Here is a 143,477-nt window from a genome sequence, read left to right on the forward strand (position 1 = left end):
CCTGGAGAGTCCCAGGGATTGGGGAGCCTGGTGGGCTGCCACCTATGGGGTCGCACAGAGTTGGACACGACTGAAGCGGCTTAGCAGCAGCAGCAGCACAACAACAACAATTATATTTGGTCTTCACTGGTCGCTCCAGGGGTAAAGAATCCACCTGCCAATGCAGGAGATGCAGGTTCGATCCTTGGGTTGGAAAGATCCCCTGGAGAAGAAAATGGCAACCCACTCCAGTATTCTTGCCTGGGAAAACCCTTGAACAGAGGAGCCTGGCGAGCTATAGTCCATGGGGTTGCAAAAGAGTCAGACACGACTTAGAAATTAAACAACAACACAGCAACCAAGAATTATAACTAAGTTTCACAGGAAGAAAAATGTGTGCTGTGTGGCAGAGATGGCTTGTGGTCACAAACTCTTTCTCCCCCTTCCTTCTCAATTAAAAAAAAAAAAATCCTGATTTTATTTGGGCAGCAATAAACTCAATTAAAGGCTATTATTTCCCAAACTCCCTTGTAGCAGGGCTTGGCGTGTGATTAAGTTCTGGTCAGTGACACATAAGCAGAGTATTGAGTGGGACATGGAACTTGGGGACTGGGAGTGAAGGGAGAGGGAAGGGAAAGGCTGCTCTAAAGAACCTGGCTAAATAAAAAGGAATGAAATTGGGCCATTTGTAGTGATGTGGATGAACCTAAAATCTGTCATACAGAATAAAGTTAAGTCAGAGGGAAAAAACCAAATATCGTATATTAACACATATGTTTAAAACCTAGAAAAATGGTACTGCTGGACCTGTTTCCAGGGCAGGAATAGAGAGGCAGATGTAGAGAACAGATATGTGGACAAGGGGGGAAGGGGAGGGTAAGGTCAACTGGAATATTAGGACTGACGTCTATACACTACCATGCGTAAAATAGACAGCTGGTGGGAAGCACAAGGAGCTTACAGCACTAGGAACTCAGCTGAGTGCTCTGTGATGACCTAGAGAGGTGGGATATGGCATGGGGGTGGGAGGGAGGCTCAAGAGGGAGGGCATATATGTATACATATAACTGATTCACTTCGTTGAACCGCAGAAATAAACAACATTGTAAAGCAAGTATACCCCAAAATAAGAGCTGGCTCAGCTTAGAGACAAATCTTTTCTACCTTCTCACTCCTGGAACCAGGAGTTCCAGCAGCCAGCTTGGACTGTGGGTTAAGAAAAGAATCCACCACTAGGAAATGAAGCAGAAAGCTAAGAGCTGAGTCCCTAATATTCGTGGAACTGCCATATTCACTCTGAACTGGCTACATCTAGACCTCATTTATGTGAGAGAGTCAACTCTTGTGCCTTTGTTGTTGTTTGTTTTATTGTTATTATTATATTCAGCTCTCTCTATCAAAAACCTTAGTGGGTTTAGCAGAAGGAAACAGATCAGTCAAACTCAGGACTGGTGACTTAGGCCCTTGCTACTCAAAGTGTTGTCCCTAGTAGAGCAGCCTGGGCATCACTTGGGGACTTGTTAGAAATGCAGAGTCCCAGGTCCTGCCCAATCCTACTGAGTCAGAATCCACATTTTAACAAGATCCTCGGGTGAACTGTGGGCTTCCCTTGTGTCTCAGCTGGTAAAGAATTGCCTGCAATATGGGAGACCTGAATTTGATCTCTGGGTTGGGAAGATCCATTGGAGAAGGGAAAGGCTACTCACTCCAGTATTCTGGCCTAGAGAATTCCATGGACTGTATTGTCCATGGGGTCACAAAGAGTCGGACACCACTGAGCGACTTCCACCTTCACTTTGCAGGTGACCTGTATACACACCTGGAGAAGTTTGAGTGGCACTGCCTGAAAGTAAATACCCTTCGAAATACCAGACTAAACATCATGGGTTTGAATGACTTGCTGCACAGTGCTCTTATTACCTAGACTGACATCCTAAAAAAATGAGACAGATATATGACCCGATTTTAAGATCAGATTATCTTCAAATGATTAGTTTCTCAAAAGGTTCAAAATGCACTAAAGAAAAACAAACATGAAGGTTGTAAAAAGCCTAAAATTAGGCTCTTATAATTAATAGTAAAGTAGGGAGCTTTACACATAATGACAAAAATTCAGAAACAGTAACCATTTTGGCTATTTATCACATGAAAACTTTTTTATTCTCATTTTTGCTACTAGCTGCTAATCCCTGACAAGTTCACTTGTATCCTAACTGCCTAGCTGAAAACACTTTTACCTATGGAGCATTTAAAAGTGTAAATTATATTCTAATGTATTCTTACAGTCTGGAAATTTTCACTCCACTCCACAAAAGAACTCCTAGTAAGTAAATGCAATTCATTTTTTAATTTTTATTTTATTGAAGTTTACTTGATTTACAGTGTTGTGTGAATTTCTTCTGTATAGCAAAGTGGCTCAGTTGTACATATATATATATTCTTTTTCATATTATTTTCCATTACTGTTTGTCACAAGATATTGAATATAGTTTCTTGTGCTATACAGTAGGACCTTGTTTATCCATTCTATATATAATAGTTTGCATCTGCTAAACCCAAACTTCCATTCCTTCCTTCACCAATCTCCTCCCCCTTGGCAACCACAAGTCTACTATGTCTGTGAGTCTATTTCTGTTTTTTGGATAAGTTCATTTGTGTCATATTTTAGAGCCCACGTATAAGCAATATCATCTGGTATTTGTCTCTTTCTGACTTACATTACTGAGTATCATAATCTCTAGATCCATCCATGTTGCTGTTATCTGGCATTATTTCTTGTTTATGGCTAATAATGATAACAACTAGTTTGTTCTTTGTATCTATGAGTCTGTTTCTTTTTTGTTATATTCACTAGTTTTTTTAATTTCTTAGACTATACATACAAATGACAGCATACAGTATTTGTCTTTCTCTGACATTTTCACTGAGCATAATGCCCATGTGGTTACTAATGGCACAAAATGCCATTCTTTTTCAGGGCTGACTAGCATTCCACTGTATATACAGACCAGATCTTCCTTCTTCACTCATCTGTCAGTTGACATTTACGTTGTTTCCACGTCTTGACTTTTGCAAGTAGTGCTGCTATGAACACACGGTACGTGTCTTTTCAAATTATAGTTTTGTCTAGATATATGCCCAGGAGTGGGATTGCTGGATCATTTGGCAACTTTAAGCAAATGCAATTCCTAAACAAATAAGATGTTTTGAATCACTTGACTTTAACTAATTTTCAAATAATTTTTCTACAGCAGTATTTTAGGTGTAATTTACATACAATAAAATGCCCAGATCTTAATTATACTGCTGGATGAACTGGACAGTCATATTCACCCATGTAACCATCACCCCAATCAAGATATAGGACATTTCCATACACCAGGACATTCCCTCTAACTGCCCTGTGGTCGCTTCCCTCTTTCACCTCCACACAGAGCCAGCCGCATCTACAATGGGTACCATATTCTTATGTGACCAGAAAATGGAACCAAAGATGATTTTACAATTTAAATCTGATAAAATAGCACTAAGACCCATAAAGCTTCATGTTGCCTGCAGCTGGTCTTAATAAGCTTCTATCCTCTCTCAAAAGTTTGTCTAGAGACTTTCCCTTTTCGGGTGGTTCAGCAGTTAAGAATCCATGTTCCAGTGCAGGGGACGAGGGGTCAATCCCTGGTCAGGGAACTAAGATCCCACATGCCTCTGGGCAACTAAGCCTGCATGCTACAACTGGAGAGCCTGCACACCTCAATGAAGACCCAGCAGAGTCAAAATAAATAAGCTTGTCTAATATGTGGTAGGAAGAAAGGCAGACAACCTTGAGCTTGGTTCAATTAGCAGTATGAGTGTAGATGTGTGTGTGTGTGTGTGTGTGTGTGTGTGCACTCAGTTGCTCAGTCACGTTCAAGTCTTTGCAACCCCATGGACTATAGCCCTCCAGGCTCCTCTGTCCATGGGGTTCTCCAAGCAAGAATACTGTCCATGGGATTCTCCAGGCAAAAATACTAGAGTGGTTTGCCATCTCCTACTTCAGGGGATCTTCCCAACCCAAGGATCAAACCTGTGTCTTCTGTGTCTCCTGTATCGGCAGGTGGATTTTTCATCACTGAGTCACCTGGGAAGCCCCAGAAGGTAAAGTAATTTACAGTTAAATACAAAGTTTACTTTTTAAAAAACTTCTGATTTCACCAGGTCATCACTTGTGTTGAAGTTAGGAATTAGGTAAGCTAAACATCTTTTTTTTTCTTTTGTCCTAATCCAATATTTTTTTATTGGAGTATAGTTGCTTTGCAATGTTGTGTTAGTTTCAGGTATTACAGCAAAGTGAATTAATTATACACATACATGCATCCACTTTTTAAAAACTTCTTTTCCCATGTAGCCCATTATAGAGTAATTGAGTAGAGTTCCCTGTGCTACACAGCACGTTCTTCTTAGTTACCTATTTTATACATAGGAGTGTGTATCAATCCTAATCTCCCCCCCCCAAAAAAAATCCCAATCTCCCAATTTATCCTTCCCCCACACCCACCCTCAGTAACCATAAGACTGTTTTCTACATCTGTGACTCTGTTTTGTAGATAAGGTCATTTGTGCCCCTTTTTTATATTCCACATATAAGCAAATATAAATGTCGCATAATATTGCTTATATGTGAAATATAAAAAAGGGGGGGCTGGAGAATTTCAGGACTGTATAGTCCATGGGGTCACCAAGAGTCGGACACAACTGAGAAATTTTCACTTTCACTTTTCACTACATGATATTTGTCTTTCTCTAATCCAACATATTTAATTAAAAATGAGTATACAGATAGCTTCTGAGCACTCTCTTCCTGCTTAGAATCAATTTACTCCACTGATTTTTCAGTGGTTCACTTTTCCCAGTTTAAGAAGATAGGTAATGATAATTCACATACCAGAAAATTTTGAGAAAGGCACTTGTAGGTTTTGGTACACTGCAGATTTAAGAAACTACTAATACTAACAGTTCTACTTATAAACCCAGGTAACCAATTCTGAAGTGTCATATCCAAACAAAAAGTCTGAGACCACACATATTGAAATTCCTGGTTCCTCTCAACCAATGCATCCATATCCTAGAGAGACATTTTGTCACTAATTATAGTCAATGGTGCGCTGGCCCCCAGGAGTCAAAGTTCTGTTTGGGGGTGCGACGCTGCATACTTAGGTGCCAGTTCTTTGATGAGATTCACGTAGTCGGTTTTTTCTGCGCAGGCTCTGCACTCTTCTCCCCAGCCATGCAGTATCTGCTTCAGCTCTGCTACTCTCATCTTGGACAGGTCCACTGATGCCAAGTCCAGTTTCTTTTCTTCATGACAAAAAGGAAAGGTATACATTAAAAAAAAAAAAAACTAAGAAAAGCAAATGGTGTTACTTATCTTGGTACTGTCTACCCTGTGATCCAAAGTGGGGAAGGGTTCCAATTTCTATGGAAACCAAGACATACCTAAGAAAAATGTATCATATACAAAGCTATTAGGATAACTCATGATCTGTCAGATTTCCTCTCCATGGAATCATACTTACCGCAAAACAGGGACCTATGAAGCGTTTGTAAAACGAATAGCACCGCATCATAATTGCTACTTTTAAGGAAAAAAGAAGGGAATCAAGAGGGTGGTGCCTTGGGATGGCCTTGTGTGTGTGGCCAACTGAAAGCCATGGATTATAATTTACTAGAAAGTTATGGTTCACTTTTTCTTTTAGTTTTTCTTTAATGTGGACCATTTTTAAAGTCATTATTGAATTTGTTAAAATATTGCTTGTTTCATGTTTTGTTTTTTTGGCTGTGAGGCATGTGGGATCTTAGCTACCCAACCAAGGATTGAACTTGTACCTCTTGCATTGGAAAGTGAAATATTAACCAGTAGGCTGCAGGGGAATCCCATGGTTCAGTTTTTATAGAAAGATATGTCTGAGGTAAAACAGATGAGCATATATATTACAAAGCACTAATACAAATTAGTTTTTAATACAAATTTAAAGAATTTAAATACAATATTAAAATATAAATTTAAAGAATATAAATACAATATAAAGAATTTAAGATAGCTTTTAAATACAAATTTAAAGAAACCCAAACACATGAATGAAATTAGGAGCATTCTCACCAATCCTTAGCTGTTTTCGATCTCAGCTTAAACTCACCTGATCCCCCCTTCCCTACTGAGATTACCAAACCACACAGAGTTTATTTATAGTCCTTTGGGGTATACCAACTTCTCTAATGCTGGTGCTTCTGTACCAGCCAGTCTGGTCCCTAACATTCTTGTCAATAGGATCTATCACCAGCATCTAACTCCTCTAGCAAGACTATTGTTTCCCTATTTACAGATTATCTTCAGAGGATGTGAAGAACTCAGCTACTTCTCTATTGCCAAGCCCAAAAATAGAAAAAAAAATTAAGCTCATGACTTAATTAAGCTCATGACTTAAGCTCATATACTCGTGACTATGATTTCTGATTCAGAAAGGGGCAGTTTTTCTCTTTCAAAGGAAAGTGTCCTCCCCACCTCCCCAGCCACTAGATGCATGCTTGCGCGTAGCTACAGCACTTCAGTTGACTTATTCAACTATTGGTTCTGGGACTTCTCTGGCTGTCCAGTGGTTGAGACTACACACTTCCACTGCAAGTGGGGTAGATTTGATCCTGGGTCGGGGAACTAAGATCCCACATGCTGCATGGTGTGGCTAAAATATTTTTTTTATTATTTTTTAAAAATTAGTGGCATCCTAGGACTTTTTCAGTTTGACATCTTTTGAAGCATTTCTTTTTGACCTCTACATAAAAGAACGTGGCATTTAAAAGCCTTTTAATGACCTAACATAGCTGTCAAGTGACTTATCAAAATTTTCCAGTAAGTATATCCTAATTTAAAAGTTGAATTTTAGACTTAGGAATAAAGTTAATCAAGGAGGTCAAAGATCTGTACACAGAAAATGACAAGACTTTGATGAAAGAAATTGAAGAAGACACGAACAGATGGAAATAGATCCCATATTTCTGGTTTGGAAGAATTCAAAATGTCCATACTAGACTTCCCTGGTGGTACAGTGGATAAGAATCCACCTGCCAACGCAGGGGACACAGTTTCAATCCAGGATTCCACATGCCACGGAGCAGCTGAGCCCCTGGGCCACAACTATTCAGCCTCTGCTCTAGAGCACAAGTGGACTGCCAAGCCTGTGCACTGCGGTCACTGAGGTCCACATGCCTAGAGCCTGTGTTCTGCAAGAGGAGGAGCTGAGTATTTGAGTGTGGCGTGCTTAATCGTGTCTGACTCTTTGTGACCCCATAGACTAGCCCACCAGGCTCCTCTGTCCATGGGATTTGCTAGGCAAGAATACCGGAGTGGGTTGCCATTTCTTACTCCAGGAGGTCTTCCCCACCCAGGGATCGAACCCACGTCTCCTGTGTCTCCTTCATTAGCAGTCGGCGTCTTTACCACTGCGCCACCTGGGAAGCCCTCTGCAACAAGAGAAGCCACCGCAGTAGGAAGCCTGCACACTACAACTAGAGAAAAGCCCGAATAAAGCAGGACAGCCAAAAACAAATAACATGAAGTTTTTTAAAAATTAATTGTCTATACTATCCAAAGCAATCTATAGAATCAATGTAATCCCTACTAAAATGCCAGTGGCACTTTTGCAGAGATAGAAAAAAAAAAAGTCCTAAAATTTGAATGGAGTCACAAAGGACCCCGAATAGTCAAAGCAGTCCTGAGAAAGAACAAAATGGTCAAGACAGTTAATAATGCTGTATTATATATCTGAAAGTTGCTAAGAGAGTAGAGCTTAAATATTATCACAAAAAAGGAAGGGTAATTAGATGATATAATGGAGCTGTTCGCTAACCATCACAATTGGTAATTACATGATTATGATGGAGATATTAGCTAATGTAATCATATTACAATATATGTTTATCAAATCAACATATTTTACACCTTAAACTTACACTGTAAGTGTAATTGTACACTTACACTTACAACTTAAACTTTTATATGTCAATTATATCTCAGTAGAGCTGGAAATAAATCAAAGTTGTATATAAAGCCCTTTTTATTTGGAGGTTCACTACACTCTGTGCTCCAGAGAATTCTTACATTTGTGTGTGTGTGTATTTTGAATTTAAACTTTTTATTTCAATTGGAGTGTAGCCAATTAACAATATTGTGATAGTGTCAGATACACAGGAAAGGGACTCAACCATACATATACATGTATTCATTCTTCCCCAAATTTCCTTCCCATCCAGGCTGCCACATGACGTTGAGCATAGTTCCCTGTGCTATAGAGTGGGTCCCTGTTGGTTATCCATTTTAAATATAGCAGTGTGTAAATCTCAATACCAAACTCCCTAACTATCTTTTCCCGCCACCCTTCCCCCACCGGTAACCATAAATTTGAGAATCTTTACAATTTTTAACAGTGATTCCTATTCTTTTAAAAAAAACAGAGAAAGCAGACACATCATCTCAGGTGAGAAACCAACTAACACCTTCCTGACTGAAAACATATTCCAAATCTACACTTATCTTGATTGCTAATTTCATGGCTGATATGACGGAATACCTTTAAGAGTAGAAGCTTTTATAGCCCAAATTTTAGTGTTCCACAGCTCAAAGGCCCCTGTTCAATATCAACTTTTTCACCAAAAAGAAGCTGGGAAAAATTTAGAACTAGTGGTCTATTCACGATAAATGGTTGAAGGAGAAAATTACTTTCTTTTAGGTGCTGGTAGTTTCTTGAGGTTATTCTAGGGAACTTATCATTTGATATCAATTTAAAAAGAAAATTCTCTATGGCACCCTAAAGCTACAGGGGAAAGGTTGATACCAAAAGTAAATCCAGTCCATGGCTCCCCAGGGGCCTCTAGTGGCCAGCATTGTCCAAACATTAGTTAAGTATTCATTTCTTCTCAATAATATCTGATGAATTTGTCTATTATTCAAGGAGCCCAGTAAGATAACTTGCTCATAGCAGAAATTATTCAAAAGAAATGTGCTAAATGAAAGAATCAGTAAAGTTTTGTCCCTTTGGGAACTGTTTTTTCTATGGACTCAGTGCTTCCTCCTTCCACTTCATTACTTGGAAGCCAAGAAAAAGATGCTAGTCCATCATCACCACCCTGTAAGTTAGGGCTTGCCCTTGCCCATTTGAGAAACAGGTTGTCTTTGATATCTTCCAGATATTAAATCTTTTTAAAGCCAGATGTGTAGCTATGGCGCACAGGTATATTACACAGCTATGTTGAAAAATAAGACTAAAGTATTAATGATTTGGAGTTGGGTGCTAATTACTTAGGTAGTTTAAAATACTACACCACGTATGTAAGGTGAAACAGTGACATAAACAAAAGAAATGGACTTTTCCTGGTGGAACTTCAGGGGTTAAAGGATAGGCTAAAGGCGGAATTCTCCAGCCTTCTATAAGTCCTTTCCATCTACCCCAAAGACTGGCCCAGATACAAATTATCTGTATAAGAATAGATATATGTATGCAAAATTTATAAGGCCAAGGATAATGTTTTAAATAGGACATCTTCCTTTTCTGGCTGTTTATTTTTGGCACCCTTGATAAGTCTATTTCATCAGGCAAAATCTGATTTGATGTGATTAACCTATTTCCTAAAAGTTAAACCTGGCAGAGTGATAAACCTAGGAAGAATATTAGAGCCCCATTTAAAACTTCAGGGTCCTTATATTATCTTTGAGTAGATGCACCTTTGATCTTAATAGGTTACCAAGAGCTAAGTCACCATGAATAGCTGCTCCCTTGATTTTTTTTTTTTTTTTAATTGGCCATACCACATGGCATGTGGGATCTTAGTTTCCTGATCAGGGATGCACCCCATGCCCCCTGCGTTGGAAGGGCAGAGTTTTAACCACTGGACCACCAGGGAAGCCCTTCCTTTGATATTTTGAACTTTTCCTTGACATATGTAGTTGAAAATGTCTTGGTGATTTAAGAGTTTAAATTTTTCCATTTGGGTGGGCAGCTTCACCTAATGCTGATTGTGCCAGAATTCACTTTTCTTTCGTGAAAGAAGCTCAGACAACACTGAACCCATCCAGGAGCCCAGCATCCTATTAGCAAGTGTAGAATTCCTTTTCTTCTAACACTGATTGTTGAGAAACCTGGCCCCATGTTTAGGGAATTGGCAATACACTGGACATTTGGGGGGAAAACATTAAACTCCATTATACCATATTTCAGCTCACAGATCTGACTGTCCATCTTCTTCAGCTTCTCACATATCTTTGCGGCAGGCATGTGCACACTCATCGGGCGAGTGACCTCACTTAGGATCTTAGTAGCGGCATCTTTTGTTGCTCCTAGATAGTAGCACTGAAGGGGAGCAAAGAGAATTTAGGGTCCCAGACACTGGAAAAAGCAAGCAGTATAATTTCAAGAAGTGAGAAAGCGGTTAACCTAGTTTTCAAGGCCCAGATCTTAAATTTAACCCCTACTCACTAAGACACAAAAAACAATGACTCCATTCCCATGATCAGCCTAATTAGAAGTGCCCTGAAATTCACATTAAACTTAAAGACTAATGATAAGAAATAATAGTTGCTAAATGTTTTGTCTATGTCAGATGCTACTCTCAGGGCTTTAAAGATATTGATGTATTTAATTCTCATAACAAGCCTGTGACATTAGTACTAGAACTTTACCTATTTCACACCCAAGCCAACTGGAGGTCACCCAACCAGCAAGTAGAAGAGACTGAATTAATTTAAAAATCTAGCCTTCTGGTTCTGGGGTCCATGCCCTGTTCCATCATGTTGTACTGCCTTTCAGGCTACCTGAAAAGCATTTTATATTTAAGAATATAAAACTTAATGGTGCAGACAATGCTGAGATTTTTATAGTGTGTCAGTGGTGAGCAGTTAACAAGGCGAATTTAACTGACAAATTCAATACAACAATTTTAGGCAAAGTAAATTGGCCCCAGATTGTCTTTAGTGCTATAAAGACAGTATATTGGAACAAGTCATTTGTGTTTACCCAGGAAACACCATTTCAAGATAATAAAAATACTTCATTAATTATGCATAAATAATGATGTAAAAATATTTTGATAGGTTTCACTAATTGTCTTGATTAAAAACGTAAAGTCTACCCACACTTAGAACAGTAAATAAATTCTTATTAGGAATTCAATTGTATAGTAAATAATTTCATTTAAGAACTCATGGAGTTGGTTGCCTGTGTTTTTTCCAAAAAGCCAAATGAAACCAGACATATTCTAGGTGAAAATACATTGACTCCATTTTCCTGAAAGATCAATTTTTGCTAGCTTTCTACAGGGAACATGCTTGGGGCAAGCATCCAAACAGGAGAACATTAAACTCAAGATAAGAAATGAAACAGCAGTTTTCTCCAAGCACAGGGGGAAATGAAAGGTGAAAATTTACCATACCAGGCGGTTTTCTTTTCCTTTGACATCCAAGCAAAAGTTGATCAATTCTTTTTCTATGGTGTCCAGAGAAAAGTTGACTCCTCTGGCTATCAAAGAGTTGTAGAATCGATTCAAGAATTCTTGACATACTATAAGGAACAAAGAAATTATGTATTTGTGTATTTATGTACAATATCACCACTACCACACCTACGTACATGTCCCTCCCACCAAATAAAAAAGTATGATTCAGTGCATTGTGACAACAAATTCATATTATAGGTAAGAATGGTTTGGGGTCTGTACCTATTAGCTTAGTATTGGGCCGTGAATAGCATAAGCTTATTGAATCAATCCAGTCTGTGAAACCAAGTTCCACTCTCAAATATGAGAATTTCCCACCTAATATGAGAATGTCACTAACCCTATAGGAACATATAGCCAGCCTCCTCTGGGACATGATGCTAGGGATAGTTTTGGTAAAGCACAGAAAAGAACCAAAGTGTGTGTCTTGAATGAAGTTCCTTGGTAGTCTGCATCTGTGTCTTTGTTCCAGTTTGAACCCCTATCTAAACAATCATATTCAGTCCCAGGGTCCAAAGTTAGTGAAGAGATGACGATCAGAAGAGGCACAGGCCAAAGAACAACCCTAGTTACTGGCTATTGGCACCATTGTGAGTACTTTATGTGGATGAACTCATTCCAGTCTCAGATCAGAGTTCTGATGTAGATACATTTCTACCTCTATTTTACAAATGAAGAGGCTGAGTCAGAGAGAGGCCAGTGAAATTGCCCAGTAAATGGTCGAGGCAATTTGGTCCCAGGAGGTCTCACTCTGGTCCACAGCCTCATCCACTAGGTTAACAGGAGGAGCTGCTTTCCCATGTTGCTAGCTCAAAGGGGCAGGTGTGTAGTCCAAGCAAGCTGAAAAGGAGATGGAGACCAGAGCTTGTGCTGGAACAAAGCAGCCCTAATATTAGAAAGAGAATTTTAGGGGAATATCATAAGGAAGAGCAGCAAATTCTATGGTTGTTATTTAGTCACTTAGTCGTGTCCAACTCTTTACAACCCTATGAACTGTAGTCCACCAGGCTTCTCTTTCCATGGGATTTCCCAGGCAAGAATACTGGAGTGGTTGCCATTTCGTTCTCTAAGGGATCTTCCTGACCCAGCGATCAAACTCATATCTTCTGCATCTCTTGCATTGCAGGCAGATGATCTACTGGTGAGCCACCAGGGCTCATTAAAAATTCCAAAAGGTTTTGTCAAATCAGATTTGACGAACTGATCCAAAAATACATATGAAAAAACAAGAGCAAATGAAAGCCAAGAAATTTCTGAAGAAGGAACTTGGGGAGTAGATCTTACTGATATCAAGATAATTCTAAAGCTATAGTATTTAAAATATGATGGGACTGGTGCAGAAAAAAAGCCAGTGGAACAAAAGTGAGACTAGAAACAAATCCAGAAATCTAGAGGAACTTGGTATAGGATGGAAGCAATGTTAAAAATCAGTGGGGAAAAAATGCACAAGTCAATAAATGATACTCGGACCATATACCATGGGAAAAGATCAACTTAGATCCCTATCGGAAATGACCCAAATGTGAATCCCAGGAGAATAAAGACATAAGAGAAAAGCCACAAAACAAGTTTTAGAGGAAAGCATCTTCTTCATGGCATCAGGATAAGGAAGAATTTCTTAAAGAAGATACCAAATCAGAGGTTGTACATTTAATTACATCAAAATTAACTACTTTTGTAAATGCAGAATAAATCATAAGCAAATGATAAGACAAGCCACAAACTGGAGGAAGGTATTTACAACTTATATAACTGACAAAGGATTAATATTCCAAACACATTTTTGCTGTGGTCATACCCTTAGGTCCAGTCATTACCAGTTGCTGTATTCTCAGTGGAAACATTCCATTGTCTGATCTTCATCTGCCATCTTCCCGGCTCACACCCTCTAACATCCCAGCACCAACAGTTCTCTGACCCCGCCAGGTCACATTGGTTCAGCTACCTTTCCACCATGCTTCCTCACCCAGCCCAGATTCTGTGGTTCAACATTACAATCACTCCTTTTCACACAAATTCAACTCCCTTGTATCTCTTTCCTTTGTTGGACTCACCCAGCAAAATCTGATCGAAACCTCTTTCCACCCACTTGACACCTGCACTCATTTAACACCGGCTGGAGGAAACTGCACCACCAGGCTCACTGGTCTTGCTATTAATTCATGACTGCTGATTTCAATGAGCCACCAGTTCGGCCAAAAATCCCACTGCGTGGACCTCACCCACACTCTCTCCCACTCCCAAAAGGACGACTGCACAGCAGCTCTCTAGCAAGCCTTGCCTAACACCTCCACCCCATCGTCATGGTTGATCCTGCTTTCCATTTCTTCAAGGGGCAAAAAAAAGCAACAAAAGAGAACTCTCATTTGCCTCTGTCACCACCTCTACTGCACTTGTACCAGCAGAGTCTACTCTAATTCTATGAATGAAGTGTGACAACTCTTCCACCTGCTAAGTAGATCTATCAGCTCCCTGCTCCTGCACCTCTGGCCTCTCTCTTTTCCTGTATTGTTCCCATGAACATGCTGTTAATTCTCACATCTTAAAAGCAACAAAATCTCCCTCAACACCCCTCCCCCACACCAAACACCATCCCATTTCTCCACTCTTTAAGAAAATCACTCTAAAATAAATTTTATACTTGTTTCCAAGTCTCTTCTATTTTTAGTTTTAAATATTTATTATAGGTTTTTCTGTAGAAGAGAAAGATTTCTTCTGCCCAAACTCATCTCCTGTAAAAAGCATTTGGTTGGATATTTTGATGTAGACTTACAATCTTTGTAAGGACAGGGAAGCCTGCCATGCTGCAGTTCATGGGGTCGCAAAGAGTCAGACACGACTTAGCAACTGGACAACAGCAACAATCTTTGTCTTGTAACTTGAGTATTTACAACTTAGTACTTAAAAAATATAACAATGCCACCTGCAGGAAAAGAGCTACAACTTTTTTCTAAAGATAATGATAAAGTTTAAAATCAGGTTAGTGAAATTATTAAACTAATTAGTAACTAATTAGTTAAAATTATTAAACGAATTAGTAACTAATTAGTTAAAATTATTAAACTAACTAATTAGTAAACTAGGAACATTGTTTTCAGCAGTTCCATCCACACCGTCTAGAACTGAAGTTGGTCCCACATTATCTGTTCCACTTGATTTTGGATGGAAAAAGACACCAGATTAGTCTTGCTGGTGCCAGGACCAGGGGGAATTGCTACCTAGGAATAAGATACATGTTATACCTATGTTCTCCTCTAGGAGTTTTATAGTTTCTGGTCTTACATTTAGATCTTTAATCCATTTTGAGTTTATTTTTGTGTATGGTGTTAGGAAGTGTTCTAGTTTCATTCTTTTACAAGTGGTTAACCAGTTTTCCCAGCACCACTTGTTAAAGAGCTTGTCTTTTTTCCATTGTATATCCTTGCCTCCTTTGTCAAAGATAAGCTGTCCATAGGTTCGTGGATTTATCTCTGGGCTTTCTATTCTGTTCCATTGATCTATATTTCTGTCTTTGTGCCAGTACCATACTGTCTTGATGACTGTGGCTTTGTAGTAGAGTCTGAAGTCAGGCAGGTTGATTCCTCCAGTTCCATTCTTCTTTCTCAAGATTACTTTGGCTATTCGAGGTTTTTTGTATTTCCATACAAATTGTGAAATTATTTGTTCTAATTCTGTGAAAAATACCGTTGGTAGCTTGATAGGGATTGCATTGAATCTATAGATTGATATGGCTGATTCATGTCAATGTATGACAAAACCCACTGAAATGTTGTAAAGTGATTGGCCTCCAACTAATAAAATAATATTAAAAAAAAAAAAAAAAAAAAAAAAAAAAAAAAAAAAGATACATGTTATAATGCATTGAGACTTTAAGAATAACCAGAAGTTCTTGAATAAACTCGTCATTCCAATTTTATTTTTACTACTGCCTTGAATAAATTAGTTCCCAACTCCATACTCAGAGGCGGTTTAGTAGTGATTCAGTGCTTGGGCTCTGAAGTCAAACTTTCTGGGCCCTAATCCTGGCTATACTATTTAATATTAATTAGCTGTGACTTCAGCCCTTTCAACGTTGAATCATCTGACAATCTGCCATTCCTTTGAAGTTTTACCAGTCTTCTTTTTCTGTGCTTAAGATTTTCCTTTTGTGTTTTTCAGTTTCCTTCTGATGAGGTTAGATGTGGAATTATTTTCATTTATACTGTTTGGAATATGCTGGACTTCAAAATCTGTGATTTTGGGTGATTTTCATCAGCTTGGAAAAATGAGTTATCATCTCTTTTGCTCCACCCATACCTCTCTCTTCTCCTTCTGGAAGTCCACTTAAAATATGTGGGAATTTTTCTCTTGATCCACATTGTACCTTTATCTCTGTTTCGTATTTTTATTCTCAGAATCACTCAGTGATTCCTTCTTGACAATTTCTTCAGTCTTCAACTCTCTAATTCTTTCTCTCAGCTCTGTCTAATCCACTGTTAGTCCCACTTATTTCTTATTTATTGACTTATTTTTATTTGTTGGCTGGGCCGGGTCTTCGTTGCTGCGTGTGGGTATTGTCTAGTTTCAGTGCCTGGGCTTCTCATTGCAGTGGTTTCTCTTATTGCAGAGCATGGGTTCTAGGTACACAGGCCTCAGAAGTTGAGCTCGTGGGCTTAGTAGTTGTGGCACATGGGCTCGGTTGCTCTGAGGCATGTGGAATCTTTCCAAACCAGGGATCAAACCCATGTCCCCTGCTTTGGCAGGTGGACTCTCCAACACTGAGCCACCAGGGAAGTCCTAATCCTACTAATTTCTGTTTGTGCATGCTTATTTGGTTCTTTTAAACATATGTTGGAAATATTTTTAATAGTCTCCTGCCCTTTATTCATATTTTCAATCCCTTCATTTCTTTATATATAATAAACAGTTTATATTCTGTGCCTGATAATGCTCATCCCCAAAGCCTTTCCAGGTATGCTGCCTCTGTCTTGTCTCAACCGGATGCCACTTAGGATGCTCTTCTTCCCATGTACTTGTGATTTTTCTAATCGTGAGCTTTCTTTCTGAGAACTTTGTTGGAATTATTAGAATTTTGTGGGACTGGGTTGAAGGTAGATTCCTATCAGTGAGGTTAACATTTGTTCATACCTACTTGAAATCCCTTTAGACTAAATTGTCAGTTTGAGATGTTTTGGATCACCCAGGTTGGCTGTGTACATTTGGACTTCAATGCATATGTGTGGTAACTTGTGAGTATGAGTGATTAGGAGGTGTTTTTTGTTTTCCCTTTTATTCAGTAAAAAAGCTCAAGTACTACAATTCCCTTTAGTCCCTAGAGATGGTGGTAGAGTTGTGGTTATTTCCAGGTCACTTTTTATAATGAAGGTCTAGCTCTCTAGGGTCTCAAACTAATCGGAGGAGGATCCAGTTATTATGTGCCTAACTTGAGAAGGTTCTGGGTTATATCTTTATCCTTCCTTTTTATTGTATTCATTCTTTTTATTTTATAGCCATGAAAAATCTAAGTTCCAATCGCCTGGGTGGCAAATACCCTCAAGAAAACTCCCAGCGTCAGGGGTCCCTTTACCTCTTTTAGTTCCCATTTTCACATTGTTTTTGGCCTCTGAGTATGCCTTCCTGGGCTTCCCTGGTGGCTTAGTGGTAAAGAACTCACCTGTCAATGCAGGAGACATAGGTTCCATCCCTGGGTTGGGAAGATCTCCTGGAGAAGGACATGGTAATCCACTCCAGTATTCTTGCCTGGGAAACACCATGGTCAGAGGAGCCTAGCAGGCTACAGTCCATGGGGTTGCAAAACCGTCAGACACGACTTAGCAACTAAACAACAAACAACAAGGCCTTCCTAACTTACACTTCATATTTTTCATTTTATCCAGTGTTTTTAGTTGTTTTCAGTTGAAGGGCCAGAAATGTCCATTTTTAGAACATGATTGTTATGCTATTTAATAAGAACAGAACACTAAATATAATAGCCATGTTGTGGGTTTAACAAACATTTATTGAGCAATTAGTAAGTGCCTGACAGTATTCTATAGGCTGCTGGAAAAACAAAGTTCCTACTCTCAAGGATCACATTCTAGTGAATAAATAAAAGCATCTTGTGGCTATGAAGGAACATCAACTTGGTAAGTAGGATAGAGGGCGACAGGGTAATAGTATTATTCTAAATGGGGTGGTCAGGGAAGGTCTCTCAGATAAAGTTGTGTTTGAGCAGAAAACCTAAGGAAATGGGAAAACAGATTAAGTGTACTGCTGGGGAGAAACTTTCCAGGCAGAGGGAAGAATAGGGCAGGCGTGTCCTTGGCAGCACCAGGAACAGTCAGGGAACCAATATTGGGGAAGTAGAGTGATGAAGAGGGAGGGTAGTAGAAAATGAGGTCAAATAAACAGTAGCATGCCAGGTCACCTAGGGCCTTGGGGCTATGGTAGGGACTCTGGGTCCTGCTCTGAGAAGGGATGCCATTAAAGGTTTTGAGAGGAGTGCAGTGGTCTGACATGACTTTTAAATTATGCCTCTGGAGGTTCTTCAGAGAATAGCTGGCAGGGGGACAAGAAGGCAAGGAGCTAAAACAGTTTGGAGGTTCTTAAAATAGCTGCCTATCTTGGACCAAGGTGGGAGCCTTGGAGGTGATGAGATGCTGGATGTATTTTGAAGGCAAAGCCAAAAGAATTTACTAATGGATTAGATGTGGCATGCAAGAGTCACAAAGGTGTGGGCAGAGACAAAAGTCAAGAATGACTTCAAGGATCTTGGCCTGAGATACTGTAAGAGTGGAGTTTGTCATTTGCTAAACTGGGAAGCTCAGTAGGAATTCAGTCTTTTTTAAATGTATTTTTATTTATTTGACTGCATCAGGTCTTAGTTGCAGCATGTGGGATCTAGTTCCCTGACCTGGGATCAAACCTAGGCCTCCTGCACTGGGAACGCAGAGTCTTAGCCACTGGACCCACCAGGGAAGTCCCAGGAATTAAGTCTAGACATACTTCAGTGAAGTTTGAGATACTTCTAGACAACTGTGACAACTAATTTTATATGCATCCACTTGGAGAGTGTTTTTGAATGAGATTAACATTTAGATCCATGAACTCTAGGTAAACGGATTGCCCTCCATGATATGGATAAGCCTCTTCCGATCAGCTGAAGGCCTGAATAGAACAAAAATGATTGCCCTTCCCAAACATGAGGGATTTCTCCAGCAGACTGCTTAATAATGCACCATCAACTTTCCTGGGCCCCCAGCCTGTTGGCCCACAATACAGACTTTAGATATCTCAGTCTCCATAATCAGGAGAGCCATTCCTTATAATAAATCTATCTGTATGTATATATGTATGTATCTTCTTCGTCTGTTTCTCTAGAGAACAGTGATACACTATTTGACACCGCAAACAGTAAGGAGCAGCTAGGTATGTACATCTGGAGTTATATGATTATACTCTTTGCAGCCAAAGACGGAGAAGTTCAATACAGTCAACAAAAACAAGACTGGGAGCTGACTGTGGCTCAGATCATGAACCCCTTATTGCCAAATTCAAACTTAAATTGAAGAAAGTAGGGAAAACCACTAGACCATTCGGGTATGACCTAAATCAAATCCCTTACGACTGTACAGTGGAAGTGATAAATAGAGTCAAGGGATTAGATCTGATAGAGTGCCTGAAGAACTATGGATGGAGGTTCATGACACTGTACAGGAGGCAGTGATGAAGACCATCCCAAAGAAAAAGAAATGCAAAAAGGCAAAATGGTTTTCTGAAAAGGCAAAAAGGCCTTACAAATAGCTATGAAAAGAAGAGACGTGAAAGGCAAAGGAGAAAAGGAAAGACATACCATTTGAATGCAGAGTTCCAAAGAATAGCAAGGAGAGATAAGAAAGCCTTCCTCAGTGATCAATGCAAAGAAATAGAAGAAACCAACAGAATGGGAAAGACTAGATATCTCTTCAAGAAAATTAGAGATACCAAGGGAACATTTCATGCAAAGATTGGCACAATAAAGGACAGAAAAGGATCATTGAAAAAGCAAGAGAGTTCCAGAAAAACATCTACTTCAGCTTTATTGACTATGCCAAAGCCTTTGACTGTGTGGATCACAGCAAACTGTGGAAAATTCTTAAAGAGATGGGAATACCAGACCACTTGACCTGCCTCCTGAGAAATCTGTAGGCAGGTCAAGAAGCAACAGTTAGAACTGGACATGGAACAACAGACTGGTTCCAAATTGGGGAAGGAGTATGTCAAGGCTGTATGTTGTCACCCTGTTTGTTTAAATTATATGCTGAGTACATCACGAGAAACGCTTGACTGGATGAAGCACAAGCTGGAAGCAAGACTGCCGGGAAAAATATCAATAACTTCAGATATGCAGATGACACCACCCTTATGGCAGACAGCGAAGAAGAACTGAAGAGCCTCTTGATGAAAGTGAAAGAGGAGAGTGAAAAAGTTGACTTAAAGTCCCACATTCAGAAAACTAAGATCATGGCATCTGGTCCCATTATTTCATGGCAAATAGATGGGCAAACAGTGGAAACAGTGTCAGACTTCATTTTTTTGGGCTCCAAAATCACTGCAGATGGTGACTGCAGCCATGAAATTAAAAGATGCTTGCTCCTTGGAAGAAAAGTTATGACCAACCTAGATAGCATATTAAAAAGCAGAGACATTACTTTGCCAACAAAGGTCCGTCTGGTCAAGGTTATGGTTTTTCCAGTGGTCATGTGTGGATGTGAGAGTTGGACTATAAAGAAAGCTGAGCACTGAAGAATTGATGCTTTTGAACTGTGGTGTTGGAGAAGACTTGAGAGTCCCTTGGACAGCAAGCAGATCCAACTGGTCAATCCTAAAGGAGATCAGTTCTGAATATTCATTGGAAGGACTGATGCTGAAGCTGAAACTGAAACTCCAATACTTTGGCTACCTGATGCAAAGAACTGAGTAATTGGAAAAGACCCTGATGCTGGGAAAGATTGAAGGCGGCAGGAGAAGGGGACAACAGAGGATGAGATGGTTGGATGGCTCAATGGACGTGAGTTTGAGTAAACTCCGGGAGTTGGTGATGGACAGTGAGGCCCGGCCTGCTGCAGTTCATGGGGTTGCAAAGAGTTGGACATGACTGAGCGCCTGAACTGAACAGTAAAATGGTGCTAAAGGATGAGACCACAGGATAGGGAGAGATCCCAGGTCTCAGTGTGATGTAACTCCATTGTGTAGGAGTTGAAAAGATGTAAAGAACTGGAAAAGACTGAAATAAGAAGCCAATAAGGTAGGATGAGAACAAAGAATGAGTGTGTCCCAGGAGACAGTGAAGAAAGTGTTAAAAGGGAGGGACTGACTGATCAGTTGTGCTGAGTGTTACTGATAGAATGTGGAAAACATGCATTTTGCTAAGTTTAATTAGCAAATAGACCAAGTATGCAAAGGAGATACCTGCTGTAGTGATCAATGCAGAAACCATCTTTAAAGCTTTCTGGTGACCTCTGATTCTCCTCTTCCTGCAAAAGAAACCCTGTGTTCTGATGCCTCAAAGCTCCTTCTCTGTTCTCAAATACACCTTCAGATGATATCCACACTTCAACTGTTGCTCTGTCAATGTATTGCCTAGATGATGGAAGTTGGGAATTCTAACTTGCACTTTGAATGATATACTTTTGACTCACTAAAAGCTATGTAACCTGTTATTGAAGCACTATATAACGCATGTTCAACAGAATTGAACTATGCACCATGGTAACTGCTGGAGATGGTGTGGGAAGAGAAACAGTCTTGACTGTCAAGGAAGGCACACACGGAGGAAGCCAAAATGATTTCTCAACACTATGAGACGTGTACTAGATACAAAAGGGAGGCACCCCCCTGGAGGAAGTTGGAAGATCAGTAAAATATACTACATATGGGGATTACATGATCACCATCTAGGGAAAGGATGCAATTGTGGCAGCTGAAAATGGTGAATGTTGGTAACAAGGCACTGGAGCTGGCAGAAGAAAGAAGCAGAGTCAGTCAGAAGATAGAATCAGTAGCCCCAGTGTTTGATGGATTTAGGGGATCAGGGAGAGAAGTCTAGTCTAGTGGACTAGTTATACACTGGTGTCATAGCATAACAGACTTGGAGGACTGAGAAGGAGAGCAGAAAATAACTTTGGTTTATGACTCTGTTGAGTTTGAAGTAGAAGATATCTAAGTAGAGGTGTTCAGTTGTCAATTGGATGCAAGGTCTGGGACTCCAGAAAGGAGATTGGGTAGGTATAAACATCTGGGATTAATCCGACTATGGGAAGGTCAATTCCAATTGCACAGAAGAGTGTGTAGACTGAGAAGACAGGAGGGCAGAGGGTGGAATTCTGGAAAATTCTAACATTGAAGCCATGGCTAGAGAATTAGAAACTTACAAAGATACTGTCAAACAAATGCACACAGAGATAGGAAGCAAAAGCAGGGGGAAAGCAGTATCATAGCCATGAAGAGAAGAAATTTTAAGTGAAAGTGAAAGTCGCTCAGTCATGTCCAACTCTTTGGGGACGCCATAGACTATACAGTCCATGAAATTCTCCTGGCCTGAATACTGGAGTGGGTAGCCTTTCCTTTCTCCAGGGCATCTTCCCAACCCAGGGATCAAACCCGGGTCACCTGTATTTCAGGCAGATTCTTTACCGTCTGAGCCACCAAGGAAGTCCAAGAATACTGGAGTGGGTTGCCATGCCCTTCTCTAAGGGGACCTTCCCAGCCCAGGGATTGAACCCAGGTCTCCTGCATTGCAGGCGGATTCTTTACCAGCTAAGCCACAAGTAAAACCCAGAGAGGGAGGAACTAGCACAGCTAATTATCTTCTTTGATCTCATTAACAGCCCTCTGAGATAGGTATTATCAACTTGATTTTTCAAGAACCAGGTACAGTGCCAGTTGGATCCAGAAGGCCGAGTGGGACGTAGACCCACATATTCTACCTGCAAGTCCACAGAGGAGATTCTGTGAACAGAAAAGGACTGATTCTTCTGTATTCCTCCTCTTTCTAACGAGTTAAAGTACTCCTTTGTAAAGCACCTTTTCCCTGTGAAGTCCTGCTGCTGCTGCTGCTGCTAAGTCACTTCAGTCGTGTAAGTCACTTCAGTCGTGTCCGACTCTGTGTGACCCCATAGACAGCAGCTCACCAGGCTCCGCCATCCCTGGGATTCTCCAGGCAACAACACTGGAGTGGGTTGCCATTTCCTTCTCGAATGCATGAAAGTGAAAAGTGAAGGTGAGGTCGCTCAGTCGTGTCTGACTCTTGGCGACCCCATGGACTGCACCCTACCAGGCTTCTCTGTCCATGGGATTTTTCAGGCAAGAGTACTGGAGTGGGGTGCCATTGCTTTTTCCATGTGAAGTCCTAACAAATGTTAATTCTGTCCTCTGATTTAAGCCATTTCACCTCAATTACAGACAGTTTGTCACGTTTTGTCTTTTTGGGAGTTACAAACTAATTTGGGTTAGGGCAGCACGTGCCTGTACAGCTAGACGTGTGTGCACAAAATCGAGTCCACATCCAAACGCACCAGCTTTGACTGCGGCGGTTTAATAGAGCAAGACCAAGAACGCAGTCTGAAGGTGTCACTGGGCCCAGCTCGAACGTTTGCCTAGGCTTGGACGAAGGCGATCAGAAACCAGGGCCAGGGCCCGCATTCCTGAGTGAAATGTTATTTATAGCCAAGGCTGGGAGACGCCAAAGCTAAAAACAGCTGCGCTGTGACCTGGTGCCACCGCCATGCAAGCAGGTCTCACACCGCTCACCTTCACAGTCGGCGCCCAGGATCCCCCAGGCCTCCTGGCCCTGCACCCGCCCCGGGTTAGAGACCCAAAGTCCGGCGCAAAAGGCCACCATTGCGGCTGCGCCGCCGCACCACATGCTGAGCCAGCAGTTTCAAACTCCTCTCCACCTGCGAAAAGAACAGCCGCGCGGGTATCGCCCGCAGGACGAAGCGGCGAGGAGCCTGGGATGCAATGAATCTACCCGGAGTTGCTAGGACAAATGACGCAACTCAACCGTGAGTTTCCATTGGCTGTCAAGGAAAAGGTACGGAAGGGTGGGACGAAGGAGCCTTTTCGTCCCCGCCCCACCCCCCACCCTCCCCGACCTGCGCGTGCGTAATATAGCTCACGCCGTGCTGCCCCAGCGGGGCGGGGAGACACTCACTCTAGCTAATCGCCGACTGCGCGACAGAAAAGGCGGGACGTTCACGCTGATTGGCGGCGAGGCGGGCGGCCTCGGCAAGGGCCGGGGCACAGTGGGTGGGCGGGAACGTGAAGTGTCCGCGGTGCCTGATGGGCCTGTGCCGCGGTCCGGCGCTGTTGCTGCTGGGAAGCCACCCGTTAGTGCTGCCGGCTTCTCTGCCGCCTCATGGCGGCCATCGGGGTTCACCTGGGCTGCACATCAGCTTGTGTGGCCGTCTATAAGGTGAGGGACTCGGGGAGCTGGGTTGCGGTGCAGCGTCCTCTGGGTACGAGGCCAAGTCCTTTGGTCTGCGAGGTTGTGAACGGCGTGTCGCCGGCCTAGGGACGTCGCAGGGAGAGGCGATTCTGCGAGGAAGTCTCGGGGCTAAGGGCTGGGCGGACTTGGCCTGTTCCCCTGCGGACCCTCAGAAAAGGCAGCTGCGGACCCAGCACATCCTGGGCTCAGGAGGACCCGAGCCCAGGGGCGGACCCAGGGACATTCTGGGCGCCGGAGGCCCCAGGGGCGGAGACGGACCCGGGAACGTCCTGGGCGCTGGAGGCCCCGGGGGGTTGGGGGGGCGGATCCAGGGACACGCTGGGAACTGGAGTCCCCCCCGGGGGTGGGGACAGACCTCTCCACGTCCTGGGCGCTGGAGGCCTAGAGGAGGAAGGCGGACCTGGGGACCTCATGGACGCAGGAGGCCGGGAGGGGGACCCGAGCGTCTGGTACCCGGAGGTTTCTGGACGTTTGCCAAGAAAGAGCAGGGTGGCCGCGATCTGGAACTGGACCTGTTAATCCCGAGAAGCTTGCGAAGCCAGCTGATGGTGTGTGCTCTATTCACTTGTTTCTGGAAATGAGTGTGTAACTAGGAGTTTAGGGCTTCTCGTCTGTGGGGAGGCGGAAGGAACAATAATAAGGGACAGCCCTGATACTCGTCTCACGGTTAAACGTCAAATGATTTGTAGGGGAAAGCCGAAGAATTGTTGCTAATTCATCATATGTAAAAAGAGAGGAAGAAAGATGAGCGTTTACAGGGAAAAGGAAGAGAAATAGAAAGGTTAAGGTTAACCTTTTTTATTTTATATAGAGAGGTTATTATTATGTCTCTTCTGTTATCAACTGTGCAGAACAGACTGAAAAATGAGGCAGCTGGTTGTGGAATTCTGGTCTTATTAAGATTTAGGAAATACAGTAAAGCAGTTTTTGTTTCCACATATATGTCAGTTACAGGGCCCCACATTTGTCTGAATGTATCTAAGGAGACTATATATTTCATTTCAAAAGAACTAACAGTTGTGCGTTTACTTCCAGGATGGCCGGGCTGATGTGGTCGCAAATGATGCAGGTGACAGGGTTACTCCAGCTATTGTTGCTTACTCAAAAAACGAAGAGGTACCATTCTCCTCATTTTTGTACATTGAAATAAGTATAAAATGACATGCGTTGTAATAGAGTGCTCTTTTTCAGGTCGTTGGATTGGCAGCAAAACAAAGTAGAATAAGGAATATTTCAAACACAGTAATGAAAGTCAAGCAGATCCTTGGCAGAAGGTATGGAGTAAAATAATACTTTCACCTATGGTAACAAAAAACATGGTTATAATTTGAATGTAAGCATCATTTGAAATGAAACTAGAAACACCAGTGTGTTTTTTGTTGTTTTTATGACTGAGTCATTTCACAGAATTCCCCAGTAGGCTATCTTTTTATATTAGTGCTGAATTTTCTGAAAGATGGGATTCACGGAGACATTTGCTTCTTCTCACTTACAGGTCTGTTAGTATTGCTAGATGCCAGTGTGCATTTAGTTTTGATAATTTGTCATTCAGAGGTGGTAGTTTGAACTTAACACGTTTTTACAGTACTCTTTTTAAACTGGGAGATTGTGTGGGAATTAGAAGATTTCTTTGCATTATAGTTGAATTTTGTGAAGTCTATTGTAATTGGTGAATATTTATGTAGAAGCTATTGATTTTCTTCTTCAGATCTCTTTGTGACACTGTCTGGGAACTAACTTTTCCAGGTGGCTTACACATTTAATCATTAGGGAAAACAGCTTAATTAATGTCTTAAGAATCAGGTTAATCATCTGCTATAACTTTAATTAAAAGATTAAAGAGGCCTGCTTCCCCAGACTTCTGTCTCCTCAAATTATAGATTACCCTGATAATTAGGGATTTTCATTGGAGTTATAATACTTGATATAGTGTTTTTAAATTTTCAAAGTGCTTTCACATCTATTATTTAATCCACTGAAATCCCTGTAAGATTGGTAGGGCAGATTTTATACCTCCTCATTTCTGGATAAGAAAATCAAAGCACGCAGAAGTTAAGGTATCCCTAAATTAGTTTAGGGGGGTGAGCTCTACAGGACTGTGGTCCAGGATGCCTAACTCTTAACCTCAGGTTCTTTCCTTTCTACCTAATTCAGGTGAGAATTTAAGTAAAAATTTCCTTGTGTTGTTTTTAGGTTTGGGGAGTCATGGATTAACTTTGATATATATATAAATATATATTTTATACATACAGATTCTATCCCTTACCTATATTTAGGTAAGTTGAACTTGATGCTCATTTTTTTTCTTTAGAATATCTGTGATTAAGTCAAAAGCTATAGTGTTTTGGAGAGAATTCAAATTGTTGTGAAGATACATATATTCCCATATCCATTTATCTGTTGACTAAACTTAGTACTGAGCATATTGAAAAAAATTGAGTTGCTGTCAAAATTTTTCAAATTATAAACTGAAAAAATAAGGCAGGAAGAAAGCAGCCAATAATATATTTTTTTAATTGAACTTTTTTTTGAGATAATGGTAGATTTACACATTGTTGCAAGAAATAATACAGAGAGATCCTGTCTATTTCTGGATTTACGATTTTCTCCCAACTGCTAACATCTTGAAAAACTATACTATGCTATCACAACCAGGGTACTGACATTGACACGGTCAAAATCCAGAATAGTTCCATAGGTGCCTCTCTTTGGGAGCCTTTTTGAGTTATGTTGATATTTGGGGGCAGGTGGTGGAAATTAAGATGTGGATGTCTTCTGCCATATTAGGCAAAAAGCTTTGTATTAGTGAGAACAACTTTAGCTTGCTTTTCTGGCCCTGGAAGTTACCTTTTAACAAAGGAGTGCAGTGGTGACAGTCAGATGGGTAGTACATAGCATAGCGTGCCACCCAGGCCGAGGTTGGTGAGGAATGAGCCCCAGCAGACACCATTGCTGCACTGAGGTCCTGCTAGCCCTTCTCCAGAGTGATGTGCCTCGGGGTCCAGGCATCCCCGCCCCTGTTGATCTCTCTACTTACAAAACAATGGTGATTTTTACAGATACACGGTGGTTCCAGGTCTCACCCTTGGAAGCATCCTGCCTTTTGTGGAGAAGCCAGTCCCCTTGTTGCCAAGTCAGTAAGGCCCTTTGTAGCCCTTGGTCCAGTCCCCATCCTGAGCGAACTCCCAGAGTTGGGCTTTTCTCAGCCCTGGCATCCTTTCTCTTTGCAGCCTACTTACAGATAGCACTGCTTAACTTACTGCCACAATTATCCTTACACCGTTCCTGTAACTTTCATTCCCCTGTGGCCTTCCAGCCAGATATGCGGTCCTCGGACCTGGCTTCTCAGGAATTAGCCCAGAGAGGGAAGAAGCGGCTGGCTCCTGGAGATAGACTGGAGCACACAGAAACTCCTCACACCTTCAGGTCGGCACCCTCCTGCCTAGGAGCCTCCTCCAGCTAGCCTTTCTTCCCAGTCCGCCATGGCCACTTCCAATAGCAGTGCAGGCATCCGGTGGTCCAGACAGGAGACACGGACGCTTCTCTCCATACTAGGCGAGGCAGAGTACATTCAGCGCCTGCAGACCGTGCATCACAACGCAGATGTCTATCAGGCCGTGTCCAAGCGGATGCAGCAGGAAGGCTTCCGCCGCACCGAGCGTCAGTGCCGCTCCAAGTTCAAAGTCCTGAAGGCACTATATTTAAAGGCCTATGTGGCCCACGCCACAAGTATGGGCGACCCACCACACTGTCCCTTTTATGATACATTGGATCAACTTCTCCGAAATCAGATAGTGACGGATGCAGACAACTTAATGGAGGACGCTGCTTGGGCCAAGCCCAGTGACCTGAATTTAGCAGCCCCTGACACCCCAGGGGAGGAGGGGACCAGCGTTCTGGGAGCAAAAAGGACTCAGGCAGCAGAGCATCAGTCTATTTTGAAAACAGTGAAGGAATCAGATGATTGTCAGCTGAGGGTCAGTGACCAGATGCCAGAAACCAGTGACCTCGAGGACTCCTGGGATGAATCCTCGGGTGCAGGTAACCACCAAGCGTGTGAAGGGTCGGTGTCCCAGAGTCACTTGGTTCTCATCAGTATGTGTTTGGATGGCCACCTCTTCAGCATAGTCGTTATTTCAGTCCCTGCCCTCTCTTTTAAACCTAATGGTGACAGAAGGGGCTCCAGATTTTTAAAAGCTGTAACCCTAGGTATGTATGATATTAGAACTCTTTTAAACCTCAAAGTATTCTTTAGAACCAAACTAGTTTGGGCATTATTTATAATGGGGACTTTGGAACTTGTGGCTGTAGAAAGGGTTGGATAGCTCAATGGAAGGCAGAGGGGGAAGTTTTGGACATACTATTGTAGCAGACCAAAATATCCGCATGAGAAAATAAATTCTTCCCCACCCACCGCAGAGAGATGCCTTGGTTTTGTCCTTGTCTCTCAACTCTGCGGCTGGCTCCAAGCATTCCCATAGCAGGAATGTCCTCTCTGCAACATTGTTGCTTTGTTTTTCAGGGTGCTCTCAAGGGACCCCCAGCTACAGCAGCTCCCATCACCTTTTCAGAGGTGCAGCTGCCCCCTGTCAGAGCATCCCCATGACGAGACTGACTGTGTCCGGTGAGCCCAGCCCCTGCTCCAGCTCCAGCCGAAACACTCACGGGGTGGCCTCCGCACAGCGGCCTCCAGCCTCCTCCTCCAGGGCTCCTTTTGTTTCTGGTGGGGATAGACCTTTGACCACTGAGCCCCCTCCCAGGTGGGCCCGGCGAAGAAGGCGGTCAGTGGCCAGGACTATTGCAGCTGAACTGGCAGAAAACAGGAGGTTGGCACGAGAACTTTCAAAGCGGGAGCAAGAAAAACTGGATCGGCTGATTGCCATTGGTGAGGAGGCCAGCGCTCAGCAGGACACTGCCAACGAGCTCCGCAGGGATGCGGTGGTCGCAGTCAGACGGCTGGCCACGGCAGTGGAGGAGGCAACCGGGGCTTTCCAGCTAGGACTTGAGAAGTTGCTGCAGAGGTTAATTTCAAACACCAGAAGTTAGGAGCTGATCATGCAAGGGTGTATTTCCTACACTGGCAGAGCCTGGGTCCAACCAATGCCTCCTGATGCCCTGGCTCCTTTTCTGTGTCCTCAGGCAAAAAAGAGTGGATGGACAGTTAATGTGTGGAGTGGTAGGAACATATGTGCTAGTGGCTGCTCCCAGGTGTCTCCACTAGTTGAAAGACACTTTAGAAATGCAAGGGGTGGCCCAGTAGAAAAATGATGCAGCCAAGTCCACAGAGCTAGCTAGCCCTGGCTTCGTCACTGATGGGAGATGCTTTAGTTTACCTCTCTATACCAACTTCCTCAGCTGCTAAACCTGCCTACCTCACAGGGTTGTTGTGAGGATCAGATGGCTGAAATAGATGTGAAAGGGTTTAAAAGCACTATACACATGTAAGTTATTAAAGCATATGACCTTGACTGAGAGAAGGCTGGGGTGAGGCACAGTAGTTGACAAGATACAGAATTAGGGTTGTACACCATGACCTCGTTGCTTAACTCTCTGCTAGTTTACCTTGACTGCTTCCTGGAGTTTACAATCTTCATTTCTTAAAACCTCTCTAGTTCATTAGGCTAATGTAGACACAATATGTATTGGTCCTTTTTTATATTTGCTGTGTCTGTGACATAACTACTAGCAAGCACTTAATAGTCAAACCATCTTTCCCTCCATTTTACTTGTCCTTAGTCTCTTATCTCTATGGATATGATTCAGAACTGATAGGAAGCCACAATCGTGCGTTTTGGTTCATGTTGATAATCTTTGATATAATGAGAAATTGGCTGTCTTATAAAATACTCCCTATAAGTATATTCTTTGCATTCCATGTTTAGGTTTTTTTATATTCATAATTATTTATCTTTAGGTTTGGTTTGTCATTTGGACATCATGGAAACAATTTGGATTATATAAGCTTCCCAAATACTTGTAGCTAATTTTGTTCTTCTCTGTGTCTTTGTTTTCTGTCTAGTATGTTGCAGAAAGCAAGCCTGAGAAAATGTTTCTTCTAGGAAACTCTCCAAAGTCACTTTTTCTCACAAGGTGTTGACAAAAGTTCACCTTGTTAATGGCATATATTAGAAGAGAATAGCTTTGGAAACAATTGAACATGGTATGAATAAGGACAGCTTGCAACAGATAGCTCTTTTTAAAGCACCAGCCCTTCACAGATACATCCCGTTTTCTCTCTGAAACACACACATTTCCTAGAGGAGATAAGATGGTATCGAGCCAGGCTTCCAAATTACTTTAGAAGGGAAGCCATAACTGACCATCATTAACCTGACTTAAAGTTCTTAGCAGTTATTTGGGCTTCCCAGGTGGCTCAGTAGTAAAGGACCTGCCTGCTGATGCAGGAGATGTAAGAGACATGAGTTATTTCAGGAAATATAAAAAGCAGACTTGGAATTTAAAAAGCTTTCCTATAATCTAGTGGTAATGGTGGTGGTTTAGTCTCTTGACTTGTATCTGACTTGTGATCCCATGGACTGTAGCCTGCCAGGGTCCTCTTTCCATGGGACTATCCAGGCATGAATACTGGCGTGGGTTGCCATTCCTTCTCCAATGATCTTCCTGATCCAGGAATCAAATCTGTGTCTCCTGCATTGCAGGCAGATTCTCTATCGCTGGAACCACCAGGGAAGCCCTCCTGTAATCTAGAGACTGAAATAAAAGGTGCAGGCCTGTTGGGAGAGGTTTTGTTTTATATTTTGCAGCTCAGTTGCTTACCTAAATGCTGGAAATACCATTAGGTAGAGAAATGGTCCAAACCACAGTGGGAACATCCCTGTAACCAGGAACAGATGGCAGGCAGGCGAGCTGCTCTGGTGAACGAGTGATTATGGAGGAGGTGTGAGGTAGACTACACTGGAATCAAGTTAGAACTCCTGGGTTCTGATGCTGTCACGCTTTGTTACATTGAGCAAATCACTTGTCTTTTTTTGTGCCTCAGTTTCTTTATCTCTAAAGAGAGGTTTGTACCAGATGGCTTTTCTCGTACCTTCCAGAAAATTAGATGAATAGCATAACAGAAGACAAAGTGAAATTTTGATTGTCGTGTTTTCAGTCACAGCAGCATATTAATGTTTGAAATACTGCTAACAGTTGTATTTTAAGGAAAGATTCTACACTATTGATATTTATGACTTCTTATGGGCTTCTATTAACTCCATACCCAGACAGATTCCTTGCTTTTAAAAGGCCTGGAAATGGAGATAATTTTTTTTTTTTCTGTGTTGTTTTAGGCCCTTATATAGAGGGATCCATTTCACTTACAACTGGATAACACTACTGTAGATAGTTAGATTTTCTGAAAAATTAAGGAAGTACTTGAAAGAGTTAGGCCTGTACTCTATTAATCACTTAATGGTAGCAAAGTATCAGGCAGGGATTTACTGGAGATAAGAGGAGTGCTAAAGCATGGAGGCCAGGTTGAACTTTGGAGGCGGTAGTGTGCAGACCTGGTGGGTGAAGTGACTTAAAGGTGGGAATACAACTAAAGGGAAAGATCTTAAAGAAGTTAACAGGAAAACAGGCCCAGAAATCCTGCCTGAGCTCTAGGCCCAGCCGGAACTCCCCATCCGTCCACAAGCAGGTCACTTCACCGTTCTGTACCTCAGGCCCCTCCCCTCTGCAGTGGGAGGCCATCCCAGCTACCTCACAGGAGCTGCATGAGAACCCAGTGGACAGATGGCTGTAACAGGCTCTGTGCTGGGACTGGGGAGGGGGAACAAGCCCAGTAGCATGTCAGTGTGGGGCGAGGATCTGCCTCTTGCAAGGGGCCCTTCAAGAAAGAGGAGGATGAAGGCCAGGGTACCCTGGTAGGAGTGATGCTCTGCCTCCTGAAGCCTGCAAAGTAAATGGTGCTGTGTATACCAGCCTCCCACCACCTTCTGTCTCTCTGTGAAGTGACTTGATCCTGGTGTGGACAAATAAAGTTGCTATCTGTACACAGCTGTGGGTCAGTCCACTACTTTCTGGCGCTACTGTGAACATTTGTCCATCATCTCCATCCTCTGCTTTCTGCTTCTCCACTGGCTAACCTCCAGGACCTTACCTCTCTGAGACCTTCAGAGCTACATGTGCCTTCTGTCCTCAAGTGAATAAGGTCCTCAGTTGAGAATTTTCCATTTCTAAAAGTTCTTTAAATCCCATTAATCCTATCAGGTCCCAAACTGCCATTTCTAAGAGTTCATTAAATTCCATTTAAAGCCGTTAACATACCCTTTTCTGGCAGATTATCGGAGTGATGGATAACATACTCAGAGAAATCATCCTGGTTGACTTAAATTCTGTTCTAAAGGCAACAGAACCACTACATGTCAGGCCAACATTACAGCATTGATGGGGAAAAAAGTTACCATAGGCACACTTAGTCTTTTTTTTTTCTTATCCTTAAAATATTTGTCCAGGATACGGTATAAATACTGGGTTTAGAAAAGAGGGGAGGAGTTAGTGAAAAGAATACTAAACTTTATATGAAAGATCTGGATTCCAGCCCGTTGCGGTATTAGCCATGTGACATCAGACAAACTGCTTACCTGTGATAGTGGAGGTGATAGGAGGAATCTATAAGTATTGCCAAGAAAGTTCTAAACCAAATTAATCCCATTTTAAGCCCCTTTCATTTCCCCCTTGTTCACACAGGTTAGGGCCCTCATGTTCAGTAACCCTTGGCGAAGAGCCACTATTTTCTTCTCCTCCTACTAAACAGTTAAAACTGGTCTCTGGACAGAATAGCTGCAGCCCCTTACAAGAAGGGTTAAGTGGAAGGATTGACCTCATCTTCATTTCTAGATGAAATTAGGCCAAGAATCAGACTTTTATCCCTGCTCAAGGCAAAAGTACCTTAGTTGTTCACTGTCTTCACTGCAAGGCAGTCTACCTAGCCTGGTAGAGAAGACCCAGGATCAAGTACTGACTCTTTGCCTTGTCAGCTTGTAAGTTGTTGACTGTCTATAAATCTGTTACTCCTGAATACTACCTGCCACACTAACCCCCCTTAAATGCTGGGAAGATTCAGTGGAAACGTTTTGTAGTCTGCACTAGTCTGCATTAATTCGTATTACTATTTTGAGCAACGTAGCACCCATTGTCTTAGTTTTTTTCCTTGCCATACACATTTGTTGAGTACTTTGTATAGGACAGTATCTATCTCCTTGTATTACTCTGTACTTTTACATATAATAATATTCATACTTTTGCTCAGTGCTTTCAGGTTTCAGACATTGATTCATGTTCAGAAACCAAGCAACAAAGATGGTGTTAGGTATTCTGGTTTGAGGTTTTACCTCCTTTTGTCCTTTCTAATCTCAGTGGTTTGACTCTGAGATATGATCAAAGATATGAAACTATAGGACTTAAAGTAATTGATACTATGAAAATATTCTCAAATGTATAACATCTATTGATAGTAAGATCAGAACAAGTAAGAGCTATTTACTTTCAAATGTGAAGATGAACGCTTTCATGGAATTACTGTAATTATATTTTTATACTTGTTGATTTGAAGAATATAATCTTTAAAACTTACATGTCAATGATGATATAAATATTTATATTTATCTCTATGGACAGCTCTGATGATCCTCAGGCTCGGAAATATATCACGGAAAGTAAATGTTTAGTGAGTATGCTTCTATTATTACTTCCCTGTTACACAAAGTAATTGCCAAGGTCATGACCAATTATATTGATTTGAAACTTTGTATATTGTTAAAATCATTTCTTATTTTAACACACTTCTTTCACAGGTCATTGAAAAAAATGGGAAGTTACGATATGAAATAGATACTGGAGAAGAAAAGAAATTTGTCAGCCCAGAAGATGTTGCCAGACTGATATTTAGTAAAATGAAAGGTATTGAGCACAGGAAAAGATCTTTTCAAAAGTTGACCTTTTAAAAAAGCTAGAGGTGTTTTTTGATCTGGAGTGAATCAGAGTGATTGAGCAGACGTGCAGTGAGGAGGCCTAAATTATGCTAGACCTGACTGGCCTGCTAACTGGCCATGTGACCTTGATTAGATGACTTCTTTTCCTGGTTTCCCCAGAAGAAATGTAAATGGATGGGGCCAGATCAGCGTTTTCAAAACTTCTGAAGATGAAGTGGCCCAGTAAGCTGGTGAAAAGTGAATTATTATATCTCCCTCAAGATAGTACAATCTCCACAGTGTTTAGGCAGATTAGATAGGTCTGGCTTTATCACTTCAGGCAAAGGCTTGGAGCTGAGCAACCTCCTGTGGAACAACTTGAGGACTTCTGGAATAGATTGTTGATGGAGCTTACTTCAGCTCTGGAATCTGTGATGAAAGTAATGGATGGAGGGCAGCCTTTCATGGTAGTTGGTCTGCACCTTTGTGCATCAGAAACCCATTCTCAGTGGAGCCCATCTCATTTGGGAGGTGGTTGAAACTTGGAAGCCTGAGAACCACGCGCATTAGAAAGTACCTAGTACATGTCCACAAACTATACCAAAACCATATAAAATAGTGCACAGTTTAAGAGAGCAAGAGAAGAAGATCAGTGGGGTGGGACAGCCTCACAAATTGGAAAATCTTTAAAATAAAAAGATCTTTGGCATAAATGAATAAACCTCAGTATCACTTGACATTTTTGTGTATTGTCAGAATTTATGTTTTTCTTCCAGTTTTATTGAGATATAATTGACATACAGCACTATATAACTAAGGGGGATAGTGTAATGATTTGATTTATGTATGTCATGACATGATTACCACATTAAGTTTCATGAACTTTAAAAATTTTTTTTCATATACAGAAACGGCACATTCTGTCTTGGGCTCAGATGCCAATGATGTAGTCATTACTGTTCCATTTGATTTTGGAGAAAAGCAAAAAAGTGCTCTTGGGTAAGTATAATATGAAGAAGTTTCTCTTGCTTAAAGGAAATACAAATTTCACAACATTGCTATATAGTAAAAGGTAAAATTGTATGTGAAAATACCTTACACAAAATGTTGTGTTTGTAAATCATGTATATATTTATATATGTAAATCCTGTGGTAAAAGTGTAATAATCATTAATATTTCCTATATTTTATGAAGTGTCAAAAGAACCTGAAACTGCATGTATTAATATCTTCCTCGCTATTTTGATTGGAAACATTTGATGACCAGATTAACTTGATGTTTGTGAATCACTTTGCCTTAGTGTATTGTAATTAAGGCTTATGTGGGAATTGTATAAAAATAAGCAATTTTAGAAAATATTTGATTTTTTTTTTAACCTAGATAAACATCTAAACCAAAAATTGTATCTAGTTTTCATAGGTTGTTAGGCAAATGTAATTGGCAAGCACCCAGTCTTTTACTCTGTGGCTAGAGTTCCCTGTAGGGCTTTGCTGAACATCTGAGTTGCTTCTGGGGCACAGAGTTGCTTTGTTTACTTATGCTTGTGGAATGTTAAAGCTTTGAACCTAAATTAAAGAAATTGGAAATGTATTATAAGTGTATTATAAATATGTATTGTATTAACTCTAAAATGAATTATAAATAAGTCCTAGTCTCTTTCTGAAATTTGTAAGCTCAAGCATTTGGAGAGCTTTCTTTTCCTTAATATAGGCACATGTTATCTTCTTTGTCAAGAAAATAGACTCTGAACATTATTATTTTAAAGAGAAATTGATCTCTACACTTAAAGACTTAGGTCTGTTTCTTGTCTTCTGTTATCTTGCTTCTAAAAGATCATTACCCTTCATGTTCTGCCTGTGAAATCTTATTTACTATTGCATAAAATCTTTAGCAGAGCATTTCTAAAAATGTAGACTTGAACATGTGATACCAAATTTATTAAAAGCACATTGTCCACAGGGAAGCAGCCCGAGCTGCTGGGTTTAATGTTTTGCGGTTAATCCACGAACCATCTGCAGCTCTTTTGGCTTACGGAATTGGACAAGACTCCCCCACTGGAAAAAGGTAAAAACCATCTTTTCAGCTTTAAGTTTTTCAGTGCAGAAAACATTTTAGATGATAGCATTTATTTCAATAGAGATTGTTATATAGTGCAGTCTTTCCAAGCTTTTATAGATGGGAAGACATCAACATTCTCATCTAGAGTTTTTCAAATAGATGAGAAAGATGTCCTAGAAAGCAGAGAACAAATGTAACAGGAGGGAAGGTTGCGCCCTTCTGCCCTTCTCTTATCATCTAACACTTTGTCCCTTTAGTGAAGGAAGATTTGCAGTTTATAAGCCAGCCAAGTTACAAGTGAAGCTCTAGGACACTGTTAAGTTTACTATCAATTCTAATATTAAACATGCTTAGAAAAACAGTGAGGATTTTCATGTACATCTGTCTTGGCAGGAGATAACAGAAAAGCCAGCATGGGAATTTTAAGATTTCATTTGATAATGAAATAGTAAGATGTACTCCTAATTTAATTATAAAGTGAAATGAAGTCGCTCAGTCGTGTCTGACTCTTTGCGACCCCGTGGACTGTAGCCCACCAGACTCCTCCTTTCATGGGATTCTCCAGGCAAGAATACTGGAGTGGGTTGCCATTTCCTTCTCCAGGGGATCTTCCCAACCCAGGGATCGAACCCAGGTCTCCCGCATCATAGGCAGACGCTTTAACCTCTGAGCCACCAGGGAAGCCAATTTAATTATAAGACTGGTCCTAATAGATCTGACACATTATGCAACTTTAGGGATGTCAATTCAGATGTGTTAATTTTCCCTAATCGTATCTTTTCATTCATATCTCACAATTAAAGAAACTAATATAAATCACTAGGAATTTAAGTAATCTAAAATGTAGAATATCAGAAATTTTGGATTTTGATTCCTAGGAAATTTAATGCCTAGTTTTGCATATGTTTTAACTTTTGTGGAACATGGGTATTGCAGTAGTAACTAAGATAGTATTGACAAAGTTTCTATATTTAATGCTCTTAGAGTTACTTTAATTGCAAATCTCTTTTTTTATTTACTTTGATAAGTTAGTATCTTGAACTCCAGTTAGTGAGAAAGAATACAATTTTACCAATGGGGGGGGGGGGAGTTAGTATCTTGAACTCCAGTTAGTGAGAAAGAATACAATTTTACCAGCGGGATTAAATAAAAATGACCTTTGACTTAAAATCAGAAGGTCTGGTTTCTAGGCTTGATTCATTCCTAAGCAATAACCATGGACAACTCAGTTTTTCCCATAAGAGCTTCAGTTTCCTCATTTGTGATTTACAGGAGTTAAACTAAATGACTTCTTAGTTTAAGAAGTCAAAATTGGCTTTACAATAGTATGATTCTCTCATAACTTACTTGTGGTTTTTTTTTTAAGCAATATTTTGGTATTCAAACTTGGAGGAACATCCTTATCTATCAGTGTCATGGAAGTTAACAGTGGAATATACCGTGTTCTCTCAACAAACACTGATAATAACATTGGAGGTACCCACTTCACAGAAACCTTAGCACAGTACCTAGCCTCTGAGTTTCAGAGGTGAGTATTAACGAACTTGATATGTTTGCTGATAAACCTGAAATTTAGCTTCAGTTTTAACTTTTTTCCCCCAATTTATTTGAAATTGTCCTTTCAAAGGAAGGCATGGTTTTTCCAGGGCACTGGATATTTTCATGTCTGAAATTATAAAATCTGTCCTGTTAAACAGGGGAAAGCAGAGGCCCAGCTGCCTAGTGTAGTATACTTAGAGTTTTCACTCAGTGTAAGGGGCCACCAGACACTGAACTGCGTGAACTTGGATCTGAAGTTCAACTTCCTAACTCGTCAGTGGTTGCTTTTATGTTTGGGTGAAGGAGGGTAAAGGCAGTAAGGCCTCACTACTTTCTGAACAGTTTTTATAGGTATAAAAGATTATGTTGTAGTTAGATTCCAGTGAACCAGTCTTATGGGGTATCTATTACCACAAGGACTATTTTAGTTTTGTTGCTGGATGTAATTATTCCATTCAGAATTCTAATCCTGTTTGTCACATCATGAGTCAAATATATAAAGGTTATATTTGGGACATCACTACTCTAAAAAGTAGGGTTTTCATCAGTTTGACTACACTGGGTTAAAAAAAAGTCCTGAAAAAGTGGTAATTTCTCATTTGTTCAATAAAGACTTATGCTGCTTTTTGTTATAAAAGTGTTTCAACTCAAGGAAAGTGAAAGAAAGTGAAAGTCACTCAGTCGTGTCTGAGTCTTTGTGACCCCATGGATTATACAGTCCATGGAATTCTCCAGGCCAAAATACTGGAGTGGGTAGCCTTTCCCTTCTCCAGGGGGTCTTCCCAACCCAGGGATCAAACCCAGGTCTCCCTCATTGCAGGTGGATTCTTTACCAGCTGAGCCACAAAGGAAGCCCCTCCAACTCAAGAAAGAACACTTATTAATTTTATTATGAGTTTTAAACATGTTCAAAAACAGAGCCATCAGTCACCACTTAGCAAGCAATTTTAACAGTTAACTCACCTTGGAGGTAGAAGAACTGTAATTTTACATATTTTATATGTTTCAAATTTCTTTGAAGAAGCACTTTTAGTTGCTTTTTTTTTTTTAAATGCTGGACAGATAATTCTATGCCATTCAACAAGAATCATGTTACAGTTGTAAAGGGTGAGGTATGAGACTTGACCCAGTTGCATGAATCTACTTCCGTGTCCTTTTGTCTCATCTGCAAAAAGATGACGGCTCCTGTACTTCTTCAGTGCAGTCCATAACTGTGGTTAAACAATCCAGCAATTCAGAGTCTTAAGGATATTGGTTATTTATTTTTCCTGAGACCCCTCTTCAAATTCTTTTTCCCCAGATATTCTGAAAAAATAAAATCTGGTATTAATATTGATTCTTGAGCTTATTTATTTTTTTACTGGCCTTGTGGCACAGCTTCCAGGATCTTCCTGACCAGGGATGGAACCTGCACCCACTGCAGTGGAAGCATAGAGTCTTAACCACTGGATGCCAAGGAAGTCCCTGATTCATGAGCTTACAATTATCCTAATGGGGATTATCCAGGGTTTAGTTAACAATAAATTCTAAGTGACCTAATAATTTTTAAACTTCAAAGACTGTATTTTTTATTTAGATCCTTCAGACATGATGTGAGAGGAAATGCCCGTGCCATGATGAAGCTGATGAATGGTGCTGACACTGCAAAACATTCTTTGTCAACCTTGGGAAGTGCCAATTGCTTCCTTGACTCATTGTATGAAGGTCAGGATTTTGACTGCAACGTGTCCAGGTAAAACTGCAGTTCGAAAAACTTCAAGAAGTTCCAAATGTATTCACATTTAGGTGTAATTTTCTCACTTCAGGGTTTTCATTTTCTCATTTGAGATGTTTAGCTCACTATAAAAGGAGAGCTTTTCTGTCTTTACTTCCAGGGTTTTCAGCTCTTGTCAGACTAAATGACTGTTTGCAAAGCAATCATGTCAGTGGTGACTGCCCTGTTATGTTATACCTACCAGGAGCAGTGTGTGACAGGAGCATCCCAGGCCTTTGAAAGAATGATGAAAGGAGACTTGAAAGTTTGAGATTGGTAAATTTCCTTTCTTGACTAGCAGTCCCACCTGTATAGTCCCTAGTTCTTTGTGGGGCTTCCACATGCATCAGTGGTTGTTTACTATTTCATCGTTACTCCTGTGTGGCAGGCTGTATTCTAAGTTCTTTCTTATGTATTAACTCTCAAATTCTCATAACAACCCAATGAGGTAAGTGCTGTTGTTTTTCTTGCTTTTCACAGGAGGTTTCATTTCTTGTCCAAGGTTATTCAGCTAGTAAGCGACAGACCTGGGATGCAAACCCAGCTAGTTTGACTCCCGAGTTCGTGCTCATCACCTGTCACCTTACTCTGAGGATTAATCTCTGTCTTGGTTTTATTTGCTTTGTCATCCGCTGGCAACATTTTAAATTTTAATAGCTTTTGTGACATTTAGTAAACACAAGTTTAATGTGCATAAAATTGTTTTTAATGCTCATATCTTTTCCATAATCCAAAGCATTGGTTACAAATGATTGCACCTCTACCCAGGAATGGGTGGGGGAGGCCATTGACCTCTTGCTGTGTGTTGTGTATTACTCACAATACTAGTAGCTACCATGAGTTGGCACTATTTAAACCTCCCAACAAGCTAGCAGGTGACTTGGAAGCATAGTGAATATCCAGAATACAGTAATACATTATTTTTAGGCTTTCTACTCACTCTGTTTGGTTAAATTCTCTTTTTCTGGCCCTTGTAGCTTGCTCCCTCTGTCTCCTTGGGTTTTCCCCGATTCCAGGTCAGCACTGCCACCAGTGGCTATTTAAAATTTTTAGTTTTTTAAATAGGTAAATAACATTAAAAATTCGGTTCTTCAGTAGCATTAGCCAGAGTTAAGTGCTCAGTAGTCTCAAGTGGCCAGGAAGTTCTCTAGATATTTTTAGAGATTTCAAGCTACAACCTAAAAGAAAATTGTTCCATTGAATTTTAATCTCTTGTGGGCAAGAGAGTCTTTATATTTTTTTCTCTTTCCAGAATATTTAACTTAGTGCTAAGTTTGTCCAAGTACTCAGTAAATGTTTGCTTATTCGTATCAGTTATTAAGAAGGAAATAGAATTTGTCATTTTATTTGCTAGCATTCAGGCTTCTCAGGGGGTGCAAAATAACCAAACTTAAATGCAGCAGAGGCTCAGACCATAAAGAAAAGTAGTGAGAAACACTTTTTAAAACTTTAAAACATAAAAATAGCAAAAAATTTCCAAATTATGGTTTGATTTGAATCAATAGATTTATTGGTAGAAATGCCATACACTGAGAATTTATATTTAGGTTTCTTGACAGCTTATAAGCAGGCTATGGGTATGATAATTTTTCTATGTGAGTTTAATATTATATACATTTGTAGATGAATAACCTAGACTTTTTCCTCCCATGATATTGCTCTGCTGAGTGTTTAATATCCTGTTCTGATCATAAACCTATTCTTAAGAGATCTATCACAGTAAGTTTTGACATTACCCTTTACAAGAAAAAGATGTCGTGTTTAACTTATTTCTGCTGTCTCTTCTGTGTTTATGTGTTTTTACAGAGCAAGATTTGAACTTCTGTGTTCTCCACTTTTTAATAAATGTATAGAAGCAATCAGAGAAGTCTTAGAACAAAGTGGATTTACAGCAGATGATATCAACAAGGTAATAACTTTTGTATTTTTCCTATTTATGTTAGGAATAGTTTTCAACTGGGAATTTAGGAAATGGCACCTTGGTATTGAAAGAGTATTTTTATACCTGTAAATATTTTCTTACCTTACATTAGGAAATAAGGAAATTGATAAAATTTTGATTAATGACTCTAATGAACTCACAGTTCTGTATGTTTATTAGCAAAAGAGATTAAAGTTCCTTTTCAGTGTATTTTTGATATATAAGCAAAAACTGACAAATATTAGAATGTTTCTTAGGTGTCAGGCACTATTTCTGAGTGTTTTACATGAATTAACTTGCTATATCTTAACCAGGAACTCTATGAAGTAGGTGATATTATTTACCTCCATTTTATAATTGGAGGCACAGAGGTACAGAGATATAAGTAGCTTCATAGTGATCATGTGGCCAGTGGTAGAACCAGGATTTAGCTCAGTATGGTTCCCAATTCTGCCTTTAAGCAGTACAACAGTCTCCTTCTCTCTGCTTGCTGAGAAATATTGCATATTTGCTTGCATAAGAAAAGATTTAGAGATTTTCAAAAATATTCCAGCTTGTTTGTAGTTTTTTTCCCCAAGATTATTTCTACTCTTTTACAATATATATACATTTTTTCATTGTTGTTGATAAAGGAATTTTCATATAAGAAAATTCAGAGACCAATGTCTTTCTTTATAATAAACTTGTCAAATTTGTTGCACAATTTTGAATTTTATGTTCCTTATATAATATTATAACCAATTTCTTTGTTCATATTACTATATAGCCTTCATCAACACAATTTTAAGTAGACTCTTGGACTTCCCTGGTGGCTCAGTGGTAAAGAATTTGCCTGCCAAATCAGGAGACATGGGTTCAATCCCTGGTCCGGGAAGATCCCATCTGCCACTGAGCAAGTAAACCCGTGCACCAGGACTGCTGAGCCTGTGCTCTGGAGCCCTGGGATCAGAGCTATGCAGCCAGTGCACCCTGGGGCCGGTGCTCCACAGCAGAGGCCTCACCTGTGCACCGCAACTAGAGAGCAGCCCCGCTCTCCGCAGCTAGAGCAAAGCGCATGCAGCAGCAAAGACGCGTTTAAGAAATCATTTTAAATAGGCTCGTGATATCCTAGAAAAGGAAGAGCACCATAGATTATTTCATTGTTCTTTTGAACTCCTCCCCAGAAAAGTGATGCCCATCTCTTCCTATATTTAAGATTATTCTTTGGGATAGGTTTCTATAATAAAAATACTGAGTCAAAGAATATAAATAGCAGAAGTCTATTTTTACCTTCAGTTACTTTTCAGAAGAGCTGAATTAACTCATACTTTCATCAGCAGTGTATGAGAACAGACATTTTAGTATAACATTGCTGACACTGAGTTTTATCATTTAAAGATAAATTTTCCATTAAGTAGTTGAAAAGAGATATGCTTTTACTTTATATTTTATTGACTATTATAGGATTCTTTGAGAACGTATTATCAATGTTGCTAAATAATAAATGTTTAATTTTGTATTTCCTTATGCGTAAATATTTCATATTCTTTGTTTAGTCAATTAAATCTTAGGGTTTTTTAAAATTTATTTGTGTAAATACTCTGTATAATCAGAAAATTAACTGCTATTTACTGCAACCTTCTTTTGAGGCATGTAGTCTACTGTTGAATTTTGGTTCTATTAGGGAGGATGGGTATTTGACACACCGAGGTTTCATTTATTGATCTATTTAAATCTGTTGGTCTGTTACTCTCATTTCTTCAGTTGCTTCTGAATTTACCAATTCCATCTTTTTTCAAGTGTTTGACAAATATTTATTACTGTTTTCTTTTAATTTGCTGTAGTTTGAAAGTTTTATATTTTCACTCTTTTTGTGTATGTTGTAACATGAAAGTTGCATTCTTTTGTCTGTAGAGGTTTTAGTTCAGTTGGGTTTGTTTTTTTTTTTTTTGCATACATATGCTATGCATTGTGGTAGCTGAGTGGGAGGTGGCTTATAAAGATGAAGGCACATGGTATAAATGATACAAGGCAGTGGAGGGAAGGGAATGAACTTGGAGACAGATGCAGCTGAATTGGAAAGCTCACAGTGCTAATAGTTCCAGAATAGACCAATCACTTAATTTCCTGAGCCTTACTGTCTCTTCTTCTTAGGAGGGTGATAATATTTAACTTTTAGGTAAGTATTATAAGTATAACTTATCCTATAGGATTGTTATGAGGATTAAATGAAAACCATGTATGGCACAGGGTGTGACGTACCATAGATGATCAGTTAATGTGAGTTCTCTTCATTAACTGGTCATACAACCCTGACATTAGATATCACAAATGGTACAATCCTCAATTGCTTGACTGAAGATCAAGTACATTCTTTGAATTAAGGATTTTTTTTTATTGGTGTATAGTTGCTTTACAAAGTTGTGTTTGTTTCTGCTGTGTAACAGAGTGGATCAGCTGTGTGTATACACTTACCACCTCCCTCTTGGGGAGGTGATCACCCCTCAGGTCATCACAGAGCACTGAGCGGAGCTCCCTGTGCTATGCAGCAGCTTCCCACTAGATACTTCTAAAATTCAAGTTTTTGAGAATTTAAAAATATAGTGTTGTCTCTGTAGTTTATTGACCTTATAACAGTAATGAACAAACCCCAAGTCTCACTGGTTTTCTGTAGTGAACAGTTTTTTCTTGCTCATGTTCCACATGAGCAGCTGAAGGTGGCCATGGGTCTACTGCTTTGGCATTTTTCTGTGTGCTTCTCATTCCACGACCCAGGCTAAAGGAGCAGCTCTCATGGGAAGAGGAAAGGAGCTGGCAGAACATGCAGGGCTTTTAAAACATCTGCTTAGATATGTTGTACTCCAGTGTAGTCACATTCACCTGGCCAAAGCTAGACCCATGGCCAGTCCTGAATATGGAGCAGAGAAATAAAAGGGAGGGGTTGCAGTGTCAGGGCAGTGGCTCTGGGTGGGGATGTATAATCCTCTTACAGGGATAGAGGGAGAAAATGATGGGCTTTATATTCACTGAAACATTTAATCCTGGCAATATTCACTGAAACATTTAATCCTGGCAAAGGATAAGGAAATCAGCTCTCCATTTACAGACGAGAAAACTATAGGGTTGGCCAAGAAGTTCCTTTTCGTAAGCTGTTATGGAAAAACCTGAACGAACGTTGTGGCCAACCCAATAAAAAGTTTCCAGAGAGGGTAAGGACTTTCCCTGAAGTAATGCTGGCATGTAAATGATAGAGCCAGGATTGGAACTCAGACCCTCGGCCTCCATAACCAGGGCTCTTTCTTTACTCTTACATCATTTTAAACTTTGTCATTATAAGTAAAGAAAATGTTAAATATTAACAGTGTACTAAATGCATGTTTATATGTGTATATTTTATATAAGTTTAAAATAGTATGCTAAAATAGGGCTGCTTATATTTTACCATTTCATGTGATGAAGATGGCCTGTTACATCTAATTTTGAGAAACAATCATTGTTCTAAAAGTAAAAAACTGAAAATTGTTTTTATTTTCTAGGTTGTCCTTTGTGGAGGGTCTTCTCGAATCCCAAGGCTACAGCAAATGATTAGAGATCTTTTCCCAGCTGTTGAGCTTCTCAATTCCATTCCTCCTGATGAGGTCATCCCTATTGGTGCAGCTATAGAAGCAGGAATCCTTATTGGGAAAGAAAGCCTTTCAGTGGAAGATGCTCTTCAGATAGAGTGTTCAGCCAAGGATATTTTAGTTAAGGTATATTTAGCTTGTCTTTACTTTTCCATACATAGTATAAAGTTATTGCCACAGGTTTACATACATATGGTTTTTAAAATAAAACCTTGTATACTGGTAAAAATTTTAAATTTAGGTTTATAATTTTACTTGTAATGAGTTTCTGATATTCTTTCAGTTGATATTAATCTGTTAATTTCTTAATTTGCTATCATTTTAATCATAAGCTTCTAATACAGGTTGAGAAGTGTATGTTTCAGTTTATTTTTAAAGTGGGTTGGGATTAAGGATCGGTTCTATTTTCTTCTCTTTGCTGCTTTATAGTGTTGAGATTATCAACAAGGAATATATCATCATTTCTAATAGGAGTGATTTTTTTTTCATTGTAATGATATCAAAGGATGTGCATATTATTTTCCTGCTTATTAGGGAGTTGATGAATCAGGAGCCAACAGCTTCAAAGTACTGTTTCCATCAGGGACTCCTTTGCCAGCTCGAAGACAACACACATTACAGGCCCCTGGAAGTATATCCTCAGTGTGTCTTGAACTCTATGAGTCTGAGGGGAAAAACTCTGCAAAAGTGGAAAACAAGTTTGCACAGGTGAATGTATCAGATTATACTATGAATTAATCACATGAAACTGTTTAGCTTTTCCTTCTGGTTTAGGCTCAGTTTAACATTAATTCATAAACTGTGCATATAGGACATTTAACACTTTTTTTTTAAACAAAACTTACTTGGACAGGCTGAAATGATTATATGCTAATTTGAACAGGTAATCTGTACAAAAAATTTTCATTTTTTATTTCCTTCATGTTGGATTCCATCATGTGTGCTTTGTTCTTTCTTAGATCTTGAAAAAAAAAATACAGTCTACTTTTTAACCAGCCATTTATTCCCCTCTTTGCCTTGTTTAGAAATTCTTAGGATCCCTCAGACAGTTCCTTCTGGAATGAGCTTTCCTCTTCTCCCCCAGCCAGCCCCAGTGGGTTCACCTTTACAGGCTCTGGGACTAGGACAGGAAATAAGACATGAATGTTTCTTCACTGGGATTAACACATTTTTATGAATGGATTAATTGTACTTATTCATTTTGGAAAGAGAAGAAACAAGCTATTTCAATTTGAAAGAGGAAAACGAAAACAAAGTACAGTTGTATTTCTACTGCTCTTTGTGCTAACCTCCTTGACAATAAGGTCAGTGGCAGAGGAAATGACATTTATTTGTTTGCTAAATGCCAGGTGTGCTCTACTAGGCAATTTACAAACATAATCCCAAGTCTATGAGATAGACATTGTTGTGTGCATTTTATAGGTGATTAAGAAGCAGGCTCATGATAGTAAATACCTTGTGCTTGATTGAGCTGAGATTTATCCTCAGGTTGGTTTTACTCCTGAGCCCATGCTTTGCCACTGCACCATGCTGCCTCTGACATAGGATAAGTTTGCTTTTTCAAATACCACATGCTTAGATCATATGATATGGTCCTCTATATCGTTTAAAAAGTATCAGGTGGAGCCATGTAATTTGCTTAGAAACATGCCCAAGAAATAATGGACTTCCCAAGTGGCACAGTGGTAAAGAATCTGCCTGCCAGTGCCAGAGACACAAGAGACCTGGGTTCAATCCCTGGGTTGGGAAGATCCCCTGGAGTAGGAAATGGCCACCCATTCCAGTATTCTTGCCTGGGCTCCTTCAGCTAGTAAAGGTTTCAAAGCGCCTCCATATGCTTCTGCAGTGTATTACTATAAAAGTACTTTGCTGTACGCTAGACTCTAAACTCAGATGGAAGTCTAGTATTCATCTCTTGAATCAGAGCATTTCTTACATTTTCTCTGGACACACTACTCTGAGACTCTGCAGCTACCAGATGCTGGAAAGGAAAAAACTAGTCACATAATACTGAATTTGGAAGAGAATCTTCTACAGATTCCATCTTGTCTAACTGCCTCAGTTTACAAATGAATAAACTTGGTGTTTACCTAAGGTCATAAAATTTGATGTTGGCAAAATCTGAAAAGTCACTTTCAAACTTGCTCTGTTGGTATGCCTTTCTTTAGGAAACCGAGGAATTTTATAGTAAATCCATTAATAATTCTTACTTAACAAACGTAATCATACTAGTACAAAGGAATTTGACATGGATTTCTTTTAAATGGTTTTTTCAAGTGCTTTTAAAATATTTGATTTTTAAAGTATATATAAAAGGCTTGCCAAAATGTAACGTACACATTACTGTAATGGTGTAATCACCAAAAAGAAAAACAGTCTTTATTTTCTGAGACAAACAGTATCATTTTAATCTAGGACATGACATTTAAAAGGGACAAATAATATTAGTTATCTTCCATGCCCTCCTTTTAGAGGAGACGTGTCAGTTAAGAAAGCTTAATTCTAAGCTCTGAATTATGATAAATGGTAAAAGAACTGAAAACAGCCCTGTTTTAAAAGTTTTTTTCAGTAATGAATAAGATTTAGTTCATTGGAATAATTGATGCATCAATTTATTAATGCCCAAATACTGAATCATCTTTGTATTATTTTTGCCTAAACAGGTTGTGCTCCAGGATTTAGATAAAAAAGAAAATGGATTACGTGATATATTAGCTGTTCTTACTATGAAAAGGTAAAAAATTAATGTACCTCTGATGTTAAGAAAATTTGCTTTGAGACTCTACCTTTTTTTTCAGTTGATTCTGTTGTCACTCTGAGAAAATCATTTATTAAAAGCTTATAAAGAAAAAAAAAAAAAAAGCTTATAAAGATCTTATCAGTAACTTAAATTTTTCCCTGTAAAATCAACTGTATTTACAAAGAAAAGTATATCTCAAGTCATTAACATTCTGAATTCTTTGTTACTTCTTTTATTATTATGGGGGTAGTCAACCTAAAAAACTGGTCCATGCAAGTTTAAGATATAATTTTTATTGACTTTAAATATGATTTCCTAAGGTTTACATAATTGATTTTTGTCCTATGAAAGGGTAAGTCTATTTCAGTATTTCAACAGGAAATCTATAGGAAATATAATAGTCCATCCATAATACTATGTCTTACAAGTAAGTCATTTCCAAATCAACATTAAGGGCAATTTATTCCATAAATCATATTTAGCCAGAATGTAGAATTCATTAGGGTAGATCTATCATGGCCCGGGATTGAAAACAACTTGATGTATCTTGAACTTGCATAAAGTTTTCAACTCAAGGTCTTCATCATCTTGGGTTCTCAAGGAATACAACCTTCATCATAGTGACACAGAAGGAAATTTTTAAAGAACAACTACCTAAGTATGGCATATGATTCTAAATGTAAAGACATGAAGTTGTGTTTCAGTTATTTATCTCTTAATACGCTTCTTTTAAAAGGTAAAATGATCTCTTGTTTACTCAAAGTCCTCAAGTAGTTTCTTACGAACTTTCTGCTTTTATAAATTGAGCTTATGCAGTGTTACTATTTTTTGTTTGCATAGGGATGGATCTTTACACGTGACATGCACAGATCAAGAAACTGGAAAATGTGAGGCAATTACTATAGAGGTGGCATCTTAGTATTTTAGAGGAACCATGAATTTTTTAAATCTAAAATGTCAACATTATTTCATTTTGTTTAAGAATGTTTATATTAAAATACTTTTCAAATGACCTGTATGATCTATGTTTCTATTAAACTATAGTATATTGTTAAGTGTTGCAAACTTTTTTTGTTGTTTTCCACTTAAGATTTCCATTATTAGTGGGAAATACAAGGAACTTTTTCTATCATGAACCTACTTAGAATAAAATCAAGTGACTTGAAGAAAACTTTACCGGAAATTTAATGTTGCAGTTAAAAATGTTTTCTGTCTTTATAACTTCTAATTTTAAGAAATTCTTATTAATCAGCTAAGAACAGTTTAAAAGTCTTCGATGTTAAATGAAAGAAATCACAGAGCCATGTGCAAAGTAAGATACCATTTTTGCTTAAAAAAAAAAAACACAACAATTGTTTATAAATCCACACGTGACACATGTAGAAAAAAGGATGGACAACTGAACACCAGACTCTTAACAGTGAAGGGAAATACACGGGATGCACTTTTTATAATTATCTTAAGGTTGATTTTTTTCCCTCCAACAAACATGTTTTTCATTTGACATTGAAAGTTGTTTTTTTATTTTGAAGAAAAGCCTAGCCACTTTCTATTCACCAAAAAATGCTGACTAGTGCATTGAGAATAGTTAGGCGGATAATAAGGAAAAAGGTTTTTCTCTTAGTAAAACAAGACAACTAATCTCCCTGTATTGAAGAGAGAGCTTGAAGGTGAGCGAGCCATGTGCATCAGACTCTAGATTTCATTACTAAGGGAGGATTTTCCACTTGTTTCTTTCCTTGGTTCCCAGTGGACTTGAGAAGGGGAAATGTCTTTACCCAGTAAAATTCTGAAACTCTGCTGTTTTTTCACCTGTTCAAGACTTTGAAATGTGATTTATTATTACCGTCGATTTTTATGGAGACAGATGACAGTAATCTTCTATTTCTTAAATGGAGAAACTAAACTTAAATCTATTATTCTGCATCAAATTATGGACAGAAGCACCAAGGAAAATTCAGGTATGAGTCTAATAAGTCCACAAAGAGGCAGCCTCAAAGGTCTGTCCTTTGATTAAAGGCTAAGTACTTGGTTATCTTTTATTATCTTGTCCCAAGTTTTAAAAGCTTTGAAATAAAGGACTTCCCTGGTCATCCAGTGATTAAGAATCCTCCTGTCAATTCAGGGGACACAGGTTCTACGCTTGGTCTGGGAAGATCCCACATGCCGCAGAGCAAATAAGCCCATACATCACAACTACTGAGCCCACGATCTAGAGTCCATGAGCCACAGCGAAGACTCAGTACAGCCATAAATAAATAAATAAAACTTTTTAAAAGACTTTGAAATAAAGTGATTATATATAAGCTATTAAGTGTTTCTAGAATTTAAGAAAATACCAGCTGAACTAGTTGAACTGCTACATCTGCTTTCAGTTATGCTTTGGAAAAGTGCTGTAGCATTTTATTTTGTAGCTATAATTAGCTGTTTAGACCAGGGGTTGGCAAACTATTGGCAGTGTGTCTGTCCTACCCTACACCTGTTTTTGTTAATACAATTTTATTAGAACATAGCCACACACAATCGTGTACATATTGTCTGCGGCCGTTTCTCACTATAATGGGAGCAGGGACTGTGTGACCCACAAAGCTTTAAATGTTTACTGTCTAGCCCTTTATAGAAAACGTTTGTCAACCCCTGAAATAGGTTAGTGAAACTTACAGAGTAAAATATAAGCATTTATCCAAGAGTTTTCTTTCCTTCCATATCCAGGTAATACTTATTTGACTGCTTTCTCCACTGGATTATTAAGCATTGTGAGAGCAGGAGACTCTTAGTCTAAGATACCATTGTATCCCAACCCCCAGAATAGTCCCTGAACTATGTTAAGAGTCAACTGTACTCCCAAATTTTCTTACATCCACAACTGACAAGATTTTTTTTTCTTTTTTGAATTTGTGGAAGATTTGCCAATTTAACTTCCTAGTGTTTTGTTTTTTCTTTTAATTTTTCAAGGTGAAGATCCTTTAACATTTTTCTGATTATAAAATGACATACTCATTATGAAATTAAAATTAAAGAAGCAAACATAAAACATCCTCTAGCACCTGGAATAACAAATGTTAAGATATTTTGGTGAACATCTTGATAATCTTTTCATTCACTTACCAACCATTTTTGCAGTGTCTCATGTACATTAAAATACTTGAGCACTTTTATTAGCATAAGATTATGTCAGATTATAATTTTGCCTGCTGACATACCTGACATTGTCTAAAGGACAGAGCCAAATACAAAAAGAAATGCCTGTATACAGTATGATACCTAATAATACACTCACAGTATATATAATACTGTATATATATTCACAGTATATATAATACTGTGAAAGTCTTAGGTCACAAACTATTTCATCACAGTTTTTAAAAACTGAGAAAACAGTGTCAGAGCACAAAACTAGAGGGAAATGCCAAAATTTCTAAAATAAAGCGATCATGTAACATTTATAATAATACTGCTCTTTTATTTACTTTCATTCATTCCTTTTTAAATTGTGATCTCAGTACATGAGTAGTTGCAATATATAGACAGTAATATGGCATGTATTATTTTTGTGTTCTAGATGTGAAAATAGACTCAGATAAGTTAAATAATTTTCCCAAGGTCTCAGAGCAAATAAATGGGTTTTGAACTAATATTCAAGTGCTTTTTTGGTATACTTAATTTTTCTTGATTGCGTACTATTCTAAGCACATTATGTGCGTTTTTTTTTTTCATTTAAATTCACTTTTCCTGGTGTCCATTCTGCTACTATTCTATAACTCTCAAAGAAGAAAATTTATGAAAATGGAAAAGGAGACATTCCATGGACCTTCAAAAGTATGTTTTCTGTGGTTCTTATTTAAAAAAAAAATTGGGAGTTGGAGGCATAATTCTATATTTGTTTTTCTTGAGGACACTGGTGTATGTTTGTTGTTGTTTAGTCACTAAGTTGTTTAGTGACTTTATTTCCCTCTTCATCTACAGCCAGGATTTACCAACATCTCAAACTTTTTAGTCTCATGATTCCTTTATACTCTTTGAAATTATTGAAAACCTAAGGAGCTTGTTATATATATAGTTATTTGTTGTTATTGTTGTTCAGTCGCTAAGTCACGTCCAACTCTTTGCAATCCCATGTACTGTAACCCATCAGACTCCTTTGTCCATGGGATTATCCTGGCAAGAATACTGGAGTGGGTTGCCATTTCCTTCTCTAGGAGATCTTCCCAATCCAGGGATTAAACTCCTGCATTAGCAGGCAAATTCTTTACCAATGAGCCACACGAACTTCCCCCATAGTGTTATTTACCATATAGAAATTAAAGCCAAGATATTTTTAAAATAATCATTCATTTGTAAATTAAGTTAACATTAGCACAAGTAACATTTTTGAAAATGACAAATTTAGTGGCAAGAGTGGTATTGTTTTATATTTTTCAAATCTTTTTAACTTCTGGCTTAAAAAGATAGCTCTATTTTATTTTCTGTTCCTTCATTCAGTCTCTTCCAGGGTCCAAGTTGTGTAACCTCTGGAAAGCTTCCTCGTATACTCGAGAGGAAAGTGAAGAAGGCAGATAATATCTTGGTATTATCATGAAGTAGTTTGAACTTATGACCCTCTGGAAGGATCTGAGGTCCTTGGACTTTACTTAGAATTGCTGCTCTAGACAGCAGACACAGTGATGTGTGTTGAAGACAAAAGGCCTAATCTGTCCCCTGGAATTAATGGGATCCAAGACTAAAGAAACAAAAGAAACAGTTGATTTATGAAAGAGTCTGATACATTCTATAAATTACTACTGAAACTGATCAAGACCCCCAAAACAGACAAGATAACCTAACAGTTTGATAAGTACACTTTAGAGTGCAAAGGAGAATCTATTTTAGACAGGGTGACCAGGAGAGGTCTCTGAAGAAGTGACATTTAAGCTGAGACCCAGCCATGTGAAGAGAGGGAGGACCATGTCCTCTGAACTAGGAAGTAATTTGGGCTACCTTACATTATTTCCTTGTTTATTATCTGCTCCTCCCACAAGGAGGACAGGGTCTTTCTCTTTCTTGTCCATTGTTATGTTCCCAGCACCTCATACAGAACCTGGCATGTAGGATATACACATTGACAGGTGTGGTGTTTTTTTTTTTTTTTTTTGGCCGCACCACATAGCATGTGGGATCTCAGCTCCCTGTTGTTATTTAGTTGTTAAGTCTTATCTGACTGTCTGTAACCCCATGGACTGTAGCCCACCAGCCTCCTCTGTCCATGGGATTTCCCAGGCAAGAGTACTGGAGTGGATTGCCATTTCTTTCTCCAGGGGATCTTCCCGATCCAGTAATTGAACCCACGCTCCTGCTTGGCAGGCAGATTCTTTACCACTGAGCCACCTGGAAAGCCTCTTAGTTCCCTGACCAGGAATCAAACCCATTCCCCCTACATTGGAAGCATAGAGTCCTAACCACTGGACCACCAATGGAGTTCTATAGTGACAGATTTCTGAATGAGTAAAACAAGTCCTAAAGAATAGTGAGCAGAAGGAGAGAGACACAAAGATTCAGAAGACAGGATTCCAATCCCACTAAGATGTGTGGGCTATTAGAAGACTGGGATTGTATTCTAGGTACTTTGGGAGGTATTTTAAAGCAGAAGGAGGCCATGTTCCACTTAGGTTTGAGTCCACATTTTCAGCTGTATGGAAGATGGACTGGAGGGGAGCAACAGTGGAGTGACATCAGGTAGGCTTTTTGCAAGACTCTGGTTGTGAAATGATGACCTGGACTAATAGCAACAGTGATGGAGAGGAGAGGCAGAAGCAACGTGTATTTTAGACCTATAACTAATATGACTTGCGGATGAAATTAATTTGGAGAATAAGGATAGGGTGAATCAAGATGATGCCAGAATTACTTCTTAAACACCTGAGCAGGTGGCCCAGCATATGGAGGTGAGACAGTTCATGGGGCTGCAGTGGAGAAGACCAGGCTGAGAGGCAAAAATCAAAGGTACTTTTCTGAGTATAGTCAGTCCCCTCTTAGAAAAGCTTTCACTTTCCAAAGTTTCAGTCCATAATTTTCAGTCCAAAGTTTCGGTTTCCATTTCATAAATGGAAAATTCCAGAAATAAGCCATAAGCTTTAAATTGCACACTGTTCAGCATAGTGCGATGGCATCTTGGCTACCCTGGGACTTGAATCATCCTTGTCCAAGGTATCTATCTCACCCCTCAGTCACTTAGTAGTCATCATCAGATTGACTGCTGTGGTATCACAGTGCTTGTGTTCAGGTCACCCTTATCTTGCGATCCACAGTCAAAGGCTTTATCGTAGTCAATGAAGCAAAAGGAGATTTTTTTTTTTTTAATTCCCTTGCTTTTTTTTTATGACCCAGCTATGCGAAAGCATTTGACTGTCTGGATCACAACGAACTAGAAAACTGTTAAAGAGATGGGAATACCAGACCAATTTACCTGCCTCCTGAGAAACTCGTATGCAGGACAAGAAGCAACAGAACCCAACATAGAACAAGGGACTGGTTCAAAATTGGGAAAGAAGTACATCAAGGCTGTATATTATCACCCTGCTTATTTAACTTATATGCAGAGTACATCATGCAAAATGCCAGACTGGGCAAAGCACAAGCTAGAATCAAGATTGCCAGGAGAAATACCACAACCACAGATATGCAGATGATACCACTTTGATGGCAGAAAGTGAAGAGGAACTAAAGAGCCTCTTGATGAAGGTGAAAGAGGAGAGTGTAAAAACTGGCTTAAAACTCAGCATTGAAAAAACGAAGATCATGGTATCTAGTTCCGTCACTTCATGACAAATAGGAAAAGTGGAAACCGTGACAGATTTTATTTTCTGGGGCTCCAAAATCACTGCAGACGATGACTGCAGCCACCAAAATAAAAGACACTTGCTCCTTGGAAGAAAAGCTATGACAAATCTAGACAGCATATTAAAAAGCAGAGATATTACTTTGCTGACAAAGGTCCATATAGTCAAAGCTATGGTTTTTCCAGTAGTCATGTACAGATGTGAGAGTTGGGCCATAAAGAAGGCTGAGCACCAAAGAATTGATGCTTTCAAACTGTGGTGCTGGAGAAGACACTTTTAAGAGTCTTTTGGACAGCAAAGAGATCAAAAAGACTGCTTCCGTCAGTCCTAAAGGAAATGAACCCTGAATGTTCATTGGAAAGACTGATGGTAAAGCTGAAGCTCAAATACTTGGGCCACCTGATGGTAAGAGTCAATTCGTTGGAAAAGACCCTGATTCTGGGAAAGATTGAGGGCAAGGGGAGAAGGCGGTGATAAGAGGATGAGATGGTTGGATGGCATCACTGACTCAATGGACATGAGTTTGAGCAAACTCAGGGAGATGGTGAAGGATAGGTAAGCCTGGTGTGCTATGGTTCATGGGGTCGAAAACAGTCAGACACGACTTAGATGTGTATGTTTAGGGAAAACCATAGTATATGTAGGGTACAGTACTATCTGTGGTCTAAGGCATCCACTGGGAGTCTTGGAACATACTCCAGGCGAGTAAGGGGATATATACAATTTGATATGTTGGTTTAAACACCTAAGTGGATATGTCAGCTAGGCACTGTGGATATTCAAGTCTGGAATTGACAACAGAGGTCAGGACTGGAGACAGAAAGTTGGGAATCTTAACTAGAAAGATATTTAAAGCCATAGGTATTGAGGCAGTCACTTAGGAAAAGAGCATAAGAGAAATGTCTCAAGGCCAAATCTTGAACCCCAGCATTTAGGTTGGATAGAGGAAAGGGAGCCAACGGAGGAGTGAAGAGTGGCCAGTGAGGGGGGAAAACCAAGAAACAGCAACCCACTCCAGTATTTTTGCCTCGGAAATCCTATGGACAGAGGAGCCTGGCTGCCTAGAGTCCATGGCGTCACAAGAGTTGGACACAACTTACCGACAAAACCATTACAAGAAGCTCATTATAGAAAATATGTAAAAACAAGAAGTAAAAAAGGAAGCCACTTTCCTGAGACTTTATATCTCTCTTCCTATACATTTCCTTACATAGTTGAAACTATATTTTACAACTTTTGTTTGTTTTATGTTTTAATAAGTTTTGTTAAACACTTCTCTATGACACCAAAGGCTTCATAAACATCTTTAATGGCTTGACAGTATTTCATAATGTAATCAAAACAAATCAATTCCTTTAATGTTCTGTGTTTATTCCCAACATTGCAAACTTACATAGAATGCTTTAAAATCTTTTTGTATTTTACGGAAATTTCTTTTTTAAAATCTTTGGTAGACGTCAAACGGCTTTCTACCGAACTTCTGCGATTTACTCTTGAAAGATTTCTGCTTCAGATTGTTTAGAACAGTCACCATGGATGCGGTGTGATGGATGGATGAGGACGGGGTGGGAGTGGAGACCTGTGTGGTCCAGGTATGAGGACCCGGGCGTCCCGCAGCCCGGCCACAAGGATGCGGCTTCCCACCCCCAGGAGTGGGGCGTACGTAGCCCAGAAGCTAGTCAGAAACACAGAACTCCAGATCTCAGCCCAGGCGCCGCCCCCCCCCCCCCATTCCAATCTGCATGTTAACAAGCTGTCCAGATGACTCCTATGCCCTTTCAGGTGTGAGAAGCACTGATCTAGACCCGCGGTTTCAAATCGCACACTGAGAATCACCAGGGGAGCTTTGAAAATGCCAGCGTCCCCGTTACACCCCGTTCCTATTGAATCTCCAAGAGTGAAGCAAAAAACAAAACCTCCAAGGGGTTCAATGTACAGTCAGTTTTGGGAACGTGGGATCTAGAGGCAGAGCCTAGAAGGAAACAAGGGTCTGTTGGGCTCTGGTGGCAGAAGAACAATTATGAGGGGGGAGGGAAACGTACACTGCCTTTGGAAATCTGCACACTGCACTCGCAGCGCCCAGGCAGAAGACATAATTACTGTAGGAAAGCCTAACTGATGCCCGTACCCTGAACTAGGCGCTCAGCCAGCCCGGCCAGGTCAGGTGGCCACTCACCTAGGCTAGCGCTCCCAGATTCCGACCGCTTGTCCCGCCCCCGTTCGCATGGTTCCAGCGAAAGACTTGGGGCGCAGGCGCACTCGCCGTCGCGGCTGGGACGGCCGCCGCTGACGTCAGGACGCCTCGCGGGTTCTAGGCCCCCGCCCCGGCTCCCGAGTTCCGCGCGGGCTGTGCGGGGGCGGGGCGTTGGGCCAGCTGAGCTATCCCGTCAGACCGCGCCAGTTTGAATGAAAGCTCCTCAAGATGGCGGCGGCCGGGGCCGAGGCGCCAGGAGGTGAGGGCTGGAGAGCGGCGTACCGCACTGTCCCCCGTCCGCCGGGCAAACTCCCGAGGCCCGAGAAGCGGGGCCGAAACGCGCGGGCCGGCCGGAGCGCGACGCGGCGAGACATCGCCTTCCGCGCGGCTGACACCGCGGCCCCCAGACGCGCGCCGCGGGCTCCTCCCTGCCCCCGGCCCCTGACCCTCCTCGCGGCTCGGCCCGCCCGCTGCCCGCAATCTCTTCCCGCGCCCGGCCCTCTCGAGGCCCGGCTCCCCCCCTCCGCTGCCGTCCCACGGACCCGGCGGCCCAGCCCACGCCGCCGGTCGGCCCCGACACCCCACCCCGCCCGACCGCCGTTTGGGGGCAACCGGGTAGCTACGGCGGATCCTTGCGCGGCTCGAGGTCCGTGGGCACGAGGGGGGCGCGACTCCTTTGTGATGGTTTGAGCCGGACGTTTGCAGTCGGGCTGGCTTTGGACTGGGAGCGGGAGGACCCCGGTGGTGTGGGTGTGACCTCAGTGTCGGAGGAACAGAGAGAGGTCGGGGCTATGAGAGGTGCGAAGGCTAAGAAAGGAGGTGAGTGAGGATGTACCCTGATTCGGACTCACGGGGAGGACCGGTTCCCTGTTGGAAGAAATCCCACTAAGTGGGTCCTGGAGGCGGTAGCCCCTGGCTCACGGGAATCGTCATCCCCGCTGGGAAGGAACTTGCGTGCTATTTCTGTGGTCGCCAAAGAATTCGGTGCTGAACGTGTGTTTGTGCGCGCGCTCCAAGACTGGAACTTTCAATGCCTTCTGAAACGGAAAGGTGTTTTCCAGCACTGCGCCTCTCCGCAAGGATTATGGACTCATTATCGCCCAACTTTTCCTCCGCTAGGGGTTAGTGTGAACTAGTATCAAGTTTTTGTGGCGGTCATGAAATGTTTATTCTTAACCAGTGAATTCTCTTTCTACGTTATTAGAGACCGATTGGTTACCGGGCGGGGGGGCGGAGGGTGGTGCGGTGTCGTGTGTTCCAAGTTTTCTTACTCTCAAAACTAGCATTTCCGTGGAGGGTTGCGTCTTGAATTCTTCTGTTGCTTGCACTAAGTGAAATTGGTAGGAACAGCAGACAGATACACCTTGGGTAGAAAGTCCAGGTGGTCAGCATAACGAGGTTAGCTCTACACAAAACATCCTGAGGCTTTTTAAATGGAAGAGATGGATATAAGGGGTGGTTTGTATTCCACTACTCCCCTATCCCCAAACCACCCCTCAAATTTTTTAGGGGAAAATACATCTCACTTTCTTGATCTGTAACTGAGGTCTTTGGGGTGGGGAGGAGTGGGGCTGGAAATCGTATTTCAGGTTTTCTGACCATGAGACCCCTGGGTGAGTTTGGGAGGGCGAGGAACGGGTATACAAGGAGCAGCTCTTCTCTCTTCCCGGCAAATTACCTCCAATCCCAAAAGGTTATCACAACTACCTTGGAAAGCTGCCAAGTAAAGCATGCGTTTACTGATGGATTTTGTTTGGTTTACTCCAGCCCTTACATTTTTTTCAATGAAGCTGAAACCCAGAAAGATGGAAACCTCCCTAAAGTCATGTAGTCAGGTGGCCTCGAGGGGGCTGGAACAGAGGACCCTTGATCCTCTCCGGTGTTTCTCGTGGCATTTGCTGGAAAGCCAAGTTTATTCTTTGTTTCTAAACGTCAGCTTGTGTTAACCTATTTTTAAAAAATATTTATTTACTTAATTTGGCTGTGCCAGGTCTTAGTTGCAGGTATGGGGGATCTTCTATCTTAGATGCAGCATATGGGATCTAGTTTCCTGACCAGGATTGAATCTGGGCCCCTGTATTGGGAGCTTGAAGTCTTTCTTAGCCACTGGATCACCACCCTGTGTTAACCTATTTTTAATGCAGTGTGGTGGCATACTCTTAACAGGAATTTGAGGGTAGACTCTCCCACAGCACTGTTACTGGCTTCTATAAAGTTGATGATGAGTGTATCTAATTTTCTTCAGACTTGGTGTAAATTGAATACTCTGTATTGTCATCTTTGGCTTTGAAAACAATACAGGAAGTATTACAAAACTCAGTATACTCTTCATTATTTTATTGTAACCCTTGGGTTAATTTACCTTGCTAAACTACATTGCTGCATGGGCAAAATTGAAGTTAAAATTTCATACAACCTTCCCAAATGGGAAAAGTGGATCATATGATGTCACAAGTATATAACTATAAAATTAGATTTAAGTTCTTATTGCTGGATGAAGAGAAGGGGAAAATTACTTTTTAACAATGTAAGATTATTTTTAAATATATTTAAGATATATCTCTAATAATTTTGTGCTTGAGGTCTACATTTGACTAAAACAGCAATTCTATATAGAATACAATGAAAAAGTTAAAAATACTATCTCAGCCTATCTGTGTGTATAATCTTTGAAAGCTTATAGACATGAAACATTTTGTTTAGGTGGCCTAGTGGAAATTGATATAGTAGAGCAGAGACACATGAGAAAATCCAGGAAGAAATATTTACCAAAATAGTTCTTCAGTGGTTAAATTTTCTTAGACATGTAAATGGTTTCTTGAATTTTTAGTCTTACAAAATTGCCAGTTGAAGGGTGGGGATATAGAAGTCAAGATTTTTTGTTTTGTTTTAATTGAGTAGCTATTTCATTAGTAAAGAATTCTATTTTCTTATTGTAGCTTGGTGTGTGCCTTGCCTAGTTTCACTTGATACTCTTCAGGAATTATGTAGAAAAGAAAAGCTCACATGTAAATCGATTGGAATCACCAAAAGGAATCTAAACAATTATGAGGTGGAATACTTGTGTGACTACAAGGTAGTAAAGGTAAGGCAAATATCTAGACCCTTAAAAGAGACCTAATCAGACCTCCCTTTAGTATTTCGTATTTCTGTAACATAAAGATAACCTTAAAAGTAAGCAAAGTTCTTCTTAATGGTTACAATTCTCAGCCATAATAAATTTGTGTGTCCTGTCATCTGTTTTGCCAGCTAACGTTGAGAGGATTTTGAAATACAAAATGTTCTTACATTCAAATATTTCAAGGTGCTTGTGTCATTCTACATCCAACTCTTGATTATCTCCATGTGGATTACCAAAGCAAATGTTTTAGCTCAGATTGGCTTCTCCTGTCATTCATTTTGTTCCTGAATCGTATTTCCCCACTATCACCTGAGGTGAACCTAGAAATTTAAGCCAATTTTAATGTTACCAAATATCAAGAAGCATCACCATTTGTATTTCCTGCCGTCCTGTCAAACTCCAGATAGCAATGAGGTTTTGTTGTGCAGTAGAGCAGCCTGGAGTTCAGTCATTTCTAGCCTTTGTCTAGTACCTTGTGACTCCAGAAAAGTCATTTAACTTCCCTGGGCTCCCTGTATTTCTGTTTCTCTTGAAAATGACAGGGTTGTTCTTCAAGAAGCTCTTTACAATCTAAACTTTACCATATACTTTTGAGTAATTCATCTCTCCATTGCCTACCTATTCTGTAAGAACTCTGGTTGTTCATCTGTCAGTTCTTCTGGATGAATGAATCAGAAATCCTGTTTCCTTGTTTTCCTTCTCTTTCATCTTCCATATGGATTCTGCCATTAAATCCAATTCTTCTTTGAAACATCCATCTTCTTTTGGTCCCACTGGCTTCCTCACTCAGTGGAATGTTGTGATGAAGCATTTCACCTACCTAGCAACTAAACAACAACAAAATTTTACCTACACTGTCAGCGCTCTCTGCACTCAAGGCTGCAGTCTTCAGCCCCCGAACAGCGCAGTCATCTGCCATTTCAGTTTATAAACTCTTGCCTGACCAGTCTAGCTGCAGGGGTCATACAATCACACTTCTTGGCTCCATTACATATTATTTCTGTTCTCACACTGCCCAGTTCCACTGGACAAGCTTTTTATCTTTCACTTGCTTCTTCCATTCTTGTCATCAGTTTTCCCAATTATAACTTTTCTGGACTTCTTACTGTGTCCCTCACCCTGTCATACTCAGCTGCAGACCTACCTCTTTGGATCCTCCAGGTATGAACTCTCAACTTACTTCACACCAGTTATCTGTATCTTTGTTAAGTGGTTGCACCTATTTTTCTTTTTTTCCCCCTGCCCATCCCTTTTAGAACTTTGCTTAATCTTTGATGTCTTTTTTTTTTAATCAAGTGCTATTTTTCCACTGGTTTATCTTAATTGATAAATCAGATTTTCCCTAATCTTTCTTTGATCTTGCGTCCCCACTCAAGCATTTCCTATCTTTTTCTTCTTCCTCATTTCCCATCAACTTTTAAATACAGCTTTATTGACACATGATTCACATACCCTACAATTCACCAGTTGAAGCTGTACAATTCAAAACTTTTTGCACACTCACAGAATTATTCTAAAATTGGTTGTAGCAGTGGTTGCACATTTTCATTAACCTAAAAAGAAACCCCATATTGCTTAACCATCACCCCCCAAACCTCTCCAGATCTTTTTCCCGTTAACCCTCAGCAACCACTAGTCTACTTTCTGTCTCAATAGATGTCCCTATTTGGACATTTCATGTACCTGGAATCATACAGTATGTATGTGGTCCTTTATGATTGGCTTCTTGCACTTAGCATAATATTTTCAAGGTTCTTTCATACTGTAGCATATATTAGTACTTTTTTTTTATTGCCAGATATGTCATTACATGACATATATGGACGTAGCACATTTGATTCATCTATTCATTACTTCATGGACATTTGGATTGTTTCTATCTGGGGGCTGTTATAGATAATGTTACAAACATTCACATACAAGTCTTGGTGTGGGCATGTTTTCATTTCTCTTGGATATATACCAAGAAGATGAGCTGCTGGTACCTCTATGGTTTAACCATCTGAGGAACTGTCAAACTGTTTTCCAAAGTGACCTCACCATTTTACATTCCCACCACCAGTGTGAAGGTTTTGATTTTTCCACATCTTCACCAATACCTGTTATCTGACTTCTTGATTATAGCTGTCCTAGTGGGTGTGGAACATCTCGTTCTTTTGGTTTGCATTTCTCTGGTGGCTAATGATGCTGAACATCTTCTCCAGTGCTTATAGCCATTTGTATATCTTCTTTAGAGAACTGTCTATTCAGATCCTTTACCTATTTTTTAAAGTTTTTAAAAAATTTATTATTTATTTGTGGCTGCACTGAGTCTTTGTTGCCGTGCAGGCTTTCTCTAGTTGTGGTGAGCAGGGCCTACTCTCTCGTTGTGGTGTGCAGGCTTCTCACGGTGGTGGCTTCTCTCGTTGCGGAGCCAGGCTCTAGGGCACAAGTTCAGGGTTAACCGTGCATGGGCTTAGTTGCCCCGTGCATGTAGGGTCTTCTCGGACCAGGGATGGAATCTGTGTTCTCTCCATTGGCAGGCTGATTCTTAACCACCGTATCACCAGGGAAGTCCCTACCTATTTTTTTGAATTGGGTTGTCTTTTTCTTACTGAGTTGTACTAGTTCTTTGTTATTCTAGATAGTCCCATATCAGATACACAGATTGCAAAAGATTTGAGCTGTAGCTTGCTTGTAGTTTCCCGTCTTCCTTTTTAACCCACTTGGTTCTGATTTATGCCCCTATCAGTGACCTCCTAATTGCCACATTTGAGGACCTCGGGTCTTACTCTTCCTTTGCAACATCCTACCCTGTTGGCTACTCTTTCTTCCTTGAACCTCTTGTCTTGGAGAGACTGCCTGGGTTGATTCCAGCTCTCCCGTGTACTAGTTGCATGACCTTCAGTGTACTACCTGGTTCTCTTTCCTTCAGTTTCTTCGCTGAGGTGAGTGGACAGTACCACCTCATATTAGGTGGTACATGTCACAGGGCTTCTATTAGCAGACTGACCCGTGGTGGTCCTGTGGTAGCGGCCTGCGCTGTCATCGTTGTTCCTCACCTCCATCTCCACTCCTCTCACAACCAGTTTCTCTTAATGTTCTTTCTGCTGCTCTATTAGTGTCTCTTACCTGTCCTTCCTCTGAAATGTCTATACGTACTATCCAAGGTGCTTTCCTTGGCCCTCTTCTCCCCTGGAAGCTGCTCTGTAGATGACCTCTTCTCGGGGGTTTCTACTTACACTTATTTGGCTAGTGACCCTCAAATCTCTGTGAGGCATTGTCTTCTTTCTGAGCTTCATTTCAAACTGGGCACCCTGTAGGTACCCACATTGAATATATTCAAAACTGTATCCATTTTCCCCCATCAAACCTGCATCCTGATCTAGTGTCCCCTATGTAGCTTCATAGAATTATAACCTTCACAGTGACCTGTCTTTATAAATTCTTCTTTCCTCCCTACCCTCTAAATCTAATAGATCATCTGATTATACGGTCTCTACCTCTTAGAGACCATATGTCTCTGTCTTTTGCTGTTAATTCCTGTTCCACTTTAACAGAGAGTTAATTACCAAGGAATCTGTACTTACATTGAAGGAGCTGCCAATTTTTTTTCTTATTCAGAATTCTGAGTCTTACAGTTCAGTTTGGGTAACTTATGCTGTTAGTTTCCCCTTCAACCTTCTCCTTTTGGTTTCTTTGGAATAAGCACACCTCCCACACTTATATCCTCGACAACTCACTTATATCCCTCACTTCTTCTCCTGCCTGACACAGATTATTTAATCTGTAACCCAGTATTACTTCAGTATATGTCTACCTTTTCCATCTGTCTGTCTTTCTGTCTTACAATCAGGGCAGGTGAGAGATCTTATGACCCTGTCCTTTTCTTACATATTCCCCTCCATTTAGCTCATAAAAGAGATTGTCCCAGCACCATATTCTTCAGAGTCATGACAGTTTCTGAAACACAGCTCTGATTGCACTAGAACTTCCCTTTAGCCCTTTCAGTGGCTCCCTGGTGTCTGCCAGTCTAAGCTGAGTCCCTTTGGACTGATGTTCTCTATCATCGGGCCACCAACCCCCTTCCCAGCTTCATCTCCTATAACATATCCTACTTCCCAACCACACTGATATGCTAGAAAATTCTTCCATGTAGCTAAGGCTTACTGAATGTGTAGTGTGAACTGAGCATTCTTCTGAGCATTGAGAATTTAGCTTAACAACAAACAGAGCTTATATTCCAATTCCTGAACACATCATACACCTTCGTGCCTTTTGACTTTTCTCATCCAGTTCTCTCTCAAACTTTTTCTTCTCTCCTTTGCAAAATCCTGCATGCCTGCAAAGTTCAGCTGAAAGGTTACACCAACCACAGAGCCTCCTTCCTTCCTCACCTCAGCAAAATTACTTGCTTTATTTTCAGGATAAGCACTGTTCTTGTCATTATTCTAGAACTTTTCATATTTTGTGGCTTTGTTTCATACCTTCCCTGCTTAACTATCAACCATTTGAGGGCCAAGAGTATGTCTTACTATAAACCGTAGTATACAGTGGATATTTAGTTCATGGTTGATGAATTGGTTTTTTGTGTCAGTGGTTTCTCCAGCCCTCACAGTGATCACTGGATCAGGTCATCATAGCTTCATGCTTAAATGACAGCACCAATTTACTGACTAATGTCTGCTGATTCATCTTTCTGTAGTCTCACTCAGTAAATATTTGAGATTTTTCTATGTATCAGGTGCTACATTAGGCAACGGGAACATAAAGATTAATGAGAAATGGTTCCTAACCTTAAGAAACTCACAGCCCAGTGAACAAGACTGGTAAGTAAACCATCCAATGCTATATAGACTAGTAAGTGCTAGGACAGACATCCTGACACGATTGGTGGGAGGAAGGCCTAGGCTGACTCAGAGAAGGCTTCCCGGAAAAGGTAACATCCCGCTGGGGCCTCGTAAGACGAATGGAGGCTTTCCTTAAGGCTTTATACAGAGAATGGAGGGGAAGAATCTGGGATTTGGAGATGGTGAGAGACAAGTAAAGGAACTCCAGCCGTCCTGCTGCAGAGAGCATCATCTGGTTCTAAAAAGTGTGACACTACATTCAGAGGGTTTTCTCTCCTCAATGAGGGAGAGAGCGGGTTAGCAGGAAGGGAAATGACACATGTACAACTTACATGTTCTGAAAGGCTGTTGTAATGTAAGCGAGAAGTGATTGTGTTTGAACTAAAGTAGTAACAATCAAGATGAAAAGAAGTAGATGATTTGCTTAATTATCAAGGATGTAAAATTTCAGTCTGTGGTTCAGCAGTCAGGGGGTTGGCTAGGGATCTAGCAGTGGAAAGCTTGCAGTGGTGTTGGTGGTAGTCTTGTTCACCAAGATCCAGGAATACAGGAAGATGAGGCTTAATATAGGAGGAGTAGGATAGGGGGCCAGATTGAGGTTGGAGAAGAAGGTTGAGAACATTTAAGTATGAGCTGACCAGTAGGTGGTTGGAAGTGAAGTAAAGTGAAGTCGCTCAGTCGTGTCCAACTCTTTGCGACCCCATGGACTATAGCCTACCAGGTTTTTCCATCCATGGGATTTTCCAGGCAAGAGTACTGGAGCGGGTTGCCATTTCCTTCTCCAGGGGATCTTCCCGACCTAGGGATCGGACCCCGGTCTCCCGCATTGCAGGCAGACTCTTTACCCTCTAAGCCAACTTGAGGAAGACAGGTGGTTGGAAATGTGGCTCTCAATCAAGAGTGAGAACTGACTGGTGACATTGCCCTTGAAGTGATTGGTGGAGGAATGGGGACTGAACCCCCAGGACTGGGCACACTTACCCCTTCATTAACCCGCAGATGTTTCTCCAGTCTTCTACCACCTGTCATGTCACACCCTGGGCACTAGCAGTCTCAGCGGTGAATGACACAGAGGTATGGTCCATGATGTCATGGAGTTTGCCTTTTGGTGAGTGTAGAAAAACCTTAACTATCATTGTACCAAGAACTTAATGATAGTTGAGATGAGGCTAGTGTTAACAGAAGGCTGTAGCTCATCCTGGAGACAATAGGCAGTTGTCCATGAGGAGCTAATTTCAGACTTAGTACTAAAGGGTGTAGAGATAATGGGGAAGGGTCCTGAGTTGGAAGAGAGCCTGACTCCTGCAAAGACTTTGAAGTATGGATGAAACATGATAAGCCAGAAGGATTGAAATGAGACTGGAAGGATGGGGCAGGGCCCAGAAACTGCCACTTCTTGTAGGCAAAGAGAGGAATTCTTGACTTTAAGTTTTGAACAGGGGAGTGGCATGGGGGACGGGGCTGTTGCACCATGAGTGGATAAGAGGCCATCGCAGTAATCCACACACAAAAGATGGGAGACGCGCCAAGATCGAGGAACAGGAAGGGGTACTCACAGGGAAGAGCTGTCTAAGGACAGGCACAAACTGGCAAGAAAGGTAGGAGGATCAGAAGAGTAAACCATGGAAGCCTGAGGAGCAGATCTTGTCAGCAAAACAGAATCATGACCAGCGGGGTCAAAGCAGAAGTAGAACATAACCCTCTTGACTGAGCTGTGGACAGGTCACTGATGCCCTTAGAGCATTTCTGTGGTTTGGATAGAAGAAGCCAAAATAGAATGAATTAAAGAATAAGTTGGAAATGAGAAAGTAAGGTCAAGTAGCGTGGGCAACTCTTCAAGAACTCTCGCTTTTAAGACGGGATGTGTAGGGTCTAAGAGTGTTGATAATTTAATTTTTTAAAAAATCTGACTATATAATGTGATTTTTAAAATTGAATGTTATAAAGCATTTTATACTGGGGAAAAAAATCTTCCACCCTGTGACCTTAGTCTCTGATCTGTAAACTTTTAGTAATTTATCATATCTTTTAGAAGTCCTTTCTTTATTCAAGCATTTGTATCTCAAAGGAGGTTTAGTTTAATTTTGCTTTTAAAAAATAAGGGAGAGTCAGATGCTAGTGAAAATCAAAAGAGAGCATGAAACTGAAGAGAGCAGAGGGAAGGGACTGATGGAGGAAGGGCATCTCTTCTGCTGTGTCCGAGGTCCCCTTCGTCTCTAGTTCCAGGTCCATGGAAGGATGGAAAGTCAGGGCTGTGTGCTCCCAAAAATAATAGGGGAGGCAGGGGATAGGGACCTGGAAGAAAATGGAGGTCTGGAATAGCCCACTCAGGACGGGGAAGGAATACCAACTGGGGGAACAATGGGACAGTTACCATGATGGGCTTCTGTTGGGGTCCATTGTAACTCAAAGGATATGAATTGGAGTCTCAGTGCTGTGTGATTTTTTTTTTTTAATGCCACATGTTTGCCATGTTGCCCGTTTGTGCAGAAAAATTTGTGACAAAACTGTGGGTGCTCTTTATTGACAAACTCAGCTCATCAGTGAAGAAGCCCTTAGCAATCAAATATTAAAGAAATATTACCTTAAAGGTTTGACTTCTTAAAAGTCTCCAGGTCATTCTCTGTCTATAGGACTAGCACTTGACTGAAAGACACATACTAACAAAATATCCACATTTCACCATAGTGAAATATTCCTTAAAGACTACTGCAATTAGGGTGCTTTGTTAAGAAATGGAATAATAGGAATCATTAGACTAAACCCTAAATTTTAGAGGTCAGGCAAACAGAGCTCCGAGAAGGACTTTGCCAGGGTCGTGTTCATTGGTGGCAGTCTTGGGCCTGTAACCCAGTCCTCACAGTACGTACACTCTCAGGTAGTGGTGTGAAAATCCAGTGACTTTCCGTTGACCAGAATAATTCTGAAACTGTTCCCGTGTAGCAGTGTGGTTTTCATATTCAGATTCATGCTCTTCTACCCTTAATATTGAATATTATGATCTCAAAACTTGCAGGGGAAAATTAGCTAATGAGAGGTAGATTTTTTTAATTGTTTTTCTTTTTTGTGCTCCCCCATATATGCATTTTAAAGAGTTTGTGCTTGCTACCTTTTACTGGCTACAGGCAACAGGCAACAGACACATTTAAAAAAAAAAAACATGAATTGTTATCTTCAGGTTAAGTTGAACAGCTTGTATTTCTTTTAAGGATTCATATGGTTACTATTGTGATTTTTTAATATTGCGTACATATTAGTAGTCACATTTTTTGTTACACATTCAGAAATGTTTAGTAAATGCCTAGGATATAGTGGGGACTTATGCTTGGTGCTAGGGTTACCAGGAATAAGATTGCTTCCCTCCTGCAAATGGCTTATATTGAGTTGGCCAAAATGTTTGTTTGGGTTCTTCCATCAGATCGTACAGAAAACCTGAACGAACTTTTTGGCTAACCCAATAGTTTCTATTAGAAATGGGAACACAAGTTGGCAGTAATCAGTCCTCCTTGGGCAAGAGTGGCAAGGAAGACTCCACAGGAGAGATGACATTTGAGCTGAGTTTTAAAAATGGGTGGGTTTTTCTACACAGAAAAGATGAGACTGAAATAGGTGTTCAGTAGACAAATGGAAGCAGACATTCTAACTAGAAATAACTGTGTGAACAGAGCAACGTAAAGGTAGGAAAACAGCAGTTCATTGTGGCTGGAGGGTGGTATGTGAATGGGGCCATATTGGAGCAGAGTCAGGGGAGCATCAAAGACCCAGTCGAGAATAATCTTTGTTATAATTGGAAGTTTGAGTTAATTCTTTTGGCAGTGGAGGAGCCATTAAAATTTTTAAGCAAGAAAATAACAGAATGACTGGTACTGTGGTGGGGAGGGTGCTTTTTGTTTTTATTAAAAATCTACACTTTAGTAGAGAAGGACAGATGGATTGTTGTTAGTCTGGAGGCAGGGAAACCAGTAGATCAGTGCCATAATCCAAGCAAGACTGAAGTCTTGAAGTAATTAGCATTCTGTTAATAGAGATGGATGAAAGGATCTAAGGAAGCTTGCTGATGGGGGAATGAAGGGAAGAAAACCATGAGATTGACCTCCTGATTTGCAACTTGGTGACTAGGTAGATGGGGCTAAGGCTGCTTTGATGCGAATACAGAGGGAAACTGTCTAGGAACAACAGTGATGAGTTCCCTACAGGTAGATTAAGAACCTATTGGACATCCAGTAGGTCATTAACTATATAGGGTTGCAGCTAAAATTTTGGGAGTGTCAGCGTACAGTTAAAACCGTTGGAGTAATGAGGTTGCCCAGAGAAAACATTTAGAGGAAGAATTCTTAGACTAGAATCCAAATATCCTGAAATTACCCATTGTACCATACATGTAACTTTTGATAGGGGAAAGTCTGTAGCTTTCTGGAGATTCTCAAAAGAGACAAACGCTTGTTTAGTGTGAAAAGGGACCAGAACAGAATCATCTTGAGTGACTACATTGTTTGAAGTGATGAGCAGAGATCTCAGCAAAGAAGGCAGAGAAGGAACAAAAATGAAGAGAGAACTATGATATCAAAACCTAAGGAATGGTCAGATGAGGACTGAGTTGGCTTGGCAGTTAGAAGATTGGTAAAATGTTCTAATAGACAAGGTAAAATTAAATGTATTTATTTTGAAAGAGACTTCCTACAGAAACACCATGGTTTCTAAGAGTTGTTAAAACCATTGGCCTACAATAAAGCTCAGACGCCTCAGTCAGGTGTTCAAGGCTGTCCCAAATTTGCTCTTCCCTTGCTGTTGCAGTTTAATCTCTCGCTTCAGTGTTCTAAACCCCAAAGCTAGCTAAATCTGTCTCTTCACTGTCTTCTGGATACTTCATGCAAATCTTAGCGCCAAGCTTCGCTTGTGTTTCTCATCCTGCCTGCCCTGTGCCCTACCCAACAATCGCTATCAGTCTTTCACAGCGTAGTTTGTTCTACTTCCTCTGTGCCTTTTTCTCATTGACCTATATTGATTTCCTTCTTTATGTTTTAGTGGTATTTATTGTCTTACTTTTTTTGGCCTTTAAAGTTGTACCACCTTGCATTGCTCTTTATTTTACATACTACTGCCTTCCTTTCCCAATGAGATTTTATACCTAAAGGCTAATATTATCTTACATCTCATCCCGCCGCCTAGTGACTGAACTTCCATATGCTCATTATAGACACTAAAATACTTGAATGAATTTAACCTAAGTAAGCCAAACATAGTGGGGGAAAATGTCTTGAAAAAAAAATTCATATGATATATTCCAAATTATACAGGAGTGATTAATGGATCATTTTTATGACTCCACTCCATTTTTATAGGTAATCAAGAGTTGACTGCATGTCTGAATAAGATATAGACATTCTGTGAGACTTAAGAAATTTTTGACTTTTATTTGAGAGTTCAGGGTATTGAAATCATTGCATTTAAGTCAAACTGATTTCTGTATAAAATTTATCTTATTTTTCAAAATGGAAATTTTTTATTTTAAAAGTAAAATGATGCTTATAAAATGAAAGACAAATCTACAAAGTAGAAATAAAATGTTACTAATATTTACATAGCACTCATACTTTAGAAGCACCTTTACCATCCATAAGTTAAGTAGGTACAAGGTAATTAACATACAAAATAATCACTAAAAATGCACCTGACTCATCGTTAAACAATATATTGTTTTGAAAGCAGACTTCAGTGGCTTAGTGTTTTGAGTGTTTCTTTCATTGTTTGCTGGCAACTTTTGGTGTATAACTCAGGGCCATGGTAGGAAAGACTGTAGCAGGAAAAAAAAGAGGGCCAGGGTTGCACTGTTTTATTTTGGAATCAGGAAAATGTAACTTTTATTTATAATTAAGGAGAATAGGTAATGTGACGTGGTGCCAAATCGTCCTCATTGTTACTGCGCATCTAGCCGCTAACAGCAACTGCAGAGTGCAGTTACCTGACAGGAGGGGGTGGCCCGTGTTAGGTTTAGTGAGCCGGTTTGACCAACACGCCAATATATGTCTAGGCTTTTTTCCCCTGGAATCATAGTATATATTTTCATAGAAGTATAGTTTTTGTGCATATGTTCATGCCATAATTTAGTCACTTTTTTTTTGACTAAACATTTTTACCATTTTCACAAAAAAGCAGAGCTCTTTTCATTAATAAGCATTATTGTGTATTGAGTAGAATATAATAAAACATGGAGATAAGCTCGCTGACTAGCCAAGTGACCTGCAAGGCTGCCTTAATGCTCCTTACCCCATCGTGCCTCAGTACATTTTCTGGACCTGCCAGGTCACAATAAACTAGAACTAGTAAAACACCCTTACTTTAATAAAACCTCTATTTAAAATTTCAGGGGAAATCAAATGTATGCCAGTTAATTTTTTATCAATATCTGTGAATTAAAATGCTAACTAAAAACCATAGAATGCAGTTTACTTACTTTATATTTCAGAAGACATTTTACCCTAGCACTTATGGGTTTGTGTTTGCTATTCTAGAGAACAAAGAAAATTGAGACTTTACTTGAATAATTTATGTATAGTATGTACACTAGACTTCTGCCTGCCAATGCAGATGTAAGAGACCCAGGTTCGATCCCTGGGTTGGGAAGATCCCCTGGAGGAGGAAATGGCAACCCACTCCAGTATTCTTGCCTGAAGAATCCCATGGACAGAGGAGCCTGGCAGGCTACATTCCATAGGGTCGCACAGAGTCGGACACAGTGGAAGTGACTTGGCACACATGCACATAACACTAGACTACCTTTTTAAAGAGAAACTTAATATAGTATTGGGAAGACACAGCCAACTCCTGGGGTGAGAAAGCAGGATTTCGGGTACCATAATGACCAACAGCAGTCTGAAAGATAAATCAAAATATTTGATTTTTGGTGCTTTGAGGGCCTGTCACCTAATCCAGCCACAGGTGAGTCTCTCTGGAATTGTGCTGTTCAATAGAAATATGATACAAACTATAGGTGTATACAGTTGGCCCTCTGTATCCCCAGGTTCTGCGCCCCAGGATTTAACTAACTCCAGAGAGAAAATATTTGAAAAAGAGAAAGTTGCAAGGCAAAACTTGAATTTGCCATGCACTGGCAACTATTTATATAGTATTCATGTTATATTAGATCTAGAGATGATTTAAAGTATACAAGTAGGTTGTATGCAAATACTATGCCATTTCACATGTGGGACTTGAGCATAGTGGATTTTAGTATCCGAGAGGGGTCCTGAAACCAATCCTCTGGTGAATACCAAAGGACAACTATAATTAAAAAAATTTTTCCTTGTAACTGCATTAAACAGAATGGAAAGAACCAGGTGAAACTTCTTTCAATAATACATTTAATTTAACCCCAAATATTATTTCCATGTGTAATCAATGCTTTCTTAAAAATTAAATACTTTACATTATTTTTGTGCTGACTCTTTGAAGTGCAGTGTGTATTACACATAGAACACATCTCAGTTTGAACCAGCCACATTCAGTAGCAACATGCAGCCAGGAATGACCCGTACAGTTCACTCTAGAAAATCTAGGGAGGTGTGTCCTGGACATTAATGAAAAAGAACTTCCTTCATAGCCGGTGTAAAGTATTAAATTACAGACCTTGTTGTCGTTCAGTCACCAAGTCGTGTCCAACTCTTTGTGACCCCATGGACTGCAGCACTCCAGGCCTCCCTGTCCCTCACTATCTCCTGGAGTTTGCCCAAGTTCATGTCCATTGAATCAATTACAGACCTTAGAGGGTGCCTGCAGCTGTGCTGGCCGAGCAAACCGCTGACCTATGTCATAAATTCTTTTGAGTACAACTTATTTCCATATAAAGATAAATACTGTTTTGTCTAACTTGATCACTGGGAACATATTCATGAATTTCAGTACTTATATCTTTCCCCAGGTGTGACTCTTTTGCCTGTAGTCAAACATTATGCTATATCTAAGTTTTCTGTACATATTTTATGTAATGAAAAACAGCTTTATGATTTGTATTTCATCTGCTAGTAACCTGTAACTGTGTATTATGAACTTTATTAAGAAAAATAATAATACCCTTCAAGATATTCAATTATTTTCAGTAAATGGATATGTCATAATCTGATTTGCATTTTCTTTTATATTTTAAGGATATGGAATATTATCTTGTAAAATGGAAAGGATGGCCAGATTCTACAAATACTTGGGAACCTTTGCAAAATCTCAAGTGCCCATTACTACTTCAGCAGTTCTCTAATGACAAGCATAATTATTTATCTCAGGTAAAGAAAGGCAAAGCAATAACTCTCAAAGAAAATCACAGAGCCTTGAAACCTGCTGTTGCTGAATACATTGTGAAGAAGGCTAAGCAAAGGATAGCCCTGCAGAGGTGGCAGGATGAACTCAACAGAAGGAAGACTCACAAAGGAATGATTTTTGTTGAAAATACTGTGGACTTAGAGGGGCCCCCTTCAGACTTCTACTACATTAATGAATACAAACCAGCTCCTGGAATCAGCTTAGTAAATGAAGCTACCTTTGGTTGTTCATGCAGAGATTGCTTCTTTGAAAAATGTTGTCCTGCTGAAGCTGGAGTTCTTTTGGCTTATAATAAACATCAACAAATTAAAATCCCACCGGGTACCCCCATTTACGAGTGCAACTCAAGGTGTCAATGCGGGCCCGATTGTCCCAACAGGATTGTGCAGAAAGGCACACAGTATTCCCTTTGCATCTTTCGAACAAGCAATGGCTGTGGCTGGGGCGTAAAAACCCTTGTGAAGATTAAAAGAATGAGTTTTGTCATGGAATATGTTGGAGAGGTACGTTCACCTTCTCTCATAGCAGATAATGTACAAGGAACGTGTATGCTTTTGAAAAGTTGCCTTTTTAACCTCAGTGAAAAACATTTGGTATGTTTTGATATTATCATTGCAAATATGTACAAATTTCAGGTTTGAAAGACGGGTTCACTGGCATCATTTTAAAAATATAAACTTGAATATGAATCAAAAAATTATATATAATGACAAATGTAGTAGTCATCTTTCAACAAACACCCAGTCATAAGTCACTGAAACTGGCATTTGTAAATTTGAAAATATGACAACTATTTTTACACAAGAGTCCTAAGACAGTTTTGAAAATCAGATCTAAATACATCCTGACTTGGAAACTTGCCGGGGGGGGGTGGGGGGGGGGGTGCGGTTACTTTTTAATTGGAGGAAAATTGCCGTGCCATGTTTTGCTGACTTCCGCTGTGCAACAGCGCACATCAGTCATACATGTGTGTGGCCCTGCCCCCTCCCTCTTGCGGCTCCCTGCCCCATCCCACCCCCTAGGGCAACACAGAGCGCCAGGCTGGGCTCCGGACGCTGTTCAGTTGTCACTCACTTCATCCATTTGACCAAATATGATGATGTGCAGTCGGCAAAACTCAATTTTACATCAGCAGGAAAGACTGTAGAGTAAATGGACGTTTTATGAGCAAGTACTGTAAAATATACATAAAAACATGTATTGCACCCGCCAGCAGTGAGTGAGTGAGTGAAGTGGCTCAGTTGTGTCCGACTCTTTGCGACCCCATGGACAGTAGCCTGCACCAGGCTCCTCCATCCATGGGATTTCCTAGGCAAGAGTACTGGAGTGGGTTGCCATTTCCTTCTCCAGGGACCTGCCAGCAAGGGACATCCAAATCCTTTGTAACTCAGCTACAAAGATTGTTCTCTAAATTACCAATACTAAGCAAATTTTTATACGTGCAGTGTAGATATACAGAAGATCGTATTTACTGCATACTATTCTAAGCACCTTGTGTTTTAACTTAATTCTGTCAACAACTCTATGAGGTGGTAGCATTCTCTCCATTATTATACAGGAGGAAACTGAGGCACAGAGAAAAATTAAGCAACTCACCCAGGGTCACTTAGTAGTAATGAAGAACCAAGATTCAAAACCAAGGCTCTAAAATCTTGACCCCTGCACAATTCTTCCCCAGTCTGAATGGTGGGAGAGGCTGTGGCTAGAAAAATACAAGTGTGACTGCCTATCTGGGGTTGTCAACTCAGATATTTTAGAAGTTGTTTGGAATTGGATCACCTTTAAGTATCTGCATTCACCCAGAATTCTCAGGTCAGACTGCATCCCTATTTTGATACTTAAATTTTTAGACAATGGCAGATTATTATAAATCACTATTCAGGAGACTGGATCTCATATAATCAAATCGTTCTCTTTTTGAGTTTAATAAATATAACTGAATTTGGTTGCCACCATGAGTCACTTGAGACATTTTTGGTTTCTTAATCTGAGCATGTGGTGAAGCTATGTTCTTCAGAGCAGAACTGTACAGATGATGGTTGTGAGTTGCAGAATTTCATGAAAACCACCTGTTCTACAAAACTAAACTTGCCATACAGTTAACTGTGGATTTAGCGTACCTTCTCTCCTGTATTTGCAACTAATTTCCATTTGTAACGACACACAGATTAATTATAGGAAAATTATGCTTTAGAGCACAGATACTTGTAAACTTAGTTCTTTACATTCTGGTGTGTTCTACAGAGAGCTATAGTTGTGTAGCTCCTGTATTGATATATTGAACATATAAATAAAGCCAAAGTAGTATACTGTTTCAGCTTGGTAATTGTTGGGTTGTCCTAATTCTCATTTAAATAGTCATACTTAGCACCCTCATTTTCTCCTTTTGTTTCCCCACCTCTTTTCATCTAGTTTTTCTAGAGTAGTTTATGTAAATGTTTATTTTGATGGCATTTTTGTTTCTTTTTATGCACTTGAAGGCCATTAATATATTAATAGATTTATGGATGAATGTTTCTTCAGTTAAGCAACAGCTTTATAATAATATACTATAGTTTTTTCTTTTTAGGTAATCACCAGTGAGGAAGCCGAGAGACGTGGGCAGTTATATGACAACAAAGGAATCACATATCTCTTTGATCTGGACTATGAATCTGATGAATTCACAGTGGATGCAGCTCGATACGGAAATGTGTCTCATTTTGTGAATCACAGTGTAAGAGATACTTATTATAGACAGGACTAGGACTACTTACTATAGACAGGACTAATTAGTACTGTTTTAAATGATTTTCTGTACTTGAGGGATAATTATATACTTTGTCATTATTTCTAAAGTATTCTAATGCAAGGGCCTTTTCTGTTAATTCCTGTTATTACTGCTCTTTTAGGAAAATTCATCAATGTGCCTACCAAATACCATCCATTTTAAGAATCTTTACATGTATTACTTCATTTAAACTTTTCAGCAACTTTATAAGATAGGTATTATCCTCATACAGAGAAGGAAATTAATCACCAGAGGAGTTAAGAGGTAAAAAGTTGAAAAATTAACACCGCTATATGGGTTATAGAAGTTAACACAGCTAAATTTAGAATGTATGACTAAAGAAAGATTGCTGTATTCTCTTAAAATGTAAACATTTAACATTTTTATAAAATTTTAGGATTTCTAGAGTACTGAAGTATTTAGTAGGACTACTTTTCCAAATTATGAATTAGTATTCTTAATTCTTATTTAAAACAAACTTAGAATACAGTTAGAACCTTAACTCCAAAAACTTACACTCTAAAAAACTACACTCTATAAAACTATAAGGGAGGTTAGGAGTTACTAGACACCTATTTAGTGCTCGATGGATAACAGAGTTTTAGGCTTGTGAGATTGGCATTATCTCCATTTTATAGATATAAGAAAAATGTGTCTCAGAGAGTAAGTTCTATAGTTGACCATAGAAGGAAGGTAGACCATGCTAATCTTTTGATGGGTTTTATACCAAGAAACTAGTTTATGATGAGTAATGAAATATCAGACACCTTCTGACATCTTAGTTTTCTGGTTTACTTAAACATTTAATTTTTTCTTAATGATAAAATCAAAAGGCTTTCAAAATAGATACTCTATTCAAGGACAATTAAACAGTCATTTTTATTTCTTAGTATGATTCACTGGGTCTTTCTTGCATATTCTAGAATTTAGTGTAGAGTTCTCAAAATACCGAATAATTCCAATCAAAAGTTTTAAGAAATGAAACTCCATGCAGTATGAAATTGCATGATTTGATTTTTTAAGAACAATTACTGCAATTCTTTAAGCCTTACTAGAGCATCTTTTAATTTTAATAATCTTTTTCTAGATGTTCTGCTTGGGCCTTTTTTGAGTTTCTAGGCTTTTCAATAAACTTTTGGTACAGTAGTCCCTGCTTATCTGCAGTTTCACTTCCCATGATTTTAGTTACTACTGTCAAACATTCTCCAAAAATATTAAATTAAAAATTTTAGACACAAGCAAAAAATATTTTTATGCCTTACTAAAATATTTACAGGTGGAATGATATTATCTAATACTTGCATTAAAGTTCTCCAGAAACAATTAAGAAGTTGGGATTAGATGAAACAAGAATGACAGAAATGTTAATAATCCTTGAAGCTGCATAGTGGATGTATGTGAACTTATTTTCTCTTGGTTTATGTCTGAAATTTTCTGTAAGGGAACGCTGTTTTTCAGTGTGAATGCCTCAAAACCCTCTAAACATTAAGCCACTTAATTTCTCATAGAATTTAACACTAATACTCTGGGAAATTAATGATTTTACATAGCATATAGAAGAGCTCATTCATGTCATTTTTACTTAAGTGGGATCTCATGTTCCTTTTTAGTGTGACCCAAACCTTCAGGTGTTCAATGTTTTCATTGATAACCTCGATACCCGTCTTCCCCGAATAGCATTATTTTCCACGAGAACTATCAATGCTGGAGAAGAGCTCACTTTTGATTATCAAATGAAAGGTAAGATTTTCAAATAGTTTCTTTGATGGAACGTCAGTGTGAAAAATCTAATTAGAATAGAAGACCTTAGAACATCTGAACCAAACTAAATACTAACTAAATAGAAAGGGAAAAAAAGGCTATAAGAGTTTGTCTTTTCAATCAAGGGCACAAAGCTAATCTGATAGAGCTAATGCTAGAATCCAGGTCTGCCTGACCTTGGGGGCTGAGTAATGCTGTTTCTTTACATCAAGTTGCTGCCTGCGTTTTTCAGAACTTCCATATAGAAGCTTATTTATTATAAGATCTTTTTTCAATATTACTTGCATTTAAAAAATTTTCAGTCTTACATTTCTGAATGTTTACTGAGATGTGTATTCAAAAGATTGAAAATATGATGTAAATCATATATGAGCTTACTCCATTCCTACTTGAATCTGGGTTTTAAAAAGAACATTGAATTCTCTTTGCTTTACTGTGAACTAAGTATGATGCCCTTTACATATTGTTACTATTTGACCTTGCTTTATGATTCTTAAGAAATTTATTAAATGAATGCTTGTATATTGAATTTTACTAGTAAGTTTCATCATTTCACAAACCCATCCTCATAAATATGGGGTAATAACAAACACTTTACCTCTGACTTGCCCACACCATCCTTTCATGACATTTCATAATGATTTGTCTCTGAATATTCACACTTACTTACAACTGATAAAAAATTTGAAACTCATTATGAATTATCTTAACACTTTGTCCTGTATTTCTTTTTCTATGTATCCAGGTTCTGGAGATGTATCTTCAGATTCTATTGACCACAGCCCAGCCAAAAAGAGAGCCAGAACTGTGTGCAAATGTGGAGCTGTGACTTGCAGAGGTTACCTCAACTGAATTTTCAGGAAATAGAACTTATGATGATTACAGTGTTTTTTCTAATGTTAACATTTTAAAAGTATTTCAGACTTTTTTCATATTATCAAGATTATACACTACGATGATTTACAATTCATCTTTCAGACTGTTGGCCAAATGCATTACTGATATTCTTGAAGAGAGGCACATAGGGTCACATACACTAATTCTAAATATACATATTCAGTGGTTAGACACCAAACATGAAAGGAAAACTATTTGCAAATCAACAGATATATACTTAAGAGGAAGTCTATGTGAATATAGAGAAATGCCTCCTTCAGTGTTTGTTAAACTGATGATGTAACAGTTGCTAAGACTGAACATTCAATTTGCCATACACCTTGAATTTAGAGAAATAGAGTTAATTCATATTGGACAAATACACAAGTTCTATTTTTGTTATTGTCATTCCTGTTTACCTACTTACAACTCTTTGTACTTGTATTTGAGACAAATAGGTGATACTGAATTATACTCTATTTTCTACTTTCATTAAAACATTGGTATCTTAATGATATAGAAATTTAAGGTCTAAAATTAAATGTAAAAAAATTTAATTGCAGCTTGATTTAATATTTTGAAGCAATCTAGACCAGTAGGAGGGGTGGATATCTGAACCAGTAAAAGATTTTTTAATCTTGTAGAAGAAAGGTTTCTGAAGTTTTCCTAAAATTCTAGAATGGCTGGCTGATACGCTTCTTAGAAAGAACGAGGCATGGGGCCATGCAGGTCTTTTGGAGTGCCAAACGGGAGATGGAGCACTTTATAGGACCCTCTTGATGACATGAGTCAGGCGATCTCTGCTGAATACCTCTGGTCTCCACAGTAAGAACAAGATCTCTCTTTAGAGCAGCTGTATGTAATGATAATGTTCCACACAATAATTAACATGCATCTTCTGAATTTCAGGTAGTTTTAACATTTCCTTGCCACTAAATTATTTTTATAATAAAGGGCCTGCATGCCTTTCTTAAGAAGTGATCTATATTTTGAACTGATACTTATTTTATACATGAATTTTTTTCATGTGATAAAGCTAAACTTGGCTTGGCCAAAGTGTGTGCCTGAATTATGAGACCATTTATTACTTGAACTCTGAAGACTGAAGTGACTATATTCATTGCTTGGTGTGGGGGGGTTGTTTTGTTTTTTCCTACATAGTGAAACCTAAGTTGGGAAAAAAACTATTTTCATCTCCCTCAGATCCTGGAACATCTAATCATGGTGTCCAACATGACAGTGAATGTAACAGCTAAGTCTGGCTTTTGGTATTCCTAATTAGGTCCTGCCAGAGCTCACTGCCTGAGGCTTTAATGACCCACAGAACCCTTGGGTAAAACTGAACTGACTTCAAGAATGCAGCACTTCACATCTTAATCCTTAACTTCTCTTCTTGGGAGAAGCTGCACTTTGTTAATATTGCTGTCACAGGACTTTGCTTTTTCATAGTACAAGGTGAATTGTTTACATGTTTGGAGCCTCAGAGTATATCTGCTTACCAAAATTTGGAGGCATCAAGGAGAAAATTATTTTTTAGTGCCATTTCTTGTTGTTCTTGATAAAAAAGTCACAAGGTGTCAGTGGTTTTTAAAAAAAAAGTCACAAATTTACAGGGGCCTGACTTACTTTGAATTATAATTCTCACAAGTTCAAGATGTAATTGTAACATTGGTCATTGTTTTACTATCTAGTTATTTGATCTTGTCTACTCTGTGTTAAAGAAATGTAAAGCTGGAGAACAAAGGGAAAAATGACTATTTTCGGTAAACTTGCATTTGGTCCTTATAGAAATGTCCTTATAGAAATGTAATGAGCTTTTGACATTTTAAATACCCACATTAACCGTGAGTCGTTAAAATAGCTGAACTTAAGCAGTAAAATAATAGAAACTAAATGAAGCTGTTAGGAGCTTTAACTATTTTAAGTCAACATCTAACTTCTTGTTTCCTAAGTTGTCAGAATTTGTTCTCTCAATATCAAACAGATATGTAAGGGTAATATTTAGATCAAGTTTACAATATTTAGATAAAGTTAACGCTGTAAATTAATCCACTGTCAAGTTGTATTGATAACACTGTTTTCGGTATTTACAGAAAAGGATTCTGAAACACACACAGTTGGTAAGCTCAGGGTTTTTTCCCCACATATGCACAAAATCTAGATTGCACCTACTTATAGTTAAGCAGTTTCTCTTAGTAAAATAAATTTAGTTTAGCATTTGGTTTTCTTTTATTACACCTTAGCTTTATTTCTGAATATTTTACTGTCATTTTCAGTAAAGCTAAAGGGGCAGAAAATTATTGATGTACTCCTGACTACCTGTTACTGAAATTAACCAAAGGTTTATACCATTCTTTTAAATAGTACTTTTAAGAAAGTTTTATTATTGTCATGGCTCATGCATTTGAATATTAAAGTACCATTTTGTACTTAGCATAAGTTAGATGGATGCTTAAATTTTTTGAGCATTATTAGTCACCAGGTACTTAAGCAGTTTTGCTAAGTACTGCCTGGAAGTGCAGAGGCCTTTTAGAATTAGAGCTGATAACCTTTGAGCAAGTCTCAGGCCCTGTGCATGTCCTGTGCTTCTCATGAGTCGAGGACGCTGGTGCTGCCTTCCCTAAACACACTGAAGACATGGGCTCAGACTGCCGCGGTTAACGTTAACATCCCCACAATCGGAAACTACACTTGACTGCTTTTAACATACTTGACCAACTTCAGGCAGACGTGTTGTTTTTTTTTTTTTTAAATCAGTTTCTACTGTTAAACAAACTGCGAAATCCTGGATTCCTCTCTAAGGAAATGTGAGTAGCCATGGGTTTCTTTTGTGATAATAAAGCTTGGCATTTTGAAACTTTTTTCACTTATTTTATACATCACAGTTCTTGAAGTAAAACTCAAATAGCCAGTGTAATGAATCCTACCCACTTTTATGCTCTTCTTGAGAGGCTTCAGTGCCCAGTGGTTAAAAGCATGGTCTGGGAGCCCTGAGTGCCTTGTTTGAGTTCTGGCTTCACATCTTACTAATAAACTAACCCTTCTGCCTCAGCCTCCTCCTTTGTGAATGCAGATGGTAAGTGTGCCTACCTCAAAGGATGCTTGTGAGGAGTAAAGAGTGTATGAAAGAATTAAGCCTTGTTGCAGAGGAAGCGCCATATATCAGTATTAGCTGTGATAATTCTGTACTGTAAAACATTTGGTGATCACTGCAGGGTTTTTGATCAAAGTCTGTTCTAGTACTCTTAGTCGTTAAATACATTCAGCTAGCATTTATTATGCTAGAATCACATATAAAACAATAAAAATATGGCCATATGGAATATTAAATTGATGGTGATAATACTGCAAATATATTCAGAAGAATGTTTACAGGCATGTTTTGAACACCCACCTTGGATCATAAGCTCTACTGTTAAAATGACATCTTAAGGGTCAGTGAATATGTACAAATGTATACAGTAGTTACATTTGATTATGTGACTTATGATAATGAAGTATAATTAATTTTTAGAGCTAAAAATTAAAAATGAAGTCTCTGGGTTCCTGTAATAGGCCGGTTGTAGTTATGAGAGTTGAACATGTAGTTGCTACTGGTTGTCTCTAGTGACTTTATATTCACGTTGAATTTAGGTAATGGTACTCATAGGGGAGCTGTGCAAAATAGAATAATATATAATTCTTCCCCAGTCACACTGAGTCTGTAGAGTGTATTTCATCAAAAGCTCAGGGTAGCATCTGAGCTAGAAAAAAGGTTCCGTGTCCCCTTAAACCTCTGCATTCTTCAGCTCCTTCGCCGGCAGCTATATTATGATGCTCAGCCCAGTCTCTGTTGATGTACATATTAATAAACTAATTGTTGAGTAATTTAGGACAGAGACACTTGCTGTAAATTATGATTCAACATATTCCTTGAAGAACAGAAAGGAGTAGCACCAGGCACCCAACTGTCAGCCCTGAGCCTTATCACATTGGGTTACCCCTCTCCGGTGCCAGTTTCTTAGCTGAAACTTAAAAGTCACTGTCCAGTTTTCCTCCCATGTAAATAGACACTGGCTAATTTATCCTTCTACCAACACTTGGGAATGGAAAATTCCCTTCTGGACAAGTGAGAGGGCTAGCTTCCTAGGTCCACTTGGTATTGGCTCCCCTAAACACCTAGTTTATTCTCCTCTTTCGTGGATTCTGTTGTATAACCTTAATTAGTCTTGTGGATTCAGTACTTATTTTTGGTTTTTCTACAATTCAGCATGGTGATAATGCATTTTAGTTTCATTGATCTGCAAATTGGTTTTTAGAGACTCCACTTAAGTGAAAGCTCTGCTTTTGCTTTCTTAATACGAAATATCAGCAAACCAAAATGTTTATGAATATCATAAACACTTGTGAATAAGTATATTAAATGCACATACATAACTATGCAAAAACATAACCTACTGGTGAATTTTAAAGAGGTTGAATGCCTTTTATTAAGTATTTTCTTTAGGTTTTAATTTTACCACTGTCTTCCCCCAACATTCTTAAAGATGATGGAACACCTGAGGTAGGTAAGGGGCTGACTTTCTTCTGTAGCCATCAGTTTACAGTAATAGATTCAAGCTTATTTAAGTTTGAAGTGTGTTTATGACCTGGGATATGATCCATCGGTGAACGTCGTCCTGTGTGAACTTGAAAAGCTTGTATTCTGCTGTGAAGTGTCCTTTTATCAGTTAAATCCAGTTGGTTGAGGGTGCCATTCAGTTCTTCCATATCCTTGCTTATTTTTCTAAACTTATTCTGTTATAGTTGTAATCATGCATTAGTTTGTCGTCTTTGTTTTTGCTTTGTGTATTTAAATGTTGTTAGGCACTTACTCATTTAGGATTCAATTCTGTCTCAGTGACCTGGACCTTTTAACATTAGGGTATAGACACTGCATCTTGAAGTAATGTTTACAGGTAAAGTTTTCCATTCTTTCACTGGTACACCTACCCAAGTCTTTTGAAGTCAGTTTCTTATAGGCAGTATATAGTTGGTTTACCTTTTTCCCCCTATTCCCTTGTAATTATTGATATATTTTGGACATGAGTTTGAGCAAACTCTGGGAGGTAGTGAAGGACAGGGAAGCATAGGGTGTTGCGGGCCACTGGGTCACAGAGAGTCACACACAACTTAGTGACTGGGAAACAATTGATAGGTTTGGATTCAGTTCTATGTCATGGTTTCTGTTCTATTTTTCGGTCATCCATTTCCTCTTTACTGCCACCTTTTAGGTAATAGGATCATTTCTAAGTATTCCATTTTTATCTATTATAATTTTGACTGGTATCTGTTAGTATAGATTTTTTAGTAGTTGCTCTAGAATGAAATGACCCTTTTCTTTTTTCAACTACTATACTCTCCCCTGTTGCCAACTTCTCATATAAATACTGTAAGTGTTCTTGTTTAGGAAGCTCAGCTTCTGGAGTGCAAGGAATTTCAAAATCAGAGGAGCTTTGTGAATCCGCACTGCTGCTAAGAGTCAATTGCCTTTTCTCCTGAAGCATCTGTTTCCCACTGCTTAGAGTGATGGTTTCTCCAGCACTAGGAACTATATTTACATCTTGATCTCTGCTTTTGAAATCCGAGTAGGTGTCCTTTAGGCAAAGTACATTTTGTTCTGGCTGAGGGGCAGGAATATTCTCTTTGATTCCTGGCCTATAGACCCCTTTGTTCAAGGAGGTAACATCCCCACTGTTTCTGTCCTGGGAAGATAACAGAACAGTGTCCGATTGGCTGTCCCAACCTTGACTTCCTTGTTCCGATATGTGTGTTGACTGAGAGGAGGCCTGGGAAGAAATGTGCGTTGACTCCCCATCAGAATCACTGAAAAGCTTCGGGGACTGGGAGCCCCCCGCCTCTGTGGAAGACGGGAGGTTTTCCAAACAGTCGTCTGTGCCTTCAGCATCTCTTTTAAAGAACACTTCCCACTGCGGTACTTCCCCATCGGCCCTCTGCTGGGGCTGAAGGACAGGACCTGTGTCTCCTTGAGCTGATCCTGGAATTTCTGATTCTTCACTTTCACTGTTGGATTCCTCACAATCTATAAAGTTTGCCCAAAGGAATGTTGGCATACTCTCTGCTTTGAAGCATCCTGTGCTTTCTCTCCATTTTTCAGGCTGGTTTTGAGATACAGCAGGCGTGGGAAATTCCTCAGGGCGAAGAGTCTGCTGGCTTGGAACCTTGTGCCTTAAAGGTGCTGGCAGAAGATCATCAAAGAGACCATCGTCATCTTCGTCCTCTGTGAGACAAACAGAACAAGGTGTGTAGGTGACAATGCAGAAGGAACCAATTCATGCTTTTAATTAAAAATCCAGTTTGCAGCACTTAGCTGCATTTTTCAATTCATAGAATTGCAAATAATGGGAATTCACTCTTCTTCCAGAAGTTAAAAGGTTGATGATTATTGGGATATTCTGAACAATCTAACCTGACTACCAGCCTTCAGCTTGTCATAAAGCCAGGCAGTGAGTTGAGACTAGAGATCTGCGCTCCCCTCTGATTAGAGAGTCTTAATCAGTGGTTCTTATCTGGAGAGCTTTTTAAATAAAATAGCTTTCTACATTTCATTTCAGACCTACTGAGTCCCTGAAAGTAGAACTGAATAATCTATTTTTTAAGTTCTACAGTTGATTCTCTACATCAGTTCAACTTTGAAACCATCTATACTAGGAGAGACATTTGCAAACTCTTTGTGCTCAGCCAGTAGATGTTCAATGCATTGGCTGATTTAATAAAAAGACAATTTTTTTCTAAAGTTTTCCTCCTATGAGCATTTTTTGATATCTGTTAATACTTCATGCATGTTACAGGCTAAATGTCTGTATCCTTTCAAAATTCTTAATTTCTAACTCTGTGATGGTATTTGGAGGTGGGACCTTTAGAAGATAATGAGCTCATGGTGGGGAGGGGGAGGAACACATGCGATGGGATTAGTGTCTCTGTAAAGAGAGGAAGCAGATTTCTCACTTTCTCCAGACCCATGCACAAAGGAAAGGCCACGTGTGTGCACAGTGAGATGGTGGTACAAGTCAGGAAGTGGGCCCCCACCAAGACCCAGACCTGCCAGCACCTTGCTCGTGCCATCCTAGCAGCCCCCAGAACCGTGAGTAGTCACCCAGTATCTGCTCGTTGCTACGCAGCCTGCGCCAAGTGCACAAGGCCACGAGAGACGTGGAGGGGGCAGGGGGAACAGATCAACTTTAACCAAAATACTGAATAAGCCACATCTGGTGTCATTTTACTGTCTCAAGCATGCTGCACTGGCCTGAAGTGAGCCCTGTCCACTTACATCCTGAAAATGAGGAAGTGTTACATAGAGAATGAACTTTACATGAGTTAAAATGACATGGCATGGAATTAGGGAAGGGGGAACAAATATTTTCCTGCCCTCTAATAGTACCTAAGCTTGAAGAATGAAATGGAATGCTCATGAGACTGCTTACTGGATAGGGTAGCTCACTTATTCACTGGATAGTAGCTCACTTTTATAAATCACTTATTCTAGTGATGAACCTGGTGTTAAGAAGCAGGTAATTATAAGTTAACTATTTTCCCAGTGACAGGGTGTAGCTTAAAAGTACACTTCTTAAAGCTGCTTTAACGGGCTGGGGGGTGGTAGCATAGGAACCATCATCGAGCTTCCTATCTTACCACTGAGGAGACAGGCCTGGAGAAGGTGTGTGACAACGCAAGGGTCAAGAAACCAGACACGCAGGTTGAGGGAGGAAACCCAGCTCTTAAAGTCCAGGGTTCTGTTACAACTGATAATTGTTCAAACAAGCAACTGTTTATCTTCTACTCATCTTCTAAAGGACTTACGGTGACTTAAGATGTCTAGCTGCTGTATCTGTAGTCATCCTAATGTCCAAGTTATGGCTTCCTTTTAAGCCAGGGATTAATACATTTGTTACAGCTCCTTCACAATGTGCCAAAGTTACCTTTCTGTGGAATGTGTTTGTATCACTTCTAATGCTGGACAGCTTCATGTTCTTCTGAATCAGTGACTATATCAGTATCATGGTATGTTTCAACTGTAAAAATAATCTGTCAGAACATTTTCACATTAACTCACCTGTATGTGTCTGAAAAAAAGTAAAATTTCTATGCTATTAGAAGTTTATTTTGACATTATTCTATGCTATAACTATAAAAATTTGAAATTTCTCTCTCTGAAAATGGGAAGGCATATAACATAAGAAATTTTAAGTGTTGAAATGCTTAGAACATTGACACAAACTGATAAGACACCTAAAGTCAATAAAAAAGGATGAATGTCATAATTCACAGCTACTTTCCAACCATCATGTACTTTTGATCTCTGTGTAAACAGGTATAATCAATTTGGCAATATGTATCAAATACTGTAATTTCTACAGTTTAATCCTATAATAATAATGAGAGCTGTGAAATAGACTTAACAGATAATGTTCATCACAATATTTATAAAACTAAAAAGTTCAAAATAACCTAAGTGTACAATGACAAAGATCAAATATACCATGGCATCCAAGAGATGTGTAGAAAGGTGAGAAAATAAAACCTATAATAAGGAAAAGTCAAAATTGACCTGGAAATGATAAAATATGATAGTAAATCCTCATGATCTTGGATTAAGCAATAGTTTTTCTTAGATATGACACCAAAAGCAAAAGCTATAAATGGAATTTGATAAATTGGACTTCATCAACATTTAAATTTTTACACTTCAGAAGACATCACAAAGACAGCTTTCCCCAGACCACAGCACCCTGAAAAGCAGCCTTTCAGGGAAACCCATATCCATGACGCCAGGGTCATTCTTCCTACCTGAGTCTAGGTGGATTGTTCTAGCTCTCTTCAGTTTTCCAAGTGGTTTATACTTGGGCTCAGTACTTTGGGAAGATCGGCATAAAGGCTTTAAGCTGAAATAATAAGAGTATTTTATTTTTCCTGTTGGAAAAGCTGCTGGAATATAAGTGTTATAGAGGTTATGAAAGCCTGACTATGGGGGGAAAGCCATACCACTACTATTAAAAGCAGAAACGCAATGTTTAATAATCAGAAATTACTTTCCTGTAACAAAGTGGTAAATACAAGCATTTAAACAACCTAGTAGACCTCCATCTAATTGTAGGACTGGGGAGAGCAAAACTTTTCTCTTTGTTTTTGCACTGCAGAAAAGCAGGTCCCTAGCCTAATAACTAGTAAACTAATAGAGGAACACCTTCTGGCATTCAGGGAATTTCAGTGTCACAACAGCTTCCTTCTGCCAGATTCCCAGAAGCCTTTAGGATTATGTAGAACACACTTGCTTGAAGAAAGCCTATGTGCTCCTAACCAGCCTGTTTCACATCCTTGCTCCCACTTTCAGCCCAAAGCTATTCTCTAGGTCCATCCCATTCAACAACATAAATGCCACAGGTAGTCCACTCACATTTCTTTAACTTTATCTATAGTTGTGCCTAATGGGATGACATTTGGATAGACATTCACAGGACAGATGTAGCTCAAGAAATCTTTAATCTGGAAGAAGGAAAACAAAATGCATCAGTTATTTCTCCCATGAAAACCGGGTGTTAAAGAAGAGCAAAGCGAGGAGAAGCTGAAATCTCTCAAGACTGTGGCTCCCAACATTGGCTGCACCTGAGGAGTGTCCAGGACCTTTCAAGAAGAGATGCACAAGGCGCAGGCCCTATCCCCAAAGATCCCCTAAGACTGAGCTGCAGTGGGGCCTGGGAAGCAGTGATTCTGGTCGCCAGTAAGGTGTGAGACTCACTGATGACTGGGATTCAGAGATTCTGTCCTTCATATGACATTAGTTTCCTTACCCATAGTGACCCATTAGGTCACTCACCCATAGTAAATCTCTCTCCTTCCAGGAAGTTGGAATTTAGCTGAGTATTTAATATGCAAAAGGAAACAAGGTCTTCAAACTGCATTCCTTTCCTCTGACGTGTAATTGTTAGCAATACACCAAGAGGAACTACATCTTTGAGATTGCCTGATTTGTTCTCAGGATTTATTCTAAACAAGGACAGTGACATGCAAACATGTCATTCATGAATACCCTCTGCAAAGCTCGGAATGCTAAACAAGAACTTTCACCATTCCTCAAAACATCTTAGCAACCCAGACAGGCTTCTGCTTTGTCACTTACTAGATCTTGGTGAGCTTGTGATCTCAAATTACCTCATGTCTCTTCGATTCTTCATCTAAGTGTATAAATGACATAATATGTGTGAAGTGCTTAGCCTGGTACCTGCTGCTGCTGCTGCTGCTAAGTCACTTCAGTCGTGTCCAACTCTATGTGACCCCATAGATGGCAGCCCACCAGGCTCCTCTGTGCACAGGATTCTCCAGGCAAGAACACTGGAGTGGGTTGCCATTTCCTTCTCCAATGCATGCATGCATGCTAAGCCGCTTCAGTCGTGTCCGACTCTGTGCGACCCCATGGACAGCAGCCCACCAGGCCCCTCTGTCCACAGGATTCTCCAGGCAAGAATACTGGAGTGGGTTGCCATTTCCATCTCCAAGCCTGGTACCTAGCACATGGTTAAATATTCAATAAAACTATTAGGAGTTGGTCATGACAACACAAAGATTTTTCTTTCTTTCTGCACATGTGGAGACTGAGGCACAAAGTAAGTATTAGCACCCAACTCTTTCAAGTAAAGCACCACAAGAGGTAGGGAGGGAACAGCAATTAATAACTCTGGATTAAAACAAAACAGGAACTTTAATTAAGCCTAGGGGAAAGACAGATCCAGTCTTCGGCTACTTTTCATAAACAATTTCATTTGCACTTTCAGAGCAGGCATGCAATGAAAAACCATTGTTACCTGTCCACAACCTATATGATTTGTATAATCAATCCAAAGTTGAGGCTGGTAGAAATCTGAGGCTTTTGAAGGGATTAAGAATGAAGCAAGGAAGGTCAGACCTACACACCAGAAATGGTCCAGGGAGACAGACACCCAGTGCACTCTCCTGCTTGTCCATAAAGTCACTGCAAACAGTGGACCGCTGTTCCTGGTCGAGTGACTACAGGGTTCTTGTGAGCCTCTAGTCATAGCACCTTGTCAACCAATCAAATACACAATCTTGCTTTATGTGAGCTTCTCTTTAAAGACTTCTTACGTAATATATATTGTTGGTCCATGGACAGTGAACTCAAGGCCAGTGGCTCTGTAACTCACAAATGAACAAAAATCAAACAGGTACCTCCTCCAGGCACACTGCAGCCTCCTTGCGCTTAGGAACGCTTGACGGCACTTCAGCATTACACCTGGGGGCTCTTTCAAACAACAAAATCACCCCAAAAGCACCAAAATGTGGGAAATGCAGCAGTAAACAGTGAAAGGGACACTTGTTTACAGTCTGTGAGCTGAAACACGAAGGCAGGAGGCCACCATGTGCGACCTGAGTCGGGAATGTGTGTGTCAGGCGAGTCCAATCCTTTGCTTCCCGGGTGTCCATGTGTGCAAAGGACCACAGGGCGCCATGTGCACTGATGTAAGGGTTCAGACAAGTGTCAGTGAGCGGGCGGGTTTGTGATGAGGAATCCACGAATGATGAGAATCAATAATACTTGGGCGGGGGGGGGGGGAGGAGGACATAGAAAACAAACCTGTGATTACCAAAGGGGAAAGGGGGTGGCAGAAGTATAAATTAGGAATTTGGGATCAACAGATACACACTATTATGTATCAAATAGATAAACAAGGACTTGCTGCATAGCACAGAGAACTATATCCAGTATTTTGTAATAACCTATAAGGGAGAAGAATCTGAAATGAATGTATGTGTGTGTGTTTGTATTATATATGTGTGTCACACACACACACACACACATACAAATAGCTGAATCACTTTGCTATACATTAGAAACTAATTAGAAACTATTAAAAACTAATACAACATTGTAAGCTAACTATACTTCAATAATTTTTTTTTTTAAAGAATGCCATTCCCTGGAGCTGTTCAAATCATTACCATGCCCACAGCTCACTGCTGCAGAGCTATATCTGTGTACCTCCAATACAAAAAAAAAAAAACCATTATCAGGGAAATGCATTAAGTGCAGAAATGGCAAAACTAAAATCATACATGACAAAGTGTCATAAAAAGCCAGCTTTTTCTCCAATATATGAAATTACTGAACCCCTGCACTTATAAGATGCTAGCATTTACTTTGGAAATGCTTGAGAATTTTGCAAATAAATTATGTATGTCGGGGCCCCATCCTAGTAGGTCAATATCCTATATAAAAAGTATCCTCACATAACCATATTAAGTCCTCTTCAACTGAGTAATTCTACTATACTGATCCTTACTAAGGACAGAGTGTATATACCCCAATCAGCTTTGTTCTTCCACACTTGCGAATATTGAGGACTATTTTTTAAATGGCTTTTCAGTACAATCAAAATCTGGGAGCGGCCAAGAATCTGGCCAGTACAAGGTAGTCTATCATAAGGTTTTATCTGCAGTGCTCCTTCAAATAAGATTTCAAATCTTTTTTCAGTCTTTCTTTTTATTGAAGTACTGCTTCAAAGAAGATTTAAGATTTTTTTCAATTTTTTAATTGAAGTATAGTTTATGTACAGTATTATATGTCACTGGTATACAATGTAGTGATTCATAATTTTAAAAGGTTATACTCCACTTATACAGTACTGACTGTATTCCTTGTGTTGTATAATGGAGTATTTTACCTTAACTATGATTTCATTAGGGACACTTTTTTTGTCTGTTAGCCTTTAAATTTTAATTATTAAACTATAGCTGATTTACAGTATTGTGTTTACTTCAGATTCTTTTCCATTATAGGTCATCACAAGACAGTGAATATAGTCCCATGTGCTGTGTGAGATTTACCATTCTTTTATGACAAGTAAACAGAACTGAAGTAGGGAATTTCAAATAAATTTAGAAAGCAAGGCGGAGAGAAAACCTTAATCGTATGTTTTCTTCAATGTTTAGGTTGAAAATGGTGATGATCAGCAATTTCCTTTAGACTTAGTGACATACCTCATCCACTGAGATGTCTTCCCCACATTTCTTTAGGAAAAGCCACAAGAGCAGTAGAAAAAAAGATGCCCCCAGAAGCCACGAAGGCTGCCAAGGTTCTGAGCTTATGGGATCCTCTTACCTCGCTGTAGGAGGAATGAAAAGAAAAGCAGGCTCTGTAGGAACTCTCTCCAGTCCTAGTGGGAGATGCAAACACAAAATTAAAGGTCACTTAATCAAAACTAAGTTCTAAACTTCAAGTCCTTTCATGTAGGCTACTGCAGTGTGAAATCATCCTACCATCAGTAATTTCTTCCTTTCTTCTGGAAAGGGGGGACCCTTTCCAGAAATGTAAATTTTTATCGACATTCTGAATAGCAAGCATTAAGGAAATTTGCTAAAACATAATGATCAGTGTGGGGCTCCCCTACTCCACCAAGGGCTTCTACTTTCTACAACATCCATTCATGACTCCCCGCCAAGCAAGACACCCCAACTCTAACCCTCTTGTCTGTCTAACGCAGGTAGACTCTGGGAGATACTGGCCAATGGATAGGTTTGGAAGCAGCATTTCTGTAGTTCAAATAGAGTGTAAATTCCACAGGTTATTTTCCACAATTGTAATGTATCCTCTTCTTGGGCTTAGACTAGACTGCATTTAAACCATTGATTTAATTGATGCCTTCAAATTGTGGTGCTGGAGAAGACTCTTGAGAGTCACCTGGACTGCAAGGAGTTCAAACCAGTCAATCCTAAAGGAGATCAGTCCTGAATACTCATTGGAAGAACTCACGCTGAAGCTGAAGCTCCAATCCTTTGGTCACCTGATACGAAGAGGCAACTCACTGGAAGAGACATTGAGGCTAGGAAAGATTGAAGGCAGGAGGAGAAGGGAGCAACAGAGGATGAGATGGTTGGATGGCATCATCAACTCAATGGACATGAGTTTGAGCAAGCTCTGGGAGATGGTGAAGGACAGGGAAGTCTGGTGTGCTGCAGGCCATGGAGTCGCAAAGAGTCAGAAATGACTTGGTGACTGAACAATGTTTCTCTCCAAAGATACTGCTTGCTTACCTCACAATGATGTTGGTTTTTCTGGTTCTTTCTCCAAACCACATGGTAGATGGCTTAATGCTGATTGTGTGGAGTGGAATTCTATTTTTGGAAGTAATGCCACATGGTAACTTATTCCACTGAAAATATTCCTCTGCCTAAAACCATTTTTAAAATACAGAAAAACAGTTTAACATTTTCAACAAATGTGTTTGTAGGCAGGGTCTCAAAAACAAACATAGATGAATTTTCAGACATAGATAATAGACAGACAGACACGAGGAAATAGGTAAGTCCAAAGTGAGGAACATTCCACAAAATAACTGGCCCTGGACTCTTCAAAAATGTCGATGTAATGAAAGAAAAGCAAAAGACTGGAGACTTACTTGATCTACATCAAAAGAAACTAAGGAGATCTGAGTGAATGCAACACATGATTATAAATAAAATCCTGGGGACTTCTCTGGTGGTCTAGTGGCCAAGACTCTACACTCCCAATGCAGGGGGCCCAGGTTCCATACCTGGTCAGGGAACTGGCTCCTACATGCCGTAACTAAGAGGTCATACACTATGCTAAGATCTGGCACACCCAAATAAATAAATATACATATTTTTAAATCCTGGACAGCCTTGCTTCTCCCTCCACAAGCCATAAATGACACGATTGGGACAACTGGATATTTGAATATGGAGGACATCGCATCGAACAGTGTTCTATCGATGCTGAATTTCCTGAGTGTGAGAATTGTACTGTGGTCATATAGGAGAATGTCCTTGTTTAGGGTGAAGTGTTATGACTCAGATGGGTTGGGGGGGTGGCGTGCTGGTTACACACACACATAAGAGAGAGATGAGGCTGCCAGGAAAAAGACATGGTGGTGGTAACACACAGTGGAATCCAGGTGAAGAGGACGGGGTGTTCACGTGACCCAGTGATTCCACTCCAGGGTATACATCCGGAAAAAAAAAAAACCAAGAACACGAATTTGAAAAGATATATGCACCCCAATGTTCACAGCAGCATTATTTATAATTGCCAGCATGTGGAAGCAACAAGATGTGGTACATATATACGCTATGAGTTATGAGAGGGAAGTTTGGGGGAGAATGGATACGTGTATATGGCTGAGTCCCTTCACAGTTCACCTGAAACTATCACAACGCTGTTAATTGGTTATACCCCAATACAAAATAAAAAGTTAGAAAAGAAAAAAATAATACAAAACAAGAGCATTATCAGCTCAACTAATGCTGATAATGTACCATAAGAAAAGAATGAAATTTTGCCATTTGCAACAATGTGCATGGACTTCTAGGGTATTATGTTAAGTGAAATAAGTCAGACAGAAAGACAAATACTATATGATATCACTTATTTGTAGAATCTAAAAAATACAGCGAACTAATGAATATAACAAAAAAGAAGCAGCTCACAGATAACAGAGAACAAACTAGTGTTAACAGTGGGGAGAGGGAAGGGGGAGGGGCAGACAGGAGTAGAGGATTAAGAGGTATAAACTACTAGATATAAAATGAGCTACAAGGACATATTGTACAGCATGGGGAAATAGAGCCAATATTTTATAATAACTATAAATGGAGTACAACCTTTAAAAACTGTGAATCACAATATTGTACACCTGTAACATATAATATTGTACGTTAACTATACAAAGTGTAGCACTCAGGTGCTCAGTCATGTCTGACTCTTTACAGTCCCATGGTCTGTAGCTCACCAGGCTCCTCCAACCGTGAAATTTTCCAGATAAGAATACTGGAGTGGGTTGCCATTTTCTACACCAAGCAAAAAGAAATCTGCCAATTAAGACATTTATGGGGTGTTGCTGGGGGAAAGACTACAAGTCCCACAGAAAAAGGACAAAACAGTTTCTACTTTGTATCGACATTATTTTTATCCATCCATCAAATAACTGCGTGGTGTGTGTCTGTGTGTATACATACACAAACAAAATGATGAAGTAAATTCATGATGTAAGTTATAATATGCAGCTGAACAGTCATCAAAAGAGTTTCTTAGCTCGTATTTCTCCTGTGGTAGTTTGAAATAGAATACTCCATGGTATGAATAAGAATATTTTTTTTTAATTTTGCTTTACTTTAGGGCAAAGAAACTTTAGGATTTTGGCTGATGGAGTTACATAGTATTACTACTACAGTGATTATCCAAATGTATAAATGTACTATTTACTAAAATAAAAATTACTCAGCATTTGAATGCCAAGATTAAAAATTTAGAGAAAATTTATGATCACACGAACCCCTGCATTTGACGGTCACTAATTAGTAGTTAAGTTACACCGAATGACAATATAAATTAAAATGGAAATGTTAAAGCCCAATTCAAAATTGAATCCCTGGCAGTTAATAAAAGTAGGAAGTTCTATGGTGGTTTTCATCAGAAAACCAATTACCAGTGAGTTTCAAAGAAACGAAAAATATTCATTTGAAACTGGATCACCAATACACGTAACTATTTCAAAATTGAAGGGAGTTCCCTGATGCTTCAGTGATTAAGACACCACACTTCCAATGCAGGGGGCATGGGTTTGATCCCAGGTCGGGGAACTAAAATCCTACATACCGCGTGGTATGGCCAAAAAAAATTTTTTTTTAATTCAAAGCAAAGTTATATTTAGATATTTACCTCAAATGAGAAAAAAATAAAGTTTATAAATGTGCATGTGTCATGAGTTTCAAAAGTAAACCACAATGGATGGTGATTACATTTTGTTAAATTTTAAATTATAAGCTCTAATGTTACTACTTTCCTTACAAATAAATCATTCGTTACATAATTCATTACAAATAAACATATATCAATTGTATAAATATATTTCATTAGAAATTACAAGTATCTGTCTGTTTACTAATTAGGTTTATGATAATGGAATATAGTGATGTACTGCTGCATGACCCTGATCTAACACTGGGATCTCAGCCTCACTTTTCACATTGGGAAATTGAAGAGCCTAGAAAATGGGATTTCTGAGGTTCCTTCTAAACCTAAACTTCTGGTTTCTGTAAATCATACAAACAGTAAGAAAAAGAGTTCACTGCGTACCTTTGGATGTCGACACGCATGGATCTGGGTGTCACGGTCTGTTGTCAGATGATGGAGAATATCAGGCATGTTTCGAAACATGTCTAGTTTATCCACGTGAACCTGAGGAAAACAACACAAATAAGCACATTATTGGAATTGTATTTCCTGTAAATAAAGTATTCAAGGGTAATTTGAGAAGGCTAAATCATCCAGTTAGAAAATAACTCTTTCTTCTTCCTCAAAGCCTAGTTTTCAACTTTCAATGCCTGTTAGTACCTGCCAGGACATTGAGATCCCATGTCCTGCAATCAGCGTTACTGCCCATTGTGGGAGGCAGTGAAAAGTGTGACCTGGCTGGTGGATTTCATTGAATCTGTCCATCAAGTCATTCAATTCATATTTCTTGTATATCTGTTCTATATCATGCTTTATTCTAAATATTGGATTTATTGCAGTGTATATAGCAGACAAAAACAATGAAGAATCGCTTGCTGGACTTCCCTGGTGGTACAGTGGATAAGAATCTGTCTGCCAATGCAGGGGAAAGGGGTTTGATCCCTAATCCAGGAAGATCTCACATCCAGCAGACCAGCTAAGTCTGTGTGCCACAGCTACTGAGCCCGAGGGCTTCAACTACTGAAGCCCGCCTAAAGCCTGTGCTCTGCAACAAGAGAAGGCACTGCAATAAGAAGCCCGCACACTGCAAAGAAGGGTAACCCTACTTACTGCAAAAGAGAAATCCTGAGTGCAGCAATGAAGAACCAGTTAAACCAAAAATTAACTACATAAATAATTTAATAATAATTTAAAAAGAGAGTCACTTGCACGTGGAATTCCCTAGCATGTTTAGTGGGTAGGGATTGGTGCTTTCACTGCCAGGGCCCAGGTTCCATTCCTGGTCAGGGAAATAAGAGTCTGCAAGCAGTGAGGCATGACCAATAAGTGAATAAACAAATAAATACAATGTTTATAAAAGGACTCACTTGCTCACGAAAACACACACAACATGCTGTATACTGGCAGCTGGAAGGAGGGGAGGCCAGCAGGAAGAGGAAGCAGAGACCCAGATCCTCCCTTTCCACACTCTTCTTTATTGGGTGAAAGGAGGACTCTGGCAGATGCAACAAAGCAAAACAGAACAAAGCTCAGCCACCTTCAGAATTTTAAAGCTAATACATTTTAAATTGTTAAAACCAACATGTCAGTTTTACTTAAATCTTCTCTTCTGGGTATTTTAGAGTAAACAAGTACCTAAATTGATACAAGGATAATGAAATGGCACCCTCCCCAAAGCATTCTAATTTTGAAGTCTGAATAACAAAACAGATTAGACTAATGTTAAATCAGTGTGGAAATTAAATACCCACACAGGTGTAGAAAGAATCCAAGCCTGACTGTGACTTAGCCTTATTCCTCTCACTGCCTGTTTTCCTAATGACTAACAAGAAGAAAAAATGAATGGATTTTTCTGGCCTAAGGAAATAAAAAAAAGGGATAAATTCTGAGATGTACAGAGAGACACAGGGAAACTTTCATCCTCGCGAAAGTGAAGGTGCTTGAAAGGGTTGCTATAAATCATCCCTCAGATCTCATCTCGGATCCTTCTGTCAAAAAACCTCACTCTTCTCCCCATTTCTGTGTACTCTTTTCCCACCAGGCAGGTAGGATCTTAGTTCCTCGACCAGGGATGGAACCTGTGCCCCCTGCACTGGGAGTGCAGAGTCTTAACCACTGGACCACCAGAGAAGCCCCTATACTCCCTGTTAAATTCCTTCTCTAAAGTTGTTTCTGTTCTCTACAGAGGGATTAAGAGACTTGCAAGAGGGCTCACTCCAGGGTCACCTCCCTAGGACCTGCCTCCTCTCCACCATCCCTGGGCACCTCCCAGGCCCAGGGTTTCTCCCTGCCAGGCCTCTGAGCTGGAGCTTCCAGTCTTGTAGATTTCACACACCACTGAAATTCACAAAACAAATTCAGGATTGACAGGTGGTGGTTAGCTTTATATTTTGCCAAGAAAGGACATGAGGGGGGAAAAAAGCAGACTGTAAAATGTATGCAAGTGTGCACACACATACACAACATATAATTACTGTGATTTTTATTGAAAAGGCCATTTTAATGTCAAAACCACATAGGAACCACAATCTCAGAATGAAAGCAGATCTGTCCCAAAATGGAGAATTGGGAGCTTTATGCCAAAAATATTTGGACAGGAAAACTTAAGGAAGAAATTAAGGAAAGAAGGACTTAGGAAGTAAGGCTTATGGAGAGCCGGGGGGTGGGGGTGGGGGGGGGCAGAAATTGTTTAAATTTCAAATGTAAAAGCACTAAACCTTTTTAGTTTTACTAAATTATGTTGTATATAAGTGTTAAGTTCATGACAGAAGTCTGTTAACCAGAGGATCGATAATAAAAGATGCCAAATGAAGTAATATTTAAACATCCAACTCGTTCCAGCATTTGTTTTGTTCAGAGCCACCACCAAAAATCCATCTTCTCTCAGGGGTTGTGGGCACTGCCAGAAGCAGTCACTCTGCTCACTTTGCTGCCGGGGTTCCCAAGAGCCCAGCACTCAGCTCCCATGGAAGGGACAGGTGAACACTGACTCCCAGCCTGACCTGACGTGTTTCCTTCAAGGGGGAGGGGCTTAGTGCCCCAGGACAGTATTCTTCATACACTTTTGACCATGATCTCCAGTAAGAAATACGTTTTTGAATTGTGATCTTTTCCTAAGCTGGCAATTTGTGGCACACTCCTTTCTTGGGATACTGGGCAGAGGCAGAGCCGCAGCCCCTGGTCAGGCACGCGATCACGAGGGTGAACAGCTCACACACTTATTGAATGCAGTAAGTGAAACGCACACAACCATTCTGGTTTTCACTTACAGCATTCAATAAGTTACCTGAGACTCCCAACACTTCATTGTAAGTTAGGCTTTGTGTTAGATGGTTTTGTCCACCTGTAGGCTAGTCTGTGTCTGGAGCGCATTTCAGACAGATGAGGCTAAGCTATGATGTTCAGTGGGTCTCGGCTATTAAAGGAATTTTTGACTTAATGATAAGCAATGGACTTAGCAGGACAAAGCCCTGTGGTTAACTCAAGGAAGGTCTAAATAGGCATGTGTCTGATTCCTAATGTAAATTTTCACATGACAGTGATTACTTTTAACTGTAAGCAACCCCCTCAGATATTTCCTAGTTCAAATGTATTCTCATTACTGGTCACAAACACTAAATTTCATGACCCATGATTTTGAAAAAAAATACATTCTTTAGGGGACTTCTCACCAAAGGGCTCTTCCCACTGTCAATTCTCCCAAAAGGAAGCAAATAAAGATGACAAAGGCTGTGTTCAAGGCTTCCCTGGTGGCTCAGTGGTGAAGAATTCACCTGCCAATGCAGGAGACACATGTTTGATCCTTGATCCAAGAAGATTCCACATGCCACGGAGCAATTAAGCCTGCACCACAACTATTGAGCACTTGTGCCACAACTACTGAAGGCTGCGTGCCCTAGAGCCTGCACTCCACAACAAGAGGAACCACTGCAATGAGAAGCCCATGCACCGCAATGAAGAGTAGCCCCAGCTTGCCACAACTAGAGAAGACCCCACACAGCAACGAAGACCCAGCACAACCAAAAATAAAGTAAGTAAAGACTGCGTCCATCTGTTATGGTTTTCAGTCTGGGGGATGCTGGGAGCGGGCATGAAGAAGGGGAGCAGAGGAGGAGACGGGAGGATGGAAGCTCAGAGCAACAGAAAAGAAAGAGTCGTCAAGTACCTGGAGTCCAAACTCCTCGCTGAGGTTGGTGAAGAGATACTCGTAACCATAGGCAGCCTTGCAGTTCAGCCACACCACGTGGTAGGGGCTCCGTGAGATCCAGCTTCGGACCAGCTCCACGATTCCACGCAGACACTCCTCCTGGGCACGAAGGTTCAAAGGCAGTTAACAGTGCTCCACGCCCAGGCTTCCCAGATACCCACGGCAACAGGACAATTAACGTCCCATCTGTTACTCCCCAAACTGCCCTCTTAAGAAATATAGCCGTGCTCCAGGGAGACGTACCCGACTAGGAATTTGATAGTATTTTGGGTCGCAGAAAGTTGTGTCTAAGTACACACTCTGGATGTCTTTCACTCTGAAAACAAAATTGAAACAAGGGGTATGACTCATTGCACGGGAAATAATAGGAAGCCTACACTTTCAGTTATTTTACAGTTTGTTCTGTGATTTGGATTTTTTCTTATATCAACATTGTTGGGAAATGATTTCCATATGATGAACTAATACAGCTCATGCATATATGGTTCAGTGAATTTTGACCAGTTCATGTAATTACCACCCTGATCAACACATGGAGTGTTACCATCCCCTCATTTCAAGAGGAAAAATGTGCCTTCCTGTTACAAATATTATTATAATCCAGTTAGATTTCTAAGAGGAACAAAGGCTGATATTTAGTGGAGAGAAACGCACAATAAAACCTTTAAAACAATGCAGTCTTAAGGTTCCAGAACTCTACAAAGCCCAGTACCTGCCCCCAGAGTGCAGAAGCTCCATTCTGGCAGCTTCTCCTTTAGCCAATCTGAAGTCTCCTGTGTACAAGACAGTTCCATTGTTGCCCTGAAATAAAAACCTGGAAAGAAAATAGATCTCAGTGGCTTCTAATTCTCATACAAAATTCTAATAAATTTATTCTAAATCCATATACTAAATATAGGTGCTGTGCTTAGTCACTCAGTCGTGTCTGACTCTCTGTGACCCCATAGACTGTAGCCTTCCAGGCTCCTCTGCCCATGGGGATTCTCCAGGCAAGAATACTAGAGTGGGTTGCCATGCCCTCCTCCAGGGGAGCTTCCCAACCCAGGGATCGAACCCAGGTCTCCCACACTGCAGGCAGATTCTTTACCATCTGAGCCACCAGGGAAGACCAAGAATACTGCATTGGGTAGCCTATCCCTTTTCCAGGGCATCTTCCCGACCCAGGAATCAAACCAGGGTCTCCTGCATTGCAGGTGAATTATTTACCAGCTAAGCTACCAGGGAAGCCCACTAAATATATACTAAATACAAACATATACTAAATCCATAGCCCATGTTGCCTGCCAAACACAACCACTGTGGTACGGTGCTGATGTAACTCCCAAAGTGTTAAACCACACTGAACCCTCAGCTGCCACGTCTTCCCAAAGAGGGAAAAAACACATGGGAGATATCGCTGAGTTTGCAAGAGATGTCCCCTAAAATGCATTAGCACCTTCGACTGTATACAGAGATCACCCCTGCTCACAGAGAGAAAGATCCATATGATGAGAAAATGCGAAGTCCATGGAAAGATTGCTACTGAAGTCTTCCACTGTAAGAAAGTCATGTTTCAAACTTGACCTGTGCCCCAGTCCCCTCTAGTTTAACCCTGGAAATGAAGGTTAAAGGAATTGCCATCACAAGAAGCAAATCTCCTGGTACAAGTTATTTTCTAGACGTTACAAGTTTATTTCTACAAATGTAATACATATCAACACAAAATAAATGGGCAAAATAGATGAACCCCTTACATAACTGATCCTGGGCAATGACCAGCAGGTAAAAGAGTCACAACAATCTCTTCCTTCTAAAAAGAAAGAAAAAATAACAATAATAGAAGTTATCATTAGGACCCAGCTAAACAAAGCCCTCCCGAGTAGAACACAAGTACTTCTCAAGAACGTGCTATATCTTTCTCCTTTCCCCACTCTCCAAATTCTGGAAACAAGTGGAATCCTCATTCACAAAACAAATGGTTAAACGTAGAATTCCAATACAACACAGCAATTCCACTCTTGGGAAGAAAGAAATGAAGTGATGGGCCTAGAGATCGTCATACTGAGTGAGGCAAATCAGGCAGAGAAGAAGAAATATAACATCCCTTACATGCAGGATCTAAAAAGAAATGATAAAAATGAACTTATTTACAAAACAGAAGCAGACTCAGAGACTTAAAGAATGAACTTATGGTTACCGGTGGGGAAGAGTGGGGGGAAGGGAAGGGATAGTTCAGGAGTTTGGGATGGACATGGACACAATACCGTATTTAAAATGGATAACCAACAAGGTCCTATTGTGTAGCACAGGGAACTCTGCTCAATGTTACGTGGCAGCCTGGATGGGAGGGGAGTTTGGAGGAGAATGGATACATGTGTATGTATGGCTGAGTCCCTTCACTGTTCACTTGAAACCATCACAACATTGTTAATCGACCATGCTCCATCATGGTAACTCCTCCAGTTATGTTTGACATCGTTCATTCCTCAGGCCCCTTTAAAACAGGCTCTCCCACTGGCTGGAGCTGGAGGCAAACACACAAGCCTCAGTGAGTGAGAAGAAACAGAAAGGACCAGAGTGGGACGGCAGGACTCTGATCACTGAGGGCCACCTGCTGCCTGCTGCCCAATTCTGAGAAAGCCATTCACTGACACAGGCCGCCAGGGACTGAGAGCATCTCCCCAAAGTGCCAGCTGATGGAGCTCAGGATGGCATTTAGGAAGGTTTCACGCCATCCCTTCCCCCTCCCTTGGAACAGTTACTGTAAAAGTACTTCAGTGTCTGATCTCTTCCGGGGAGGACATGTGAAAAGTCCATCCCTGTCCCATGACAGCCACACCACCAAGGACACTCTTCAGATTTAAATGTGGCAACAAAGCAGCTTCTAATTGGGCTATGTAACAAATGTTAACTGGATTTTCTGTAAGACAGGAAAACACCTCCCAGCCTGATGTATGATTTGAGATAAAAATAAATACATACATAAATGGTGGGTTCGCAATCCTAGTTACTATTAAAGAAAAAAATTGAATGCACAACACAAAAGTACCTGCATCTGAATTTAAGGACAAAAAACTAAACTAGATCCACTTGAACAATGTCTTTTTCTTGAATAAGAAAATGATTCAGAAAAAAAGTCACCATATACATAAATCTGCTCCAAAAACATTAAACACTATTTTATATACCTAACATTATAATAAACTTAATACATATGACAGTCATACTACATACATACATACAGTCATACATCATACCATTACTATGGCACTCCTATAACTAGCATGTGACACTAATAGAAGCAATTCTGTCCTTAGAATTGAGTAGAAGCAATGTTCAGTCCCTTAGATGTAGAAAATAAATACATCACAAACTCTTTTTTCCTTACAAACTCATTCATCTACCATAAATTTTATTTCTGGCTAAATGAGCATTCAAAATCAAAGAGAAAGACAATCATTTAATGCTAAATAACAACTTTTAGAAATACAATATTTAATATTTAGTTACCTCGCCTGATGCTTCATCGACTAAAGATATCTGGGTAGGAGTTTCAATTTCAATTGATACCTATTAAAATAAGACATCAGGTATATATCATATTGTACACAGTCTTTCATGATTTTATATGCCTTTGCCATCTAAACACAGAAAGGGAACTACGAGATATTACAGACTCTCAGTGGAACAATTTCTGATTTCACTATAAAAACAGTTTTACAGCTTGAAAACATGATAAAGTTATAATTACACCTTTCTTGAGGCTGATGTGTCAAAGTGTATATATTGGATGCCTTATAAACATGTACATCCTCACACACAGCATTTCTACTGTGAATTCAATTTCCCCCCTTCACCTCCCCAACCCTCCCATTCCCATTCAACTTGAGTCTTTGTACAACATGTAGTCACATGTTCTTTATATTTAAGTTTTCTGCTGCCGAGCACAGTCTGCCATCAGTCTGTGATATGCTGGCCTAATTCACAGATTCAAGAAGCTATCCGCACACTTAATAGAATGGCAACCAGCACAGAGAGGCATTCAGTAAGTAGTTGATCAATGAAGATAATTTTTCATCTTCTTAGTCCACTGAAGTCATAATGCCTACAGTGAGGTTCAGGTGTGAAAATAACCTTACATTTTTGGATTAAACACATACTATTCATGATGTACTATTTTTTTAATACTGTTAGATTCAGTATTAGGATGTTCACATGTGCTCATATAGAAATGGCCGTTTTTCCCCATGTATTATCCATTCGACAGTGAAGTTGAGCAGCTTATCTTTTTATTCTCTCCTACAATAGGGATTATTTGTTCTTTGAATATTTGGCAAAAGGCAAGATAAAACCATGTGGGCCTGGGGATTTTTTTGAAGAAGAGATCTTTGACAACTGCTTTAATGTCTTTGATGGCTACTTCTTTATTCAAGTTGTCTACTTTTCTTGACTCAATTTGGGATTTTCCTACTTTTCCAGGTATTTACCCACTCTATCTAAATTATTGAATATACTAATTTTCAAAACAAGGCACTGCTGTTCATTAAGTTATTTTCCTTTATATCATTTGTTATTTTTATATGCATCTTTGTTTTTTCAGAAGTTTATTTCTCTATAGACCAGCTTTTACTTTTATTCATCTTCCTTTTTATTTTCCGTGGTAGTTTATTTTCTATGGCAGGTATGATGGAACCCAGGCGGGGACAAAGTGGCTTGTGTGGCCTGAGAAGATGGGAGTGAGTGGTCCTGGTTTTTACTGTGGTGGTGGGCCTGGGCTTGCATATTGGAATGCCGTGTAGGTGCCAAGGAAGGTGTAGACTTTTTTAAAAATCAGTTTGCTCACATGTAGAGCCCAAGGGAAAGGCGGACATGGGAGCTGAAAGTTGCCAGCAGTCAGGACATCAAACAGACTCTTGTTCAGGACTCTCTGATAGCTCCCCCAATTATTGATGGTTTAATCCATATAAGGACACCTAATTCTATCTACTCATTGCGGTTGTTTCTCTGATCAGTCACTGAGTGATCAGGGACTACTATATCTAGTCTTTTAGTTAGTTATATCTGGTCTGTTAGTTGCATATATGTTTATAGCTTTTCTGTTTCTGGCTGCACTTTGCAGCTTGCAGGATCTTAGTTCCCCAACCACAAAGTGGCATCTTCTTGATACTTTTAAGAGGTTGTCCCTTTGAATAGTAAAAAACACACTCTTTGAAATTAATGATATTTTTTGCCTTCAACTCTCTGCACGATATAATAGTTCCTACTCTGGCATTTTTAGTTTCTAATTGTTCAGTATATCTTTTCCCTTTGTTTTTCCCCCACTTCAACCTGCATTTTTCCTTTAGTGTTATCTATGTGTCTTGTAGACCAAAACTTGGGATCTATTTTTTTTTTAAACCTAAGTCAAGAATTTGTCTTCTGATCAAAAGTTGAAATAAATCCATGTATATTTAGAGCAGTGACTGTTATGACATAACCTTGCTTGCCATCTTCACATTTTCATACCACGCTTTGTTTTCCTCCCCTTTACTATAACTTTCAATTGGAGAGATCCATTTTATATGGCTAGATTCAAAATTATCCATTCTACTTTTATTTTGGCTCTTTATTATAAATGATGTTATGTTTACTTTTCTTATAAACCATAAGCTATGTTATTTTTCCTAATCTATTCCATGATCTAAATAAAAGGTTTATTAATTCTGTCAATAAACAGTTGACACTTTAAAGCATTAAAATGCAACTCAGCAAGACAGCCTATGAGATAGACAAAATTAAACATCTAGGTCAACATGTTGGGGGACAAGAAAGAAAAATCAACAACAATAAAATGTCAACTTCTTCTAAACTAATGAATTGCAAAGGCTAAATATCGACATGGTATTTTTTACTGTGGATAAATACATTGTGTGAGGAAGTGGGCTTTGAATAACGACAATATTTTGTTCAATACACCTCGAAAAATATTTCCCACTTGAAAAAAAGAATTAGTGTCATTCAAAAAACAAAACTTACAATTCGTTTCTCCCAAAACCTGTACTTCGGGCTCGTTAACAACAACTCTTTAGTAACAGGTGAACAGTATAAGCAAACCTTCAAGCTGGGGAGAAAAGACAAAAGAAAAAAGTCATTCGAGTGCAATTCAAAATGAGCCGCCATCTGGATGACTAGGAAATATATATCAATGTGTATCACTTGTCTCGAATAAATCAGAAACTGTGCTGGCACAAACGTATTATAATAGTTCTTAGCAGGCCAACAGTCCAGTGACTACTTCAGTCCCATGACAGTGGGAAGGGACAGGAAAGAAGCAGAGGACAGACTGGACAGGGCCCTCTGACCTCCTCAAAGGCTGGTCCTCACCATTCTCATCTAAAAGACATGCATTTTACAGGATCAGTTGTGTCTGGAGAGATACCTGGGTAAACTACCTCTGCAGAAGGGGCAAGGGGACAGAAGACATCTGCCTTGTACTTCATATAAATCTATTCCATCTATGTTTTTAGTGGGCAGAAATCAACTTCATGACAAACTTTAAAACTTCAACCCTTCAGTTTCAGTTCAATTCAGTTCAGTTGCTCAGTCGTGTCTGACTCTTTGCGACCCCATGGACTGCAGCACACCAGGCCTCCCTGTCCATCACCAACTCCTGGTGTTTACTCAAACTCATGTCCATTGAATCGGTCATGCCATCCAACCATCTCATTCTCTGTCGTCCCCTTCTCCTCCCGCCTTCAATCTTTCCCAGCATCAGGGTCTTTCTTCGCATCAGGTGGCCAAAGTATTGGAGTTTCAGCTTCAGCATCAGTCCTTCCAATGAATATTCAGGACTGATCTCCTTTAGGATGGACTGGTTAGATCTCCTTGCAGTCCAAGGGACTCTCAAGAGTCTTCTCCAGCACCACAGTTCAAAAGCATCAATTCTTCGGTGCTCAGTTTTCTTCATAAGTCCAACTCTTACATCCATACATGACTACTGGAAAAACCATAGCTTTGACTAGATGGACCTTTGTTGGCAAAGTAATGTCTCTGCTTTTTAATATGCTGTCTAGGTTGGTCATAACTTCTCTTCCAAGGAGCAAGCGTCTTTTAATTTCATGGCTCCAGTCACTATCTGCAGTGATTTTGGAGTCCAAAAAAATTAAGTCTGTCACTGTTTCCTTTGTTTCCCCATCTGCTTCCCATGAAGTGATGGGACCAGATGCCATGATCTTAGTTTTCTGAATGTTGAATTTTAAGCCAACTTTTTCACTCTCAGCTTTCACTTTCATCAAGAGGCTCTTTAGTTCTTCTTCACTTTCTGCCATAAGGAATCAGCCTGCAATGCAGGAGACCCCGGTTCAATTCCTGGGTTGGGAAGATCTGCTGGAGAAGGGAAAGGATACCCACTCCAGTATTCTGGCCTGGAGAATTCCATGGACTAATACAGTCCATGGGATCACAAAGAGTCCAGACACTCCAGTTTAGAGATTAGGAATATACTCTATGACAGATCATACTTTCCAAAGATGGCCATGCTATATATAATATAAGAAGACCATATACGGTCTTCTTAACAAAATGGTCATGGAATTTCCACTGACAGGAGGGGTCTGTGTTGACCTCCCCTTGAGCCTGAACAGACCTTTGTCACTGCCTTAGCCAACAGAACATGATGGAAGTAATACTGTAGGGCCTCTAAGTCTAGATCTCTGGACAATATGGGTGCCGCTAGCTCTCTTTTATAGGTCTCTGGTGGCCAGATGGTCAAGAATTCGCCTGCAATGCAGAAGACCTGGGTTCAATCTCTGGGTGGGTTGACACCTTGAAGAAGGAATTGGCAACCCACTGAAGGATTCTTGACTGGAGAGTCCCAAGGACAGAGGAAGGTGGTGGGCTATGTCCATGGGGGTCACAAAATTGAGCCAGACACAATTGAGCGACTAACACAGCTCTCATTTGGGACGTATACTTTTTTCCTTTAAAAACTCCAGCTATCCTGAAACCACTATGTTGAAGAGATATTTTTAGAGGTGGAGATACCCAAAGGGCCCCAACTGTTTGAGTCTGCCTAGTCCAGGTGTCAGACATTGAATGAATAAGCCTCCATGACGTAACATCAGCCCCATGTAATACCCAGTCAGGCAGAAACCAGCCATCGCCACTATGCCCTGTCAGAGCTCCTGACCCACAGAAACAGAAGAGAGGGAGAATATATGATTAGGGTTATTTTAAGCCACTGAGCTTGTGGGTAGTTTGTTACACAGCAACAGATAACTAATATACAGGCTCTAAAATCATACGGACCTGGTGGGAATCCTAGTCCTGCCACTTTACTAGCTGTGTGACCTTGGGCAACTAATTTAACCCCTCTGGTTCCTCAGTTTCCTCATCTATAAAATAGAATTGATTTTACAACCAAAAGCTAAACAATGATGACAGAAGTCAGAAGAGAGGTTATCTGTGAGTGAGAAAGACTGAGTGGGGGAGGGACAGAGCTCTGTACCAGGTTATTGCTGTTCTATTTCTCAGGCTGGGCAGAAGCTACACATGTGTTTACTAGAGAAAGTTCATCAGACTGTTTCCTTATGATGTAAGTACTTTTCTATGTAGATGTTACAGCTCAATTAAAATTTTTACTTAAAAAAGCACACACGAATAAATAGCAAGAAAAAATTACCTGCATTCCAACCTTCTTTTCAAGCTAGGGGCTCTTAATCCTTTCATATGATCTGAAAACATGAAAAGAATCAGATATCAGATATCATAAATACATTATTTTTTCAGAGGATTCCTTGACCCAAGGAAACCAAGTGGTCTGTTCTTTATAGACTTCCTTTTAAGAGAAAATAAATGAGAGTTTCACTTTTATAGGAGCATTGATTTGTATGAGCTCTTGCTTCTGCAAGTGAAGAATCCACTGAAGATAGGACAAGAAGCACCAAAGTTGACCATCTCTGAGCCAACAGAAGCCATTTAAAAGGAGAATGAGCCTCTGTATCTTAGGGCAGAATCTAAACCACTTGGAGCAGCCATAGAAGAATGCATGGCCAGGGTCTCACTTAGAATTGCTCCCATCATTTTCCTCTACTCTTTCTTATTTCAATCCAACCATCTTTGGACCATGCTCTCTCTGACCCCTTCAATTCCAGTCACTAAGTTAGTCCATCTGGAAATTCAAGTTTGCTTCCAGGGAATCCTTGAGGAAACCATTCAGGCTTAGTCCAGAAAAAGAAGAGTTTCATTAACTTCTCAGACAACTGTGACTGTTGGGTTGAAAATCATTAAAGAGACACTGAACTTGAACGAACATTAGAGTAGACAAACTTCATAAATATATACAGAACGTTCCATGCAAAAGCAACAGAATACATTCTTCTCAAATGCACAGGGAACATTTTCCAAGACATACACATATTAGGCCACAAAATAAGTCTCAATATATTTAAGAAGATTAAAATCATATCAAGCATCTTTTCCAATTACAATGGTATAAAACTAGAATTATAAGAAAACTAGAAAATTCACACATATATGGAGATTAAACAATACATTACTGAACAACCAGTGGGCCAAAGAAGAAATCAAAAGAGAAATTTCAAAATGCCTTGAAACAAATGAAAATGGAAATAAAACATACCAAAATATGTGTGATGCACAAAAACAATTCTAAGTGGGAAGTGCAAGTGATAAATCTCTACCTCAAGAAATAAGAAAAATCAACCTAATTTTACACTTCAAGGAACTAGAAAAATAACAAAGCCCAAAACTATTAGAAGGAAGGAAATAAAAAAATTAGAACAAAAAGAAATGAAATAGAGACTAAAAAGACAGAGAAAAATCAATGAAACTAACAGCTGGTTCTTTAAAAAGATAAACTTGGCACGTCTTTGCTAGACTCACCAACAAAAAAGAGAGACACACATAGGACTCAAATGAATAAAATCAGAAATAAAAGAAGAGTTATTACAACTGTTGCCACAGAGAAGAAAGAGTAAGGAACTACTATGAACAATTATACACCAACAAAGTCGACGGCCTAGAAGAAATTGATAAATTCTTAAAAACATACACCTAGAAGGACTGAATCATGATGAAACAGAAAATCTGAGCAGACTGATTACCAGTAAGAACATTAAATATCCTTTCTAATATCAGTAATTTAAAAAATCCAACAAACAAAAGTCCCAGACCTGATGGCTTTGCTGCTGAATTCTACAAATATTCAAAGAACTCATTTTATGAAGCTAGTATTACCCTGATACCAAAACCAGACAAGGACACCACACACAAAAAAAGAAAATTACAGCCTAATATCCCTGATGTACATAGAAAAAAATCCTCAACAAAATATTAGGAAATAGAATTCAACAATATATTAAAAGGATCATACACCATGGTTAAGTGGGATTTATTCCAGGGATGCAAACTTGGTTCAACATCCAATCAATGTGATAATCTCATTAACAAAATGAAGGATAAAAATCATATAATCATCTCAACAGATGCACAAAAGCACTGGACAAAACACAATATACATTTATGATAAAAAATCTTAATAAACCAGGTACAGATGGAACATACCTTAATATAATAATGGCCATATGTGACAAGCTCTCAGCAAACATCATAATCAGTGGTGAAAAGCTGAGAGCTATTTTTCTAAGATCAGGAACAAGACAAGAATGCTCACTCTTTTCCTTTTATTCAACATAGTATTGCAAGTCCCAGGCAGATCAATTAGACAAGAAAAAACGCATCCAAAGAGGAAAGGAAGAAGTAAAGCTGATGCTACTTACAGACAGCATTATACATATATAGAAAACCCTAAAGACTCAATCAAAAAACTGTAGAATAAAGGAATTCATTAAAGTTGCAGGATATCAACATACAAAATTCTGTTGCATTTCTACACACTAATAACAATCCATCAGAAAGAGAAATTAAGAAAACCACCCCCATTCTCCCATTCACAACTACATCAAAAAGAATAAAATGCCTAGGAATAAATTTAACCAAGGAAATGAAGGCTTGTATATTTAAAACTATAAGACATTAATAAAAGAAATTGAAGATGACACAAATAAATGGAAAGCCATTCCATGTTCATAGACTGAAGGAATCAATATAATTAAATTGTCCATACCACACAATCAACAGGTTCAATGTAACCAGTATCAAAATTCCATTGACATTATCCATAGAAAAAGTTCAAATAATCATAAAATTTGTATAGAACCACAAAAGACCCCCAAATAGCCAAAGTAGTCCTAAAAAACAACAAAACTGGAGATATGTTTTCTGATTACAAAATGTATTTCAAAGCTATAGTAATTAAAACAGTATGGTACTGGCATAAAAACACATAGATAGATCAACAAAACAGAATAGTAAGCCCAGAAATAAACCCACATATATAGTGTCAATTAATCTATGATAAAAAGTGAAAGTGTTAGGCACTCAGTTATGTCCGACTCTCTGTGACCCCATGAACTGTAGCCAGCCATGCTTCTCTGTTCATGGAGTTCTCCAGGCAAGAATACTGGAGTGGGTTACCATGCCCACCTCAAAATTTAAGACAAATTACTCCCAAGTCCATAGCTGTTTATATGTATATAAAATCTTTACTTTTTTATTTTTGGCTATGCTGGGTCTTTGTTGCTATGCTCGGAATGAAACCTAACCACTGTCTTATACTATACATAAGACTTAACTCAAAACAGATTAAAGACTTGAATGTAAGATCTGAAACCATAAAATTTCCAGACAAAAACATAGGCAGTAAGCTATTTGATATGGGTCTTGATGATGATTTTTTTTAATCTGACACCAAAAGCAAAAATAAACAAATGATCAATACAGTGTGATTTTTTTAGTGGGCAGATCTAAATAGACATTTTCCCCAAGACATATAGATGGTCAACATGCACATCAAAAGATGTTCCACATCATTAATCACCAGTGAAAAGTAAATCAAACCCAGTATAAGATATTACCTCATATCATTAGAATGGTTATTATCAAAAAGAAAAATAACAAATGTTGAAAAGGATGTAGAGAAATGGGAACCCTTGTGCACTGTTGGTGGGAATGCAAATTAGTGCAGCTGATTTTATAGAAAACAATATGGAATTTCCTCAAAAAATTAAAATACAGGACTACCATATGATCTGGAAATTCCAAATCTGTGTATTTATCTGAAGAAAGATGTCTGCACCCCAGGTTCATTGCACTGTTATTTACAACAGCCAAGACATGGCAACAACGTAAGTGTCCACCCATGGATGAAAGGATAAAGAAAACTGTGGTTTACATGCATGAAGGATAGTATTCAGCCATAAAATTGCTGTCTAACCACAAATTAACAATCTTCATTGTAAGTTTTCTAAAAACTGATAAGTTTAGTAGGTTTAAAGCTAATTAAAACAAAAGTATTCTCTCTACATAACTTTTCTCCAGCTTTTTTAAGGTTAATAACATAAATGCTGCTGGAAATTAATTTTACTTAAAACTATAACTAAGTTGGTTATTTCGAAAGTCATTTCCTCCTCAAATCATTTACCAAAACTGACTTTCATTTGCATTTATGTAAACACTGCCCATTGCCACCCCTGATGAAAGCAAAGACAGTCAAGCTTGGTTGTTGGGGAGACAATGTTAAGTAGCATGGCAATAACCCACAAGAAAAATATCTAATTACCCTATTCACTACCAATACTGGAAAAGGTCAGTTTTCATTCCAATCCCAAAGAAAGACAATGCCAAAGGATGTTCAAACTACCCCACAATTGCACTCATCTCACACGCTAGCAAAATATTGCTTAAAATTCTCCAAGCCAGGCTTCAATAGTACATGAACTGTGAACTTCCAAGCTGGATTTAGAAAAGGCAGAGGAACCAGAAGCAAAATTTCCAACATCTGTTGAATCATCAAAAAAGCAAGAGAGTTCCAGAAAAACATCTACTTCTTCTTTATTGACTATGCCAAAGCCTTTGACTGTGTGGATCACAACAAACTGGAAAACTCCTAAAAAGATGGGAATACGAGACCATCTTACTTCCCTCCTGAGAAATTTGTATGCAGGTCAAGAAGCAACAGTTAGAACTAGACATGGAACAACAGACTGGTTCCAAATTGGGAAAGGAGTACATCAATGCTGTATACTGTCACCCTGCTTATTTAACTTATATGCAGAGTACATCATGCAAAATGCCAGGCTGGATAAAGCACAAGCTGGAATCAAGATTGCCAGAAGCAACAATAACCTCAGATATGCAGATAACACTACCCCTATGGCAGAAAGCAAAGAACTAGAGTCTCTTGATGAAAGTGAAAGAAGAGAGTGAAAAAGTTGGCTTAAAACTCAACATTCAAAAAACTAAGATTATGGCACCCAGTCCAATCATTTCATGGCAAATAGATGGGGAAACTGGAAACAGTGACAGACTTTATTTTGGGGGGCTCCAAAATCACTGCAGATAGTGACTGCAGCCATGAAATTAAAAGACACTTGCTCCTTGGAAGAAAAGTTACGACCAACCTAGAGAGCATATAAAAAGCAGTGACATTACTTTGTTCACAAAGGTCTGTCTAGTCAAAGCTATGGTTTTTCCAGTAGTCATGTATGGATGTGAGAGTTGGACTATAAAGAAAGCTGAGCGCTGAAGAATTGATGCTTTGGTGTTGGAGAAGACTCTTGAGGGTCCCTTGGAGAGCAAGAAGATCCAACCAGTCCATCCTAAAGGAAATCAGTCCTGAATATTCATTGGAAGGACTGATGCTGAAGTTGAAACTCTACTACTTTAGCCACCTGATGCGAAGAACTGACTCATTGGAAAAGACTCTGATGCTGGAAAAGATTGAAGGCAGCAGGAAAAGGGGACAACAGAAGATGAGATGGTTGGATGGCATCACCAACTCGATGGACATGAGTTTGAGCAAGCTCTGGGAGCTGGTGATGGACAGGGAAGCCTGGCATGCTGCAGTCCATGGGATCACAAGGAGTCAGACACAACAGAGCAACTGAACTACCAACATACATACCCTCAAATGTGTATGCAATGATCCTTAAACTAATGAAAACAAGGCATCACCACACCTCACGTGGCTGACACTGACCAAACACATGCCTCTACAGGACAGTCCACCTGCCCCCTCAGAGGGTGCATCTCCTCACGTCACCCCTGGTCCAGGCTTTTCAGGACAATGAGTGCATCCCAGAGCAGGACTCTCTGTTATGTAGTTTCTAAACTGTTTGAGTCATGACAAATAGAAGGTTGACTCAGGACTCTGCTCCATGCTCCCAAACCAGTTCAGTGGGCAGCACTCTGTTCCATCAAGACAGCCCAGCCCAACACCCTAGACTCCTTCCTCATGGGCAGTCAAGGGAACCTGGATGAGTTTACTTTGTGATGGTAGTGGCTCAGTGGTAAAAAAAAAAAAAAAATCTGACTGCAGTGCAGGAGACCCAGGTTTGATCCCTGAGTCAGGAAGATTCCCTGGAGGAGTAAATGGCAACCCACTCCAGTGTTCTTGCCTGGGAAATTCCATGGACAGAGGAGCCTGGCGGGCTACAGTCCGTGGGGTCACAACAGCTGGATACGACTGAGCGACTCAACAACAACAAGGACTGCACACAGAGTCTCTCTTCCAGGGCCTTTTTTGTTTTCCTTGACCAGAATAAATCATCTTAAATTGTCTCCAAAGGGGTCCTCCCCACCTCTGGGCCACTGTCTCAAGGCTATGGGTCCCCTCTTGTCCTCCAGGACTCACCGGTGCTTAGTCAGGTCTGCCCTGAGCACAGCACTGGATTCCAGATGGGCCATAAACAAGCATCAAGCACGTCCATTGCCCACCTTAACTTTCATCACGATGTGATACTAACAGTCTTTGTGCATGTGTTAACAACAGGTCATAGATCTTGTCAGACATACTGTATCAGTCAGCTCAGGCTGCAATAACAAAATATCAGAGTCTGTGAGGCTTAAACATAAATGCATTTCTAACACTTCTGGAAGCTAAAGTTCAAGATTAAGGTGACTAGACTGGTTTCTGGGGATGCCTCTCCTCCTGCCTTACAAACAGCCATATTCTTGCTATATGCTCACACCTTTCCTCACTGCATATGGAGGGAGAGAGCGCTCCTCCTTTTCTTCTAAGCGCTCCTCCTTTTCTTCCAATCCTATCAAATTGGAACCTCACCCTTACAATCTCATTTAACCTTCAAGTGCTGGTAACTCATTTGTGTCCGAATCTTTGCGACCCCATGCAGTGTAGCCCACCAGGCTCCTCGTTCCATGGAACTTTCCAGAACACTGGAGTTAACCTTAATCACCTCCTAATAGTCCCTTCTTCAAATGCAGCCACACTGGGAGTTAGGGACTCAGTATCTGAATTTGGGTTTGGGGCGTGCGGTGCACAAGAAGTCTGTTTCCCAAAATGGTTATAAACCACCAGTGGGCAATGCGGCAAACCTCAGAAAGCAGAAAGAGAGTTCTTGTCCTTGATGAGTCTATATCCTTATTGGGAAAACAGACCCACATGGGATCAGAGAACAGGAAAAGTTATTATAAAGTGCTGGACAGGAAAGTCTTCCTTAATGTACAAACTAATGATGATAATTTCACAACTATTCCTCAATTTAAAAAAAATAAGGAAAAATATAAATACACATATAAAAATGAAAACAAGCAAACATACAATTTCCTTTAGATGAATATGAACTCTTTCTCCAAACTCACTACTGCAAAATACGAAGGCCAACCCCTGAATCCATTCTTTCACTGTGGCCACCACATGTGAGTTCAGACACCTCTCAGGGAGACTCAACAGAAAAGGTAAAAATATTCTCACCCAACAGTGAATTCCCAATGAAAAACAAGGCAAAAACAAAAATGTTATCAAGACGCAGAAAGACTGTACAGAGGTTCCTATGCTCTTCTGTGAATCAGGAAAGGAGGTCCAGATTTTTCTCATTAAAGAGAGAAACAAAAAAGGAGTTGAGAGCTGGAAAGCAGAGGCATTTCCCCAAAGCAGAAATTTCATCAATTTACACTACATTAAAGTGACTGATTCCACACACAAGACAACAGCTGCTCTTCACATCAACCACGCAACAAGGAGCAAGTTTTGGTATCTGCAGTTTACTTTAATATCACATAGTGTGATTTGTACCTGGATAAGTATCTGAGTCACTCCTCAAAATAGGGGTTGGGAATCCTACTTAAGCTACTCTGGAAGTCCACACTCAAGAGGCAGCTTCCAGACTGCTTCAGTTGCGCTTCATCTCTGGTCAATGCCCAAGGCTGTGCTAACTAGCACAATGAATATGGAACCTGTTTTCATAGGTAAAGTTAGGGACCTATCAGTCAGTATGCCAGATGTTAAAATGGAAAGTGGTTGTGAAATCAGCAGGTACCCCAGCCCTGGAGACTAGCTAAAACATTTTAGAGATGCTCCAGCCTTGCCTGGAGCAGTTAGCCTTGGGACCTTATCATTAGGGGGTGAAGCCATGATTAATTCCTAACAACTTCCAGCTGTGAAACATTAGTATTCTAGTTACCTGACCTGGCTCTCTATAAAAGAAATCCGCATCCCACTTCTAGACAGAAGATCTATGAGGGAGGGGAGCTTGCACTTCATTGAGCTTACAGACAGGACTTTTCAGTGCCTGCATGCTTGCTAATCTGTGTGTAGGAGTATGGCACAAGACGCTTCTCCTCTGAAGAAAAGCTATGACAAACCTAGACAGCATGTTAAAAAGCAGAGACATTATTTTGCAGAGAAAGGTCTGTCCAGTCAAAGCTATGGTTTATCCAGAAGTCATACATGGATGTGAGAGTTGGACTATAAAGAGAGCTGAACACCAAAGAATTGATGCTTCTGAACTGTGGTGCTGGAGAAGACTCTTGAGAGTCCCTTGGACTGCAAGGAGATGAAACCAGTCAGTCTTAAAAGAAATCAGTCCTGAATATTCATTGGAAGGACTGTTGCTGAAGTTGAACCACCAACACTTCTGCCACCTGATGCGAAGAATTGACTCATTGGAAAAGACCCTGATGCTGGGAAAGATTGAAGGCAACAGGAGAAGGGGACGACAGAGGATGAGATGGTTGGATGGCATCACCAACTTGATGGACATGAGTTTGAGCAAGTTGGTGATAGACAGGGAAGCCTGGCGTGCTGCAGTTCATGAGGTCGCAAGGAGTTGGACACGACTGAAAGACTAAACTGAACTGTATGGAAGAATTTCATCTAAACTTGTCTCTATAACATAATCCCGAGGATGTGGGCGAAGAACTAAGTAATACCCATCAACCTCTGACTATTGGGCACTGGGAGAGCTTTCAAAAGAACCGAACAGCTGTGGCAGATCAAAGTGGCGTCGGTCAGTGGCAACTGGTAGTTGCTGTTCTATCCCGCAGTATGAAGGATGAGAAGATAAAGCCTCAGATAGACTGAAGAGCCCGGCTGGGACAAGGTCGAAGCTCGTTTCTCGCACCGCCTCCCAAAGCCTGCACTTCCTCCTGTAAGACCCTCGCCTTCCCTCTCTCCAGACTGGGTGACCTCCTCTAGGGGCCGGATCCTGCGCAGCCCGGGTGCCCGGGAGGAGGCGACGCGCTGCGCTCACTCACCTTTGTGGCAGTGGGACAGGAAGTAGGCACGGGCCCTCAGGTTCTCCCTGTCGAAGCGGTCTATGGAGATGGTTGGATACTCTGCCATCTGACCCTCGAAGGAGCTCATAGCGTCGGTCAACCTTTGCGAACTAGTCTCCTCTCAAGTGAGCTGCGGAAGCCCCAGCCTCCGCCCGCCGCGCCGCCACTTCCGGAAACTTGCTACCGCCTCACCATTGGCCGGCCGGGCGCAGCAAAGTCCAATCAGAGCAGCTCCGCGTCCGGGGTGGGCGGTGCCAACGAGCTTCCTGTCAGTTCCGGCCTCCCGTCACAAGCGGGTTAAAACCAGCCACCTGGGCTGCTCTGCGTTCACAGCTGAGAGGCTGGGTGGAATCTAGGCTGCAGCGCGAGCAGTGGGGCTCCTCCCAGATACCTTGGCACAACACATCGTCGCTTTGATGAAGAGTTGCCTGGGTCTGTGCAGGAACAAGAATGCGAAGGGAGACAACGTCCAGAGCAGGCGACTACATCCAAGGATGCGAAGCGGGATGCGGTGCTTGGCTTGAAATCGGACTGCGTTCCGCTTCCTTCTTGTCCAGTGTTTCTGAAAGCTTGCTTTGGCTTCTCTTCTTTCTCGTCCTTTCCCAGTGTCTTCTTTATGGGATAATCTTGAAGATTGTGTGAGAAAATTGTATCAGTCTTGTACTATATTCGAAAACTAGTAGTCCCCGTTTCCATTTATAATCTACAACCTGAGTAAACTACACAATCTCTGACAATCAAGCTCAGATGCATGATCTTAGGGTAGATAAGTAAAGATCCCAGGGAGAGTTTAGCTGCTAGCTTCCCCAACCTGCAACTCTTCTGAGGTGATTTGTTGTTTTTTGTTGTTTTCTGGAAGTTAGAAAGATGTATAAAAGAAAAAAAAAGGTAGGGTGATAGATGAAAGGTCTGGAGTTTTTAAACATCAAAGCAACTTTATGGAAAGGTTTGCTAAAGTATTGTGTGGGCCTACATGCTCAGTCGTGTCTGACTCTTTGTAACTCTATGGACTGTAGCCCACCAGGCTCCTCTGTCCATAGGATTTCCCAGGCAAGAATAGTGGAGTGGGTTGCCATTTCCTCTTCCAGGGGATCTTCCCGAACCAGGGATGGAACCAATGACTCTTTTGTCTCCTGCACTGCAGGTGGATTCTTTATCGCTGAGCCATTGGAGAAGTCTTGTGAAAGTATTAACGTTCACCAAATAGTCGCAATAGCATTACCTGCATCCCCTTTGTAGCAAGTCTCCTTAGACACCACAGTATTATTTTAATCACAACTCCAACACCCATGATTTGTGCTGAGCATTGTGCAAGCTACTACTTTATGCTAGCACTGTACGAGCCCTGCCTGATGACAGAGATGACTAAGATGTGCTTACAAGCCATTTTAAATCAATTTGAAGATAGACCTTTGCAGGACATGGTAAATAAATGCTTCCACAGAGACACAAGGTAATGTAGGAATAATTCCAGTAACAATTCATTCTAACCAGTGAAATCAAGAATCAGAGTGTCACCCTCAAGGAATATTAACATGTTCCTGCAGCCTTGTCAGTCAGTTCTATTCAACTACAGATTCTGATGAACTGCTGAGGAGAAGGAAGAGGAGGAGGAGAGGAAGAGTAAGAAGAGAAAGGGGAGAGGAGGGGGGGGAGTACACACCATTGTCACTACTCTGAAGTAAAATACTTTGCTAGTATTGCCAACACGTTTGCTCTGGTATAAGATGGTTTGTCATAGGATAAAAGAGGGTGTCACTGTGGCTAGGCTGCCTATACTGAAAACCAGATCTTGCACTGATCCTGATATCTGCAGAATCCAATGTGTCTACTTCTGACAATGAAGCTCCTGCCCACAGGTCTTGATAAGGTTCATATTCTTATTTTTTTTATTTGTCGCTGTGTTTATCCTCTCCTCTTTCCACAATGGATACAGTGCAAGAAAATAAAGACAAATAAAGAGTTAGAATAAAAAGATAGGATAGGATAGAAAATAGTGAAGATGGATAAGCATAGCCCAGAGGCATGTAATGTGTACACTTAGGATGAATGAGCCATATATTTAGGTTGTGCTTTTTTTTCAGTTGACAATATAAATAACTTGCATTATACACATACTGTGTTCTATGCTATTCTTTTAGAAAAGAAAATACAGGCCCTGATTAACATTTCATCTGAGCCACTACTATTTATGTGATCGTGGTTAAGGTAAACTCTCTGAAACTCAGTTTTCTCATCTTAAAATGGAGATAACAATAAAGCCCACACAATGCCCTAGAAAATGCCAAGAGCTCAATAAATATTAGACACTCTGTCGTGTCCAACTCTGTGCAACCCCATGAACTGTAGCCCACCAAGCTCTTCTGTCCATGGGATTCTCCAAGCAAGAATACTGGAGTGAGTTACCATTCCCTTCTCTAGGGGATCTTCCCAACTCAGAGATCCAACCTGCATTGCAGGCAGATTCTTTACCATCTGAGCCACCAGGGAAGCCTCCAATAAATATTAGCCATCATTATTTAGTGGGCACATACTACTATATGATCTCACTGGTATGTGGAATCTAAAGAAATCCAGCTCTTGGAAACAAAGAACAGATTGGTGGTTGCCAGAGAAGGATGAGGGGTGTGGGAGAGATGAGTGAAGGTGGTCAAAAGGTACAAACTTCCAGTTATAAATGAAAAAGTTATGGAATGGAATGTACAGCATAGCAACTACAATTGACAATACTGTAGTGTATACTTGCACTTAGTCGCTCAGTCGTGTCCAACTCTTTGTGACCCCATGGACTGTAGCTTGCCGGCCAGGCTCCTCTGTCCATGGGGGTTCTCCAGGCAAGAATACTGGAGTGGGTTGCCATGCCCACTTCCAGGGGATCTTCACAACCCAGGGATCAAACCCAGGTCTACCGCATTGCAAACAGATTATTTACCATCTGAGGCACCAGGGAAGCCCAGTGTATACTTGAGAGTTACTGAAGAAGTGGATATTAAAAGTTTTCATCACAGGAAAAAAAACTAACTATATGAAGTGATGGATGTTAGCTAGATTTATTGTAGTGATCATGTTGGTGCAGCATATACATGTTTCAAGATATTATGTTGTTCACCTTAAACTTATGCAATGTTTCATATAAATTATATTACAATACAGTTGAGAAGAAAAAGGAATGAGCAATTAATACAACAAAACAACAAAGATGAGTCTCAAAATAATTACGCTGAGCAAAAGAAGCCAGACAAAAGAAGAGTACATACTATATTATGCCATTTATATAAAATTAAAGAAAAATGTAAACTGATCTAAAGTGACAGAAAGCAATCAACAGTCAACTTTGTACATAAAGAAATAAGTTCATTAACTTGATGTGGTCATGATTACACAGGTATATACATATGCCAAAACTTATTGAGTTACATGCTGCTAAATATGTGCTTTTATTGCATTTCAATTATAGCTCAATAGATTTGGAAAAAAAAAAATTAGAGAGTATATAGGGCTTCCCTGGTGGCTCAGCTGGTAAAGAATCCACCTGCAATGTGGGAGACCTGAGTTCGATCCCTGCATTGGGAAGATCCCCTGGAGAAGGGAACAGCTACTCACTCCAGTATCCTGGCCTGGAGAATTCCGTGGACTGTCTAGTCCATGGGGTCGCAAAGAGTTGGACACAACTGAGTAGCTTTCACTCACTCACATAGGAGAATGTAAACAAAGTAAACAAGATTGGTAGGGATATTCCTTCTCTGTAGGAGCCGACTGATTAAGAAGACACTACCTAGCTATAAGGTTTCCCTGGGGGTCCAGTGGTTAAGAGTCCACATTTCCAATGTAAGATTCAACACAATCCCTATCAAAATACCAAGAGCATTTTTCACAGAACTATAACAAATAATTTTAAAATTTGTGTGGAAACACAAAACATTCTGACAACCAACAATATTGAAAGAAGAACAGAGTTGGAGGAATAACACTCCCTGACTTCAGACTTGACTACAAAGCTACAATCATCAAAACAATATGTTACTGGCATAAGAACAGACTCATAGATCAGTGGAAAAGGATAGAAATCCCAGAAATAAACCCATGCACTCATGGTCAATTAATCTACAACAAGGGAGGCAAGTATATCTAATGGAGAAAAGACAGTCTCTTCAACAGTGGTGCTGGGAAAACCAGACAGCTACATAGAAAAGATTCTAATTTCATTCTTTTACAACATCATATGCAAAGATAACTCAATAGAGATTAAAGGCCTGAATGTAAGAAAAGAAACCATAAAACTCTTAGAAGAAAACACAGGTGTAATACTGTGACATAAATTGTAGCAATATTTTTTTTTGGAGGCCTGCTCCAAAAGCAAAGGAAATAAAAGCAAAATAAACATATGGACCTAATTAAACTTTAAAACTATTGCACAGCAAAGATAGCCAGTAACAAGACCAAAAGATAACCTACAAAATGGGAGAAAATATTTGCAAGTAATTTGACTTATACAGCCCATGGTATCTCAAAAGAGTCAAACATGACTTAGAGACTAAACAACAACATAAGGGGTTAATATCCAAAATACATAAACAGTTCATACAATTAACAGCAACCTCCCCTAAACAGCCCAATTTAAAAATGGGTAGAAGACCTGAATAGACATTCTTCCAAAGAAGACATACAGATGACCAACAGGGACTTGAAAAGATAACTCAGGATCACTAATCAACAGAGAAATGCAAATTAATACTACAATGAGATAGTACCTTACACCTGTCAGGGTGACTATCATCAAAAAGAACACAAATAACAAATACCGGTGAAGATGTAGAAAAAATAGATCCCTTGTACACTATTGATGGAAATACAAGTTTGTGCAGCCACTGTGGAAAACAGTATTTAAGTTTCTCAAAAAACTAAAAATAGGATATATATCCAAAATACCATATGACCCATCAGTTCTACTCATGGGTATATATCAAAAAAGAAACCCATTAATTCAAAAAGAATTAACCAGTGATCATTGTTGTTGTTCAGCCGATCAGTTGTGTCCAACTCTCTGTGACCCCATGGACTACAGCACACTGTCCTTCACCATCTCCCAAAGCTTACTCAAACTCATGTCCATCGAGTTGGTGATCCATCCAACCAACTCATCCTCTGTCTTCCCCTTCTCCAGCCTTCAATCTTTCCCAACATCAGGGTCTTTTCCAATGAGTCAGCTCTTTACATTGGCCAAAGTATTGGAGCTTCAGCATCAGTCCTTTCAATGAATATTCAGGGTTGATTTTCTTTAGGATTGACTAGTTTGATCTCCTTGCTGTCCAAGGAATTCTCAGGAGTCTTCTCCAGCATCACAGTTCAAAAGCATCAGTTCTTCAGTGCTCAGTCTTCTTTATGGCCCAACTCTCACATCCATACATGACTACTGGGAAAACAATAGCTTTGACTAGATGGACCTTTGTTGGCAAAGTAATGTCTCTCCTTTTTAATATGCTGTCTAGGTTGGTCATAGCTTTTCTTCAAAGGAATAAGCATCCAGCAGCATTATTTACAATTGCCAAGACATGGAATCAACAGATGAATTATCTCCTAGCCACCATGCTATACTGCTTCCACAGCATCACAGTAGCAGTGGTGGTGAAATATATTTATTCAGAATATGCTGTTTTAGTACCTACTTAGTGCTAGACACTGTTCTTGGAGTTTAATTAACAATATCTCTTTTGATGGAAACTACATTCTAGTGAAAGATAAATACTAAAATATAAACAGGCAATGGGGGTGGAATGAATCAGGAGACTGGGATTGACATATATACACTATTGATACAATGTGAAAAACAGATAACAAGAACCTACTGTATAGCACAGGGAATTCTACTATGCTCCATGGTGACCTAAATGGGAAGGAAATCCAAAAAAGAAGGGATATATGTATATGTTCTCTGGTGGATCAGACTGTCAAGAATCTGCCTGCAAGGCAGGAAACCTGGGTTCAACTCTGGGTTGGGAAGATCCCCTGGAGAAGGGAATATCAACCCATTTCAGTAGTCTTGCCTGGAGAATTCCACGGACAGAGGAGCCTGGTGGGTTACATTCCATGGGGTCACAAAGGGTCAGACATGACTGAGAGACTAACACTTTCACTTTCATAGCTGATTCACTTTGCTGTGCAGTAAAAACGAACACAATATTGTATAGCAACTATAGTTCAATAAAAAAAATTTTAAAAAGAAACAACCAATATAAAAAAATATTACACTAAGAAAAGGAAAAAAGCAATATAAAAATAGTATGTTAGGAGCTGATCAGACTTGTGGAAAAAAGAAACACTAGAACATAGTAAGAGGACTAGAGAACATGATGGGAGGAGTGAGGTAGGTGGATGAAGATGGGTGAGTTGAGATATTAACAAAGAATTGAAGATAAGGAAGTGAGTCAAGGGGATAAATGGAAGGAGGTGGCTACAACTAAATCCTTACTGTGGGAGCTAGGAGATGAACAGCCAGGTCACTGTTGCTAAGCAGTGTGATCCAGGGCTACAGAACTAGGGAGGAGTGATTGAGTGCAAATCTTGTCAGTCTTTGGTTGTTTTTACTCTGTAAAATGGGAAAGAATTGCAGGATTAGGAGAAGAGAAATGACATAATTTTATTTAGGATTTAATAAGATCAAGTGTATTGTTTTGCTGAGAATAGACTGCAGGGGACAAGAGAAGCCTGTTGGGAACTACTGCAATAACCAGAAGGGGAAAAGTGATGGTGGCTTGGGCTGGATGGACGCAGTAAAGCCAACAGATTTTGCAGATGGATGGATATGTTGCTGACAAATAGCAAGAGAAAATGGACTCTAGTGACCACTTACTGAAAGTGGGAGACCATGGAAGGGGAAGGATTAAGCATGGGTGTTTGGAGGGTAGTTATTTTGGACAACCATTTGGATGTTGAATAGTGCTTTCCTTGTGGCTCAGCTGATAAAGAATCTGCGCAATGCAGGAGACCTGGGTTTGATCCCTGGGTTGGGAAGATCTCCTTGAGAAGGAAAAGGCTACCCACTCCAGTATTTTAGCCTAGAGAATACCATGAACTTTATATATAGGCCATGGGGTGGCAAAGAGTTGGACAAGACGCAGCAACTTTCACACACATGGATGCTGAATACACCTTGGTTACATAAGTCTAGAGTTTAGAGAACTGGGTTAAGGAAATAAATTTGAGAGTTGTAAGTAAAGAGGCAGTATATTTAAATATAGTAATGAAGGTAATGTTGGAAAAAATAATTAAAGCTATAGATGTCATTTATCATAAGTTTACTAAATTGTCAGGCACTATTCTCAGACCTCGGAGGAGGCAATGGCAACCCACTCCAGTACTCTTGCCTGGAAAATCCCATGGGCAGAAGAGCCTGGTGGGCTGCAGTCCATGGGGTCGCGAAGAGTCGGACACAACTGAGCGACTTCACTTTCACTTTTCACTTTCAAGCATTGGAGAAGGAAATGGCAGCCCACTCCACTATTCTTGCCTGGAGAATCCCAGAGACGGCGGAGCCTGGTGGGCTGCCGTCTATGGGGTCGCACAGAGTCGGACACGACTGAAGCGACTTAGCAGCAGCAGCAGCAGCATTCTCAGACCTATGGATTGGTTAAATTAAGAGTTAATTTAAGACGGGTAGGAGATATTTAGTATTTAGTATTAGGGACCAGAAGCCCGATGGTCTCTATTCCCTGATCAGCTTTTTTAGGGAATGCTGTCTGTGACTGATGCAGTGGCAAGTGACACAGTCCTCTCTCCACCTCTAAGGGGGTTGAGACAATTGCAAGGCTCCATCAGGAGACCCGCTTTCAAGCTCCAAACTGGACCCCGCCCACGCGCTTGCGCATAAAGGCCCATTCGCAGGGGGCGGGGCCTGAGTACAAAGGGGCCTAAGTAAGCTGCGCTGGGCGTTGCTAGGTAAAGGAAGCGTTGCCAAGGCCGTAACAGTTGGCCTCTGGCTGGCCCAGCCCAGGCCACGGATCCCGAGTGGAGAGCACGAGCACCGCTGGGCTCGCTTGCAAGCTCCTGGGCGGGGCGCCCCGGCCTCTCAAGGATGGCCGAGCGAGGGTTACCCCTGCGAGCAGGACCCAAGGGTGAGAGGCCCCATTGCGGAGGGATGGGTGCGCCCTCTCCGAAGCCCTCCAGGCCCTGCCCTGAAGCCATCCAGGGTCCACCCCTTCTTCTTCAGGGTACCTGAGATTTGTCAGCCTACCTCCTCTATTTTCTCATTTCTTCTTTTTATGGAAGGGTCTTTAATTTCAACTCTCGGTGGTTTCCAGGCGGCTCTGTGCCCCCCTTTGTCTTTAGGGGGTCGCGATTCTGGGGCTCCTTTCTGAGTTTCTCCTGCAGGGCCACCATTTGATCCCCAGTGTTGAGGATACTTTATGCATCCCAGCCTTCTCTAGGCAGATTTTACCTTACAGACGTGATTGCTGATTTCTGGCAAGGAAAAAAAAAAAAAAAGTTTGAGGGACCGGAGAAGTCATATTAGTCATCTTGCAGGGTCCCCGAAAGGAGGGACTTTATGCGACAGAGGTACACAGCACACCTGGATGATGGACCACCAAGGCTTGGACTCTGGGAACCAGTTTTGTTGTTCAACTGAACACCAACAACTTTGGGAACTGTGAGAAATTTAGAGGTTATCAAGTGACTTGCTAGTAAGTTAAAGGGCCCTTCTGCCATATCCTGCCTTGTCTAGGAACAGGAAAAAATAAAATGGGCAAAGAAATGGGAGATTGGCCTTACTGATGGCTCTTGGAGTTTGAAAAGTAAAAGCACTTTTCCAAGTGAAAAGAAGGTGACAGATGTTTGCACAGAAAGGAATTTGACAGTATATCAAATGCTTCTTCTGTAAGATCTGAGTCTCAGATTGTCAGGGAATTAATATCAGTTGGATTTTTCAATACCCATGTAAGTCCTAATACTGTTTAACAAAATCTGATCTTTGCATAGTAGGGAGGCATTGCCATTTCCTATGTCTCCAGATACAACTTAGTATTAGAGAGGTAAAAAGTATTTCATATCAGTTATTTTTTGCTACAGCTATCATTAAAACTTACAAAGTGCTAAAGGTTACCAGCAGAATTAGTGCAGTCACTGAATTTCTGAGAATCACTGAAATTTTTAAGGAATTTTAAGTTGATCTTTTCCTATTTTTAGTTTCATTCTGCTTTAATAAATAGAAAGCTATAAGAAGGTTTTCCAGGTGGCACGGTGGTAAAGACTCCTCTTGGCTTTAACGTCATGAGCATTCATTGTTATAACTGAAATACAAATTCACATACAGGATCTACTTTATTAGGTCTGATTTTAATGTATTTCAGCTAACAGAACTATACTGAAATAGAAAAATGAATTCAAGGAATCATGGTGAAAATTCACTGTTTTCATAAATGATTATAATATATACTGATACATAATATCATAATATTAAAATGTAATATACATATACAATATGTACTATAAAATATTATTGTTCATTGTTCAGTCACTAAGTCATGTCTGACTCTTTATGCCCTGTGGACTGCAGCACATCAGGCTTCTCTGTCCTCTTTCTCCTGGAGTTTGCTCAAACTCATGTCCATTGAATCAGTGATGACATCCAACCATTTCATCCTCTGTTGCCCCCTTCTCCACCTGCCCTCCATCTTTCCCAGCATCAGGGTCTTTTCCAATGAGTTGGCTCTTCACATTAGGCAGTCAAAGTATTGGAACTTCAGCTTCAGTCCTTCCAATGAGTATTCAGTGTTGATTTCCTTTAGGATTGATCTCCTTGCTGTCCAAGGGGCTCTTAAGAGTCTTCTCCAGCACCACAGTTCAAAAGCATTAATTCTTGGGCATTCAAACTTATTTATGGTCCAACTCTAACATGTGCACGTGACTACTGGAAAAACCATACATAGTTTTGACTACATGGACCTTTGTGTTGCCTCTGCTTTTTAATACGCTGTCTAGGTTTGTCATAGCTTTTCTTCCAAGAAGCAAGCAACTTTTAATTTCAGGCTGCAGTGATTTTGGAGCCCACTAAAATAAAATCTGACACTGTTTCCATTTTTTGCCATCTATGAAGTGATGGGACTTGATGCCATGATCTTGGTTTTTTGAATGTTGAATTTTAACCCAGCTTTTTCACTCTCATCTTATATATAATAAATATTAATGAATGATATTTTTGGGTAATAAGAAGTAGCTGAGAAAACAAGTGCAAGATTATGTCTTTGAAAAATTGACTATACAAGTTTTGTGACTAGAAAATTACTTAAACTAGAGTTGAAAATTTAATTTCAGAAACTAAGTTGTTTTATTTAAAAAAACATTTAAATATATATTTATTTTAATTGGAGACTAATTAGTTTACAATATTCTATTGGTTTTGCCATACATTTACATGAATCCACCATGAGTGTACATATGTTCCCCATCCTGAGCCCCCCTCCCACTCCCTCCCCATCCCATCCCTCTGGGTCATTCCAGTGCACCAGCCCTGAGCACCCTGTATCATGCATAGAACCTGGAATGGTGATTCATTTGACAGATGATAATATATATGTTTCAGTGCCACTCTCCCATATCATCCCACTCTCACCTTCTCCCACAGAATCCAAAAGACTGTTCAATAAATCTGTGTCTCTCTTGCTGTCTCGCATACAGGTTTATCATTACCATCTTTCTAAATTCCATATATACGTGCTAGTATACTGTATTGGTGTTTTTCTTTCTGGCTTACTTCACTCTGTATAATAGGCTCCAGTTTCATCCATCTCATTAGAGCTGATTCAAATGTATTCTTTTTAATGGCTGAGTAATATCCCATTGTGTATATGTACCACAGCTTTCTTATCCATTCATCTGCTGATGGACATCTAGGTTGCATCCATGTCCTGGTTATTATAAACAGTGCTGTGATGAACATTGGGGTACATGTGTCTCTTTCAGTTCTGGTTTCCTCAGTGGGTATGCCCAGCAGTGGGATTGCTGGGTCATATGGCAGTTCTATTTCCGGTTTTTCAAGGAATCTCCACACTGTTCTCCATAGTGGCTGTACTAGTTTGCATTCCCACCAACAGTGTAAGAGGGTTCCCTTTTCTCCACACCCTCTCCAGCATTTATTGCTTGTAGACTTTTGGATAGCAGTCATCCTGACTGGCGTGTAATGGTACCTCATTGTGGTTTTGATTTGCATTTCTCTGATAATGAGTGATGTTGAGCATCTTTTCATGTGTTTGTTAGCCATCTGTATGTCTTCTTTGGAGAAATGTCTGTTTAGTTCTTTGGCCCATTTTTTGATTGGGTCATTTATTTTTCTGGAATTGAGCTGCAGGAGTTCCTTGTATATTTTAGATTAATCCTTTGTCTGTTGCTTCATTTGCTATTATTTTCTCCCATTCTGAAGGTTGTCTTTTCACCTTGCATATAGTTTCCTTTGTTGTGCAAAAGCTTTTAAGTTTAATTAGGTCCTATTTGTTTATTTTTGCTTTTATTTCCAATATTCTGGGAGGTGGGTCATAGAGGATCCTGCTGTGATTTATGTCAGAGAGTGTTTTGCCTATGTTCTCCTCTAGGAGTTTTATAGTTTCTGGTCTTACATTTAGATCTTTAATCCATTTTGAGTTTATTTTTGTGTATGGTGTTAGAAAGTGTTCTAGTTTCATTCTTTTACAAGTGGTTGACCAGTTTTCCCAGCATTACTTGATAAAGAGGTTGTCTTTTCTCCATTGTGTATTCTTGTCTCCTTTGTCAATGATAAGGTGTCCATAGGTTTGTGGATTTATCTCTGGGCTTTCTGTTCTCTTCCATTGATCTATATTTCTGTCTTTGTGCCAGTACCATACTGTCTTGATGACTGTGGCTTTGTAGTAGAACCTGAAGTCAGGCAGGTTGATTCCTCCAGTTCCATTCTTCTTTCTCAAGATTGCTTTGGCTATTCAAGGTTTTTTGTATTTCCATACAAATTGTGAAATTATTTGTTCTAGTTCTGTGAAAAATACCGTTGGTAGCTTGAGAAGGATTGCATTGAATCTATAGATTGCTTTGTGTAGTACACTCATTTTCACTATATTGATTCTTCCGATCCATGAACGCAGTATATTTCTCCATCTATTTGTGTCCTCTTTGATTTCTTTCACCAGTGTTTTATAGTTTTCTATATATAGGTCTTTGTTTCTTTAGGTAGATATATTCCTAAGTATTTTAATCTTTTCATTGCAATGGTGAATGGAATTGTTTCCTTAACTTCTCTTTCTGTTTTTTCATTGTTAGTGTATAGGAATGCAAGAGATTTCTCTGGTTGATTTTATATCCTGCAACTTTGCTATATTCATTGATTAGCTCTAGTAATTTTCTGGTGGAGTCTTTAGGGTTTTCTATGTAGAGAATCATGTCATCTGCAGTGAGAACTTTACTTCTTCTTTTCCAGTCTGGATTCCTTTTATTTCTTTTTCTGCTCTGATTGCTGTGGTCAAAACTTCCAAAACTATGTTGAATAGTAGTGGTGAGAGTGGGCACCCTTGTCTTGTTCCTGACTTTAGGGGAAATGCTTTCAATTTTTCACCATTGAGGATAATGTTTGCTGTGGGTTTGTCATATATAGCTTTTATTATGTTGAGGTATGGTCCTTCTATTCCTGCTTTCTGGAGGCTTTTTTTAAAATCATAAATGGGTGTTGAATTTTGTCAAAGGCTTTCCCTTCGTCTATTGAGATAATCATATGATTTTTATTTTTCAGTTTGTTAATGTGGTGTATTATATTGATTGATTTGCAGATATTGAAGAATCCTTGCATCCCTAGGATAAAACCCACTTGGTCATGATGTATGATCTTTTTAATATGTTGTTGGATTCTGTTTGCTAGAATTTTGTTAAGGATTTTTGCATCTATGTTCATCAGTGATATTGGCCTGTGGGTTTCTTTCTTTTTTTTTTTTTATTTTTTTGTGGCATCTTTGTCAGGTTTTGGTACTAGGGTGATGGTGGCCTCATAGAATGAGTTTGGAAGTTTACCTTCCTCTGCAATTTTCTGGAAGAGTTTGAGTAGAATACATGTTAGCTCTCCTCTAAATATTTGGTAGAATTCAGCTGTGAAGCCGTCTGGTCTGGGGCTTTTGTTTGCTGGAAGATTTCTGATTACAGTTTCAATTTTTGTGCTTGTGATGGGTCTGTTAAGATTTTCTATTTCTTTCTGGTTCAGTTTTGGAAAGTTGTACTTTTCTAATAATTTGTCCATTTCTTCCAACTTTTCCATTTTATTGGCATAGAGCTGCTGATAGTAGTCTCTTATGATCCGTTGTATATCTGTGCTGTCCGTTGTGATCTCTCCATTTTCATTTCTAATTTTGTTGATTTGATTTTTCTCCCTTTGTTTCTTGATGAGTCTGGCTAATGGTTTGTCAATTTTATTTATCTTCTCAAAGAACCAGATTTTGGCTTTGTTGATATTTGCTTTAGTCTCTTGTTTCTTTTGCATTTATTTCTGCCCTAATTTTTAAGATTTCTTTCCTTCTACTAACCCTGGGGTTCTTCATTTCTTTGTTTTCTAGTTGCTTTAGGTGTAGAGTTAGGTTATTTATTTGACTTTTTTCTTGTTTCTTGAGGTAAGCCTGCATTGCTATGAACCTTCCCCTTAGCACTGCTTTTACAGTGTCCCATAGGTTTTGGGTTGTTGTGTTTTCATTTTCATTCATTTCTATGCATATTTTGATTTCTTTTTTTATTTCTTCTGTGATTTGTTGGTTATTCAGCAGCGTGTTTTTCAGCCTCCATATGTTGGAATTTTTAATAGTTTTCCTCCTGTAATTGACATCTAATGTTACTGCATTGTGGTCAGAAAAGATGCTTGGAGTAATTTCAATTTTTTAAAATTTACCAAGGCTAGATTTATGGCCCAGGATGTGATCCATCCTGGAGAAGGTTCCGTGTGCACTTGAGAAAAAGGTGAAATTCATTATTTTGGGGTGAAATGTCTTATAGATATCAATTAGGTCTAACTGGTCTACTGTATCATTTAAAGTTTGTGTTTCCTTGTTAATTTTCTTTTTAGTTGATCCATCCATAGTTGTGAGTGGGGTATTAAAGTCTCCCACTATTATTGTATTATTGTTAATTTCCCCTTTCATACTTGTTAGCATTTGTCTTACATATTGCAGTGCTCCTATGTTGGGTGCATATATATTTACAATTGTTATGTCTTCTTGGATTGATCCTTCTTTGTCTCTTCACAGCCTTTGTTTTAAATTTTATCTGATATGAGTATTGCTACTGCTGCTTTCTTTTGGTCTCTATTTGCATGAAGTATCTTTTTCCAGCCCTTCACTTTCAGTCTATATGTGTCCCTTGTTTCGAGGTGGGGCTCTTGTAGACAACATATATAGGGGTCTTGTTTTTGTATCCATTCAGCCAGTCTTTGTCTTTTGGTTGGGGCATTCAACCCATTTACATTTAAGGTAATTATTGATAAGTATGATCCCATTGCCATTTACTTATTGTTTTGAATTTGAGTTTATACTCCTTTCTGTGTTTCCTGTCTAGAGAAGATCCTTTAGCATTTTTTGGAGAGCTGGTTTGGTGGTGCTGAATTCTCTCAGCTTTAGTTTGTCTGTAAAGCTTTTGATTTCTCCTTCATATTTGAATGAGATCCTTGCTGGGTACAGTAATCTGGGCTATAGATTTTTTCTTTCATCACTTTAAGTATGTCCTGCCATTCCCTTCTGGCCTGGAGAGTTTCTATTGAAAGATCAGCCGTTATCTTTATGGGAATCCCCTTGTGTGTTTGTTGTTTTTCCCTTGCTGCTTTTAATATCTGTTCTTTGTGTTTGATCTTTGTTAATTTGATTAATATGGGTCTTGGGGTGTTTCGCCTTGGGTTTATCCTATTTGGGACTCTCTGGGTTTCTTGGATTTGGGCAATTATTTCCTTCCCCATTTTAGGGAAGTTTTCAACTATTATCTCCTCAAGTATTTTCTCATGGTCTTTCTTTCTATCTTCTTCTTCTGGGACTCTTATGACTCGAATGTTGGGGCATTTAACATTGTCCCAGTGGTCTCTGAGGTTGTCCTCATTTCTTTTAATTCTTTTTTCTTTTTTCCTCTCTGTTTCATTTATTTCTATCTTTCTATCTTCTACCTCACTTATCCTATCTTCTGCCTCCATTATTCTATTGTTGGGTCTCTCCAGAGTGACTTTGATCTCATTTGTTGCATTATTCATTATATATTGACTCTTTTTTTATTTCTTCTAGTTCCTTGTTAAACATTTCTTGCGTCTTCTTGATTCTTGTCTCCAGGTTATTTATCTGTAACTCCATTTTATTTTCAAGATTTTGGATCATTTTCACTATCATTATTTGGAATTCTTTATCAGGTAGATTCCCTATCTCTTCCTCTTTTGTTTTGTTTGGTGGGCATTTATCTGCTGGGTATTTCTCTGCCTTTTCACCTTGTTTATATTGCTGTGTTTGGGGTGGCCTTTCTGTATTCTGGTAGTCTGTGGTTCCTCTTTATTGTGGAGGTTCCTCGCTGTGGGTGGGGTTGGATGGGTGGCTTGTCAAGGTTTCCTGGTTAGGGAAGCTTGTGTCAGTGTTCTGGTGGGTGGAGCTGGATTTCTTCCCTCTGGAGTGCAGTGAAGTGTCCAGTAATGAGTTTTGAGATGTCAGTGGGTTTGGTGTGCCTTTGGGCAGCCTGTATATTGAAGTTCAGGGCTATGTTCCTGTGTTGCTGGAGAATTTGCATGGTATGTCTTTCTCTGGAACTTGTTGGCCCTTGGGTGGTGCTTGGTTTCAGTGTAGGTATGGAGGCATTTGATGAGCTACTATCAATTAATGTTTCCTGGAGTCAGGAGTTCTCTGGTGTTTTCAGGATTTGGACTTAAGCCTCCTGCCTCTGGTTTTCAGTCTTATTCTTACAGTAGCCTCAAGACTTCTCCATCTATACAGCACTGATGATAAAACACCTAGGTTAATGATGAAAAGTTTCTCTACAGTGAGGGACACCCAGAGAGGTACACAGAGTTACATGGGGAAGAGAAGAGGGAGGAGGGAGATAGAGGTGACCAGGAGGAGAAGAGGGGGAATCAAAAGGGGAGAGAGCAAGCTAGCCAGTAACCACTTCCCTATGTGCTCTCCACAGTCTGGATCCCTCAGAGATGTTCACAGAGTTGCACAGAGAAGAGGGAGGAAGGAGACAGAGGTGGCCAGGAAGATAAAAGGGTGAATCAAAAGGAAAGAGACAGATCTAGCCAGTAATCAGTTCCCTAAGTGTTCTCCACAGCCCGGAACACACAAAGAGATTCACAGAGTTGAGCAGAGAAGAGAAGGGGGAGGGAGGAGATAGAGGTGGCCTCATGGAGAAAAAGGAGAGTCCAAAGTGGGGAGAGAGAATCCAGCCAGTAATCTTGCTCTCAAGTAAAAATGGGTACTGAAGATTGGGTTCTTAAAGATACAAAATTGATAACAAATACCAAAAAGCAAAGATTAAAAATCTAGAGTAGAAGTTAGATTCTCAAAAATACAATATTAAAGAAAAAAACAAAGTCACAAAAATTATAAAATATATATATATATATATGAAGTTTGCTTTAAAAATAGGGTCTTTTTTTTTGCAAAGTAATAGTAGGTTATAAAAATGAAAATTAAAGGAGTAATAGAGGACTTAAATTTTTTTTAATTTTTTAATTAAAAAAGGATAATAGCAAAAATATATCTAGGACTTTCTCTGGTGGTGTTGTGGACAGTGTGGGGTCAGTTCATTTTCAGATAGTTTCTTGATCCGGCTTATAGTTCTCAAGATCTATAGGCCCCTTCCTATGTAGTTGGTGCTAACTGCAGGGTTTTAATCTGTTGCACCTGTCACTTCCAAAGCGGTTCCCTCTGTTTATTTTAGCTTCTTCTGTTTGCTGGTCTCTTCAGTGTCTAATTTCCGCCCTGACACAAGGGGGCGGTGGTGGTCACTTTTTTAGGTTCACTTGTTCAGCGTGCTGTGGGGAGGGAGGAACATTGCAAATAGATGTCGCTGGCATGTGCTCGCAGTGTCTGGGTCGCACTGGGTTTGCCCCTGCTCACGGCGTGTGTGCTTTCCCCGTCTACACTGCTCAGGCTCTAGGTTGCTCTGCCGGGAACTGTCTGAGGTGGGCCCTGGGTTGCATGCACTTCCCATGTCTAAGCCGCTCAGGTTCAGGTTCTCCGAGGGGTATTCCACAAAGGTGCAGACTTGGTTGGGCCTGCGTTTTGTGCCCTTCCCAGGTCCAAGCAGCTCAGGTGACCCGGTGCTTTGCGAGCGGAGTCGCCCCCAGTTGAAGGCTGCGACTTATCGCCTCCCCCGTCCCAGCAGCTGGGTTTTCTGGCTGTACAATGGGCGCACCTTCTGTGTGCTGTGTGTCTCTTCTGGGGAGCTGATCTCTGGCTGCGACCCTCCTGGCGGATGTCGACTGTCCAGAATCCCAAGAAGTCTTGGCTAGCAACGAAGCCCACTTGCAGTTTGGTAGGGGATGCCTCTCTGGGGCCGAATGCCCCCTTCCGGCTCTGGCTGCCCTTGCCTGCCTGTCTCCGGTGGGGGATGGGCCAGTCCGCAGCCAGTTAGCTCTGTTCAGTCTTTTGTTCTGTGAGCGGGCCTGGCGGTGTCTTAGCTTAGGGTTTTTCGCGGTATAGCTATCCCACAGTCTGGGTTGCTATCTCTAGTTAGTTCTCTCAGATTGCCCGGTCCTTACCCTAAGCAATGCAGCCCCCGCCTCCCTGTCCAGTCCCTGCTTGCCTAGTGGCAGATGCGAGCGTCTGCACTGCTTTTCCGCTGGGAGTTGCCATTAGGCACATAATCTGTGGGTTTTACTTATTTATTTATTTTTCCTCCCCAGTATGTTGCCCTCTGAGGTTCCAAGGCTTGCCACAGACTCCCCAGTGAGAGTATATCCTGGTGTTTGGAAACCTCTCTTTTTTAAGACTCCCTTCCCCGAACGGATCTCCATCCCTACCTCTTTTGTCTCTCTCTTTATCTTTTATATTTTTTCCTACCTCCTTTTGAAGACAATGGGCTGCCTTTCTGGGTGCCTGATGTTTCAGAACAGCATTCAGATGTTGTTGAACATCATTCAGGTGAACAAGAGCATTCAGAAGTTGTTTTGTAGAATTTGCTCAGGGTTCAAATGTTCTTTCAATGAATTTGTGGGGGGAGAAAGTGGTCTCCCCATCCTATTCCTCCGCCATCTTAGCTGTCTTGCTCCTAAGTTGTTTTAAAATCAGTGATCTCAGTACCACGACAGAGAGACAGCTTTCACCGACAGCATAGATAGTCCATTTTCTCACATCGGAGCACAGTGACCTGAGTTACTGAACTGCAGTGAGTGGCATGTTTCTGAACAGCTAAGGAAAGAAAAAGGAGGAAACCATTGCTTCCCCATAAGAAGAAAAGGAAGACTGATCTTACTTTCCCTTTTAAGGGAAAAAGAGGGAGATAAAAATTTGAATATGATTAAATGAAGTGATGGTAGGATACTTTGGCAATCTCCTGAGCTGTTAAGAATAAGAGAGTGAGGGGTGGGTTCCCTGGTGGCTGAGTGGTAAGAATCCACTTGTCAGTGCAGGAAACACAGGTTCAATCCCTAATGTGGGAAGATTCCATGTGCCTCGGAGCAGCTAAGCTGGTACACCACGTCTGTTGAGTTGCCCGGGAGCCACAATTACTAAACCTATGTGCTGCAACTACTGAAGCCTGTGCACCCTAGAGACCATGCTCTGCAATAAAAGACACCACCGCAATGAGAAGCCTGCACTGCAACTAGAGAAAAGCCTGCACAGCAAAGAAGACCTAGCACAGCCAAAAGCATAAATAAATAAAATTAAAAACAAAATAAGAAAGGGATTTCAGAAATGTGTAAACTATTACTTGAAATGCCAGAATCACTCTGCACCATTTAAGACATCCCTCCAGGATTGACTTTATTTCCAAAATAGAATATGAATCCTCCTTACTTTGGGAATTGAATGTTTAAAAAGCTAACTATTTAATGGGATTCTTAACTCTAATTTTTAAAAAATCTAGTTTGGTTCATTCTTAAAAAGGTTTCCAAAACTGTCACTACTGTGTTATCTAACGAACTTTTTTTTAAACATCCTTCAGAAATAATTGGTAAGAAGACCTGTGTAGCCATGGCTAGTTCTGACGTGAAACCAAAATCAATAAGTCGTGCCAAAAAATGGTCAGAAGAGATAGAAAATCTGTACAGATTTCAACAAGCAGGATATCGAGATGAAATTGAATATAAACAAGTGAAGCAAGTTTCTATGGTAAGATTTATGTCTCTACAAATCTGAACTCAAAATGAATTTGTTAGAGGGTGAAAAGCACTAAAAAAATAAAAACAAACAGAAAACCCACCACCAACAAAGCACTAGAGAATACTGAAAGGGAGTTCTACCCCAACCCCCTGATTTTATTGATAAAGAGACTACGGTTCAAGAGGTCTCAGCACAGAAACATTAAGAATTTTCTAGCTTTGACTGAACAACTGTGCTGTGCCTGTCAAACCCTTTATGGCAGGCCATACAAGCCCCAGTCTCGTTCTCTCACAAGGGTGAGAGCTCTGATAAGATAAGTTCTCTTATCAGATATTCAGTTTGTTTCCTTCCTGTTTTTTTTCTTTATTTCAACTGCAAATTATGTGCTTAGTTGCTCAGTCATGTCTGACTCTTTGCAACCCCATGGACTGTAGCCTGCCAGGTGTCCATGGGATTCTCCAGGCAAGAATACTGGAGTAGGTTGCCATGCCCTCCTCCAGTGGATCTTCCCAACCCAGGGATCAAACTGGTTCTCCTGCATTGCAGGTGGATTCTTTATCGGTTGACCTACCAAATTCTGCCTTATGCAACAAAATATCCTGACTTTGGCTGTATACTCCAGGCTTTCTTGAGAGAGTGGAGACATGGTTTTGCTTTTCAAAGACTAGGCAAAATCTAGATGTGGCCCCAGTTTATAATGTGTTTTTAAAAATTCATTTATTCTACTGAATATGGGGAGACTGAGTTTTGAGGAATATTATAGAATATGATATAGTATTCATAAATGTATATTAGGTTTTAGAGTTGATATTACCACAAAGTGTTTATTATTTGTTTATTTTTAAATTGTTTTACTATTATTAACTCACTATTTTTCAGAGACTCGTTCATGGGCAGGTTTTTCAGATCCCCTTATTCTTTTTCTTTCTTCATTCTACTTGTTGATCTCTACTCAACATTTCCTAAAAAACTAGACAGAAAAAAAGGATGAAGTCGACACAGAGCTTAAGTGTAATAGACTCTTTTGTTTAATGGATGTTAACTTAATAGAGAAGCAGTGGTGAGGTATAAAATTAAAAATACTGATCAAATGAGGATTTGACTGATGACTGTGACCTTCTTATATCCATTTTTTCAATTCTAGTAGCATTTTACACTTTGGTCCACATTACCAAAAGGGAGTTTTCATTACTTTATTATCTGTGGCTTTTAAATAGGCAAAACACAAGCATTAACATTTTACTGCAGGTCAGAAATAAGCTCCATATACCTTGCCTTCACACTAGGATGCCCCTGAAAGGTATGTAAGACCCAGGGACATACAGGCACTCCCGCACCTGTACCACCCTTCCAGAAACTGTTGGGACTGAGTTCAGAGATGAGATCAGATTTAAGGGAGCACAAAGAACATCTTTAAAGAGGAAGTCCCCGAAAAGCACCTGAGGGATTTGTGTGTGTATGTGTGTATAATGAAGGGAAGAACACCACTATCCATTGAATGACTGAACAATTACAGAGACGTTTGGTATTTCACTTCTGTGTATATTTTTTGAGTACCTGCTCTGTGCCAGTTTCTGTGCCAGGAGCTTTAAAAAGACAAATATAAAATCAAGTGCTTGACCTCAGGAAAGAGTACAGATGTGAAATCTGTCTGCCCAGGTTTTGCATCCTGGCTCTCTTCCTTGGCTGGGTAACCCTGAACAAGGTTCATGCTTACCTTGCCAAGCTCAAGTGTAAAAGGGCAATGCTAGAGCCTCCTTTGGAAAAATGTCTCAGTAATTAAATGAAATCAAGTGTTGGAAATACCTGATTTTGTGGTGCTCAGTAGCAATTCATTGAGTGAATGGTGTTTGGTGAATGATAGCTCTTATTATTCTTATATCTTGGAGTGGAGGATTAAGAGTGATGAACACTGAAAACTTACATGAGTGAAAATATATATCCCCCCCCAAATTAGAGGAAGATAAAAATTTCTTCCTTTAGGGACAATCTTCCAAAAGAACTTTGTGCCCCAAGAGGCATTTGAAGTGGTCTGTAGAGGATGGACAGGATGATAACCAAAGACTTGCTTTGATTGGCAGTGGTCTGAAGGGCTTGAGTGATGGTCTTTGTTCTTATCTAAAGTACATGTCCTTATAGACACTATCAGTACTTACTGATTTCCTGCCCAAGGAGAACTGACTTGAGGACTATATCAACCCCCCAACCCCATCCCCACCACCATTCTCTAAGTAATGAAGTTTTCCTAGGTTGAATGGGAGTGACGGGTAGAAAGCCAAGAAGGAAAAATTATGAAACAGCAAAGGGTTATAAAAGGAAAAAAGCCTGGAGGTTGATGAGACAAAACCAATATAGCTACTTGGAGGCCCCTCCTGATTTCCAGGGACAAGGCAGCTGGAAGCAGGACCTTGGTCCTTGCTTCCTTGAAGAAAAATTCAGCAGAGACTGTGAAACACATGAAGTGTTTATTGGCAGCAAAGAACCTGTACAGGAGCTCCAGGCGGGCTCAGAGCGAGCTGCACTCAATAGGGGTGGCTAGATCGCTGATGTAGGGGCAGTCGCCTGGGTTACCCTGACGACCCGTCTTGTTTGTGCCCACATTCGGTCCTACTCAAGGTCCTTCGTGGTGGATGTGTGTACCTCTCTCACCCAAGATGGATTCCAGCGCAAAGGCGTCTGGGAGGTTGGCAGGACACACTGTGAGCTGGTGGCTCCCCCCTCTTTTGTCTCCTGAGACTGATGACCTCCTCTGTGCATGTGTCCAGCTGGGAAATCCCCTTGACCACAAGAATGAGAAAAATGTGGTCGCTTTGTCTTCTGCCCCAGTCTGGGCTCTCGTCCTGCTGGTCTCTTACCTCAAAGTGTCAGCAGGGGAGGTGGCCGCAGCTGCCCAGCCTGGGCCCACCTGTCTCCTCCCTCACTCCACATGATGAGCTGTGGGTAATTCTAAAGCAGTGGCGGTCTACTGCTTTTTCACTGAATGAGGTGGTTGGGGGACCCTACTAAATGAGAGAGCCTGCTGTTGGCCCCAAGATGAAGAGAGCAGTAATGCTGTCTCGAGAACTTCTTCCTTTCTCTGCTGAGGGTAATGGAAACCACGAAGTCAAACAGGTTAGACCTAAGTGATGGAAACATCGCTTTTCTCTGTGAGGTACCTGTCAGCCTGCCAGGGTTCATCAGATAGGCTGCTACCCATTCTTGCTAACTCCCAAATAAATGAGACAACAGGAGAAAGCAAAAATACGTTGTTAGAAAATAAAAGATGTACATTCATTTATATTTGTGGAGCCTTTGTACTCCAGCTTGGAAGTTGTGATTTATAAGTCTGGAGAATGAGTAGCTGCCAGTAGAGATGATGTTGAAGAACAGGACTTGGTTTTGAATGCCATGAACACAAAATCCAAATAATTGGATTTTGACAGTGATGGAGTAGACGTCACACCATCCAGAAGCAACATATCTAACCAGAGCAGAAATGCACTGACTTCACAGAGGAAGGGGGAAAAAAAAGGTCCAAACTGGATCAAGCCAAACAATCAAGTAAGCAAACCAATATGGCAAATGAGAAAAACTAAGGAGGAGAAGCTAAGAAGAGATTGCTGAAGACTATGTTCATTACCTCAAATTTCTATGAAAAATTGAGTTTCAAGGTGTGCACTTGAAATATGGACATGAGATACACATTCACCTTTAAAGACATCCAGACTAGCATCTTCCTGTTGCCTCGGCCTAGCCCTAATTCCCTCCTTAGGTATTATTTTCAGAAGTTAGTAAGTAATAATGCCTCAAATAGTTAGTAAATATAAGAAGAATAAAGTTTAGATTATTCTGAATGTTTTATCTTGGCAGCAGAGTAGAAATTTAAACCTAGAAATTGGGATCTAGGGAGAAGCATTGAACTAAATGTCCTTCAGTATAAGGTTACAATGTGAGACAAGTGTGTTGTATGTGTGTTTTTTATGTGTGTGTGTGTGTATGTGTCTACAAGTGTAAGACATCACTAAGAGCTCAAGTATTTTTTAATTTTGTGCTTTCATTGTTTGATGTGACTTGCACTTTTAAATGTTTGATAGTGAACAATTATACAAAAGGACCATTATAATATTTGTGTTTTGGTTTTGGATGTACAGGTAGATCGTTGGCCAGAGACAGGATATGTGAAGAAGCTTCAGAGAAGGGACAATACTTTCTATTACTACAACAAACAGAGGGAGTGCGATGACAAGGAAGTCCACAAAGTGAAAATTTATGCTTACTAGCCTTTCTTCTCAGTATTACTTGCCATGATCTTTTTAAAAAATCTGTTGTTTCATTTGACATCATGTAAGTGTCATTTTACAGAATAGTCCCAAGTGCAGACTCTGATGGAATGTTTTGAGACATCAAAAGTTGGTCTCTGGTAATCATCTCCTTTGGTTCTAAAATATAACTGCAGTAGCATGCCGCTGATGCCCGCCTCAGTCTGGTTCTTCCTGTTTTAACTGTGGTAACGTTAACAGCTGTGCAGGGGAAGAGAAAGCCTCCGCAGGAAACCACTCAAGTGGCTGTGTAGAGGTTAGGCCCACCCCCAGTCCCCCAGCCTTTACCACTTCACTAGACCATCACTTTGAACTGCCAGATCTGCATTTTGTGGCCCGGGAGCTTTCTCTTGGCTCTAGATTCCTTTGCTTTTCACTGAATTGCCAAGAAATGATGGTGCCTGGGGCAGAGAGGTGTCAGCCACCTGCTTCCTCTAGAGGAACGTTAATCTCCTGAGGTTAATCGTGTGAGGTTAATCTCTTAGTCACAGGCCACAGTATCTCACTGGATGACATAGGCAACTGGATGTCATAGGCAACTGCTTATCTCTCTTCCTCACCCCTTCTCCCACTGCCCTGCTGGTCCTCTCCCTCTGAGTCACTTCCTTGGACTTGAAACCTTGTCCTGGGTCAGCTTCTGGGTCGCCCTTGAATCACTACCACAGAAAATATGTTTCAGTGCTTCCTTTAATCACTGCAGAAATAGCCCAAGTACAAGGAAGGCTATTAGCCTGGGAGACTTAAGTGCCCCCAGATCAGTGAGTCCTGAGGACTTTGAAATTAAATAGATGAAAGATAGCCTTTTATTGTAAATTTTTGTCACTGGGCTTCCCTACTGGCTCAGATGGTAAAGAATCCACCTGAAATGCAGGACACCTGGGTTCAATTCATGGGTCGGGAGGATACCCCGAAGCAGGGCATGGCAATCCACTCCAGTATTCTTGCCTGGGATCCCCTGGACAGAGGAGCCTGGTGGGCTACAGTTCATGGGGTTGGGAAAGAGTCAGACACAAATAAAGCAACTTAGCATGCATGCATACACAAGACTTTTTATCTGTCTCCAATGATAAGCTCTGACCATTGAATAGATTTCACATCATGAGCTTGATAGCTTACAAATGAACGATGTTGGATATGTTGGATCTCTGAAGAAGAAGAAGATTTAGCTTGGGACCAGGGACCAAGCTTGATCACTCAAGAGCTTATATGTAGCAGAGTTTTTTAAAGTATAAAAAGGGACAGAGAAAGCTTCTGACATAGACATCAGAAGGGAGATGGAGAGTGCCCCCCTTGCTAGTCTTCGAAACAGAGTTATATACTTTTCAACTGGTTATTAACAATAAATCAAAAGAATGTCTCAAGGTTATAAAGGTCTTAACAGACCCACTCCCATAATATACATTTTAAGATGACAGGATTAGTCAGAAGGTTCTCAGGAAGGAGAAACATGTCCTTAAGCAGGATACAATGTTATATTAACTATGAGAAAGCAGTGTAGGAAAAACAAGTGTCCTTTTCTCCTCCTTGAGAACTCCAGACTCCTATCTGCTCCTCAGGGACCCCAGACTTCTTATCAACCTACCCAGGAACTGACTCTCTCAAGCTCATATTTATCAATTCATTCAACTCCAGGGCTCCTCTTCCAGAACTATGTGTCCTTATGAAGCTCCATTAGTTTTCCTCAGAGTTGTGCCTTTTAAGAACAAACACATGATGGAAAGGATAAATAGACTAGCAAGCCTCTTGTAAGCCTTTCACATGCTGCCTGGTGTCATCTTATTTACCACTTGTTTCAAGTCATTTTTCTGTACCTCTCAGGTCAGGATCACAAATCTGGTCTGTCATTTTCCAGATTTGACAAACCAGTAGGTGCTGAGCATAGGAGGTCTTCTGAACCCGATCATGCTTTTTAAAAAATTTACCATGGTAGAATAATTGACCCCAAAGACAGCCACATCCTTAACCCTGGACCCTGTGGGTATGGCACCTTACCTGGCTAAAGAAACACTGCAGATGTGATTAAATAAAGAACTTGATATATGGACATTAACCTGGAAAACCTCAGCAGACCCCATGAAATCACCCAGGTCCTTAAAGAGGGCAGCAGGCAAGTCAGAGGAGATGTGATGAAAGAAGCAGAGGTCTGAGAGAGATAAGACAGAAGCCAAAAGCCCCCAAAAAACCACATAAAGCCCCTAGAAGCTAGAAAAGGCCAAAAATTGATTCTCCCCTCCTAGAGTCTCCAAAAGAAACACAGCTCTGCAAACCACTTGGTTTTGCCAAATAAGACCCCTTTTAGACTTCTGGTTTCTAGTACGGTAAGGGAATAAGCTCATGTTGTTCTGCACACCAGTTTATGGTGATTTATTACAGCAGCTTCAGGAAACAGACATTGACACAACATAGATAAAGCCAGTAACAAATACAGTCTTGAACCATCCATGGTGTGCCATTTCTGACATTTTTTTTTTTTTTCATTTCCGACATTTTGTTTCAGGTTAAGGTTCAATCCAGGGGGACTTCCCTGGTTGTCCAGGGATTAAGGCTCTGCCTTTCAATGCAGGGGTCATGGGTTTGATCGCTGGTTGGAGAACTAAGATCCCACATGACTTCAAAAAGTTTGGAGTGAGGCCAAACTTTTAAAAAAATTCAATCCAGAGAAGTTGCTCAAGCAGTTTTTGTCTGGAATGTTCTTAGTAATTAGCTTGACTGTTCTAACTGCCACAGTACCTCTGCAGCAAGACTCACTTCACAATCATGGCCCTTGGGACTATGACATGCAATTTTGGTTCACAGAGTCCACATGATCAGCACTTTCCCCATATGCTTTATGGCAAGCTCAGATGGTGCCAATCTTCCTTAACAAATGCGAAAGCCACTTTCTTCTTGGCCACTCTTCATAAGTGCTGGTGCCAGCTGGCCACCATGGTGCTAGAGAGCAGTGTTCGCAATCACTCATAGTAGGGTATCTGTTCTGTAGTGGGACTCAGCTCATAGGCCTTGGTCCGTGGTGGAAACTGCCTCCCTTCCAAGATAAGCCCAATCGTGTTCCACGATGGACCATGGGGAATAGCTGTTCTAACACACAGCTGCCAGTTTCAGGCTGAAGCTGCAAGAGGGCCAGACAGTGCAGCTGTGGTTCAGCATCCCCAGTAGGAATGAGCACTGT

The 143,477-nt window shown here is 40.1% G+C and overlaps 6 protein-coding genes and 1 non-coding gene across 14 annotated transcripts; 4 read left to right on the forward strand and 3 right to left on the reverse strand.

The window, feature by feature from the left end:
• Positions 1–1,964: 1,964 nt before the first annotated feature.
• CDNF (cerebral dopamine neurotrophic factor) lies at positions 1,965–23,514 on the reverse strand. The gene is made up of 4 exons (XM_065921153.1): positions 23,263–23,514; positions 11,431–11,558; positions 10,211–10,352; positions 1,965–5,310 (listed from the first exon to the last, which is right to left on the reverse strand). Exons 1-4 carry the CDS (start codon positions 23,375–23,377, stop codon positions 5,132–5,134), a joined length of 564 nt encoding a protein of 187 aa, XP_065777225.1. The 5' UTR covers positions 23,378–23,514; the 3' UTR covers positions 1,965–5,131.
• A 263-nt stretch (positions 23,515–23,777) lies between these two features.
• HSPA14 (heat shock protein family A (Hsp70) member 14) lies at positions 23,778–48,545 on the forward strand. The gene is made up of 14 exons (XM_065921149.1): positions 23,778–23,926; positions 24,995–25,075; positions 25,151–25,233; positions 33,584–33,632; positions 33,760–33,865; positions 34,785–34,875; positions 35,837–35,941; positions 37,302–37,463; positions 39,051–39,206; positions 41,034–41,136; positions 44,664–44,876; positions 45,285–45,458; positions 47,414–47,484; positions 48,331–48,545. The coding sequence occupies exons 1-14, from the start codon at positions 23,870–23,872 to the stop codon at positions 48,407–48,409; spliced, it is 1,530 nt and encodes a 509-aa protein (XP_065777221.1). The 5' UTR covers positions 23,778–23,869; the 3' UTR covers positions 48,410–48,545.
• Positions 25,028–33,577, forward strand: MSANTD7 (Myb/SANT DNA binding domain containing 7). Of its 3 annotated transcripts, XM_065921151.1 has the most exons (5): positions 25,031–25,075; positions 25,151–25,233; positions 27,019–27,092; positions 27,190–28,000; positions 28,482–33,577. In XM_065921151.1, the coding sequence occupies exons 4-5, from the start codon at positions 27,442–27,444 to the stop codon at positions 29,003–29,005; spliced, it is 1,083 nt and encodes a 360-aa protein (XP_065777223.1). In that variant the 5' UTR covers positions 25,031–25,075; positions 25,151–25,233; positions 27,019–27,092; positions 27,190–27,441; the 3' UTR covers positions 29,006–33,577. The 3 variants fall into 3 exon arrangements, with proteins under 3 accessions (XP_065777222.1, XP_065777223.1, XP_065777224.1); XM_065921150.1 differs by lacking the exon at positions 27,019–27,092 and having other exon boundaries at positions 25,028–25,075; positions 27,276–28,000; XM_065921152.1 differs by lacking the exons at positions 27,019–27,092; positions 27,190–28,000.
• LOC136162205 (small nucleolar RNA SNORD22) lies at positions 45,787–45,910 on the reverse strand. The gene has a single exon (XR_010662026.1). It is a non-coding gene; the product is annotated as a small nucleolar RNA SNORD22 (small nucleolar RNA).
• Positions 48,546–56,632: 8,087 nt separating the features above from the next.
• SUV39H2 (SUV39H2 histone lysine methyltransferase) lies at positions 56,633–82,601 on the forward strand. Of its 5 annotated transcripts, none has more exons than XM_065921156.1 (6): positions 56,653–56,758; positions 59,439–59,584; positions 72,594–73,265; positions 75,332–75,478; positions 77,143–77,272; positions 78,039–82,601. In XM_065921156.1, the coding sequence occupies exons 1-6, from the start codon at positions 56,728–56,730 to the stop codon at positions 78,143–78,145; spliced, it is 1,233 nt and encodes a 410-aa protein (XP_065777228.1). In that variant the 5' UTR covers positions 56,653–56,727; the 3' UTR covers positions 78,146–82,601. The 5 variants fall into 5 exon arrangements, with proteins under 5 accessions (XP_065777229.1, XP_065777228.1, XP_065777232.1 ...); XM_065921160.1 differs by lacking the exon at positions 56,653–56,758 and adding an exon at positions 57,003–57,145; XM_065921157.1 differs by lacking the exon at positions 59,439–59,584 and having other exon boundaries at positions 56,633–56,758.
• Positions 82,602–82,626: 25 nt separating this feature from the next.
• On the reverse strand, positions 82,627–116,880 carry DCLRE1C (DNA cross-link repair 1C). Of its 2 annotated transcripts, XM_065921154.1 has the most exons (14): positions 116,710–116,880; positions 107,756–107,807; positions 105,112–105,196; positions 102,607–102,666; positions 100,851–100,906; positions 99,830–99,931; positions 99,361–99,433; positions 99,076–99,216; positions 95,313–95,414; positions 92,252–92,388; positions 91,320–91,374; positions 87,603–87,691; positions 86,996–87,090; positions 82,627–84,428 (listed from the first exon to the last, which is right to left on the reverse strand). In XM_065921154.1, the coding sequence occupies exons 1-14, from the start codon at positions 116,816–116,818 to the stop codon at positions 83,452–83,454; spliced, it is 2,133 nt and encodes a 710-aa protein (XP_065777226.1). In that variant the 5' UTR covers positions 116,819–116,880; the 3' UTR covers positions 82,627–83,451. The 2 variants fall into 2 exon arrangements, with proteins under 2 accessions (XP_065777226.1, XP_065777227.1); XM_065921155.1 differs by lacking the exons at positions 100,851–100,906; positions 107,756–107,807; positions 116,710–116,880 and having other exon boundaries at positions 105,112–105,199.
• Positions 116,881–135,881: 19,001 nt separating this feature from the next.
• MEIG1 (meiosis/spermiogenesis associated 1) lies at positions 135,882–140,269 on the forward strand. Its single transcript, XM_065919575.1, has 2 exons — positions 135,882–136,019; positions 140,141–140,269. The coding sequence occupies exons 1-2, from the start codon at positions 135,882–135,884 to the stop codon at positions 140,267–140,269; spliced, it is 267 nt and encodes an 88-aa protein (XP_065775647.1).
• Positions 140,270–143,477: the final 3,208 nt, after the last annotated feature.

The sequence above is a fragment of the Muntiacus reevesi genome, chromosome 2, assembly GCF_963930625.1.
Source record: "Muntiacus reevesi chromosome 2, mMunRee1.1, whole genome shotgun sequence".
NCBI classification, from domain to species: Eukaryota; Metazoa; Chordata; class Mammalia; order Artiodactyla; family Cervidae; genus Muntiacus; species Muntiacus reevesi.

Bases quoted from the DNA above. Each gene is read 5' to 3' on its own strand.
- CDNF (XM_065921153.1), bottom strand. From the start codon at position 23,377: ATGTGGTGCGGCGGCGCAGCCGCAATGGTGGCCTTTTGCGCCGGACTT. The intron at 11,559-23,262 runs GTGAGCGGTGTG...TGTTCCTTATAG, and splicing joins CCTGGGCGCCGACTGTGAAG to TATGTCAAGAATTCTTGAAT. The intron at 5,311-10,210 runs GTATAATGGAGT...TTTGTCATGAAG, and splicing joins GATCTGTGAGCTGAAATATG to AAAAGAAACTGGACTTGGCA.
- HSPA14 (XM_065921149.1), top strand. From the start codon at position 23,870: ATGGCGGCCATCGGGGTTCACCTGGGCTGCACATCAGCTTGTGTGGCC. The intron at 33,866-34,784 runs GTATTGAGCACA...TTTCATATACAG, and splicing joins GATATTTAGTAAAATGAAAG to AAACGGCACATTCTGTCTTG. The intron at 39,207-41,033 runs GTAAAACTGCAG...GTGTTTTTACAG, and splicing joins TTTGACTGCAACGTGTCCAG to AGCAAGATTTGAACTTCTGT.
- MSANTD7 (XM_065921150.1), top strand. From the start codon at position 27,442: ATGGCCACTTCCAATAGCAGTGCAGGCATCCGGTGGTCCAGACAGGAG. The intron at 28,001-28,481 runs GTAACCACCAAG...TTTGTTTTTCAG, and splicing joins GGATGAATCCTCGGGTGCAG to GGTGCTCTCAAGGGACCCCC.
- SUV39H2 (XM_065921156.1), top strand. From the start codon at position 56,728: ATGGCGGCGGCCGGGGCCGAGGCGCCAGGAG. The intron at 56,759-59,438 runs GTGAGGGCTGGA...TTCTTATTGTAG, and splicing joins CGGGGCCGAGGCGCCAGGAG to CTTGGTGTGTGCCTTGCCTA. The intron at 59,585-72,593 runs GTAAGGCAAATA...TTATATTTTAAG, and splicing joins GTGACTACAAGGTAGTAAAG to GATATGGAATATTATCTTGT.
- DCLRE1C (XM_065921154.1), bottom strand. From the start codon at position 116,818: ATGAGCTCCTTCGAGGGTCAGATGGCAGAGTATCCAACCATCTCCATA. The intron at 87,692-91,319 runs GTAAGAGGATCC...TCCTTCTTCCAG, and splicing joins TTCATTCCTCCTACAGCGAG to ATTAAAGATTTCTTGAGCTA. The intron at 87,091-87,602 runs GTGAGTGGACTA...TTATTATTTCAG, and splicing joins ATAGATAAAGTTAAAGAAAT to CTTAAAGCCTTTATGCCGAT.
- MEIG1 (XM_065919575.1), top strand. From the start codon at position 135,882: ATGGCTAGTTCTGACGTGAAACCAAAATCAATAAGTCGTGCCAAAAAA. The intron at 136,020-140,140 runs GTAAGATTTATG...TTGGATGTACAG, and splicing joins AAGTGAAGCAAGTTTCTATG to GTAGATCGTTGGCCAGAGAC.